We start from the raw sequence: 144179 nt of genomic DNA on the forward strand, positions 1-144179 counted from the left end.
ATTTAGTTGAGTAGAAAATTCTGAAGTCAGGCCTTTTCTTATCTTCTTCTTCTTTTTCAGGCTCTACTTTAGAGATTATCACAGTGGATCATCTGTCTTCATCTAAGCCTATCCTCTCCATCCTCTTCTGTCACAACAACCCTCTGAATGTCCTTTTTTATTACATCCATGAAGCTTCTCGGTGGTCCTGCCTGGCAGCTCCAGCTTTCTCCTATCCTTTGTCCACTATATCCACTATTATATTCAAACCATCTCAGCCTTGCTTCGGTAACCCATTTCTGTTTTTGCCCAGTCTGCTCTGCCATCTCCAAGTCCACTTTGTGTCCTGTTTCCCATCTCCGTCTCACCACCATCTTGTGACACAGATCTTTTGTTGCAATGAAGCATCTTTTACAAGGAAGAATTTGTAATTATAGATGAGTGAAGGAATGAACCCCTGCTAAGCTCTTGGCACTCATTATTACATCTTACTGCCCAAAATGAGGGTCAACAAGTCCTAATTCACATGAAAACTGCATTCCATAATGGATGCATGGTACACTTTTGTAAACCTCTGCAGGAAAGTCTCTCTTGCTGATTATTTTCTTGGCTAGCACTCAGACAGCAGAAGTGCCGTGCCTGCAGCAGAATGTGCCCTGCAGTGTAGAAATCCCAGCCAGCCTTCTGCATTAGTGGTGCCCCTCTGCCCTGTGGCTCCACTAAGGGTTAGGGAGGAGACAAACATGGCCATGGGTTTTGCACGGCTGTCTGCAGGCCGCAGCCACATGGTCGCACTGTAGACGCTGATACTTCCCAATGAGTGAGTGAATAGGAGACATTAGTGTAGAGGCAGACACATAAGTGGCACCAAGATGAAATCAATTAGACTGAGAGGAAGGTCATTAGGCTCCTATATGGCTAGTGGTCCAAGTGCGATGCTTGAATGCTGTGTTGTGTCAACTGTCAGTGTGCCAGTGTGTGCATTTGTCTTTACTGTGGCTCTAAGAGCAAATGCACATGTAAACCCCAATGATATACAGTCACTCAGCACATCCTGAAGTGAGTGTAAACTTGGCAGGGTCAAACCTGCTGTAATACCTTGTCGTGTTTGAGTCCCCGGCGCTGTGACGGTGGTGGTGAGTAATCACGCCGTGTCTGTGCATGCGTTGCCATTGATTTTGTCTCGGCTCCTAGCTCCCCCAATTACCTCCTACTCCAGGCTGCCAGTCCCTTTGCTGTCAGGGGGGAGGCTGGAGACTGGGGCCTCAGCGAGCTGTTTGTTTACACTGCTAATTGCTCCTGTTGTTTCCTTTCATTAGCCCAGGCTGAGCTATTGGGCTGCCTCACACAACCAAGTGCTCTTAGCCTTCTGGTCCCCATGTCTATAGTAAATATTGGTGATGTATACAGCGCCTCCTAACATATGGCTGTAAACTGGAAATGATAGGCTCTCCTGGTGCAGTAGAGTGTTTGAAACAAAACCCCCATGGAGCACTGTGCTGCTCCACTTGTGTCTGACTTACAGCGTGGTCTAACTGGAGAGCAGAGTTGTCTTTATTGATGTAAAAAGAGGCAGGGAAATCCTGCTTCACCATACTCTGGATGACCCTTAAAGAAATTCCACAGAGTATACCTGCAGGAAATTATGGGACACATTTGGTGTACATGCATTTATAATCACACTGTATGCGTGTTTGCATATGTGCTTGTGGGTCTGGTATAATGATGTGTCTTCCTATTTGCTTGGCCTCTGTGAATTATGAATCAAAGGGTTGCACGCAGGAGTCAGTCCCTGTGTCTGCAGTGCCCCCTCTCTACATCAACCCGCCCTTCTATCTGCACGCATTCACCCCCCGAGTGCACACACACACACACACACACACACACACACACACACACACACACACACACACACAAACAACCGTGCAGAAGCCCACAGCATCTTAGCACACACAGCCATGGCTCCTTAATGACTGCCATCCCTCTCTGTGCCACATTATTAATTAGCTCAATGATCCTTGCCGATGGGACCTGCACCGCAGATTAGAGCCCTCAGCATCCGCACCCCTGGCTGCTGCTGCTGCCTGTCCAGGAAAGGTGAAGAAGGGCTGGGGTGGGTTGGGAAATCTGTGCATACATGTATGTACGTGTTTCACAGTAAATCTAAAATTCTTTTGTTTGTCCCTTTGTAATATTTGCACATCTGTGTACACAGGAAGGATCAGGAAAAATAATAGGAATTGTGAGAGAGCGGGGATTAATCATGTGACCATGGAGCAGGAAGAAGGGTGGGTGCCACCTGGCCCAGCTCTGTGTGCAGCATGTTCAGCTCCCCAGTGCACCACAACTCCCAGCACCACCATACTCAGCAGCATCACAAGATTCATGGACTGGCGTAGGTTCCCAGTACCAGTGATCTTGGCTATATCCTGACTTGCTCTATGTAATCTATCTAAAAACAGTAGACTCCATTGCAGTCCTTATTCTTCTTGCCATGTGTAATTGCAGAGGAGTTTTTCCTCTGTGTGTTCCCAAAAATCCAACTGTTCATCAAGGGCTTAGTCACTGTGGCATGCAAATGTGTATTAATATTTTTGTCAGGACAGAAAAAAAGGAAAGAGGTGAGAGAGGAGGGGAAAAAAGGGATACAGCCTCTCCAGATGCTTCACAATTGCACAGAGCAAATGAACATAAATGTCACTGTCAAGCTGAAATGAAGAAAAAATGTGTCACGGCGGCAAACTGTGCTGGAGTTGGAGGACAGCAGGACATGTTTTGCATATGAAGAGGTGAATGCCCAAGGAGAGACAAGGAGGCTCTGCACCTGTAACAAATGACTGCCCACAATTACCCCCCGCCACCACACCCAAAAAGCCCATCCCCTTCAAAAAAAAAAAAAAAAAAAAGTGGAGGGAGCAAAGAGTAGATATGATCTTCTGTATGTCAGACTTTTACAGAGTAAGAATAAGAATACTTTTGGATTTGGGGATGGTCCAAACTCACTTATTACCCAACTCATTTAAACAGCAGGTTCTTTGGGTCCACACTCTTCACCAGTGGAGCAGAATCACCTCTTCCTCTACCTTGCATGTTTCTTACACTACTGCTTTACCTCTGGCCACAACTTCTACCTTAGCGACTGTGCACAGTGCTGGTTACGAGGCAGTAAAGTCAACGAGCAGTTTGGGCATACATGAGAATAGATATGCAGGGCATGTAGTCGCTCCAAGGTGACAGTGAGGTGTGTTGTGATTATTGACTGTGTGACCTCACACTGACCCTGGCTGTGAGCGAGTAAAGGGCAGGGAGTTAGTGTGTGCCGCACTGCCTGTCATGCCTGTCAATACGCTGATGAATGGAGCTGGCGGTTATTAAAGCAGAATTAGAACGGGGAGGGGGGAGCGGGATAAATGATGGCGCAAATGGTTGTGCAGTGGAGACTGTGGAGCCGGATGGCACAGCATCAGTGTCATCAGTCTTTATTACCCTCCAGGGAACAGAGGGGGAGAGAGACAGGGAGCGGTCAGCGCCACGCACCCCCAGCCTCCACAACACCTAGGCAGCACTTGCACATCACTGTGCTCACCAAACATCACTAGTCTTTAGCCTTATAACTGGATAAATACCTGCATGCTGACTCCAGGCCTGAACAGACTTAGTTAACCTTCATTCTTTCCAACAAGAACACATTTTACACACCTAATGAATATTTATATATATAGGCCCACATATGTACATACATGCGTACACAAATAGTGCTTCTGTTTCACTTTACCCATCACTGGCTCTCTCCAGGCTTCTTTGCTTTCTCCTGTTTTCGCTCCTCCATTTTCACTCTCACCAAGGGAGTGGAGGACCCCCACCACAATCAATCATGGTGAAGTCACAGAGCACAGCAGCACACTCAGGGCACTGTGCAGATAAGCTGGTTAAAGAGAAGAGAAGAGAAGAGAAGAGAAGAGAAGAGAAGAGAAGAGAAGAGAAGAGAAGAGAAGAGAAGAGAAGAGAAGAGAAGAGAAGAGAAGAGAAGAGAAGAGAATGTGGAAACACTGGAGCACCTGGAGGAAGCCTTGGAAGGAGGGGAGGTTGCACACTGGGTTCACTGCACAGTCAAAGAGTGGGCACGCTCTACACCAGGGCAAGATGGGAATGGATGGGTGAGCCAGTGCCATTGGTGAAGCCCCTGTGAGGCCCAGCCCCTCGTCAGAGAGCTGTGCCTGCATACAGATGTGAACGTCCCATTGATATTCTCCCCCCGTGCTGCTGCTCCTGCTTCGCTCTGCTTCTTTTTTCCTAATTAGAGGTTTATTTATTGATACCCCAGTTAATGTCTCTCCTAATTTTGTGATAGTTTTGTCTCCATTACCCAGGAGATTCATTTGCCGCAGTGTTCAGAGCAGTGCCTTCCCTAGTTGTGGGCACCTCCAAGCTAACCTTTCTCCAAAATCTGGGCCGTGCCCCATGTCATCCTTTGGGCGACTACCTCCTACATTAGTGCAGCACATGGAAGGCAGCAAATCTGTGGCCCGAGGTTGTGTGGAAATTGTAAATACAAGGAGCTTAAGTCATTAGATGGCTGCCTCCTATGTAGTAACTTCAAATTAAATGGGAGTAAAGATATTTGAATGTGTAGTTTGAATTCTGCTTTGCCTTTTAGCACTAAAAGGTTTCTGTGGTTTTTGACTGCATGTGCATGAGTTTGCATGCCCCTGTGTGTCTTTGGTAAGCTTTAAAAGCTCAGAAGTACAAATTTTAGTCAAGCCATTGCCCATTTTCTTGCAGAATGCATGATGAGAACATAATAATACTGACAGCAGACTGAAGCTTTGCATGTCAGCTTCATTGTTTTGTTCAAGCTTTTCAGAGTACCCCAGCAATGCTCGCTGAAGCAAATATTGACAAATGAGGTCCAGTGTGAGCGGTAGATGACAGTGATGCTTTTCCAAACACGCTGGATGTAATGCATTTAAGTACATACAACATTTTATCAAATGGGCTTATTGTATTACTTACCCAGAGTCAGACAAACTCATCTGTAATAATCCCATCTCTTTGGCTTCTGTAGAAAAATAGCTGTTGTGGTGCCGATAACTCCCTAGCATATTAAGAGGGGAGCTACACTGAGAGCAGCTTCATCCCTGTAGTGAGGAAATGGTCCTTCCAGCAACTTCAAGGTTGGATGGTCGGTCATTAATTTGCTTTACATAGCCTTACATGTTATGCATAAATTATGAGTTCATTATTTTCTCTTGAAAAGTGATTCCTAGAGTGTAGGCTACCTTGTTGTTTTGCTGTTTTTGTTTCGTATGAGGTGTGGATGAAACACAGATCTCTGCTTGATTTTGTGCATTTTACAGCTTGTTTTGGGAAGCAATAAAAGTCCTACAGTTTGGGGATAAACAGGTTTTTCTTATGTGATGTTTACTCCTTTGGGTTTGGAGAATGACTCAGCTTGCTTAAGTTGCTGTGTGAGGCCCTAAAGTTCTAACTGAAATTTGACCTGCATTATCTGGCAAATCAATCATTGGCTCAAAGTGGCAGTCCTTTGAGTCTGCATTCTGAGGTGTTTATGTCCCACAAGGTTTAGTTTGAGGTAAACCTAACTATGGCTTGAGAAAAAGCTCCTTTGTTATCACTTGCCAGTGTCATGTTGTCTGAATAGTTTCTTTTTCTTCCTTTTATGTATTTTTATTCATAGCTATGATCCCGTACTACACTGTCAAAGAGCAGAAAATAAGGAGTGGAAGTCAAATGTCTCTTTTATTGTGGAAATAAGTTCCCAGTAAGCTGAATCCCGCTTTTCAGCCATCTTTATTTACACAAACACAGTGAGGCTGTAGACAGAGCTGCACACTGTGCCAGAAAGACACAAGACCTCTTTGTACTATTTATCTCAACTTCTTTCAATTCTGGAAAATTCCAGAAGAAGATGCCATTATTAGACTACACCATAACATCAATATTTCCCAGTGTCCTTAACTTGCACACACTTCTCAAACCATGAAAACACAGTCATACACATAATTCAATTATAAAACACACTGAAATAAATATAAATAAAGCAAGTGAGATCACAACACTTGTTTGTTTTCAGATTTGATTTATTCTCGACTTGTTTGCTTTCATGGAGTCTTGAAGCTTAACTGCATATGAATGTGTCTGAAAGGTATAGTTTATATGAATAAAGATTTGGAAAGCTGCCTTTAATATTTAAAAGATAAGCTGTGAAAAAGAAATCTACATAACTATTCCTTCCATAAAATTCACATTCCTGGTTTGAAGGGTTACATTTGTATTTTCTAATGCTGGCTACAAACCTTGCTTGTAAAAAAGCTGTCTAAAAATTTAAACCACCAACTACACCTCACCAAGCATGTCAATATGAGCTGATGGTATCATCCCTCTCAGTTTGAACCCACCCTGTGTCTCTGTACGCTGCTACTCCAAGCCCAGGTGCTGCTACACTGACTAGCTCATGGATCACAATCAGCCCCCTCGTTCAACCTAGGAACATCCCTGTCAGTCTCTTCTGTCTCCCCAGGGCTCAGTCTGATCCCATTTTAGTCATAACACTGGCTACAGCTGCCTCTGGCGCCGCACTGGAATTGGATGGTCTGATGACTAGTGCGAATGGTCGATAAATGTCCGTGCAAAGTGCACACAAGACAATGAAACGTACAACCGTGGATGTAATTTTGTGGCAGGGGCATATGGTTGGTTTTCCAAATTTGCCAATAGATTAGGAAAAGATGCTAACAAGATACAAAAACACTTCACCAGGTCTCTTTATCATAATGGTCTAATGCCCTTCAAATAGGGAGGATGAGCTTTTTGTGCACCAGGCATCGACACCAATGGGTTAACTAATGATGGCATTAGAGTGTGTGTTGGTGTGTGAATGACTGTGCCGATGTGCACATGTGGCTTTGTGCATTAGTGTCTGCGTGCTGTCATTTGTGTGTATATGTGTGCATGTGCCTTTCACAGGTGATCAGTCAAGGCTATCCACTCAGCCTTTCTCTTGCAGCCCCCTCATTACAGCCCACTATCTCCTCTAAACACCTGCAGCCCCACAGCCCACCTTCAGCTCCCGGGCCCACACGTTGCCTCTTTTTTGTCCCAGTGCAGAAAGAGCCTGCCCATCACATCAATCTACTGCACTGTTTATATTTATGTACAAGAGAGAGGCTAAAAAAGGCCCCTCTTACTGTGGGCTTTATTGACTAAGCATTAAGCGGACATTATCAGGCGATAGCCTCGTTATTTATGAGGCGGTGATAAAGGCTGCAGGACTGAGTTATGTGAGAACCAGGAGCAGGATGAAAGCTGCTCATACAGAAGCACAGATACCCGACACTTGCCTCTCTCAGTCTGGGTAGAGAGGCACTGCAAATGCGCCAAACAGAGCTGAAACTCTCAGGGATTTATGGGTGGTAAATTTATGCTCTCCATAGGTCAAACGAGGGGCTGTTTATCTGAGTTTCATTGTCACTGTCCTCGTGGCACTGCGCCGCAGGTACTGAAATTTTCATATTTGCTTTAGGCATGTAGCCAAACAAGAAATGGGAGGGAAAGGGAGGGCAGGGGGGGACCTCTAGGTGCAATATTCCACTGACCTTCTGAACTTAGCTTTAATTTTTCACCTTTGAGATGTTGTCATAAATTATGCATGACAGAACATACTCCTCGGTGACTGTGCATGCCAAACGTGTGTGTATTTTAGTGTTGCATGCGGTAACCTTGCACAGGAGGTCTGTGGCTGTCTTTGGAGTTCTGTGCAAAGGTTGTAGATCTGTTGTTGACATTTTGTGGCTAAATACCGTTCCACTTTTATTTTGTGTTAAGAAGTGCATTTGTGGTACAAAACCAGTCTAAAGTGACTTTGTATCCTGCCACATTTGTATCTCCTCCTGCTCACAACTGAGGTACACGTCCTCTCTCTCCTGGCTTACATAAATCTCTACCATGCAATGACACCAAAAAATTTTGACATACATATTATTGTCACCTCTGTATACTGTACATAGCACCATCTTACCCAGCCAAAGCCATCTTTTTCCTCAATAAACCAGGTCAACAAACAAAAAGCAATTACGTTGGGCAGCTGCCGCCTGGGAGTGGGTAATTACAGTGCGGTGTGGACAGCTTCATTCTAAACAGGTACTAAAAGCATCATTAATCATCCTCCCTCTGACGCCTCACACTGGTCATGTGACACAGGCTGCCGAAGAGCTGGGGAGGGGGATCCGCCTTAGGGGGGAAGGAGCAAGATCCGATTGGCTCCTTCCAGAAGTCCTTTTAGAGGTCAGCCAGTCAGCAGAGATGACCTGCCAATGACCTTGTATCACTTGACCCCTGAGGGCCCAAGGGTCACTCTCTCGTATCAGTTGGAGAGCAGGCAGCAGAGGGGCAGAATGGAAGACGAATGACACAGAGAGGGAAGAGGAAGAGAAGAATGGTGTGAGGGTAGAGGGAAGGCACACAGAAGGTTTGTGCAGAGAAGCACTGGGAGGGGTGAAGATGAAAAATAAAACAGTGGGCGTGAGGTTTGATTGAGCACCTGGTCTTTCCCTTTTGCATAAAATGTCTGATGAAAAAATATGTTTTTACAGCACCAAGGCCAGCCCTGATGGCCGCTGCAAACCTACACCCCTTTCCTTTCACTCTCTCTTTTTTAGTTCCCTTTCTTCTCCCTTTCCTTGTCCATTGTCAAGCTGTCCTCAGGTTAGCCGAAAACATCATCCAAATCTAATTAGTGAGATGCAAAAACATCTGTATGTTTGTCTCCCTAATGCTCATTAGTCATTAGCATAAGGAACAAAACGACAAGAGACTGCAATATGCGGACACAAATTTGCAAGTCAATTTAATAATGCACATTTTGCTGCCTCCACACGTAGCCTATCATGTTTTCTTTCTTTCTTCTTTTTTTTTTGGGGGGGGGGGGGGTGAAGATGCTTGAAAATCAATCCCGCCCCCTGTGAAATACAGCCAAGATGGCGTCTGGCAGAGTAAAAGTTCATGAACTGCTCCCTCGCCGAGCACAAACTGCCACGGATGGCTGATTGACAGATGAAACACAAAGACACATCTGAAAGACAGAGCGCCAGCGTCCTCAAACTGGTACCCATCCCCTTCTCCTCTGTCTTCTCTCCACCTCACCCCTTCAGCCCCACCCCTTCAGCCAAGCTCCTCTTCTCCTCTCTCTCCATATGTCTATGAATCTGTCACTATGGCAACCTCACCCCAAGGGCAGAAGAGGAGGGTGTGGTGGGGGGTTACTTTCGCTCAGACAAATAAGCATGGCAGGGCTCATTTATGATGGTTTGTTTAGGGATTATAATACACTGATGAGAGGTCAAAATGTGTCTTCTCGCATGCACAAGTAAAAGTGTATGCTTGTGTGTGTGTGTTTGAGCTAATTGTGTGCAGCATATTGACGAGCATATGCGGTAAAGCTGCACTGTAAATATTTTGGAATGGATGAAAAGGGCACAAAATATTTATTTAAGTGCAAAATAATACTGTCATTTTCATGAGCGATCTTGAGAACTTACGTTTAGTGATCTTTTGAAATAAATATAAAATGCTACTTTTCTATAGAAGGCAAACAAAAGAGAGCACGGGTAGCATACTGCCACAGGACCAGCACCTTTAAATCAATGCATTATATCGGTGGCATCATTAGCAGAACTGGTCCCATGTTGTAGCTGATGTCTTAGATGCAATATCAGCAATATTTGCGGCGACTTACTACATTGTTTCCCCCCTTTTTCCCTCCATTTTATGCTTGTCTGCAACTTTTCAAAGGGCAATCCAAACTAGTGAGCAGACAGAGCTGCACTGGAGAGGTCATGTAGACACAATCAGATATGTAGCTTGATTTTCCTGATGATGTCACACAGGGGTACTAAGTATACCAGCCAGGATGCTGCCCTGCACTGCTTCGACACACAGCAGCACATGTCTCGGGAAATTGGGGGGACTTTCCTATGCAAGCCACTTGTAACCTTGACACAGTTTCACCTCTGCGTGTACCCTCCTTCTCACTCTTTTTGCCCCTCTCCACCCATCCTCATGATACCTTACAGTGACTCAAAGGCCACCCCTCCCCCTACTTCAAGAGCACATTTCCCATTGCAGCCAGAAGTGCTGAGTGCTACTGTTTGCTTTGTACACAGAAATTCGCTGAGGCTGTAAGCTGTCCCCAAACATCTGCTCCCTGGAGTGGAGCACGAGAGGAGAGGCAAGGACTGGACTGGTGTGCATGTTGTTCTGCGCCGCTCTGTCAGAATGTATGGATTTGTATGTGCGCGTGTGTACGCATGCGAGTGAACAATTATTCAAATAGGTGCTTTGTATCTTTTTTGAGCGCATTATTAGCAGCACCTAGGAAACCAAACACATATTTGTGTAATTGTACACAGAACATCCAAACATGCATTGGCACGCGCTCGTGCACACACAGGTGCGCTTCATTTCTACTTTTCTTGATGTACAAATTGTTTGGTAGTCAAATATGTGAATAACGCCGATCAAAAAGACTAATAGTGCATGAAAGTCTTTGCAAATAAAGAAAAACAGTAAAATCAGACAAGCAGAAAAAAAAACTAAAGGGAGGAGAGCATTCAAATGGCCTATAATTAAAACAACAACCAAGCTATCTGTTCTGTAAGTGCTTCACATAAAGTTAGAAAAAGCTTAACGTGATCAATTGATTTTATTCCCTCGAGCTTGGTGAAAATATTACATGCATATTATGCATTAAGTTAATTTCAGGTTAACTTAGCATTAATTAGTGCAAGCTCAGAAAGAACCCACTTATATATGTTCATTTTAAAAAAGTAGTGTAAGGTATTCTGTAAGGCACACATTGCTCACGCCTCAGTGTTCCTCGGGAGGATTGTAACAGCTGCCCACACCAGCCAGCTTACAATAGAGAAGAGAAGAAACGAGAGACTGCCAATAGCCTCATTCATTATACACTAATACATCAGTGGATTTGCTTTATTCTCAGCTGTGTGTTTTCTGTTCAGGAATACTTTAGCAAAACAAGTGGAACTATTCATTAAACAAATGATTATACTTATTTTAAATATGAATAGCTTTCTTGCTGAATTAATGAGAAGAATAAAACTGATTTTAGATTGATTTTCATCATGAGAAATAACCACTGTATTTAAAGAGGAAAAAAATGAAGGTGAGGAAAGCTTGCTCCAAGATGATGATGATGATGCTGGTGCTACCTGTGGCAGCAATATATCTGGATTTGAGTAATTTTGGCTTTAACTTTCTTCCCACTTGCCACGTGTTTACGTGTGTCTAAGCACAGCACAGCTGTCAGTCTTCCGAACCAACCGTACATCTTCAGGAAGGAATTACAGGAGAGTACAAATTCATCAGAGCAGTCACGCTCAAATGCTTTCGAACTAAATGTCAGGTCTGAACAAACAATGCAGTTCTGCTTTCATCAATTGAGACGCAAACACTGAAGCTGCCACACAATGAAATGAAGGTGATGGTTCAAACAAAATAAAGCAGCTCTTTTTTCTACATTTACCTCTTCTTTCTAATTTACATTAGGTTGTTCCCTCTTTTCTTTCCCCTCTCCTTATTACTGAGCCCGCTGTGTGTTTTAGGTGTATCTATTATGCAGAAGAACATGTGATTAAGTAAGTTTGGATTTTAAAAAAAAAGTCAGAGTGCACACGTGCTGCAAGGGTCTGCTGTGCACATTACAACCTGCTACATGGAGCCCTGTCACTACATGATAAGATGATAAGAGTTCCTAAAAAGGTCAACATAAACAACACATTGCTGTAATAACAGTGGACATTTTTATAGTTGATGGCTTTAAACTGACATGATCCCAACATCGCTGTGCCCATCATTATCCCTGTGACCTTCACGTGCGCGCACTTTGCATTAACGAGACAAACACATTTGATGGTTTTGTTAAACATTCCAATTTGTGCTATTTTGTTTAGAGAAAGGCAGCCTTAATGGTGTGTGTTTTGTTTAAATGCAAATTCTAGATAAATTGGGCTCAACATATTTTGGCCCTGCTTGCATGTAAAATCATTCATATCAATTCCGAGAAAAGAAAAGAAAAAGAAAACTTTTAAATGTTTGTAAAGTTGGCCCCTCTTCTTTAACTTTAAACTTCTTTTCTTTTCTGGCTTTCACTAATGAGATGCACATTAAAAACATATTGTTTGGGGGTTGGAGAAAAATAGGTGTGTGTAGGGGTTTTTTGTAATTCTTCAAGCAAATATGCATAAAATATATAAACTGCAAACTTCTAATGAATAGTTGTTCCAAATATTGTTTATGCTGGCTCTGACATGGAATCATATTAACTGTTGAGCATGCTCAAGTAACTCTAATATTTCAACTTTGCTATTAAAAATAGGTCTGTAGTTTATATCCAAAAACTTATTGGGTGAAAAGACTCTTTCATCCGGTTTATAAACTGAGCCAGTAGCATATTTTTTTGGCTTATTAAAATAAGAGACGGGGCAAAAATTAGGTTACCTCTAGGTGTAGGAGAAAAAAATCCATTATCTGGCCTGGTATGGAATTATAATATGAACAATTATCATATGGCCTACTCGCCCTTCTATTCAGCTCGATGAAATATTGTTGTGTGGACACACACACCCCACACCAGAACAAAAGCATTTGGAGTTGCTTGTTGAAAAAAAGAAGAAGAGAAAACGAAAGAAAGGAAGAGAAAAGCTCAGACTTCGAGGTCACCCAAATTAATGGTGCATCTTGCTCTCTCAGAGCCGCTGACCGGGTCATCGTTGTTCCGAGGCAAGGCAAAGGTCAGGAGGTGAGAGGTGAACTCTGGTGTAACTGCATATATTAGCTTGGCCTTGCAGCCTCCATGTCTACTCTTGTGCCCTACAAAGGCGCAATTGTATTACTTTAAATGAGTATTACCAGTAGCATTTTACTTACATGATACAAATACAAATTCAAACGAGAACGCTCGTCAGAGGTTTGAAACCGACCCAATTTCTTCCTCCTCCTCCTCCTCTTCTTCTTCATCTTTTTTTTTTATCCTAGCACTTTATTTCTAATCTCCAACACTCAAGTTTAATTCCTTTGTTATGATTAATATCCGTTTTGGATCCAGTAACCTTCATATCCAGTGCAAACACGCTAATTGAAAGCTAAACAAAAATATTCCCTTACACAAAATTAATGTGCCTGATGGCCCATATCTTGATATTAAAGTAGACATTAACATGATAGAAACGCAGTGTGATACCGGAAACATAACAGTGTTTAAGGGCCGTGTTTACCATCATTTACTTTATATGAGATGAGATGTGAATCTGGAAGGAATATTTAGCTGCTCGAACTGCTGGGGCCACACAGTTTATTGGTTGATCTGCAAAACAGCACAGGCACCGTTTTATTGTCTCTTCTCCCGCATGAGTCTTTCAGCTAAATTATCATTTTCTGATGCATATATAGAAGCAATAAAAGACGCAACAGCTCCCGATCGCGACGTTTCTACATTCCATTAACATGCAGTTACACATGCATGCAAATGCTCACATATTTGTGCCTCAAATGGATGGATCACCACGGATCAATACTCCAATACGAGCCCGTCAATAAATCTCTCCATCAATCATGGCATTTTAATCGTTCCGTGGATAAAGGAAACAGTGGGAGTGGATAAAACACACGACACGAAGGCAGGATTCAAAGCGAAGCTAAATTAGCTTGATAAATATTTGGTAACATAACGCGTGGGCTCTGCCTACAACAGGTGTATCTCCTCCTGTCCTCAAATGTGAGCCGTCAGAAGCAAACAGCTTAAACAGAAACAATTCCACATAATTGTGGACTTTAATTTGTCTGAGACGGCAGCTATGGCATAATGTGAATAAATGCTGTAAAAATATCAGAATAAATAATAATCATAAATAGATCTTCAATAAATAGAAATAATACATTTTACATAGAAACTGGGAAGCACGAGTTAAAATGTGTTCAAGTTTGCCGAATAAATTGTCCAAAAAAAAAAAGTAAAAAACAAAAACAAAAAAAAGAAACACAAAAAACACAAAAAGAAAATACGCAAATGGACTTCCACAGTTTCTATGGGCAATTAATATGAGTTTGTATCTTCGTTTACATTGTGTAGATAGGAGCGCAATGGGATGAGTTGAATTTTAATATTCAAATCAGAGCACCAGTCTGAAGCCGGAGAGAATGACAAATCGTCTGGGCCCGTTCTTGCATGAAGAAACTTGCCTTTGCGCTTCTTGCGTTAAGCATCCATCGTTGTAAGCAAATAAAGGTGAAGCCTGATTGAAAACGATGCAAACGCCAATCAAAACATGTGCAGACTTGCCGTGTAACGCACGATGCAGTTCAGGAGTTCAGGGGCAGGTGTTTGTTTGTTTGTTTTGATTTTTTTTTTTTTTTTTTTTTTTTTTTTTTTGGCTAGGTCGGTCCGTGGAAGGGGCAGGTGTCCAAAGTGTCGGCGTGTGAGTGCGGAGCCGCGGGCCTTGGGTCGGAGAGTAGCCCGTCTCTCTGTAATTTCTTCTCCTTCATGCGTCTGTTCTGAAACCAAACTTTCACCTGGGTCTCGCTAAGCTGCAGGGCGCCGGCGACCTCCACCCGCCTGGCCCGCGTCAGGTACTTGTTGAAGTGAAACTCCTTCTCCAGCTCGGTCAGCTGCTTGGTGCTGTAACTGATCCTCGGGGCTCCGGTCATCGTGGGATGGCCGTCCGCGCAGATGCTGCGATTTCCAGCCTCCACCACACCGAGGCCCGAGTCAACAATACTGAACCCACAGGTCATGCGCGTCCTGACTGGGGAGAGAGAGAGGACATGAAAACCTTCTTTAGCAAGATCAATGAGGCTACTAACAAAAGAAGCACAAAACCTTTCTGAATTAAATTATCCACGCCCATATCCTCGATTTAAGCTGAACCCCAAAGCTGAAAACGTGAAAGGTTCAGTTTGTTCGGCTATACGTGAAGTCATAACTTTGTTTCCAGAAAAAAATAAATTCAGTGTTTACTGAATAAATGATATGCAGTCCAATCTCAGTGATAATGGAGAATAAATAAATAATCGTTATTATATTTTTTTACTTAAAGAGTAGTTCAGTATTGAAGCATTCACCGGGGATAAAATGATATAAAACTCATTTACAGGAATTGGCTCTGTGCCAGTCTAATGATTTAAAGTGTCCCCTGTATAATGAAGATGTTTCATCAGAGGTATCAGCTTTACCAAAAAGCCTATAGGCAGGGTGCAAAATCCTGAACTGCTGTAAAGCAGAGAGGCTTGAAATGTTGTGCTATCTACATGGGACATAACAACAGAAAGACCTGTGCAGCACATTGCAGTCCACAAGCTCACAGCTTGGAAATCAGATTTAAAGTGAAACTTCTGAGTGTGAGTTTGGATGTTTTGCAGTATTACTGGGCAGTATTATATTTTAAAAGCGTGTTCATCAAAACATTCAGCGAGTTCATTAAAAACCGTATAGAAAATAATATATGCCGTATATTCTGATATAAAGCAGTCAGATGTTTGGCGATTCAACACAACTTTGTAGCATTTACAGTCCATTAACTGTATTCATCGGAATCATTAATTATTTGCCTTCGGGTCTTTCTGTGTCAATGACAGTTTAACAGTTTACAAATCCTTTCGAACGCTGCATTAATGACAAATGTCTCCATTTTTGTCCTCTGAGGTTTCTGGGTTACACATTAAAGTATCATCTGTGCTACTTATGTGCAATGAATGACAGGAAGTGCAGCTATATCTGGATTTTTCATTGCTGACATTGTGGGTAGTCGTCAGTGTGTCTTTGCCTCTGAGAAAATGGGCTGCTGCTTCTGCATAATGGAGTCAGTGTGCCAGGTGTAGAGCAATGCCTCCCACCACAATTCATAGAGAGGAAGGTTAACAGGCCTCCAGCCACTTGGAAAAGCATAGCAGATGGAAAGGTCAGTTATAGGATAAATGTCAACATCTGTGTTTTAAGAAAATGAATGCGAAGGTGACCAAGCCTGAGAATTTGAGGCCAGTGAATATGAAGAACCAATGCAGAGAAACTGTACGTAATTAAGAACTTGAGCTTTGTGGAGTGCAAATCACATGCACATTCTGATTAATGGCTCCAAAGATAATAGAATTGATGCCGGCCAGAGGGCATAAAAGAATCAAACTAAATATTTGAGGAATGACTTGCATGCTTTAAAAATAGCCAGCCAGCAAAGGGAATGGAAGGGCCTTCCAAGCCAAGGAGAGGGAAGAAGAAAAGGGATAGATCAATACACATTGCCTCAGTCATCTGGGCATCCAGCCCACAGTAATTCAGGTGCTGTCAAAGCATAATTGAAGAATGACGCACTGGGAGTATATACACTGAGCCAGGAGATCAGGTTACAGCAGGTCTATGGAGGCCTTTCAACATGGAAGAATACGCAATACTTTTTTTTTTTTTTTTTGGGGGGGGGGGGGGGGGGTTGCAAAACCAATACAACCTCCAGAGGAAAGCATACTTTCACTAATGACTCTTTTACAAGTTACACAGTAGTCCTAATGAGTTACTCCTACAGATGATCTCCTTCAGAGAGAAACAGAAAGAGGTTACAGAGATACAAACAATACTGGCAGGAAATGTCTTTTTGCGTGGGTGGGTGTGAGCAAATGGTTTTCCCAAGCACATGGATTTGGATCATGTGAGTGTGTCTCTAATGTGTTTGATGGATAAAATGACTTTGAGATCAATCAGCAGTGTGCCTGCCACCTTCTACCTTCCTCGCTTTGGCAATATATCGGGTCTAAAGAACATGAACTGTAGGTTTTTCTATTTGTTTGTTGGTTTGTTTGTTTCTTACACCATTTCATTTTTTATAATAAATCAGCTGTGTTTATGCCACATTTCTGTTTCTGTCACAGCGACATCTTTAAAAGAATCTGCAAATGCAGATCAGTAGCTAAGCCACTAATGTAACCAAGGATTTTTTTATTGTATTTTTTTAAAATGTAGTTGTTATTTCATTAGTTTAAGCTTGACCCATTGCCACACAGTTTTTTATTCTGCGACCGTCCGGTGGACTAATCTGAATATTGAGCAAACAGTTGGGTTCTACAGATTTTATGTTTGTTGAGTCACAAAATGATCAAAATTAAAATCAAATGTGATGTCTCTCCTTTTTTGAGAGCATACAAAGGTAGCAGAAAGATTATGACATCATTTTATGTTCAGATTGTTTGTTGCGTCCCTTAAAAGACAAGCTGGGCCCTTCTACCACAAATAGTTTTTTTGTTTGTTTCAGATTTGGTCACTGGATATTTGGGTCAGCAGCATTCTTACTGCAGACACAGACTATTAAAAAGAAAAGAAAGAAAAAACAATACTGGACCACCGCTGTTGTAAATCTTCCTCCATGTAAAATTTATGAAACCCAGCCCAAGTACAGTGGCCAGTCAATCAAGTGACATTATTGATCAAATGAAGGATCTACATAAGATACTATAACTCACATAAAATTGAGGATTGATGGGCATTTTTCACATTAGTATGCTCCTGATATATATTTTTTTAAAGTCTGGGATATGTATTCTTCTGTGGGCTCTCTGCCCAGAACTCATCAGTCAGTGAAATGGTGATCTGTGACAGCAATTATGTTAAAAAGGTGGACACATGTAAAGGTGCTGCAAACTGAAATCAATACACAAGGGCTTTCATTACAAACAGACAACTAATCAATACTCAGGGAGCACTTCAGCTTACAGGAGTAAGTTTTACTCAACTTCCTGTGAGCCTCGACAGGCAGTGGTCTGTTGCATTATTCAAAGTCTGCTGGTTAGTAAGGGCAAGGGTAAATAATTGATTGTTTTCTGGGTTGAATATACACTGAGGCTAAACAGGCTTCTCACTGTACTTCACCTTCTCCCTATGTGCACAGTCTAAATCCGGCTTGCAACAGTAGGTGGAGCAAAAAATGTTAAATAACCTAACAGACATATTAACATGAAACCGTTAAGAAAATTGCACCCGACTCCTCATGAGCATATTCAAATGTGGTGTCGAGTAGGAACAGCTATAGCTGCCTTCGAAGCGTTTTGATTTGCTTTTTAAGGTGGGAGCATTTATCTTTGAAATCCATCTTTTGTTTGTTGGTGACGGAGGAAATCGTTCACTGTGACGCATCACACACGTCAGCCCCCCCCCCTCCTTTTTTTTTCTTTTCCTGCTCGAATAGAAAACTTCGATCAAACTTTCTCAACTATAAAGGGAAGTTATTTAAAAGCTAAAAACCGAACAAAACAAATTTACAAATTATCCCAAATTAAATTCGCGGTCATTTCACCCCTCCCTCTCTCGCTCAGTGTCCCTGAACACACACATAAAAAACTTACCCGCCCGGTGCTGACTCCTCTTTACTCTCATCCACTCAAAAGTTTTACTCCTTTCATCCGTATCAGCTCCTTTACAGTCCGGGCTCGTGGAGCTTCCCACGGTGATGTGAATCTCGGGGATATTGTGAGGGTAAATTTGAATTTCCTCCGTAAGTGACCCAAAGCGCTGTGGCTTCTCTTTATTTGACGCGCAGTATCCACGTCCTGGAGAGCCCTGCCCCTGCACCCTGCACCGCCAGGGGACACGGGACGAGTGGGGGCAGGCCAGTGTCGAGAATCCCTCCAGAGCCTCAAACCCTGGAGGAGGAGGGCTGTCCGAAGAGGTGCACAAAGTCAGACGCGGAGAATAAAATCCCGAGGCAACTTCCACCTCCACTTTCCCCTCCTCATCACGACCACCGAGTTCAGGATGAGACCTGCTGCCCAGGTCCTGGTTTATAACCTCTTTTGCTCGGCAGCAGCCCGTTAACAGAGGGCTATTCTCCCCTTCGGCCGTTAACTCTTGATAGGAAGTCATTATCACCTTTCCCCTGCATAATCATTGGACGGGCTTGCACTTCATGCCCGGCCTCTCATGCATGGTCAGGCGGCTGGACGACCGTGGGGACATTCCTCAGAGGAGAAACAGCAGTCCCTGATTGATGGAGATGACGTGCCCTCCCCTTCTCGGCCAATAGCTGGACATCTCTGTCATCAGGCTGGACAAAACTGATTAAGCCGAGCAAGCAAGTTGCGAGACTCGCTTAAGGTCAACATTTTTAATGGTGTCCGAGCACAACAAGCAGGCCCACAGAACAAAACTACAAACATCCTTAGAAAGCAGCAGGAAAGTCAATCATCATCACACTGAGGACCTCTGTGGGCCTCTCACCTTCAGACAGGTAGGACACGACGCCAAAAAACACAGTTTTTGTCCATTTAGACAAAGTCATATTCTTCCTCACTGGTTATTTTTCAAGATAACAATAAAAAAACTTTTTGTCCAAAGTCGAATTAGCATAATATAAGTCTACACTGATGTAGTTAATGGATTATGTAAATTTTTCAAGGCTTCTTGAAAAACCCAGGGCCCTCTTTAGCAAAGGGCTTAGGTCATGTGAAAGACACACTTGACGGGTTCAGAGGTCGTGACAGCTGGTATTTAGAAGTTCAGTGGCAGCAGATTTGTAATTAGTCTCGAACAAATACAAAAAATGGCTCCGCGTGAAGATCAAGAAGCTGTAAGTGGGAGAGAGGACGTGTCCAGCTCAAGTTTGACGTGCTCCTCAGCTGGGTTAGCAGCTGCTTTTACGACTGTACTTTTCTCGTGTTTAACCGGAAATGAATTGCTGTGGGACAATTTTCGCGCATGTGTAAACAGGGTTACATGGCTGAAAGTTGAAAGAGTGACAGAAAATATATTTAGATATTAAGAAGCGCAAAAAGCTGCTGGGTCTGCACCGCCCTAAAAGGCATTTGGTGCAAAAGCAGATCTACAGGCGCACAGCTACAGCAGCTCACAGATCAAGGAGCTCCACAGTGCAGCTGTTTGGGGGTTTTTTGTTTTCATTTATATATTTATTTATGCATTTATTTCTGGTGACCTACTTTCAAATTCACGCATCACTGTGACACTCAGCTTGGCCGCATACATTTAAAACCATGGGAATTAATAGAGCTGATAATGCCCTGATGCGCCAGTGCTAACGTCTAATATTCATTTGAAAACCACATTTATTTTCGCTTTCACTTTGATCCCACTTCACAGCTTCTATATATCCAATATTTTGCGAGGGTTGAAAAAAAGAATGACAAACATTAAATAGCTAGCTTGTTATTTTTAAGTTTCAACGATCATGTGATCGTTTTATTTTTTATCTCTGTAAAAAAAATGCTGTGATCCTGCAAATAAGTTGAAGACGTGTAAAGAAATTTAATAATTTTAACTTATTTACACCTGTATTTTTCTTTCCCACGGACTCTTAGTTTAATTAGTTAAAAAACCAACCTATTAATTAGTAAATTAAATTTTTATATATGCATTTTATTACTACTTAAATATAGTAACTACACGGTTATATTACCTTTTTATTATTATCATCGCTAGTGGTAGTAGTAGCAGCATAACTGTCATTAACATTATTAATATTAGTATTATGTGCTATCTAACAGGTAACATTTAATTAAAACCCTAACCTATAAAATATCTGCCTCCGTTCTTATCGCGTTATTTTAACTATATTTTCTATGTCTTTTAAGTCTGCAGTAATTACAAAATAATTCAGCGTAATGAACAACTTCTAACTGCATTCTTACAACACAGAAATATGGTCCCAGCTGTGGGAGTTAATGGGATTCTACAGGCAGCGATGTGCTGAATGACTGAGTGCAATATATCCCTTCTCTCCATGCATTTGCATGGTGCACTGATCCATCTTCATGTCAGCTCGGAGGTTACTCAGGGTTCACGCGCTAGCTTGTTTCTCTCCTCCACACTCTAAATAAATCTCTGCAGCTTTCTGTTTACCGCCTGAATATAAATTTGTTTGCAGTCGATCGAAGACCTGTGCGGAGGTATTAGAAATTGTATTTCTGTAATGGCTTTCAGCAGAGGGAGGCGGGGGACGGGAAAGGGTTGCAGAGAGGGGAAAAGAAGAGGAAGAGGGGAAAAAAACAGGTGCGGGCAATCTCGGTTTTTACATTTGCAAATGATTTTTTTCCTTCCCCTTGTTTTTGCTGCAGCCACAGACTATTGCAGCCTTCGGATGCATTCAAATTGCATTCAAAATCAAGTAACCTTTTTTTTAATCTCATAGAACAACAACAACAACAACAACAACCCATGTTTTATTCCTAGAAGTGCCATATGCTTGATTAGCATATATGAGGTGTTGTTCCACATCACTGCCCGGTGGAACAGAAGTTGCATGATTTTGTTTAGCTCAGACTCCTTCCTCTGGACAGCTTGTGTCCCCTTAACCACAAATTTTGCACAAGATTTAGAAAGAGTATAATCTCTCTGTTTAAATGAAATGGATCCTGCAAATACAATTCTGAATTTGAATCCCCCTCAAACCAAACTCTGCAGTCTTACACACATATCAGGAATGGGAATATTCTGCCCATAAACACCTGAAATACCCTCTTAAACCTGAGTGCAGACATTTTCTTCCTTTCTATCATTATCCCCGTAGTCTCTATTGTTTTGACTGGAGGTGAGGTAAACATGGCAACACTTAGGTGGCTATGTCAGGAGCCAGGAGGAGGTGGGGGGAGAATATTGACCGATGTTAATTTGTTTTGCGTCCATGTTCTGATGTGTGTCAATAGGCAGTCAAGGCCCTGGGATCAGTGCGGCCGTGCTCGGATTACCTCCTTGGTTTTGAAGTGAACTCTCATCCTGCTGCTGCTGACATAATGCTGCAACCGCAGTTGACACCAGACCCTTGTGTAGCCCTGCAACACTGTCAAGTCTCATTATGTGTCAGCTCTTGAACCTCACAAGGCTGAGAATGTTAATGCAGTTCCAAGACGGGAAGATGGCAGCTATCTATGCCATGTTCATGGTGGGAAGGTTCATCAGACATCACGATAGAGCTGTAATATGGCAGAGGGACAAAGAGAAATAATTCAAGGTACAGAGAAAGGACTGAAGAAGAAGCACACACAGAAAGCGTGGCACACTGACCAGTTGAAAGATGGCTATCTGAGTGATTGATGGTGCCTGTCGGCTTTTCCCCCCCCCAAATATTGACAATTTTGAAAAATCCTTAGGTCAGAAGTAAGGTTTATCTTAGCGTATACCCAGACCACACACACAATCCAGGGAATACCAGCTGAAAACAAAATAACCCATCCGCTCAGTGTGAAATTCTAATAATTGTTCTTGCTTCATTGTTGAATAGCAGAAATCTGTCTCGGCACATGAGCCATAATCATAAATCCAGTGCAACTACTTTGCAAATGGCCAGGGACATTACAGATAACTGCATTCTGCACAGGCTCAACAGTGTGACAATGAAGCAATACCTTACTAATACCAGGACTTTTCAACTATAGCCTGTAGTATGTGCTGCAGCGCTTCACAGCTTCAGTGAGCCAGGAGGCTTCGAGTCGGCAGAATCCCAAACATCATGACAACAAGCCATCAGTCATCTTCCCCCCAAGCTGCTGTGCACACTTGTGTGTTTCCGGAGTTCTTACTGTGGGAAATGAGCAGGGTTAAACATGAAACAGGAGGAAATGTTCATCATTGCAGCACACTCTGTAATATTCTCCCTCATACAGCATTGTTTTAGCTGCAGGGAAAGAGGAGTTGCTTTTATTTATTTATTTATTTTTTACTTAAACATCCCCTGCTTGTTCACAGCACAAATCAGTAGTCTACTGTGCATGCTAAGCATGGTTAATAGCAAAATGTTGATAGAACAGCGATGCCATATTAATAAAACACTAATCCTCTGTTTAAGTTAAAGATAGATTATTCTTTTAGTCTTAAGTAGGAAAATGTCAGCAATGGAAAAAACGTAAAGCTTTGAAAGAATGCTGGGTTTTTAGAATATTCATATATTCGTTATATGTCTTTTGTGTCTTATTAAGTAGTTTTAAAGTAGTGAAAACAATTTGTGTCGCCATGTCTGCCAGTCTGTCAGCTTATTCGTGCATTTAAGAAGATTTAGGTATTCAGACCTAAATCATATTTTCGTGGCTCCAGTTTTGGATTTTCATGGATCATGTTAAACACATTTCCTTAACAGTAACCATGAAATATGTGAAAAGTTTAATTTAAAGTTCTGTTATGAAAATTACATCAGCAACATTATTACACTGCAAAATTAATACTGCAGTGAAAATGAATGTCTGTCTTTTTGAAGTATCGAATGTTTCATTAAAATTACTTTCTGATGGTTTCATTGTCCCACAGTGCTGACGTAAAAATAATATGTTTGCAAAACTAAACAAGCTACATGTCTACTCAATTTTCCTTATCACAAGTCAGGAAATAGCCATTAAATTGGGACACCTGAAAGCCACTTTATTAGGTATTCCAAGTGAAACCCAGTTGAAATAATACAAGATAAATGAAGCTGAAAAAACCTTTGGCTCAAACTGTTTTAGAAACCTGCTGTTTGTGCTGCAGTTAATAATATTTTACTGTTTACAGGACTGTGTTATTACACTATTTTAATGTATTTGCTAATGAGAGTCCAGTGAAATGGAGCTGTAAAACGTCTGGAATATCTGTTGCTATCCAGGTACTTCAGCTGAACAACCTAAAAATGAACTTTACCTTAACTTGTGTATGTCCGTATTAGGCATTATGTAATTGGGATATAGCAGCATAAAATCCCACTGTGGACACCACCTACAGATGTAGCTGATATCTGAGAATCCGAGCCGAGTCTCTCCAATCTGAAACTCCTTTCTGTGTGTGTCAAAGGTCTAAAACATTACGTCAGTTTGCAAACTGTGTGTGCAGGCTGATAGGTAACACTATAAAGTATTAAGGAAAATCAATTATGTTTATTTTCTTGTGCTGTTACAGATGGTCTCCTGTCTCCAGGGGAGACTAGACACAAAGCAGTGGGATTTGAAGCTTACATACAGTTCACATTTCCAGCAGCCTGATATCACTATTCTGATAACACTGCAAATCCTTTTATGCTGTGAATATTAAAATGCTTTTTTATGCGTGAACAAAAAAAAAAAAGTCAATTGATTAGACTCTGATGAAGTCATTGGGTATTGAATACGTCTTGGATGATCAATAATGGTCAACATGTGACATTTAGCAGGGTGACTGTTGTGATTACAAGTTCATTCAGTTAGGCAGATCTCGTCTGGGGCTGCAGTAGGTGACTCCCTCACTGCGCTGAGTGCAGCTCACCACAGCAGAGACAGTTTCATCACCAACTTACCTTTTTATTGTCACCGATCATCCTTAACTGGGAAGCATTTAAAATGCCATTGATCTTGATAATGCTGTGCCATAATATGACAGTAACAGTTGTATGAGATTCAGGAAGTCAAATTTCCAAGATTGATGAGTCGTAGCAGTTGAGTTATAATCCATCTACCTGAGTGATGCTCAGGCACTGTTCCACAAGAAGGAGCAGACAAATAAATAAAACCCATAAAGGTGACACAGGAAATTGATACTTAACAATCATCTTGAGCAACAAGCACCTGGAGAGACTGGTGGGCAGCACTTACTACTGTGGAGGGAGAAAGCTAAGAAGGTTAGCGGGTCATAAAAAGAACAAAACCTCCTAAAGGCCAATCATAAAAGTTCCACGTTATACACCAGAACTGAGCAAAGTTGTGTTTGTGACATTCACAAGTTTTTATTTTACTGATTTACTTTAAAAATTAAAAGGAAGATTTCCCAGTTTGGTCATAAACCCTACCATTATGCTTATACAAATTATTTTATAAAAGTAGATATTAGAGTCTGACCATAAGGCTGTGAGAAAACTAGGAGAACATGCAATGCGTGCCAGAAATTTTAAAGATTTTATTTAATGAAGCAGTAATTCACAGAAACCAGTCTGTAGAACATATCCCCGCCAAAGCGGAAATGACTTCTAGGCCTCTGTTGGCTTTTCTCCTGCATGCAGCAGTTTTTACGTCTCTGCTTTTTTCACCAAAACCTTTCCAATAACATCTTTGTTGCTGAGTGGCATTTTCTTACACTTAACTGTTATTCTTGAGTCTTTTATATGTTGTTAAATATGTGTCAGTTATAACACACTTCCACATTATCGACACCGAAATCTACGAAAGACATAAATGACAAAAATAAGCCTTTTGGTGATATTTCATGTCTTTAAATAGTACAGCCATCCATCTGAACTCATTTATGTAAGGAGCAAAAGCAAATTCACACAAATTCCAAAGGCGTTGTTTTGTTGTCCAATGAAAAGTGTTTTAACATGAATTTTATTTCTGCAGGATGGACATCGATGCATACACGCTTTTGCACAAACTTGGTTTCATGTTTATATTGTAAAGTTTTCTGTCAGAATAAACAGCATCAAGAACAGGACTTTGGCACATGTATTCATGTTGTTTAAGAGGCACACATACTTGTGTTGTTGTTTTCTTTTCTTTTTTCATTCTTTATTCCTTGCTCGAGCTCGCCTTATGATCTGAACTCATCGGTGATTGAATAAGGCCATAAATTCAGTACATATTGAGGGTATATGCCTACTTAGAAACTGTGCCTACAGAAATATTTTCCTAAGATACTGTGTGATAATTTCAAAAGGGGATTTGAACATTTTTGTTTAATGAATTTTAAATGTAAATAATGTCCATTGTTACTACCCCTGGAGATGTTTTTTTAATCGCTATATAATGAGGAGGTTACCTTTCTTTGTGTTCTCTGATAAAGCATTGTTTGCCAAAGCAAAAACCTCATAAATAAATCAGTGCTAAATAAATGGAGGCCATTGTACTGAAAAGACATCGTGCTTTTCGGTGGACACCAAGCCCAGCTTATGAAATTTTAAAGCAGGTTAGTCATTGGCATTAATTACTGATGTAAATAACCGCATGCATGGATCGTGGCCAAGGATGGGAAAAGAAATTAGCAAATGAAGAATAAACTGAGGGGAAAACCTCCTAAATGGAGCTTAGAGGATTTTTAGTTACTTTCAGGCTTTAGGAATCTCTCTTAGGCTGCAGGCCAATCAGAAAATAAACTGTTTATGGAAATATATACTAATAAACGAAAGGGTTGACTCATAAGCATTAATTATTATCATCATCATTTATTTGCTTTGATAGAGCCCCATATAATGAATGGAATTATCACTTCTCCAATGGACAGCAGCAGCTTATGGGATGGTAAAATAAGAAGCAGCTGGCATTTGTTGATTATAGTGAAAGATACTTAAAGCAGCACATCTTTGTTAAACTTAGAGCAGTTTTGTTTTCACTGCAGCTTAAGAAAAGTCTGGATGCAGGGAGCATTTTTCAAATCTAAACCCCAAATCAGTTACACAACAGCTGCAAATTGGACAGTTGCACATCAGTCACTGTAAAGGACATAATGCAAAATTTTGAAATTAATGATGGACCGTAACCAAAGCTGGTTTCACGGTACCACGGCTGGGATCATTTGTCACTTCAAAGATCTACTTAAGGCAAAGCCCAGAATCTAGAAAAACATGTAAGGATTTTTTGGCTTTCCTGATCCTCGCCCCCTAAAAACACATCTGATCAAACGGGGCAAAGAAGTCAAGTGAGTGAAAAGGAAATAATGACTTTATGCTGCTAACTAGGAGTGACCCAGCGTGTGAACAACTGGCTAACTTAATGTTGAAATGGAAGCAGTCTGTTCGCCCTTGCACTGGGGCCCTTGGGGGAGGCTTTCTTTGACCCTTGGGGACCCCCCCTCCTCCTTGACCTCATCCACAGAATTACTGCACTTCAGTGTGTGGATCCTCCAGCTTTCAGTGGCTGGAAAAAGATCATGTAGAGGAACCAGAGGTAAAAGTCCCATTGAACCTCAGCACTGTTAAAATCATAAATCACCCAGCATATGGAAGAATTTCAGGAATCCAGCGCTGTCTGCTTCTTCTTCCTTACACTCCCCTCCCCTCTTCCTGCCTCTTTGTAAATGAACATATTTTTTCGAGGAGAACTTTTCTTGCCATGTGTCTTTCTCTCTTTTGCCCTTTATTATATTTCTCCTAAATTACCCAGTTGTCACCACCTCTTCTCTACAGATGTGGTGTGGACGTGGCTTTATTTAGATCGAAATGTTCATAGACTTATAGGTGCTATATAACTCCCCTGACACCTACTGAGGCGTGCTGCAAATGGTGTCAAATATTTACCAAATGCCAGCTGATGAAGCGATGAATTAGGAGCAGGAAGGCATTCCATCCAGAACAACTAGGGGATCAACTTCCTTGTTACCCCCCCATTTCATAGCTGTCAGTGGTCATCTGTGATAGCTCATTTACAGCAACACAACTCTTATACATCATATAGCATGCTTATAACTCGTGCGCAGTATCGACACCAGGCCTCACGTTATCAAGAATAAGACAGGAATTGCTCCTTTGGAAGTTGCAATCTATCTGATAAACTCTGGAGATTCAGGAGAACATGTGACCCACTTCTATCAAATGCGTGCATAACGCCCTCCCCCCCAATTTTAAAATCAAAAATAGATGATTAAAAATAACCCTTCCATGACTCTGTTTACATTTCAGAATCCACATGTCACAGTGACACAGTCAACGCCATTTAAAAAAGAAGTCTTCTCATTGTTCTTTAAGATAATATGTTGTCATAAGTGACTGAATGCCACTGGTCTCTGGTGCAGCCCTATAGGATGTTGGAAGGGCTTCTACGCTACACAACTAACATGCCCCCTGAGTGGGAGGCCAGCCCCAACTTGCAGCACTACAATTTGGCTATTGAAAAGGCAAAGGCTGGGAAGGAGGAGGCAAGAGATCTTGTCATGGTGCCCAATGGGTTCAGAGCTTGTGGTTGGAGTGCTGGAAAGACTGCCTTGTCTCAGTGATTAATGGTGGGGAACTCATAGGCAGAAGTGAGGGAGAGGCTTATGTGGCGGGACTGTGCAACATGAATGCACAATACTACGGAGTTTTCAGTGAATCTAAAGCACGCCTTAATTTGATTACATTTGGGATCTAATCCAGGAATCTTTAATCATAAAAATACTGCTGGAGAAAAAAAAATGTAAGTCTAATCAGCGATGAATAGGGTAAACATTGCACAAGAGCTACAGTTTTCCCACATTCATTTATTAAGCCTGTACAGTAGGTGACATCTCAATTAATCAATAGAAGTATCAAAGACTTGCCGTATCATTTAATAGTTTTAACAAAAATATAACATCATTCAAAACGAACATTAATTTGCCCATTTAACACTTACTAATATTTCACACAACCTGCTATTTAGATGAAAACAAAAATCCTAATGTAACACTTAGAAAATGACAACCACTTAGCAATTGTCTGACAACAGGAAGGCAATGGAAAACTCACTCAAAAGTCTACATCATGCATGCATTAACCATGCGCAATACACGCGTAAGATTACAGAACAAAAACATGTAATTATTACTTCATGTCTTGTGCATGCTGTGTGTATGTACAAAAAGCACAGCAAGTTTGAGGCCCTGCAGTCTTCAGTCACTGTGTTTGAGAAACACAAAAGATATCGCTGTAGGTTTCCTTTAATTAAGATGTGTTCATATGGTTTAATTAAAATGTTCCATGAATGCTGAAAGGGTGTGTTGAGGGAACTTCAACCCTGCTGATCAGACTCATCCTCCAGTCTTTCATAAGTAAGTGAAAGTAGATGTATCATATTGAGATTTTGATGAGCACAGGAGGAGTTGGCCATTATGGGGCCCTAGGGCCACTTTGAAATGCCAGCATGGTGATGACTATCTATGCCCGTAAAGGAGGCCGATGGACCATTTGCAACAGATGGAAGTATGCAGTTCAAATGGGCCAGGTCTGATGGCTGAATATACTGACCACTATTGCTGTTGCTGAAAGAGCCAAATAGAGAGGCGTGCAAGTCTGAGGAGGAGGAAGTTCTAACAATGTTTGCATCTGGAAAATTCAGGTGGTCTGCAAAGGAGGTTGAGCTGGGGGACAGGTTGCAGGTGGCCAACTGAGATAAACTTGTCATCTTTCCATACTTCTGCTCCTTCTTGTACCTCATCCTGCGGTTTTGAAACCAGATCTTAACCTGACGATCAGTGAGCTGGAGCCCAGCAGCCATCTCCAGCCTCCTAGGACGACACAGGTAAGGGCTGAAGTGGAACTCCTTCTCCAGCTCCAGCAGCTGGTTGTTGGTAAAGGCTGTCCTCTCCCTCTTCACACTTTGCCTTCCTCTACCTGATAGACCAGCTGCCATGCCACTGCTGACTGATGATGGAGGAAGCACATAAAGAAGAGAGGGTGTTAAAAGGAAAACATCTAACAGTTCTATCCTGAAATGTATAACCTGCACATGGAAGACTTCAAGTGCCAGGGAGGCCCGTGTTAATCCTCAGACAATCAACCTGTGACCAAGTAAGAGCCCTCAGCTCTTCCTGCACATTCAGTCATGGTTGAGACGCTATACAAGACTGGCTGTCTACTGTGTCATGTGTTCAGGGAAAGTTACCTCCCGAAGAAGCAGTCTGGGGGAAACATCTGACGCCACTACGGCTGCCTGACAGAACACATTAATCAGAGCTACACACGGAAGCAGACCTGTCAAATCCTCATCTCAGTCACTTAAAAGGTACCTTGGGACCACCACTGAAAATAACCACCATTAGGGATTCAATTTGACATGTATATGAGCAGCACCAGGCTCTGTTGATAATAATGTAACAAAGCCAGGGTTAATGGATACTTAATAAGACCTATAGTGAAAACTATATAACAATAATCTGCCGCACTGGAGGACTGCTTCCTTGTTATATGTCAGCATGTCGACACAGCAAAGTTTAACTATTTCAAAGATTTAAAAAGAAAGAAAAAACCCAGCATGATTACAACATTAAATTAAAAAAAATCAAAAAGTTTTTCTCTCTCTCTTTTTTTTTTTTTAAATATATGGAGATTTTGCTCTCAAAATAAACACACTCGCCTCTATAGTCGTGATGTGATAGAATTAATGAACTGATACAATCCATTTTGAGACCGTGTCAAGAGATGACAGATCGCAGAGTGCTGATTTTTTCCTTTTTTTTTGTGGATTAAAAGAAGTGTTTGTGCAGCATTTGTGCTGCAGCTTGTCTGTTTGGAACATCACTTTGCCTGCAGGACTGGAAAAACAGCCCCGTATGCTGTGAGCATGACAGTGGCATTTGGTTAACTGTTCAGTAACACCAGCACTCATTCATTGACAAAGCAGAAAGAGCGCTCACATTAGAACAAAGTTCTCTTAAGTGTGATCAAGCAGATGACTTTGACCACTCTTGAAAAGTTACTTTGCTGTAGCTGTTCTGCTTCCAAAGAAAGGTAACAAAGACAGTGAGTGTTTGAGTTACATATCAGTCGAAAAAAAGAAACATTTAAAAAGAGGGAAAAACGTGTTTGTAAAGAGCCTAATGAAGCTTCTTGTGTCACAAATATTTTGAACACTCAGTGTCAGCTTTAAAAAGGCACAGATAATGAACAAAACCAGTTACCAGACTGTTCAGAGCCAGTGGTCCGTGGATTCATCCAGGGAAAAATTACTTCTGAGCGGCAGATGGTGAGTAGACTGCAGCTCCTGCTCTTGATGTCCAGCTTGCCCTTGCCATGGCAGTGAACCACGGGCTCCAGTGGGCACTCAGATTGTTCATCTGGGTTCAACCTGGAACTGACACGAGAAGAGGAGGTCATGTTTTGCTGATTAAGTTCTGCTTCTTGGCCTCCTCCTCCTCCTTCATTGTATCCCGCGCTTAATTTTGGCACCTGTCCAGAGCTCATAGCAAAACTGTTGCCATGCAGCTGCAGTGGGAGGGCAAACTGTTGGGGGTCCATGGACCCAGCTCATCAAACTGTTTCAAATAAAACCAGGAGTCCCTCAACAGCAGTAAAAGGCGAGGACGTGTGTCTATCTAATATTCGATCACAATTAACCTGAATGTAAAAAGGCACGCGGGAAAGTGCACTTTGAGTAACCATTTGGAACAATTGAATAATATTTACCAGAAGGGCGCCGTGGTCACGTGTGGCAGTCCTCCAATGACGGAGCTTTGGAGTTGGAAAGTAATCCGCCGGCAACTTGGAACCCAGAGGAAGCTTCTGCCATATTTCTTCAGACATTTCTATGAGCAGCCTGCATTTCTTTACCTAGGATATTAAAAATATATATAATGGAATATGAAAAGACGCCAAACGACTGTGTAATCAGTGTAAGAGAAAGAGGGAGATGTGTTTAAACGGAGAAACAAACATTAGGAGAAAGGGGGGGAGACAGACAAAGCTTACACGCGCGGTGAGGAGCATTTCATTAGAAACTGGGCGCAGATTTCTTGTAATATTGTTACTCTCTTGACAGGACTCATTTTCTCGTTTTATTTTTGAAGGAACCGCCGCTCGCAGCCACACATCCTGAACTTTTTGGTGGTAGGTTTGAACAAATACGATGCGAGGATTTTTTTCCTCTGCGCTACAATACGCGTCTGTGAGGTGGAATAAGAGATGGTTAATAACTGGTTATAGATCACAGCTCATTATTCTGCTGAAGCTTTTCTAGGTGTAAAATTATTAAAAAAGAAATTGCGCTCCTTGTTTGCTTGTTTGTTTGTTTGTTTTTTCCCCAGTCAAACGCTATTATAAATAATGGTGCTTATTCGCGTATTTTCATTCTACTAGGGGCACTAACTGGAGTAAATCTGTTTCAAGTCTGTAAAACGAAATCATTACGCTTATTTTGGATAACTTAGTCTGAAACGCATTTAAATACCTATTATAAATCGGCGGGTTTTATAAACACACAGAGCGTGTGTTTATAACAGTGTAGCTTTGGCTTAATGGGATTCACTGGGAGTGGTCAAACAAAGACATGACAGTCATTGCCACACAAAGACAAAGGAGGCAATCGTCAAAGATGTTTTTTTTCTACAGGACAATTCAACGCATTTGCATTAATCAGGCATCACTGTACAGCATCGAGTCCACTGACGGTGGCTCCAGGAGGCAACACTCAAACACTATGGACATCTTTTGGAGGAATTAAATTCCTCCTTCTGCACGAAGGCGTGAACCCAAACATGAGATGCTCAGTTAAAGGCTCTTGCGCGCCTATTTGCAGCCACAGTGTCAAACATCCAAGACAACTGGGACTTAGCTATGAAGGCGTAAAACACCTAAATAAAATATGAATTTTTCAACTTCATTTTAAAACCCATAATAAATATTTTTTTCTAGGAGAAGTTATTTGGTATAAAAGCTACATCAATTGTGGCCTAACTGAGTTATACTGTAGGGAAAAAGAACTCATAAAACGTGTTTGTTTAATTCCAGCAATGCGCAATTTTATGCAAAACGGCCACATAACGAGAATAATGAATCTATCACAAAATTATAAATAGTGCTCCCTAAAACATGTTCTAAATGAGAAGGTTTGGGAGACTATACTGAATATTCCAAGCCAGTATTAATCTTAGCTGAACCATGTTTTGGATGTAAGCTCCTTCTGGTGTTTCAGTACAAAGCTGCAAAGCTGTCGAGAAAACCCTCTTTAGATGTCTCAGAGGTGATGGATTATGCACTCAGGGTTTGCGTGGAAAGAGAGGAGCCTTCCTCCTTCTCCGTTTCACCCCTGCTGCCACTATCACCGATGTTTTACCTGAACCTTTAGAGTGGTGTCACATCCTGAGATTTTTTATTTTTATTTTATTTTATTAGTTGAATTTATTTTTACGTAATGAAATATTTTATATGAAATCAAGGACACGAAACAACTGCTGCCATAGCACAATGCTTACAACATTAATATAATTTCAATTTGACTGCTGAGGCATTAAAAATGTTTGTTGACACTAAAAACTACAGTGTTGCTATTTCTTTTCCGCCCTTTTGAATTGTAGCCAGTTAAATAAAGTCTGTGGAAAGGTTTAGTACTTAAATTTAAATTGGCTAAAGGTTAAATTTGTCATTTCCACTGTGAGGTAAATGTGGGCCAGCAAAACTAAATAAACTGATAAAACCCTGACATATGTTTGTGTTTTCGTCTCACGCATAAATAAATCTATTATTAGTAGTAAAAGCAGCATTAGTGTTATTATCAGCTGAATAAGGCAGTGTACATCAGGACTGACTGAAAGTGGGGAAAGTAATTAAATTCGTTTTGTTTTCCTTACCTCACACCCTTGAACATACTCTCTGAATTGGAGATAGAATCTATGATATACTAGCTCAGCAAGACCATAATTTAGCTCCTCCGCGCCTCCACCACAATTCTCCGTGAACTCTGTTTGAACCGCCTCAGTGGCAATAAATCATTTTTCTCTCTCACACAAAAGCGCGCCGGTCGCTCTGGGTGTCAACCCTTTTACAATTCCTCCTTACCTTCTCCGCTCTCTCGCCTGCTGACACAAACAACCAAGGAAATTGTCTATAAACTTTTATTTTTCACAACAATAACGCAGACAGAAAATGGTACTGCAGAATATCCGCAGCTGCGCACAAACGGTGAAATCCGGCAGATGCAACACAATTACGTTTTTCTTTTCTGTCTTTCCCCATATATATGGGCACGCGGGAAAGTGCACACACACACACACACACACACACACACACACACACACACACACACACACACACATATATATATATATCTTCCATATAAGAAAAAAAAATCTATAAATAGCTCACAAAGCACAAAGGAAGCACGGATCAGTTAATGTATTTCCAGGGGACAGAGCTCCGCAGATAAAGGGAGACTGAGAGAGAGCTGGGGAGAAGACGTTAATGGGCAGAGGATGCTGTCGGTTAAAACGGTGCATACAAATGGCGCTGTCTTGGCAGAGCAAGGAGAAGATTTATGGGCCCGGTGCCCTATATTGCTGTAAACAATGCAGAGTGAAATGAAAAGACTAGAGTTTGCAGACTGCACTTCATAAGTGAGTAAAAGACAGACAATGACAATTTCCCAAACTAGTCCCGACTTTCCTATAAGCATGTGCATTAACATGAAGTATTAATTTGGGCCTAACTCTGATGTAAATCGTGGCCAGTCTGGAGAATAGAGACAAACCTCAGTACCGTACTGAAAAGGTGCAATTTAAAAGTGCAATAATTAAAATAACACTCAAAATATTTTTGCTTGTTTTTGAGTGTTTAGGCCTATCTATCTATCTATCTATCTATCTATCTATCTATCTATCTATCTATCTATCTATCTATCTATCTATCTATCTATCTATCTATCTATCTATCTATCTATCTATCTATCTATCTATCTATCTATCTATCTATCTATCTATCTATCTATCTATCTATCTATCTATCTAAACCTATATACAGAACAACCTAAAGGGGAAAACCTGAACGTTAACCCCTCCAGTAAGAAGATCAGGTGGCTTCAAGCTGTGGGGTAAATTTTACTGACATTGTTTGGATCCAGTTGTTAGCTTAGAAGGAAGTGTGCAAAAGTTGTCCTAAGTAATCATCTTTATCCTTTGATTAACAATTTCTACCCAAATGGGGTCTCTTCCAACAAGATCACTCACCCATCCACTGGGCACAAGGTCACTGAATGGTTTAGTGGGTATGAGAATGGTCTGACTCAAACTTTATCATATCAGAGCTCAAATCATCTGAAGACCTATGGGAGATTTTAGTGACCTCCACCGCACCATCATCCTCAAATCAAAAACTGGGCTTATTTTTCCAGCAGAGTTCAGGAGAATTGAAGGATCGATGCCAAGTTGCATAGAATCTGTTCCGGCGACTAGTACCTTACTAAGACATTTTATGTTGTTTTTTCCTTTAATTGATAAATATACATGCTTTACGCGGTATTTATTTGTTTACTTATTGTATAGTTTATTTTAAAGTCCTGCATCTTAGATAACAGAGGTCATTTGACCCTTCGCGTTAACATCCAATCAAATACAGTACACACAAAGTTAAACTGCAGCAGCAGCAGCAGCTGTCAAAGTGCTCAAAGTTCTGCATGATATGCAACTGGTGGTCACGCAAATACACCGGATAATCGTTTTCAGAGAACAAATCAAATAAAAACCGCATTTCGCTAAACTTCTGCATAATCATGGATCTATAGTCTCAGGATCGCATATTCAGAACACTTTTGCTAATGAAAAGCGAATAACATAATCATAACTCAATCTAGTGACTGTCTGGGCCCCTTGTGACACCTCTAACGGAAGAAAATGACTGTAATTTCGAAGGTCCTCAACGATGCAGCAAATGGGCTAATTAAATATTTCTCAGCGAGGCGTTATGATGACAGAAAGTATACTCGTAAGTTTATCCAGGCCATCATTTCCTGTGCGATGTCAACTCTACAGTGGGACACCAGTCCAAGCTGCTTCGTCGTCTCCTGCTTGAAATGTTTTCCAGCGCCGACACTAAATCATTTTTAACATTTCTGATGGCTTTTTAAAATCTAGTTTTATGTAAATTAATCAAACTCTACCTCCACCACGCATGCGCGCACACACCAGGCCGATGCATTTGCTCCCTTGAGTGAACGGATAGGAGAGAGATTTACGGATTTATGACACACCCACTGCTGGTCAATGTGAGACAGCCTCTCTATCCCTGGAAAATAGCAGCATGACCCCTGTTTCAACTCTCAGCCTTTATGCAGCTGCCATGGCTGCCGTTTAAACACACTACAGGATAACAATGCACCGGCCCGGACCTTTTATGACAAACCAAAGTGACTGAAGAAGACACTCACCTGGGACGAGTTTGAAACAGTTTGCACTTAACCCGGCGCAGACAACAAAAGCAGGCAATCAAGCGCGCAAGCGTCACAACACAGGCGCTTCCGTGTTTCATATTTGGTTTTGTTCAAACATTTCGATTGGTGTTTGTGTGCAAAGTTCTTCTTTTTTCATACATATATCTTCACAGAGAAAGTCCTCGCCTGAGGTGCTCGTAAAGCACATGCAGCCTGCAGCAGTGCAATGTGAGCTGAAATTCATGTGTGATTCAACAGTCTCAAGTCAGAGACGAAACCAGTTAGCTGAGTAGAGACTGAGGAATTTATACACTCAACTTCAAACACACAAAATGCACCAGATCCCTGAAAGGCGGTGAGTTTAACAATAACTCATATCAAATGAATTCTTCAGATTCAGCCCGGGGGGCGGGGGCAAAATAATAAAGGCAAAAAAGACCATGACCTAAAAAGCTGAATGGAGTGAAACCAAAAATACTTCATTCTAAACTTAAAGAATTAAACTGCTATCCATTCGTGTAGATCTTGTCACAGGTAAGGCCGTATTACTTTGAAGTTTACGCTCTTTCTTGGATCACGTGAGAAGAGAAAACGAAAATATTTGTGTACGCGATGATTCATTTTCTATCGTTAAATTTAATGCAGTTAAACATTTGTGTTGCTATGAGGAAAAGTTTCCATTGTGTATAAGAACAAAGTTAAAAAAACAAAAAGCAGCAGAGTGACACTGATTTATGACTGACTGGCCTTTTGTTTGAATAGCAATAATATTAAACCGCACGTTTTGTTTATTCCCATAATAAATCAGACAACGCCTAATACAGGTGTATTAGTTAAATCCCTGGCAACGCTAAGTCAAATTGTGCCTCATACACTCTCATTCCATTTAACGCAAATCTTCAGTTACAAGAGCTCAAACAAAGAGGGACATGTCGTCATTGTTCGAAGTGTAATTCGAGCTGCACCTGTACAGACACGATGAGGAGGATGAATTAACACATAAACAACTGACAGACGGTGAGATTAGTTTGGCTTTCAGTGTCAACTGTTTATCCTGGAAGACGGGCTGTTGAATATTTTTCCATCAACGTTGAATATTTGGTTCACACCAGAAAGATCAAAGCGCTCTAACACGCTGAAATCTGCCTGCAAAACCGGATAAGAGTGATTTGCCCCATCAATAATATCTCAAGTGTTGACATCATCGCTTATATTTTCGAGCATCTTCTACTTCTAACAAAACTTAATTAGTAATCTGTTCTGAAGTTCGCTCTCCTCTGTGTCAGGGAAAAAATGCATGTGGCTAAAAATACAAGTTTGGGGAAGTGCCGAGCCTCCATGGGAAGTTTGAAGGTTTTTGAAGGTCTTTGTCCATAAACTAATCAAAATGACCAACTGTCCCAGTACTGTCAGAAACATCTATAATTGGCAGCTCACGTCTGAATGTAAGCGCTGACCGGAGACCAGCTATTCTCTTAAGCCACACAGGAGTCATGTGACTGCATCAAGAGACACTCTTTTTAAATGCTCCTGTTTGGGTATGGGGTCTTCAGGGAACTAAAAGGGTAGTTTTGTTTACATCTTATTTATAATTTCAATTTAAAAAAATAACTTTTTAAATACGTATACAAAACAATATTTCTTCCTTTCCTTCTTTTCTCAGACAGACTTAAAAAAATATTTATATATGTATGTTGCCACTCCATTAACTGCAGTAAAGGTTACCACAAAACTTTGCCACTTTGATTTGGAAACGACTTCACGGGAGATCGAAAGATTGTTAAATTAAAGAAGAAGGTGTCTGTGTGGAAATCCTGCAATTCTGCTGGATGCAAGGAAGAGAACCGTCCGAGAGTTCAGCCCTGTCCAGTGTCGTCGCCCCCACCCCGCCAAATTAACAAAAGAAGAAACACATTGAGTGATCCCCCGCAGCAGGCCTCTCTATCGGCACAACGCAGAAAAGAAAGCCGAGGCCGAAGGGGACCAGCGAGGGCGCACACAGAAGGTACACGTATAGAGAGTGAGTTGGGTCACAGGGTTGGAGAGGTCGGCCATCCAGACTGAAATGAGCCTAATGGGACAGAAAATGTGTCCCCGAGGTGAACTCGGCCTTCTACCATTTCGCCCCCAAACTTCAATAAAGTACCTTTTCAGCTTCGCGACATGGAGGCGACAGGGCCTAGAAAGAGGCTGGAGGGATGCTGGGACTGTGGCGAGCACATTAATTTCTCTAATCTGTCCAGCAACATAAAGGCTTCTGGATTCATTTTTCAGCGCCGTCTCACCACTATTCTACTGCCTATCCAAAGCCCTGTCCAAAAAGTAGGTTTGAACCTCTTTGGTCCAGCTTAAAGTCCAACTTAACTTTCACATTTGTGGGAAAAGCAGTCAAATAAAAAGAAAAGTGGCATAGGATGCGACCCCGTCTACATAATATTTGATAAGATCAAAACTGGTTGTTGTCAGAGCTGTTTTCCAGAACAGAGCACAAAGCTCTATGGGGAAAGATTGATGATGGAAAATACCTCATCCTTTTGTGCTCTTTTGCCTCCCACTACGCGAGGCATTTTATAAGGCCTATTCATGTCACAATTTCAATAATCTATCAAATTCTTGCGCGTCTTTGGACTCAAGCCATTTTTAAACCGAAATCCTTCTTCCCAAAAAAAAAAAAAAAGAAAAGAAAAAGAAAAAGAAAAAGGGGGGAAAAATGGGAGACAAAATGAAAGCACTTCAGGCACTTCAGTTGATGATTCAGTTAAAAAGACTTTCTTCAAATTATTGCATCAGTCCAGCAGGTTTTCAGCAGCAAAGAGTCCTGCAGTGAGTTGGTCCCCCTGCCAGATGAAAGTCGCACGATGACGTTGCACAGAGACGCCTTAGCGCCGTTTTTGAAGTTTCTACAGTCTCGCGAGCTGCAGCATACTACGGAGGCAAACTGCCCACTGGGGAGTCAGCAGACAAATGAGCCAAAGTGTTTATACAAGCAAGAGTCAAAGAGTGAGCAGACAAGAAAACAACAGCATTCCTTTTTGTGGAGAGGGCACTGCTTTAGATCAATTTAAAAAAAAAATGTTTAAAAAACAAAACCAAAGGTAAACTAGTGTACTTCATCAGCATCTTCACTCAGATATTTAACGAAGACCACACGACGCATTATACTGAATCTATCGGCAGATCACGACTTTATTTTTTTTATTCATTTCACATTTGAAAACCCAGTCGCATGGCGCAGAGGACTATAGAAAAGCAGGGCAACCACTATTGTTACAAAATGAATAATTTCACAACAATCTAAAATCTCTAACACATTGCAAATGTACTCTAAATTAAACGCATGCATCTTTGTGTTCAAGTCAGGACGAAGGAAGCGAGTAGCTTCTTTTGTAGCACTGGCAGAGGCAGTGCAGTGTGGACTGGAGGGCCTCAGTGGCTTGTCTAATTGAATGCCCTTCAGACTGATGAGGTTGCACGTATACTGCACAGCGCAAACTATTTCATTTTCATATTTCAGAAATAACTTCAATCCATTATGAGTGAAGCTTTAACACGCGCACACACACACACACACACACACACACACACACACACACACACACACACACACACACACACAGTGTCTGTACACATTGCAAATATAAACACGCAAAAAAGGGAGCTGCAGGATTGACAAACACAGTTTAAAAACACAGTGATTTTTGTTTCCCTCGTGAAATGTCCAGTATTCACACATCTGTACACTTTTAAGGATCTCCTCCAATTTGCAACAGTAGACCTCACCTTACCTAAAATGAACTTGGAACAAACGTATTTAAAACTAGTAGACACTCACTGTTTTATTGACCAATATGATTAGCACAAGTACACTAAACTCCGTTTATTGCATTTCACAATAATCTGCTTTGAACGGTCTAAAACACAACATCAACACTACAAAACTAAATTGCAAAAAATTGAAAAAGAAAAAGAAAAATCCTGTTTCTGAAATACACGAGGTAATTCACACATTGTTATTCTCCTAAACATACAAGTTCAAGATCAATGGTGTGTTCCAGCTTTCTTTTTTATATACCAAAAATAACTATTATTATAGTGATTTCCTTCCAGTGTTGTTTGAAATAAATAGATTGTGCATTTCACCTTGGGCAGCAGGGCAAAAGAATGGCCCACAATAACATTTTGATAAAATGTATATTTTTTTCTACTTTTTCATCCTTCATTCAAAACATTTTTTAATAAAAAACATCATTTTAATTGAACTTCAAATAAATTAAACCCTGTGTCACGTAAAAATAATTCATCGGTATTCGCAGTAATCCATGCTATATAACATGCATTTTATATAACTTTGGACTTAAAGGAAACCGCACAAGATAGCTACGAAAACAAAATATATAAGTGTTCTATAAATAACCAGTTCTTATTCTACCCCCAGTAATGGTTCGTGGTTTTATAACCTGGTAATATCCTCGCCATGCTGAGCTCCGGTAAGTTCGTCGGGGGCCCCGGTGTTAGTGGCCGAGGCAGCGGCAACAGCGCCGGCTGCTGAGCTTGTGTTGGACCCGGAGGAAGAGGAGGAGGATCTCACTTTGGTGTTCGGGAGCCTGTGATCCTTTTTCCATTTCATCCTGCGGTTTTGAAACCAGATTTTAATCTGCCGCTCGGAGAGAACCAGGGTGTGTGCGATCTCGATGCGCCTCCGCCGAGTTAAATATCGGTTATAGTGGAATTCCTTCTCCAATTCTAAGACTTGCTGCCGGGTGTATGCTGTCCTAGACCGCTTGGGCTCCGTCCCATTGTAACCAGAGTTCACTGGAAGAAGGAGAAGAGGAGAGAAAGGGAGACAGAGAACGGAGGAAAGGAGGGGTAAACAAGAATGGCCTCAACTGAGATATGGCTGGAAAGATTTATTGGTTATGAATGTTTAGCTGTTTGAGAAATTTAAATGGGAAGTTAAGAACTTCTCAGCGTAATGAGAGGACACTCACATCCAACTATGAGCTAAATTATTAATGCAAGATTACAAAGCTCAGATTTTTTTTCTTATTCATTTCTCCCCCTCTCTCCATCGCGCAATACATAACAGCAGAAGCCACATGGTGATACGGCTGCCCTGAGTATACCTCGGCTATAAAATTTATGGTGGGTGTAATTACCAATGCCGAGTCGTAAATCCGCCTCAATTGTGCCATTTCAAAGGCTTCCCTGCTATCGGAGCAGGGGCTGGCAACGAGATGGGAGTCAGAGGGACTGATAAAGGGAGGGAAGGGGAGAGAGGAGCATGAGGAGTGCAGGGAACATAAACACACAAGTTGCCTACCAGTGCTGACGTGAATTTTCTTCATCCATGGGTACACCACAGGCTGTTTGGAGGAGGCTGTGCTGTTTGGATGCTCCGGGGTAGCTTGGTTGCAGGCGGAGGTTGCGGCCGGTGGGGTGGCGGGGGACATGGACAACTGTGGGGTTTCACATGAAGCAGGTTGCCCTTTCCCTGTCAGTAGATGCGCAGAATGGGGTATTCCATGTCCCCTTGGCGTGTCAGGTTCAGGGATGCTTGCACAGTTAAACTGGCGCTCTTGGTAGCTCGCCCGCGGAGGATATAACTCCTGATGGTGATGCTGGTAGCCAGTGTCCCTTGCGCGGCTGTAATATTCTGGACTATGCTCGGGGATGTAGTTATTTTGCGAATATTCCTCGCATGGAGGAAATTTCGGATCAATGTAGTTAGACTCCATCAAATACGAGCTCATGATCATTAATTTCTGGAGTGGAAAATAATTTTTCTAGCTTTGTCGTTTTTCTGCTCCATAAAGCCCTCCTACTTGCGAGCAGCCCTGTAAAGTTACTTTTACCACGTGACCCAATGGCCCAATAGCAGGGTAAGAGGTAGTTCCCGGATAAGGAACCAGAGGTATTTAGCATACCTACAGTCGCCATTGTGGGCACAAATCTTTCTCTCTCGCTCTCTCTCTCTCTTTCTCTCTTTCTCTCTCTCTCTCTCTCTGGCTGCGTTACCAAGGCAATTGATCTTGGGGACAAAACTAGTAGCTAGTTGCTGACCAAGGAAAAAATATAACAGGCAAATACAGTGGTCTCAATTATTCAAAGGGACAAGGATGAGGTGCAACAACAAACCAGTCATTGTGTTAGTTATAACACCTGATTAACAAAGACTGTCTCTGACAACAAAGCTTCAGCTGTGACACAGCCCAGGGTTGTGTCACATAAATTCTTTCTTTCTTTCTTTCTTTCTTTCTTTCTTTCTTTCTTTCTTTCTTTCTTTCTTTCTTTCTTTCTTTCTTTCTTTCTTTCTTTCTTTCTTTCTCTCCTATAAAACATTTCAGCAGTAACATAGGTAGGTCAGTGGAGAGGTGGAGAGGTGAATGGTCTCCAGCTTTTGAGGAGATGAAGACTGATCATTTGTGGTGCTGGACAGAAGTGGACAGAGAGAAACAATCTGCCTCAGTGGCAGGTTCTTCAACAATGAGAAATTTTGGTCTATCTATTTCGAATCCATATTAATTTCTTTAAAACTACACACTTGTATGGATTTTTTCAGCTTTTAAATGAAAATTGGTAAGAATAATCAGAATCAGAATGCTTTATTAATCCCTGCGGAAATTATGTGGCCACAGTAGCTCCAAGACAGTAAGAACAGTAACTAACTAAACTAAATTAAATAATACAGTATATTACAAAATTACAAAATATAACAAAAAAGATTTAAAAGATACAAATGGCTCAGTTATGAATATCCCAGTATATAGCATTAAGACTGGGACTGAATTACAGAAGGATTCTGTATCTGAGGTTGCTGCTTTAAAGTCACAGTAGCCAAAATCTGTTGGAACAAAAGCTGCAAAATGCTTTACAACATAAAAGATTTTAAGAGTGCATCCATGGTGCTTCTATTCTATCCTACAGAAAGACAAAGCTAAACTCTTTTAATCTCTAACCTTTGCTTCCATAAGGCACAACACAACAAAGCAACCATAGAAAACAAAACATTGCATAAATCCAAATTTGAATATAAACCCTGACATGCCACAGACGAAAATGTCATAGACACAACAAAACTGCAACACAAATGTGGGCTAAGCAGGCGTCAAACATCCAACTGATCAAACTTACATAATATCACTAATATGATGTCACAGATCAGGGGCACACAACCCTGCAGAGAAGCATTCACCAGGAGCTCACAAACCAGCCAGCAGTGAAACTACATCACTATTATGTCACAGAGCAGAGGGTGTAATGAGCTGCTGATTTAACTGCAGGACCAGTATTGTGTCACTGTGAAGTTGCTGCAGACAAGAGAGTCTGCTGTACACACTCTTGACTAAGTGAACATCTGTCCTAAATGCAGGATAGCAATTCATGACACGTGTAAATAGAAATCAGCCACCAGTCCTTGTGATCTTGAGTGGTGCTAATTCCCTCTTCTTCTGACTGCAGTTTTACAGCTTGAAAAAGCCCTTATCTGTTACCTGGTGCACATGTTTCTGAGCTTTGTAATGGCCCAAATAAAAGCGCAGGAACAATCAATGAACAGCATCTATGTGAGGAAAAACAACACTGTTAGGCAGATGAGACAGGCCATTGAAACTACAAGAAGTGCTGAAGAAGAACTGCAGAATGCAACATCCCGATGATTAGTAAACAAACATGGTTACGCAATGCTTCAAACTAGAATTTAAACAGTAAAATACAAACACTGAAAGTATTACAACATTTTCTTTTGTTCAGCAGCCTTTAGGCAAATCCACCCTGAAAATGTTGCATGCTAACCCTGGCTGAAGCATGACCATGAGCCAAGGCATACAGCACTGGTGGTCTGTTGTTTTATTGTAAACTGATACTGCCTGGGTGTATAAACTTGTCATGTGCTGGAAGCTTCCCATTGTTTTCTCAGAGTCAGCTGTAGGCAGACAGAGTGAAGTTAACCTCCCTATCACCTCAACACCCCCATGTTTCACATATATGTCTTCAGGTGGAGAGTAATAATAATAATAATAATAATAATAATAATAATAATAATAATAATAATAATAATAATAATAATAATAATAATACAATGATATATTTCCATTCAAACCATCACATTACAAGTTAAGCATCTATTTTCACAGCAGCAGTTAATACGGTTAAAAACGACGTGAAATTGCTTATCATAATTCCGGCTGTACTGTTTGTAAAGAATGCGCACGACATTTCTATTACCCCTAGTGAGGATGTTAGAGGCGTTTTATAGAGCAATAAAAGCCGTAAATCAGTCACTTTTAAACGACCCCTGGTTCCTAACGTGTTTTACAGGGTCTGACACAGTAGTAGCCGCACACTGCACGTTCTCTGTGGCCTACCTACACAATCTGTGGCTGTCTGAGCTATGAATACACTTTGTGACAGCGTTATTGCACTGCCAGAGCCCGTGGATGGGGTGGATGCAGGCTGTATGTATCATCGTTGATGCTTGTATATGCAAAAGCAGGAAGAAAAAAAATGCCAGAGAGACGTGAAGGGAAGCAGATGCAGAACAATTCATCGACTGGCGTGGTATTTCAGTTGCCCATGTATTCCTGTAGAGACGTATTTGCGACTGCTTGTACTTCACACAAATTCGGTTCTACAGGGTATACATATAGACAACTAATGTGTTTTAGGTTAGACACTGTAAAAGGTCATCTGCCGGGCAAATATCTGTGGCAAGCAGGTTATCGTGCATTTCACAGTCGTGTCACAAGAAGCATCAGAGTGGAAATACCACAGAAAGCGTGCGTCAAAGCGGATTCTGTTTATCAGGATTCAAGAAGCAAAGCCACAAACAACCCCACTCCTGCTATGGATACATCTACAAGCAAGGGAAAACACACATTTTAGGTCCTTTCTCTAAAAATAAAATATCCGTGAGTGCACACGTATGCCTACACACACACACACACACACACACACACACACACACACACACACACACACACACACACACACACAAAGCATAAAGACGCCGTACGCAGAGAACAGAAAGGGTCTCTTTTCTCAACATTCAGCCTCTGCCTTTGAGGTGCCTCCTATATGAATATTCAGCTACAAACACGAAGGATACAAAGGGACGGCGTGACAGCACACATGAAAAATAAGTTTCTATTGTTCCCAACCATTTCTTCTGCTTGCTATTACCATACTGACCGCTCGGTAACCTTTCTTGCTGCCACTCTGGAAGCTAATGAGAAAAGCCTCGGATGAAAAATGCAATATCAGACATGTGACCTGTTTCGGGGTTATTAAAAACAGCAAACATGCTCAGATTGTGAATCAATGGAATTGATTAGAGCGGTGATGCACAGGGTGCTTCAAACACTGTCAAAAAACATCTCAATCTACATATTTCTCCGCCAGCATCCCGCGCATCAATTTGATTTTTTAAAATTGATTAACAAAGCCTCCCGCCCCAACACACACAGTGAACTCCCGAGAAGTGGTAACAAAAAAATCTAACTCATATTCATTTGGATTTTTTTCATATTCTCATCAAAAGACATGCTGTTTGTCGTGCACACAACCAGTGTGAAAGGAGCTACATACACACCACCTACTCCCTCTCGCCCCATGCGCTCTGGCGGACGCATTTTAATATTAGTTAGACAGCCTGACCCGCGTTTCACCCCTCGCGTTTGACTGGTTCCAATAGTTCACTGCCAAGGATTATTGATGGAGAGACAGCAATGAATTCTTTCTCCCCACAAATGGCTTTCAGATCGTGCACCTAGTTCAATAACTAGTTATAATGTAGAAGTACAAAAAATGAGGCCCTCAGGCAGACTAATTTGATGTTTCATTTGTTCATTTGAGAAATTAAGCTTTCCCTTTTCCTCCCCTGCAAAATAACAGCCTTACAAGCGTGTTCACACATGTACATATGTAAACAAAATAAATCTGTGCAAAACTATGTGGAGGTCGTTCTGTCCACGCAGTGCTGCTCTTTTTCTTTTTTCTTTTTTTTAATTTGGTGGCCGAGTACCTGACCTGGATGCAGACAGTGCAGCAATATTGTGCTCCCTGATGAAAACGGTTACGATGCGCTTTTAATCAAACTCTTAACCTAATAGCCTTTCCACGTTTACTCTCCCCAGGTGTAATAACGTTAAGCTGTATCGTCCAGTTAAAATAAAAAGTTTTAATGAAGTGCAGACAGACTGGAGACTAGTTGGATATGAATACTCTTTAAAAAGCAGCAGCCAAGGGAGCAGAGGCGGTTTCAGAAACCAGATTCCTCCTATAAACAGTTGGTTGGTTTCGAAGCAATGATGTGGTTCATAAGACTCACTGCGCAGTTAAATCCGGCTAACTGGCACTGCAAGAAGTTGAGAGGATAGGATGGTAATTCCATCTTAAGTTTTTGTTTAGGCGTCCAATGTTGGAAATCGTAAGAAACGAGACACAGAACATAACGCCAGAGTGTCTGGATAAATTAAGTGGAAGTGCAGATATTAAGGTGGTTGCTGTCATTGAAAAAGCAACTCCGCCAGACAAGCTTTACTCTCAAATAAAGGTAGGCAGATAAGCGTGGGGCAACGCGTAACACTTACTATTAAATCCGCAGTCTCACTCACGTTGGCTCGTTGAAATGCCTGAAAAATAGAGAGAAAGAACGAAAAGAATTAAAAGGGTAATCATGACAAAATGGTTCATAAAGGTCCATAAAAAATGTCCTCATTAAGTGACAAAATGAATTTTTGCACCCAAACTGCAAAAATAAAATTCTCGAGGAAGAAATTAGCTTTATAATTTGTTCAATTAATATTTTATTTTTAAAACATGTATTAGACACCCCCCCCCCTCAAAAAAAAAAAAAAAAGAATAGAAAGAAAATGTTACTCAGTGTTCTCTAAATTAACGAAGCAACCTATTTGTCACGCATTTGAAGATGGCATAAACATATGCGGTGTCCGTACCATATTTCCGGTTTTTTGCTCCAATTTTAAAAAGCCACTGTATAATCTAAAAATAAATCTAAATATATAAATTGGCCACATACAAATATGAAAAGGAGATTATATAATACAATCGAAAGCCACAAATGTATTTCATTATAATGATTCCCTTCGTGTTTCCTACAGTAAATCACTCAAAGTTCAAATACAGAAAGAAACTGTTTGCATGTGTTTCCTTTTTTCCTAATGACCCGTCAGTCCGTCCCTTTGCCTCTCATATCCTCTGCTATCTACTTAAGCGAGGCTGTCCTAGAAAAGCTCTGACATGTGTAGGGCTGCTGCAGAACTGGGACCGAGGGCGAAAATTTAGGACGGGTCATTTTCAGACAGTAAAAGTAAATTTACAACCATTTTGGTATTTCCTTGGGCAAATTTTCTAAGAATAGAAATCCCAGGACTTCCAGAGCGCTGTGGAATTATGGCGGAGAGTCAATGATAATTCAAAAAAAACAAAACAACTAGTTTGTCTTCACATTGTAAATCAATTCTTGCTGAGTTAAACAAAACAACCGATGTAATAGGACTTTATGGTTTTTATTTGGGCTCAGACAAAAGGATGTTTGTGTTCACCCGGAAATGACCTCCGAGGTTTGAATGATGACAATGTCAGCTCCACAGGTCAAAGAAAGGAATACGACAGCTCAGAACATGGCAGTGAAAACGGATGTTTGTGCCATTTCACTTTTATTGCGATGCTATAAGAGTGTTTTTGGAAAGGTCTGTCCTAGTTTTTGTGAGGTTAAACCAGGTCTTTAATTCAAAGTGACTAAAAAGTACTGAGAGTAAAATTAGTTCGATTGTAATAAGCGCCCTGTAGCCCCATGAATGTGGCAAAACACACGTTAATATTTGTTTCTAATTTATTGTAAAAGAAAAAATATATTTACTAGTCATTTCTGCAGGAAAACAAATATTTTCCTTTTGTTTTGTTTCATTTTAGTGCGAGATTTATGGGAGTTAATGGGATATGACAAATGTCTGTATTACGTAAAAAAGCAACGAAATTGCTTTTGAAAAAAGGAGGAAATTAAAAATAATAATGAGAAGAAAGAGGAACTAACAATGCCCTGACTTGGACATGTTGCCCCCGCAGTGTATCACCCACACAGCAGCGTGTTATACAGTGCCCCCTATTGAAAGTGTATAATTTTTCCCTTGCACACCTGAAAGCAAACCAGGACAGACTTTACGTATTCCACATAAAGAAAATATTAAAAATAGGTTTGTAAAGCCAGGACTGGAGAGATGCGGTAAGTGGTCAGCCTTCAGTGCATTTGTGCACAACCTAAAGCCTCGAAACTCCTCATTTGGAAGAAAGCTGACTCAAATACTTTGTTTTGTGATTTTTAATTCTCACATTATGCAGCATTTACAGCCTGTAAATTCCTGATTCACCTTGTGCCTAACAGCATAGCTGAACACACCCAAAAAGTCTTACTGTTAGATTCATCCATTCGCAGTTTCACACATTGAGCAGCTTTTCTAAGCTGAACTACTTTCTAGGACGTTTTTAAAATAATGTAGCCTAAAGAAAAGCAGAAACTCGTTTAGGTTATAAGATCACATAGTTTTAAGACTGATAACACATTTCTGCAAAACATGCACATGCACGCCTCGAGCTAACACTAGTGCTGCCTTTCGTAATATTTCAGTTTGGATAATGGCATATTTGAACTGCAAAAATGCCTTTGACTCAAGCCTGTTCCTTTGGCCCAGACATGACCCTAAAACAATATGATGATGAGTGCAAACAGTAACTTCGAGTCATGGTAGTCAGGTGGTTTTGCACTAATAAGCCTCTTTTTGTGGACTAATGCATTCTTTTAACCATCAGAGCCACCTTTTAGCACAACACAGAACAGCACAGAACAAATGTCACAAAATATGCTTCGAAACGTTGTGTATATTTTCAAAAAAGCGCATTTTCTTCCATCCAAGCGTCTGAAACCACGGCGCTTTTATTTAGAATTTCCGTATGTCACATGGAGGTAAGAGTACGAGGGGGATATTGGAAATGAGAGGGAGAGAGAGGGTGTAGTGGTTAGTGAGACGGGACGCCAGATTATTTTTGATAGTTCTGCCTGAACTTTGCATTTTCCTCACAGTCACCTTTCTCTCTCTCCCTCTCTCTCTCCCTCTCTCTCTCTCTCTCTCTCTCTCTCTCTCTCTCACACACACACACACACACACACACACACACACACACACACACATATATATATATATATATTATTTTCTCACTCTGACATTAAGAAGAAAACTGTTGAATCAAATCACATCCACCGCATGAAAATGTGCGTAGGCCTATATTCTGTTATTTGCCAAGAATAAAATGCAACAGCCTTCAAATAAAAGGCTAATAATGGTTTAAAACGTGGCTCCTTAACACAAAATATCAGTGATCGATATATCCGTACGAGACACTTTTTGAATATTAAAAAAGAGCAAAGATACAATAAAACGTGTGAAAACAATCATTTTTCCGGGTGCTTAAAAATATGGCAGTTTCATAAATACTCGCTGCGAATTAGTACATAGCGTCAATTTAGGCTCTAATCTGTTTAACAGTCACACATTCAGTTACAATATATATACAACAAAAACTACGCAGTTCAGTGAGCTAACGGCACAGCGCGCAGGCCTGTAGGCAAAGTAAAAACCAACTTACTGCAACAGCTCTCAGTCCTCCGCACCACTCGACTACACAGTCCAAAGAAAGGTACTGCATCCTCACTGCCACAAAGCCCTTTCTTCCTCCGATAAGGGGAAGCAGGCAGCTGCGATTCCGGACAGTTAAGATTATATATGATGTGTATATATCGAAGGTTTGTCAGCTCTTCCAGGCCATAAAACCCACTTAAATGACACCACGTGCTTCCTATGCACCATTCACAGGCCCTGCTTGAGGCAATTGGCATATGTAACCTTGTAAACTTTAAAATACCCTAAAAGAAAGACATACAAAAAGGGATTGAATGCGTTGTCCATGTATAGGTTAGGCCCAACACAGCGCAGAGAAAGTGGACGCTGCGCTGACCGGTTCTCATAACCGTCAAGGAAGTCAATAGGAAGCTATTAGTTTAAGAGGTGAGTTGATTTTTATTTTCTTTAAGTAGTGCTAGACAGAATTACCTCATAACCTTGGGCTATTCTGCGTCACGCCACTTCTTCTACTAAAACTGCCGCTACATTCAACAATGGCGTGATTTTATGTCCGCTATGCTACAGCGCTACCACATAGCGATGTTTTAACAGCAGTGTAATGATAGCAGGATTAAAGAGCAAGGCGACATGACAAAAGTAGCCATATGGCCTCAGCGGTGATGACGCGCCAGTGTGCGGTCACAGGAAACCAAAGTTTTGCATCCACGTTGTGTCGTGGGTGAGTGTTATCACAGGCAAGTGCGTCCCTTCCTTCCCTGACAAAACAGGAAACGGAGTGTGCGTGTGGTGGAGTGCTGGAGAAGGGGGCAATAAAGTTTTATGGGGGCCTTAGACTTCCGAGCGCGTTTGTGAGTCAATGAAAATCTGTTGATTTCGTGGCTCAAATGGGACAACGCATTTATAAATGGCTTTGATAGTGAACTGAATTCCGCCAGCCAACCCTCGAAATGTGTTTTAAATAATAATAATAATAATAATAATAATAATAAATAATAATAATAAACGTGCATGCTGACAGCAGGGAATTCCCTTACTTTTAATGAGTCTTTATTGGTTACAATCAACGAACAGGCCATCTATCAGTTATTGTAGGCCCAGTGTTAATCAGGCACCTTAAGTTTACAAAGGAGGGAAGAGAAATTGTTCCATTGCACATTACAACATTATCACAAACAGCCACTGAATTGTACATAATGATTCAAGAGTCACAAGAATATGACAGACAACAGGGATGGTGTCTTCACACGAAATCCACTCACGAGGACATTGCTTATTGAACACACATTCAACAGCATCCTAAATGCAACATGTCACAGAGTAAATTTCAAAGAAAAAGAAAAAAATGGAGAGAAGTAGTATTTGTAAGACAACTTAACTGTTGCTAAGGATTTTCAGATAAGTCAGAATTAGTATTTATTTTGACTTTATTTGATTCACTGACCCCTTTGATGCATGGTGATATAAAGATGGGAGCTATTCAGGTTACCTCTCGCTTACATAATTTAAAAACATTTTATTTTTTTTCTTCTTTTAGTGTTTGTGTGCACCTTTTCAGTGTACTGCAGACCAAAGCTTTGCAGCGGGACGGTTCCAGCTAACCCTCGACCCCCTGTTCCTCTCGTGCAGTAAAGTGAGGCTATCATCGCATGGGCAGCAAATTAATTTAGAAATGTAAACCGATTGATCAAAGTGAGCGATATTCAATACATTAGGTCCCAAACTGCAGCAAGTGACACATAATTGGTGATGAAGCACACAGAGCGGTGTCGTGATGTCATTGCTCCTAGCAGTTCATCCGAAGGTCAGGCGGCACTCCAGCATTGTGCAGTGAGGGGCTGAAAACGTGCTGCATGCACCGCGTTCGCTGATGCCATTTTTACTCCTTCACTTTGATTTTTGAGTCCTTCTTCCACTTCATTCGTCTGTTCTGGAACCAGATTTTGATCTGCCTCTCGTTTAGACACAGAGTGTGGGCGATCTCTATGCGCCTGCGGCGGCTCAGGTACCGGTTGAAGTGAAACTCTTTCTCCAGCTCCAGAGTCTGATAGCGGGTGTAACTGGTCCTGGACCGCTTACCCTCCGATTCTGAAGTGGTATTAAAATAAGTTAGCTTTCAGCAGCATTAGAGTGGAAAAAAATAAGTGGAATATAAATAATAGGCTAATAATATCATTACATTCATTACTATTACATGTTATTACAAAGCCTGGATACCCATAAGCACTACAAGCAAGGATCCATTAATTTAAATCCCCTTCAACCCCCATTTAAAAGATCAAAAATCTTTATATAACCTAATTTTAACCTGATATTACTTACTGTGGACTTGTGCAATAAAAATTTATGTTCATGCAGATAAGGATGGTTAACTAGACCCTTAATATAAATATGCTCAGTGCAGGGGAAGAGGGCCCACTTAATCCTTTCACAGCAAAACATAAAAAATACAAAATATTACTTAATGCATCTTATCATGATTTAATGCTTAGAAGTTGATAACTAAAAATATGTGGGCCTCTCGATAAAACCCTGGCCTCGGTTTAATAACGATGCACTGGAGTAGGATGTTGTGGGGGAGAAGCAGATATGTAAACTATAAAAAAAAAAGAGGGGGGCGGGGGGGGGGGGAGAAAAAGTGGGTTGAAGAAAGTGATGTTTTCCAGATACTTTTTTCAGATTTCCGTGGGTACATGCGTGCAAAGCAACAGAGCTGTGCTTTTGGAAAAAATAAAATAATTTCAACAACCCTGCAGTGTGTTTCTAGATATTTGCATATGGAGGCTCATAATAAAAACAGCATCTTTTGCAGCAAATGTGCTCCCTGTACGTCTCGCTGCCTCAACAGTACGCCAGTGGTTTGAAGGCATAGAGAAGAAGCATGCCTATTCAGATCTTTTAGAGGTGAAAAGTTCATGATTGGGTCAGGGCATTGGTGTTTGACAGAGTTCAATTTAAGGCTAAAGCTCCTCTCTCACAGTGTGTGTGCTGATGCAAAACACATAGCTAGACCAAGTCTATAAACGAAGCATGGCAAAAACTAATACTTAATGCTGCATTTGTAATATTATTCCATAGTTTTATCGCATTTTTGTTCTCTTATCCAATTATGCCACCATAAATCACAGCGCAGATCACATCTTCACCGTAACAGAGCAGGTTTACGAGCAATGGATGCCTTTGTCATAAAATTTATGACCGCGAGTTTTTATTATTTCCTGCGTTTGGCCTATAAAACTCAAGAGGGACACTGGAACGGGCAAAAAGAAGTGTTGTAGCGTTAAGGGTGAATAAGGGAAAGCATCTTAGCTGCACTTTAGAAAATATGCAAACTTTACCGTGGCTCATGTGCAGTTTTGTCATCCATGGATAAATCTGTGGTCGCTGCTCACTATCCTCAGGCTGGTTCACGTTTGTGTTTCGTTTCACGGACTGCGTGTTATCCGCGTTTCTGTCGCTCTCCTGGCTCATGTTGCCGCCGGATTTTGCGCTTCTCTCCGGGTCTCTGCCAGCCCCACGTCCGAGCAGCTTACTGCTGCCGTAGCTGAGCCCGCTGGCGTCCACAGACGAGCTACTGGAGACCATGGTTATTTGTGGTCCTGACGGGAGTGGAATATCCGTATTGCCACGCAGGCTAGTTTTCATCTCCTCCCGTTGAACAGAGGTCGTGGGGACGGGACAAGAGAATATCCCGTTCACATTAACACCCTCATAATGGCTGGACACGCGCCCAGATAGATCGAAACTAAACATAGTGTTAGGAGAACTTGTCTCGCTTGTTTGCCTGAGACTGGAGCTGTCAACAGAGCTCATTTCAAACTACCACCGACACTTTCTTTTTAAACTAGACAGGGCTGCGGGCTACACGTTGCGGGTATTTCCTTGTTTTTGTTGATCATTGCTTTTCTTTGTTGCCGCTTTTGTAAAATTCACAGCTGTCTGCCCTAAAAAATAATCCAGGATTTATAGGTGGAGTAGGCTTTGGTATCTTTTTTTAATTCTTGATCCGACGTGGGCTGCCCAAATATGGGGTATTTGTACGGGATCACGTGCGCATGTTGGCCAGTCATAAATTGGCTTTGATACTCAATGGGGATATTGATGAATAGGAGAAACGTGTCCGGTAAACTTTGAGCTGTTGGTTGTTGAGGACCAGGCAGGGATCTTTAGCGCAAAAAGGGCAGGACAGTAAGACAAGAGCGTCATCTGGTGTCTGGTATGGGGCAAGACGGTCAAGACCGGTCAGCTCTGTGCCCTGGACCGGCTGCCAGTCCACCATCACCAATAATAATAATAATAATAATAATAATAATAATAATAATAATAATAATAATAATAATAATAATAATAATAATAATAATAATAATAATAATAATTTTAAAAAAGCTAGGTTAAAATATATCTACGCGGATGGACTTGAAACGTGAACGTTGTTGGGAGTTTATATTACTACAGCTACGGGGATGTTATCGTGTTTAACAGTAGCTTAACAGTAGCTAATTCCTGTGCCATACCAATATCGGCGTCGAACAAACAGGTCTCATGTTTTGGAGAAACAAAAATTGCTTAAAAATATATGTTTAACGTCAAATCCTCCCTTTCTTGCCTACACAGCCTCCGGACCAAACAGGCCACGACAAAAAAATCTTTAAAATTTAAAGAAAAGCATAAGAAGAAAGAAATAGCAAACTTTCACAGTCCACGTTTAGGAAATCTCTTCGTATTTTTATTACGTATTTAAGGGATCTGTCTTCATCTGACTCATGAAACAGACAAGACAAAGGTGAAAGTTTTACAAACATTTTATTCCGTGATACACAGTTATGACAAAACATTAATGTTTGACTCTCAAACAAAGGTGAAGAATTACTAGTGTACAAATCTATCTCACGAGGAAGCATGTTGTGTCAAATGGTCAATGATCTTATGTTATGCAGCGTCTACCAAAGCGGCTAAATGCACATTACGGGATTTACGTTATATACCGTTACTTTTATCATGTACAGACATTATGGTTTTTGTTTGTTTGTGTGTGTTTGCGCGCGCGTGTGTGTGCGTGTGTCTGTGCGTGTCTGTGTGTGCATGTGTGTGTTCGGACTGGAGACTACTACTTTTAGTTTGATGCAGGGCCCATTTTCCTGCGGACGATTCAAGTAATAGATTACATTGTGATCAAGTGTCCGCCCGCTCTTTTGCCTCCATGGAATGTGCATGTACAGTAATGAGTTTAGTCAGATCAACACTGTATTATAGTGAGGTGATCAAAGAGTTTCACAGTGATGGATGGGGTGTGTGAGAGGGGGGTAGGTAAATATACAGATTTCCTGGCATAGGAAGATAGGTAGAAATTAATACTTCTTTTTATTTCCACAATACAAGTGTGATATTTGCAATAAAAAACAAAACAAAAACAAAAAACCCTCAGTTCTCCACACAACACAGCGGCCAAACTGTGGCTGAAATAATTTTGGATTTCTAAGGATCAACACTCCTGTGGTCCAACACGAAATAAAATTGGTGAGAGCTGCGTGGTAGCAATCATGCGGTGAAGTCGCTCTCGAGTCCATGTAGATTTTTAGGTAGTTATGTTGGTTTGTAATGGTCATCGTGTGGTTTTTTATAATTTTTTATTATTATTATTATTTTGAGCTATTCTTTCTTCTTGTCTTCATCCTTCCCTTCTTCCATTGCGCCATTGCGTTCCTGCTCTTGAGACGCTCCTGTCTGTTCAGTTCCTGTCACCGTGGAGGTCAGGTTGCTCTCTTTCTTCCATTTCATGCGTCGGTTCTGAAACCAGATTTTGATCTGCCGCTCTGTTAAACAAAGCGCATTCGCGATCTCGATGCGTCTGCGCCTGGTCAGGTAGCGATTGAAATGAAATTCCTTCTCCAGCTCAAGCGTTTGGTAACGAGAGTATATTTGTCGTCCTCTGCGTCTGTCTGTCCCGTAGCCGACTCCTGCTGGGAGACAAAGTAAAGTCACTCATTTAAGCGTTAACAGCGCGAAGTCACGTTTGGATTTCAAATAAAACGTGCCTCTGCCTGGAGTCTGTTCATACTTGGAGGCAACTGAGCATAAGTTGGTTATTTTTTTTGCCTCGTTGTTAGATTCATAATTGCAATCTAAATCCACAGAGAAAAATAAACGCATTTTAACTGGAAGGGGAAAATATATCTCAAAGGATATCTTTGCTGTATTATCTAAAATTATTAAAGCTTCTTAAGTAGTCTCTCTATCTCACTCTACTGATTATGGCTACTATATCATTCTTAAAATGAAAGCTGTTTGTTTGCACATGTTAAGGCCCATCTACAAGTCGAGGGGATACAGTAATGTTTTATGGGGCCATAAAAAGTAACTTGCTCTCTTGGTAAGACATATCGTAAAACTGGCCCATTTCCTTAATTTATTTGTCGTAGTAAAACTCACCGCCGTGTGAGTTCATTCGCTGCATCCACGGGTAGATCGGGATGTTACTTTTCTGCTCCTGAGCTGCTGCTCTTCCTTGATCCAGACTGTACTCTTGAGCAATGTGGCTTTGTGTATTGAGTCCCATATTTGTTTGTCTGCAGCTGGGAAGCACGTCCTTGTCTTGAAGAAACACGTTTGATCCATACTCATACTGTGCCCTGCCAGACCCAAACACCACATTATCTTGAGGAGAGTAGAAAGGTGCATATATCCGATTCTGGGTCACAGCGGCACCGTACGACGAAAAATGTCTAACTGTGTCATAGGTGGTGGAGTTTAGGGGTACGTTAGGCAAAACATCTTGACCACCGGATAAATGGCAGGAGAGCGACGGGTTCGCGAAATAAGAATTCATACCTTGCTTGTAACCCTCTCTCCAACTCTCCCCACTTCTTTATCGGTCTCTTTTCAATCTCCTTCTCAGTAAATCTCTGTGTCAACCAACCACACCTTTCTCCAAGGTCTTCTTTTTTTCCTCGACTTTCTGCCTCTGTAACTGGACGTGAGCTACTTTGAGGATTCAATATTATTAATTTCCAATCTCCGGTTAAGACGCACAAACCCGAGTGTTATAGCCGAGGCTTGGCTCGGTGAGAGACAATATGACAATGTCAGCTGACCATTCTCAACCAATTGAGAGGCAGGAGTTGAGGAGAAACTGTAGCTTTTAGCTCAGAGCTTGAACATTACGGCTAAATGTCGATAAACACAACGTAGACTTGGAGTGGCACACTATACAGCTTGGCTGAGTGAGAAGTTTTTGGCTTGAAGTTTATGAGCATGTGTCGTTTAAGCAGAAAGCAAGATGGAAAGCGTGGCCAATGTCATTCAGGACAGAGACCACATTCAGAGGAAGGAAGGAGATGGAGAATTCTAATGAAAAACACATGAAATATTATACAAAATGCCTATTAAATAGTGACCAATAGAAAAAATAACACGGATATTAAAGCTGTTTACTAATGCAAAGCCATGAACTGTCATACTAAGTTTTCGTGTGAGTGATCTTGTGTGCGCATGTGTGTGTCCTATACCCAGTTTTAATCCATAATACAACATACACTGCTGTTTATCTCAGCCATATCAACAACTTTCCAATTTCCATGCTTTTGCAGTGACCTGGGGGAGGGTGTCGGCGGTAAGAATGCGTTTATGGTCTCTCTTCTGTGAGGGCAATAAAACAAGTGACGTTCCCCAGCTCACCAACAACTATCTCTGCAGCAAAGCCTTGAAACACAGGCAGCAATCTCTCCCGCTAAGAATCAAAAAAGCACTGCACAGCGTGTGGAGGCAAAGCAAAGACAAAATCGCGTGCAGGACAGGTATGGCACAGAAAGGGGAAAAAAGAATGAAAAAAATGCTCCTGTGAAGATGACTTCTGCCACCATCTTGAAAAAAGAATCCAATCAGTTGTGCGATCGTGCAAACCTGCTCATCAATGCTCACTGCTATTTCTCAGGTATAGTCTGTTCAAACTCACAACAAAGAACACTTTACTTCAAATTAATTAAGCAAAAAAATGTAATAGGCAACATGTTAAAATGCTTATGCAGATGTTCCAGTCTCTTTTTTCTCTCTCTCCTTGTGATCGTGCTTTGACATTCCTGTGACACACACAGAGGAAACGGGAACCGATTATTATCTCAGCACCAAATGATGGGTTTGGAAATTACTTTAGAGGCGTTTTGCAGAATTCTAGAAAAACTTGATCACGTGTTTTGACCTAAACGAGCTGCCTCCAAAATCTGCATTAGACGAGATCGCAGTGCGCTAATTTTCATTTTCATTTTAGAAAAACTTTTCAGATGAATTAAAACTAAAACGCCACACGTGCTTTCGAAGTAGTTTTCCAAATTAATGTGGCCGGTTTTTGTTTTGTTTTTTAATTTACTTTAATTTAAAAAATTTTTTAAACAAGCCGCATCAGATAGCAATATAATAATAATAACAACAACAATCAATAACGCTATTGAAAAAGTCTGTTAAACGCAGCCCCACTGGCTGCAACAGCCTATTGGTTCACCTCATTGATTTCTTCAATGGAGTGAATTCGTGCAGCCTAAACGTGCAACAGTGTTTGGTCTGTTGTTTGGGATCCTGAATAGCCCATAAAAGAGACAAGAACAAAGAGAAGGAAGTAGCTGGTGCAGTAAAAGTTTCCCTTCAACTATTTGTGACCATATGTGACATCCGCGTCGCACAGATTTGAGGCAAATAAAGCGCAAAAGTTGGAGCCTGCAGTTTTCCTAAATTTCCGTCCTGGGACTGTTCTTTTTCCCCTCTTCTTTTTGATATCCAGAAACGAAATCACTTGATGACGGAGGTTAAACCAACACTTATAGCAGGAGTAAACTACTCGGGGTCCCAGTTTGTTTAGTGAACTTCTACCCTTCAGTGTGGTGTAATTTCAAAGGAGACCAAATTGTTGCAAACATTAAAAAAGTCAGTTCCCCCACTTTGACTGGAACTTGAATCCCACCAAAGTAAATATGAACAAAACGCAAATAAAATGGAAGTTTGTGATATTATATTTTTAGTCAATCCGCCCTCATGGTGGCAGAAACGGAATGTGCAATAGATTTGTGAAAGCTTTCCTTTGTTTCACCATTTCTGCTGTCGTCACCAAGTAGTCGGCATAATTTATTCCACACTGCAAAGTGTTTCAGATTAACACAATTTTCAGCAATCTCTATTCCATCAAAATCCACTCGAATTATTTGAGTTCTCAACCACAGATTTTCCTTATTGTTATTTACAGACACACACACACACACACACACACACACACACACACACACACACACACACACACACACACACACACACGAAGAACAGAGCGGTCTGTAAACTTTGGGTTGTAAATAAAAGCTGAACAGTAAAGCCAATGTGTGGACTGGAGAGACTGGAATGCAGGAGAGCTTGTGTCAGTGTGCAGAATTAGAAAGGTCATTCTTTCCCTTGTGTTTTAGTGTTTTATTGCGGCCCGTGAGGCAAATTACACGCACGGCATTTGATGCAGGGAGGAGAGGAACCGTTTGGTGCGCGTTTCCACAATTTTTAAAAGAACATTATGTCCAGCGACGAATGCGTGAACCAGGAAAAGTAAAAATATAAAATACTATCAATACCCTAACATCCTGTTTCTAACCATGGGAATTAATAAAGATCATTCATAATTAATTCCTCAGTGTTATATGCCCTGAATTTGTAGTTTTATATGGTGATGCGCAACCAAGGCATAAACTAAGCTATTATTATTATTATTATTATTATTATTATTATTGTTATTATTATTATTATTATTATTATTATTATTATTATTATTGTTATTATTATTATTATTATTATTATTATTATTATTATTACTGGTTGAATTCTTACGCTTTGATGTGTTCTTGTGCTGAAGGCCTAACTTTGATAGCCCGCGCTCTGCAGCACAACATGGCCCATCAACATCTACGGTTGCTTCTATTTTTTTCTTAAACACAGCTTTCAATATCCAACATCACAACATCACTCAGCATTAGTTATACGGGACCCTTAAAATTTCTACATTATCGGCCATGATTAAAAACGCAGCAAGAGGGGCAAAGTCTGGTCATCCTCTGATGCTTTTTCCTCTCCCCCGCTTCTAACCTTACTAATAAGGAGTAATTCACATACTAACAATGTAAAGCCCTCTATAAGCACTTTACCATCGCTGGCTAGCCCAATTAATGTCCGGAAGTGTTCGACTTTATGCTCGTTAAGCACTCAGGAAGCTGTTGCCCAATGAGCGCATGTTGATCCACACATCATAAATTATGGCCATTAGTAGGCAAAATTTTGGTCCTGTCGGGATTTGTAAGTGAGGTTCTAAATGTGGTGATGCGGACAGATTCATGACTTCATGGAGTTTAATGCGAGCCTATCTCTGGGTTTAAAAAACACTGCAGGGCAAAACAATGGGCTGTGGTTTTCCCTTATTATTTCAACCAAGATTTACCTAACAACTCAAATGGCATCTATTAAATGGGCCCTCTTTCGCTCTCTCCCTCTGTCTTTCTCTCTCTCTTCTGCAGGCATAGTGCTGGGCAGCAGCGGACACGATCCATTGCAACAGCAATGTTTCATAAGGGAAAAACAAACAACGTGTTTAACAGTAGGTTATAAGAATTTAAAGGCTTTCACAACGAGGCTTTGCCAATAATTGTATTTTACAAGATTGAAACGCTGGACTGCTGAGACAGAAACAGATCACGTCGCTTTATTACATAAAAAATATTTAGTCTCTACACAGAGAAGAGAGGACAATTCCTCAAGCTAAGCTTTGATGAAACAACATCGCCAAACTTCAAATGCACAGCCTGCAGTCTCCCACACACACACACACACACACACACACACACACACACACACACACACACACACACACACACACACACACACACACACACCGTGTTATTTAAGATGTCTTTGGATACTTGTGCAATGGATACACTTCGTATATATTTTGTCTTACACTGATACTCCAATTCATTATCCTTCTGTTTTTTACTGAGGCTTTCGTGGTTTCTGTCTCTCCCACACAAACACACACACGCACACACTTGACGAGTCTGTGCTTTTTTTCATATGAAGTCCAGAATAACGTAAAATAATTGATCTGGATTTATTTTAATCAGTACATTTATTTAATTGTTTTAGTATTTTTAGACGTGTTTGAAAGAAATTTGGGGAAGTGAAATGTATATGATGCAATGTCCCACCATTCATGCACAATATGCTATAAACAATGCACTGTATACACTCATTCTGTCTCACTTATGACGACACATTTGCTACTGTTAAATGTCCACTGCTGTTGCTCTTGGTGTTGTTGATATTGTGCATATTTGATACAATTTTGAACTTATTACTTACTCGTCCTATTTTATTTTTTTTCCCGGTGGTGTAAATAAAATGAAATGTTAACTCTCACGAATGTCGTGGCGTGCTTATGTGACAAAGCAATATCTTCTACAAATCACTTCATCTCATCATGCTAAAACGAAAACAATAAAACAGACGAATCTCATTCTCCAAAGTGACAACAACAAATCAGAAACACTCCTCGGTGTCAGGTCGAGCAGTTACTCGCTGGCAGCAGTGTATCAGCTGACATCCGCAGTGAACCGCCGCCGAAAACCAGCAGCCATAAACATCAAGCCTCAACACCCGCCCACCTCCACATATAACGCCTCTTGTCGCTAGGGGGCACTGCCGGGAGACACCAGTGTGTCACTGTGTACATACTGTGAGCCTATGTGTTTCTCGTGTGTGCGTGTGACATAGGGATGTGTGAAATTGCTTATAGATGTTATGCAGGCTTCTGGCAGAAACTGGGTTAAACGTGTGGCAGCAGATGTGAAAACAAACCATAATTAGAGAACATCAGCCAGAAATTAATATCATTCGTCACTGCCTGGTGAGAAGGGCCTATGTGAGTGATGAGAAAGTTTACTATCACAAGGCAATCAATTACATCGGGTTGGCACAGCGCCTTTAAAAATACACACTGGATGTAGGCTGAAGCAGCCACTACCCACACAGGTGCTGCCACATCAGCCAGAAAGAAATAATGACAACCGCCCCGGGCTTCAGCACCCTCCCAGGCTACAGGTCAGGTCACAACTACACTGAATAGACACCTTCAGTTCTCATGATCTCACACGTTCATAATTTTCACAATCATCTCAACGCCACAAGGACCAGCCGATTGAGAAACAGATCATTAAACAGTTAAGAAAAGCAGCTAGTAAAGTGTATAATCTTACCCCCAGCAGGCTCTCCACAATTTCGAGCGTCACTGTGGTCCAACAAAGCAGCTGAAGGGTCACGATGGCGAGTGGGATATATCAACACAACGCACATCTCCTCTGTGCTGCTGGCTGTGTTCACATTCCGGCGATAAGCAGCTTATGGAGACAGGGTGTCTGCCGGGAAAAGTATTTTCTAGCAGGCTTTCTTCTTCCATTTGCTGTCCCAGTGGTTTTATTGCCTCCGGTGGGGGAATAAACGCAGGCAGCGGCTGGTAGAGGCGGTGACTGTCCCGAAGATCTCACTGTCAGGAAGTCGGGGATCGGGTGAATAACACGCGCGGCAGTGCCAAGATGACTGTGCAGCATTTTTTTTTCTTTAAATATTACAATAAAGGGAAATAATATGTTTCTACGCCCCAGCTTAGTCTGCTGCTGATACAGGGGAAGGACCAGAGAATAGACAACAGCATAAAGTTCATGTTCATAGCGCCTGTGCCACGTGGCTCGCTTCAGCCAATGGCAGAAAGGATTCAGTCGTAAACTTTTATTACTCAGCTGTAAATTTCTCCTTTTAACAACCAGGAATGTTTGCACCCATCTTGTCTTTCCTCTCTTTTTTCTTCTTCTTTTTTTCGATTGAACAAAACTAAACCACCAATAATATAATACATGACAGCGAAATTCCCCATATGTCACATATCAGACATGTGTCAAAATATGACAGTTCTCCTGGTGGATGAGCTCTATGCCAAGATGTCCCCCAGACAAGTTGGGAACGTGGAAATAAAAGTGTGTGAGTGCGAAGGCGAGGTAGGGGAGTAAGAAAAGGACAGAAAGCGACGGAGACGCAACTAATTAAACTTCAATTAGGCTAAACTCTACTTCCATATAAGGGCCTGTGCTTCTCATACGGAAGCAAACAGATGTCAGGATAGTCTGCACCTCACATCCAATATCAAATACGCAGACACACCAGGTGCAAGCATAATATCAAAAATTATGCCTGCTGCAAGTCATTTGTAACAAAATATACATTTTAAAAAGCAGTTGAGATTTGAGCTGGAAAAGAGAACACTCTGTTATGAAAAGAAATATACATACACTGCAAATGTTGTGCAAACCTTTAACGAAAGCTAACATCAGCACACGCAGAAAGAAAACAAAATATCTAATCGCTGCGCGTAAAAAAGTTAGGAGGTTAGGTGTTTTTTTCTTGACCTTCAGCAAATATACTGTATCCTAATACTTGCGTAATAACAGAGAGACACGGATCAAGATGAGAACAACAGCAGACGTATTATTTAATTTAACACTAACACGCAGCTTTGTATCTCGTAAATCCTTTTACAGGAAGTCCTCTGGCTTCGCCTTGAAATAATCACCTGATGTGTCGTTTGATGGCTAGTAAAGCGCATTCTCTACAAGCTAAATAACTAACAAAATTTCCCTCACTTACTAGTTTGAGTGGTGCATCTTGTCCTTGCAGGCCGTCATCGCCACACGGAGCTGAGGCACACAAAAGATGCAGGCCGAGCCGCGTCTTTACCACCGCCAATAAAGTTTACAGCAGGTACACTTAACTTTATTGGTAATGTCAACCCTCTGTTAAAACTACACACACACACACACACACACACACACACACACACACACACACACACACACAGAGAGAGAGAGAGAGAGAGAGAGAGAGAGAGAGAGAGAGAAACACACACACACATTCACACAAAGGGGTAATACGGGATGCTGGATAGCTGTGACTAAGGGACACTTCCGGAAATTTTCTAGAGACAAAGCGCACGTAAACAGAGAAATAAACACCCTGAATTAAAAGGTTGCGCTTTGGCGCAACACTGTTTGATCCGAGAGAGAGAGAAAAAGTCACTGTTAGGGGGAAAGCCATAAAAAGAGGAGACGTGAAAGACTCCGACATCTTTTGGTCTCAGTCTGGATTGAGATGAAATGGGAATGTTTGATTGAAAAATAAGTTTCCAGTTAATGTGGATAAGTTTGCGTTTTTGCGAATAATGTTCACATAAAAAGCCTTGAACACTGCTTTCGTTCTGTCTTCCTTCGTTAGGCTGTGTTATGTTGTTACCCTTCAACACTATTTATTTATATTTATTAATTCATTTTGTTCAAATAAAAGAGGTCTGAAGCACAACAAGAGGTTAGTTCGTTTTTTGTTTTTTCCTTTTCTTTACAAAAGAATTCTTAGATGAGGATAATTTTCCAATTACGAGTGTGGGCTTAAATATAAATAGTTTCAATCGCACATTTCAATATGGACACTTTTTAACTACACATTATAAAATCCCCTAACACTTACTCCTTGGCATTGCATTTGTGTCCACAATGTTCCATATATGCACTGAAGCTTATTTGAACCGTTTACAAGTGAGCAAATAAAAAGCAACAGACTTTGAATAATTTAGCTGCCTAACGCTGAAATTCGGCAGCTAAATTATTCAAGTCCCGGGTCATGTTATGGTGTATTTACTACTATTATTTACTTTGAAATTACGTCTAATATTGCATTAAACTTGCAATAAATGCATTTTTTAAAGAAACAATATGTTGAAAATCATTCTGTTCTCAATTTGAAAAATTCAGATCCGGTTAAAAAAAGGGGGGTGAGGGGGGAATCAAACCGAGAGAAGGGTGAGGTCGAATTTCATGTTTTGAAAAAGAGGGTTCAAATTTCTGTTGAGGGCTAATATGATAGAGCAAGTACTGGTATTTTACCCCGTTAACAGCACGTTCAGAGACCCACATTGGTGTACCGTTTGATATTTATCGCAGTTTAGTCCTACTTGAGTGTGTTACTCAGATTTCACGTTGTCTGTTCACGTCCTCTGTCTATTACAACCCGTCATCATGAAAACCAGCTGGACTGCCGAAGAGAGATGTTACCTGTTACCTGCACTTGGCCTCCCCCGTTCGCTTTGATTTCAGCGCTCTGGTGCTTTTCCGGCGGATTGTCTGGACACAAGATTCACGCAACACCTTGCAAATGTATGGCCTCTGACAGATAAAGCCTCCCTCAAGCTCTGCCATTACTTTGTTTGATTATTAACATAGCACGTCAAATGTTTGCTCATCTCATCTCTCAAACAGCAATCAGTCATCCCGAGATTCATTAAGGAAAGCTTCGTGTCCTCCCCGAAGAGAGGAAGTTTCTTATTAAGAGGATGAATCAAATACGACTCAGGCTTTGGAGAGTAGGCCTGCTGTGAATGGGATTCGCTGTCTTTCCTTAAAAGGTAAAGGGATACATCCGCAAACGCGTGTCTGGCGCTTTTTTAATCGAACTGTTCTGAAAGTTTAAATTGGGAAAACTTTATTTAGGAGGCTTCTGCACTATCTTCCCTCCTGCCGAAGCACTTTTTGGATGCACAGGCTGAAAATCGAGGCATCATCAAATCATCAGTTTTGAATTATTCAGGGGGCTTTTCTGTTGCACGTTATCTACTTACTGTTGTCCGTGCATGAAAACAGGGGTTCATATTGAACTCTTTACAGTGTGTAAAAAAGAAAATACTACCCTGCATATTTTCACTTCACCTATGTCTGCATGCATTTGTTTTGTGTACACGGAGAAAGGGTGGTGATGATGTTTGTTCTAACAACAGAGTGCACAGTCTTAATAAAACCAGAAATGATAGTGAGCCATCTTGTTTATTCGTGATTTTACATCAACAATGGCGGGGACACACAATTCCGTCTTTCACAGGAGAAACACCAGAAAACGAGCATATTGTTAACATCAATATATAACAAGACGTACATAAAGATTATATTCAGTGCAAAACAACTACGCTATGTCACCAGCACATTAAAATAAAAATTCCCTTACTTTAAAATCGTTGTAATTGTAGCTGTTGTTATCATACACAGTACATGTGCGTTATAGGCAGTTTTAGTTGTTGGGGAAATAGCTTGCGATCAAATCAGAGCGATGCCATAAATGTGGAACTGTAAATTCTGCAAAGGCAAAGCTCTGAGTTTTTAGGTAGTGCTGTGGTACAATCTCAAAAGTGTTTACTTGGCTTTGAGCTAAGTGTCTTCCCAAGACTCGCAAATTGTCTTCAACAAGTGTATACTGTTTGTTGGGTAAATGCTACATACATAACTTAATAATATAAGGTCGATATAGAACACTTTAAAATTAAAACCATATGAAATCTCTATATTCAGAAATCTCTATTGCAATTTCCCCAGGTTTAGGTAGCATCAAAGGATTCCAAACGATTGCATTTCCCTGGTAATCCTAGAGAAAGATGTCTGAGGAGCTAATGGCTGTCACATGAAAACGAGTAAAACAGTAACAGTAACAATTATAATAATAAAACTTGTGGTTTATACAGAGGCTGCTAGCCAATGCAACTGTTGCGATGATGTTTTAACACTTACTACTAAGTTATAGGCCTACATTTTTTTTACAATTTCAGAAAGGCTACTTTGAAGTGATGTCTTTTTTTATGTAGGCTATAATCTATTTACAACACAGGTCGGCGTTGGTCATGTTTTGATCTTATTTGGCTACGTTTTTGATACAATTATTATTAAAAGCAAATTTGTAAAAAATAGCTAAGCCATTTTCCATCCAACATGCGTTTTAATTTACCCTCCCTTATTTTTTTAAAACAATGGCCAGAGTTCTATGGAGAAAAAAAACGCTACAAGCGTTTGTAGCTTCTACAGAAAAATCCAAATGGTAATGCGCATCATGTTAGGATAAACGAAAGAATGGAGAATTTTGTCTATTTATGACAGCAATATTGGTGGGATTCCTGATCCCTCTTGACAAAATAGAAGGGTGGTCATAAAGTTGACGCTCTCTGCCTCCTTGTGACTCTTCGTCTGTTTATGGGACCTCTCCTTTTTTCCTCTTTTTCACCCATATAACCATAAAAGGACCATAAAATCACTCCTTGGTCTCTTCTTTCTCTTCCGCTTCTTTCTCTTCTGCCTCTTCCCCTTCACCGTCCTCGTTCCCCTCTTCTTCGGCCTCGGCTTCGGCCTCTCCTCTTTGACCCGGAAACTTGTCTTTGTTGTTCTCTTTTTTCCACTTCATCCTTCTGTTCTGAAACCAAATTTTCACCTGTCGCTCGGTGAGGCTCAGGGCGTGAGACACCTCGATCCTTCTCTTACGGGTCAGGTAAGGGTTGAACAGAAACTCCTTCTCCAGTTCAAGAGTTTGGTAGCGACTGTAGGTTTGCCTCCCATTCCGTCTTCCTGGGGCTTGAAATATGAAATAAAGCCAGAGGTTAACAGGGCTCACCACGATCTCCCCATAAAGACATTCAGATGGCTGATAATTCTTTCTGAATTTACTCATTTCCTCTGCACAATCACTAACCCATTTCAGCTCTCACACATGCCAGATCACACTCAATGAAAAGAAAGAGCGAGTAGATGTCTTCTTGCAGTGTTAAGCTGGGTAAGTTAGATTTTCCATTAGCAGGAACATATATCAGTGTACACACAGACCACCCACAATAGAGTCCGTAGTTTGCTTGGGATCTGCAAATAAATGTCTTCAAAGTAATAATAATTTACACACATGTCTGCTTCATTTACAGTTCATTCTGCAGGTCTGATGCAACTTTACAACCACATCCCCCAAGAGTTAGTGGAGTAGGATATAGTATTATTACTTTGAAGTTCAATTTTTAATCTGTACACGAAGGTAAAATTGCTCTACATCCCCCATCAATTTAATGATGTTAAAACTCTACGAACAAAATCTATATACTCCTCCATGTCAGATTGGGAGGGGTGTTTACAGAAACTACACTGTTTCCTCTTGCAGCAGAGCCCATATAAACTTGACTGACATTTTCATTCATACTCATACAGGAGGACAATAACTAGGTAGGTAAAAGTATGAGAAGACAGAGATAAAGTTGGGGACGATATTGGGATGCATGTCTCTGAGCAGAAATGAAAAATGAAGCGCACACCTGTGTGGAGCTAAAGTAGCCTTATAGCCTGGACAGAGAGATCCATGAATGGAAGGGGTAATATCTACAAAGCCCTTATGATTATGGCTGTATGTGTCTGAGCCTACAGTGGGCCTGTGGGTCAAATTACCCCCAAAACTCTAAAACCCGGATTCTGGATAATCGTGGTATGTTGTGTTTTAGCTAACCCCCCTGTCACTCTGCATGCTGCTAGTGTGCATGGTATTATCGTATTTTAGACTACGACTTATCCATCCATTCTCATAGCTCTATTAGAGTTTGTGAAATATCTTATGTGAACGATAATTGACTTCAAAGAGCGTGTCATGTGGCTGTAATCAGCAATTCAGCGTTTAAAGGCACTTTGAAAAGCAACCATTCAGCCCTGTATGGGCATGTGCTGCAGAGTAACAGCAGCCTGCACTTCAGGTTCTATGTTCCCCATCATGTTCTCTGACTTATTTCGTTTTATAGTTTAGAGACATACTCTTGTACACCCTATGTATTTAGCACACATGCACAATCACACACACATACACACACACACGCACAGACAGGCGGATACACAGTGACACGCGCGCACTACACGGCAACACTGAAAGAATAGGAAAAATTTGTATGATTCTGACCGTGGGGTCTCATCCAAGGAAACATAAGACTGGGAGAGGAGTTTTGATTTAAGTGGCCTTGTCCTTCTCCGGGGTTAGAGCTGCTCGACGATTTACAGTCTGGGTATTGCGCTAGGCTTGCGTCTTGTTGGGTACCATAAAGCGTTTGCCTTGGAAGGGCTTCATATCCATAAAATTTCGTTGCGTCTCCGTGGCAAGCCAAAGCGCAGGGGTTTTGCTGGTATCCGGGGTTGGAGATCCCCGTGGTCCCGTGGTGAAAAAAGTCCTGCACATGATGGGATGGGTGCTGAAAGCCCGGTGCGGCTGCTCCGGGTCCGTAAACTAGCGTGTGGCTGCGGGCAACGCTTTGTGGAAACCTGCAGTCGTAGTAAGTTGGCTCCAGTGACTCGCTGCCTTTGTATTTAGAAAAAAGAGGGTTAACAAAATAGGAGCTCATGTTTAGTTAGCATCAAGCAGACGGGCTCTCTCGCAGCAGAATATCTCCTTTAGGATGATGGCAGCCTTTTGTTTAGGGTCCCAACTCGCACAGCGCACACAAGCAGACAAACCGGAACTAGGAGAAACGCTGCCCCTTTGGACAATCTACGGCAGCTCACTCTCTCTGAGCCGTTCCTCTCATCGGATTTCTCCTCGCAGTCGTGAGTGGGTTTTTTTTCCAGGTTTTGCAGTCTCAAACCCGGCTCATGGCATGTGCTTTGGATGTGTGTTAGCTAAGGTTACAGCTGGCTCGCTCGACCGGCACAGTCACAGGCGCTGCTCTTTTCTTTCTTTTTCCTTTTTTTAGATTCCCACCCAACCACCCCCACCACAGGCTCCCTCACCCTCCTCCAACCTCACCCCCCCCCCCCCCCCCCCCACACCCCTTCATCTTTCCATGACCGGTCAGACGTGGGCCCTACGTATATCCACCTTGAGAAAGGCTTCACTAATCATAACCAACAATCTAAGAGGCTGTAAATATGATCAATGTTAAGTTTATCACACAAAAAAACCTTTCTAACAAGCTGAACAATTCAGTTGTGAAATGGTTACGATATAAAGACGATGAAGCATGATACATTTCCTGTGTAGTCTGAATTTATAGTTTTGCTTCTTTGTATGGGGGTTATGAGCAGGGAGGATTTCCCCTCTTTCTAAGCGGATTAAGCTGCTGTGATGAGGTATTTTTATTTTTTATTTTTTTTCTATCTAGCCCTGAAGGTTATATACAAGTTCCCAGAAAACAGTTGGCCTTTCTTGGGCTCCATTGGGTCGGGATGATATTTGGGAGTTTATCAACAGCATTAAAACGGTATTAAAAATAAAAACAACACAGATTCGGAGCTATTCAGTCCCCCGAGCAAAACACCGAATTGAAGACAAAACATTCCTCGATGCAAAACCGTGTAGAGGCCAAGGCGACAGATTTCCGCCAGGCGCTCCAAAGCACCGATGCACGCAAATATAAACACGACCTATGAATGCTATAGGTGCCATTTACTGACCCCGTAAAACCGACGAGGATGGGCAGTAAATCTCACACGGGGGAGTTCATAAAATTTAACATTGAATGTTTAGGTGCAATCAACTCGCACGATTCCCAGCTCAGTACTCGCGTGGTCTCTATGCCTGTGTGGGTTTTTGTGGGGTTACTGACGGTTTCTACACATCATCGTAAAATATGAAAGGCGCACTGGACGAATTTATAGACCTTTCACACTCTATAAATATGCAGATTGCTAATCACTTGTTGGAGAATTTGAATTGTTGGTACAGACGTTACAACCGACACGGACTGAGGACTAAAATGGTACAGGTAGCCCTTTCTTTACTGGACATATTATTATTATCATTATTATTATTATCATTATTATTGTTATTATTATTGTTATTATTATTATTGATGCAGCAGTTTATGCTTTTGCTGCTTTTGTTATCGATGTGTTGCTTTGTTGCCATTCATTTATTGCACTGATTTTATGTTACAGATGCAACTGTTTAAAAACTGCTAATAAAGGAGTCTCTGGCTGAATGTGATTTTCGGCTCTTTATTAATTGTGGATTTTTTAAATACTTTTTTAAATAAAGTGTCTCAGTCTGGTTTGAATTTACAGCTTGAAAAGCAGAGGCAGCAAATATAAAAACACACAGATTATGCATTATTATGTATTATGCTTAATTAAGTTTTTGTAAAAGGCTATGAACATGTACTGCATGTATATTGCAGATATGATTTTGCGTTTTTAGAATTGAGCACACAACTACCACCCACAAAACAGCCGTATTAACTCATGAATCCACAGACAATGAAAGAAGCTACAAAAAAAAACGAGTGAATAACAAAAGCATAATCTTTTTTTCTGAAGTGAAAAAAAGATTACTATATTTGCACAGATTGTTTGGCCAGCACAACAACCAGCTGGCTGCATTCCGGATTGCTGTTCTGTGGCCTATTACACAAAATGTGGTTGGTGGCCATATCTGTCATTTTGTCATCGATAGGTTACTCTTCACTCTTCAGCCAAGCCACAGAGCTGTAAAAAAGCTCTTCAACGCAGACACACTCCTCAAAACGTGGACATACAGCGTCATCTAGTGTCGAAATGTGTCATTAAACCTGAATAACTCCACCAATCAGCGACAACTGCTATGTGGCCAGAAAGGGTTGAATGTATAGAGGATGTGTGCACCCTGTATTTTTCTTTAAATAAAGTTAAAGCAGTTAATTACCGTGGAATCTATAAAACACGCGCCTTCTGTCTTCGTCTTGCTTGTCTGTAGACTTGAAATAGTTGCTGTGCTGTCGTTTCCTGTCGTGGCAGCTGATCACTTTTATACAAGAGATAATAGCGCTCTGCAGCACTCACATTTATGCACAATGGTTATTGACTTTTCCCATCTAATTGTAGACTAATAGACGACTCATATGATGAAGTGCAGGGGGTTTTGCGGCTGGCCCAGTCAGGCAAAAGTCCCCAGAACAGTGCGCATGCTTCTCCTTTGAACGAGTCCACCACCAGCGTCCATTAAAACCATAAAGTAATTTAGCCCAGACGTCTAGCCAGTTAGTCGAGTTTGCTTTGTTGGTCTGCATTTGAGACAAACAGCCGAGCTCCAACAGGGGCTGTAAAACTGGCATTTTTGTCCAAGCAGAGCGGAAATGCACTGGATTGGGCTTTGAAATTACAGCATCCTGCCCGTATTGTTTGCCACCACAAAAAGGCAATTTAGGTCTATCCCAGGAAACAAATGCGAGACATGGGAAACTGTCTCTCGCTTAAAACGAAACTTTTCAAATCTGGTCTCAGATTTTCTGATCGCCAATGAGCCTGGCAATGCAATTAACATTTAGTTAGAAATTGTGTTTAATTGGTGGTTAATGGGTTTTTTAGTACTCTTTCGGAAACTGCACAAATGTGGTTGATGGGCTACTTTCAACTCATATAGGGCATTGACCTAATAAAGAAATAAATATGGTAAAAACCTCGTGCATTCATCTCTGTCCCTATAAGAATATTATATGAACAATTTAAAAAGGATCGCCTATTTTAAGCCAGCATTTAAAATGTTTTGGTACATTTTAAAACCTTAAAGAGACGTGCTTTTGGGAGAAATTTATATAAAAAAATTACTATGTATTTTGTTATTGATTCTGCGTTGAGAGTTTTTTTCAGGTCTACTTACTCTCCTAAAATGGATAACGTATAAAACGGTATGAATGTGAATGTTTGCGACTAAGAAGCTGTAATTAAGACACAAGTGCAAAGCGATGCCAAGCAAAATTAAAACAATGCTGTCCCAGTAAAGCTTTAAATAGGCTACGCCAAACTTTCTATTTCGCCATTATTTGTAATAGCAGAGCTCATTTAGGCCTTTAATGTAATGGGGGCACACTCAGCGGCCAAAACAGTGCGTACTAAAAAATGTGAAGGAACTTTTATTAATAAATCAACCGTCTTTTGCGTTTGTAGTTTTGGTTGGGTCCGTTTTCCTGTTGTTTTGAATTTCAGAAATTTTTGTATCCATTTACTTATTTTCTAGTACGGGGTAATACTGCTTTGGATTCCCCTGTACAGCCGTGTAGTCTGCTAAATCCGATCGCAAATACAGTCTGCAAAGCCACAATAAACACAGAAAACAAGAGCTTGGGATTATGGTTATATTTGCAGAGGTCTATATCTACACTCTATAATTAAACTCGTAGGCTACAGTCAAAAAAAGGAGAAAGAAAATGTGCACAAATACAGCTACAACTATCACAAAAATACAAGACAGACATGTCGACCGCAGATGTTGCTGTACAAAATACTACACCTGCACAACAGCGTACAAAGAAAATAAACATGAAAGAAAACATTCACAGCATAAATTATGGTTTTTGTGAAATTCAAAGGAATTCAAGTATTCTCTTTCTCCGGACAGTTTAAGCGTATCCAAACTGCGCTTCTTTAATTTCTTTTACAAAACCACATATCTCGAAGTGAAAGCAAAGTGTAATTCTCTCCTTAGAGGTTTTCCGTTTTCTTTTTTCTTTCTTTTTTTCCTACTTAAACGCTCGACACATAAATGTACACTAAAAAATAATATTCGGCATCAAACAGTCTGGAAGTTAAGGTTAATACAAAAAAATCCAACAAAGGTGATAAATATAAGGAGGAGAGGGGCGCTTGTCGTGTGTTTTGGTACATCTGTGCTGTCCATTAGACTAGTGGTTATTGTTGGTTGTTGTGTCACTGTAGTCCACATTATTGGTCTTTGCTGTCGGTCTTTTCTTTGTTCATCTTCTTCATCTTCATTCTCCGGTTCTGAAACCAGATTTTGACCTGCCTCTCAGTCAGATTCAGCACTCTGGCGACCTCGTATCGGCGGTCTCTTGTAAGGTACATATTGAACAGAAACTCCTTTTCCAGTTCGAGAGTCTGGTACTTTGTGTAAGGACATCGCTTCTTCCTTGTGGAGCGGGCGTGTATCCAATTTGCCACAGGGTTATCTGCAAATACAAACAACAGCAATGATAAAGACAGAATAACAATATAAAGCTAAATTGTGAAACAGATGACATCAGCATTAACTGTTCGGCCTTTAAAAAAAATAAATTGAATGAGCCCCTGGATTTATAGGAAATCTGTGGACTCATCAGAAAGTGCAACAAACTGAAAACAGTGCCAAGGCACACACAAGTTTGGGTGTACGTCGTTAAAGCTAAACTGCCAGTTAACATTTTAAGGAAAGATTCTCAGTCTTACACTTTCCAAGCCTCCACTGATTTGCTTCCTTGTCCCCTTAACTTGTGAGTAACACCGTCGTAAAATACTCAATGCGCTTATTCACTTTATTGGCCCATAAAATGGCCCGTGGTTCAAGCCTTTACAGGTCCGTGGTGAAAGTCCTCGAGTATGTCCCTACATTCCTCAAGTTGTCTGAAAAAAAGAGTCATGTGAATTTGTTTTGGACCCAGAGAAGAGAGCAGATAGTCATATGCATGCATCTCTTCACTATGTGAGAACCGTTTTTATTTCCTTTTATTCCATCTGGGGGTCAAACAGAGCCAGAATGTGGCTTTTCCACACGGAAAGGGCCCATCTAACAATACAGGACTTAAATTCGGCTTACAAGGTTTGCTGTGCCATCTTTAATAGCACGGGGTCAACATAAAGTCGTAACAATGCACCATATGACGAATATGGATTCTTAAGTGAGTTTAGGCCACCTTTAGAACACCTTGCATGTGTTTTAAGCTTATGCAACATCCTCCCAAATTCAACGTCTTCCTGTAGGTTTGAGTCCATGTTAACAACCCCGTCTGGTTTTATTGCCCCAATATTAGCCCAGAAGCATTTGTCTTTTATAGTTCCTAAAGCTTGCTCCCTATAGCAAGGAGCGATTCAGAGCTGAGCTGAAAGGAAGAATGCAGCAGTTTATAATTTTACTTTTAAGCAGGACGTTCAAATGGCTCTGAGCAAAAGCATATTTAAAGCTATCCCAAAAAAAAAAAACACCCACCGGGTTGTAAAAAGATCGTATAGGCGCATGAACTTACTCGGATCTAGCTCCGGTTTCTCATCTTTATGTTTTCCTGAAGCCATGAGCTCCGACTCAGGAGAGGGGAGATTCTGCTGCGTCTTGTCTCGCGTGTCAGTGGATGAGCAGTACAGATAATCCGTGTAGGTCCGTCCGCTGGAGCCGAGACACTCGCCGGCTCTGTGTTCTTGAAATGCATCGGGCTTCAACCCGTAGTGCCTGTTGTTCCCCGGATAGCCATGGAAAGGCACGGCGCCTGATATCGGCTCCAGCCATGACCGCACATATCTCGAGTCTGTGCCTAAGTGAGGTTGGTGACTGTATGGATGGTAAACCACTGATGACTGGGAGTGTACAGGGGCCCAGGAGGTGGAGAAGACGGGTGGCTTGGGTGCGAAGCTGCAGGAAGGATAGTCAGCACACTCCGGTACTAGCGACGTCGGACGAGGACCGGCTGGGTGCGAACCGGGCGCCGAAAAACGAGTTGCAGTAAGGACATCGTCGTTTTCATGGTTGATCAAGGAGTCCACATAATAATTACTTATGGGACCCGTGGTCGACATGTCGAAGCTTCACCGACTCTTTTACATGCATCCGATTATTATATGGAGTGTATGTGTACTTTTTTTTATCTAGCCATAGAACAATCAAGGCAGGTAATTATTTCTCAACGCTTCCCGGGCTGCTATTGGCTGCCTCACCAACACGTGATTATATTTACCCCCACAAAAATTGTACAGTGGATCAATGCGCCACTTATCTTGGGATACCAGTACACATAAATCGGATTAAAGAATATAATCTTTTACTATTTTTTCTCGGAGGCACAGAGGCAATTCCAAAAACTATGTTCTTTCATGAAGAAAATACGCATTTGTAGTTCTAGTAGTGGATCTACCTCTAGTCGCACAACAGACCTGCGCACATTACGTCTAAGAGCAAGGCACTATTTGATGGTGTAATCAATCTTTGTCTGGCAAAATCTACCGTAGCGCCATGCTGTTGCAAGGGATAGTATTACAGCAAAGTGTTTACCGAATCGTTTACTCTTATATCTTTATCAAACCACGCTTTAAAGCACGTTTGATAAAGCGGAGGTGTTAGAGTTTCCTGCGGCATGAGGTTTATTTCTTAGGAGAAAAGCCTCCACGGTGGCTAGATATAGCTGGATTGGATACTGGAGAGACTGAATCAAAAATACGAGGATGTAGCATACGCCACTAATAAAGTTTGCACTGTTTTAACGAGGATACAGCAAACATTTCCTAAATGGGATCTGCAGAGATAGGAGAGGTGGGGATTCAGATTCTTGACAAGCAGCCCACTACGGCGCGCTATATTCGGCTAGTGACCGTTCATGTTTTTATGCCCATCAATAAATTTTAACGAGGACCATTTGATTGTTCATAAATGTGTCGTTAATAAGACTGCATCCGAGTTCCTCGCTCAACATTAAACCGGCACCACCACCACCACTATGAGTATCTGAAACAATTCATATGAAACAAGAAGGGCCGAAGACAGCAGAGCGGACTTTGGAAGCAGAAGAGGTAAAATGGTTCATTAAAAGGCTAACTGTGAAAGCTTTAATGACAGGGGTAATGTTACGGTTGTATCCAGTGGCATGAGTCTGCTGTTTTTGCCCTGCAATGCACATGGGTAGCTTGTCAGTTAGCAGGCAGTGAAACAAGAATTGATTCTTAAATAGAGATGCAGAGACACAGCAAATAGAAGAGGATCAACTATACGGTGATACAGGAGCAACTAAAGTAGCCACCGGCGTCATACAGAAGAAAATATAATGCATTTGCGGAGGGTGGATGAGGTAGATAGTATAGATGTTGAATTATTAATTCCTAAAAGCTGCACACGTTCCAGTGTGTGTGTGTGTGTGTGTGTGTGTGTGTGTGTGTGTGTGTGTGTGTGTGTGTGTGTGTGTGTGTGTGTGTGTGTGTGTGTGTGTGTACCCACACTGTTATATTTTGCCCATATGTTGTATTTGGACTATGTAATCTGTTTTATGCAGTATTTATTCTTTTATGTGCAACTGCAGGTTTAATGTTTCAGATAATATCGTCTCTGCTGTGGACTAGTTGTTTATAAAAGGAATTGAACTGGCAAAAAAAAGGTTAACTGATTGCAACCTTTAAGACAAGAAATCCATTTTGGGACGTGCAAAGCTGACAGTTATGTGCAAACGAGAAAATATGTGGTGTGGAAGAACAAGTCACACTTCACTGTGGCAAACATTATCTCAAACTGGGCTAAAATAAAGTTTCATGCACTGAAATATACGAAACAAGAGTTTAACAACAAAGAAAGAAAGAAAAAAGAGCGAAAAGAATGATTGTAATAAAATGATAATTATCCCAATTTGCAACATCTGTAGCGTTGGCGTTTAAAAACGAGCCTTTGTCAGCGCCAGGCTAAGGAATAAACGATGTCGGTAATTATCCTAGATCAGCTAGAGTCAAAATACAGTTTTACATTTGTTGATTAACCGACATGATATTCAACATTTTGGCTTCGTGGTGTAAAACAACGTGCATCAAATCATATACGCAGTAGGAAGTCCTACGTTTGTGCTCGCTGCTGAGTTCAGATTCAACCATGAAATTTAAAAGACCAGACGGCGGACCTTAACCCGGATAAGTCCAAACGGTGTCCTGGTGTGTGCTGATGAATGCGCAGCTCTGAGCCTAGTTATTGTTCACCCGCAGGTTAATCGAGACAAAGAAATTTACCAAATGTGCTAATCAGTTCTTTTATTCATTTGTTTTTCTGGAGGTTTAACATTTGCAGTCTGCTGATTTCAGATATTCCCAGTATAATGAAATAGTACTCAATGAGCAATTATTACAATCCGATCGTAAAGACGAATTCGAATATATCCTGTATCGATGTCTGCAACAATGCACTAATATCATTTTTATTGTTTTGAAGTGTGCTTTTGTTTCCGTGTGTGCGTGTGTGTATGTGTCATTAATGAGAAGTAACTTCTGTTCAATTATCTTCCATCATCCATTTCACTCTTGTATCCGTCTTATTTTGCAATAAATAAAAAAGTATTTTTTATATAAACCATTTGTTGTTCGTCGTTTCTTTTTTCTTTTGATGAATGTCTGTCCTTAATCTCTATTCTTCCAGGGCACAACTACACTTGCAGCTGAACCAGCTGATAATATACTGTCGCAGAAAATCCCCTTTTGTTGCATGACCAAACACTGTCCTACTTTAGTTCCATAACATTTTATAGAGAAACACAACCTCGTGTAGCAGAAGTGACTGTTTTTGTTGAACACGTGCACTCTAAAATCAACAAATCAAGAGTGAAACTTGACAAATCAAAAGTATACGGCTAAAAGTTTAACTGGAGAAAAATACAGAACCGTCTGTTTGGCTTGTTTATGGGATTTGTAGTCGTCTGTGGCACAGTTGGTTTTATATCTGAGGTTTCAAAAAATCTCATATTGGTCTAATAACGATTTGTAATCTATGCAATATATGACACTGTCTATTACAGCGAGTCTACGTTTTCATTTTACTACAGTCGTTTGTCCTTCTGACATGCAAAATAATTTATCCAAAAAACGGCTTCTTGAATCAATGATGACAATAGACTAACTATAACTCCGCCAACATATGTACGTCAGATTCTGACATGTATCACTTACACACATTTCCCATGGACAAAAATACACACAAATACAGGTGTTGTAGCAATTTTCAAAAAGCCTATTTGTGCCGCATGAACCAAAGCGTGTGTTTGCAGTGCACTGATGCTTCTTATTAATACGGACTCACAGGCATGTAATCAGTGTTTGCTCCGTCAAAATAATCTTCGCGCCCGCGTTTTTAATTCAGCAGCCACCTTTCACCGTAAAAAATGATTGTAGATGAATACAGCAACATGCTTCTCGTGATAATATTAGAAGGGGAACTTCAGCTAAGATCATTAGTACACTTGCATGAAAATCGCCGTGTGTGCGGATTGCGAATTTCTCTGTAAGTGTATCTTTATAAACCCGCAAGGCTACTCAAGCTGATATCACACCCAATGCTTATTCAGATAAACTGACTCATCTTGATTGTCAAGTGAGTCAGAACTCTGTATCTGAGTCTGCTTTTATCAGCAAAACCGGTCCGGGGAAGATAATAAACATGGATACGAGGTGTGCGTTGGAACATGACTTTCTTTTATTAGACATGCCAGTGCCAGAATGGAAGCGCATTATTTTTCCTGTTTAGAGCAGAGATACTGAAAGTAATTATTCTGTCAAATGAATGGTAAGAGCAAGATAACTACTGCAAAATTGACAAGACATCACAAGACATCACAAGTTCTAACTCACACGCGCGCGCGCGCACACACACACACAAATACGAAATAAACGCGTCTCATTTCTCTTTTCCAAAATTAGTTAGTCACGTTCAAATACGACATCTAGGCTATGTTATCTGTTTAAACTACACATAAAGATAATTCAAAGAAACGTTAACACAATGTGTTCATAACGCCCCAAACGCTGAATATTAAGGACCACAGAGTTGTACTATGATCTACTGAAAGGCCAAAAACTACAATAATAATTTCTCCTCCTGTATTGGATGGAAATCCCAAGATAACCGCTGCACGCCAGTGTTTCAGAGAATCAATAAATGACATTCTTATTCTAATAAATTAGCTTTAAAAATGTCTTTCAAACGCATTTTGTGTCAAAACAGCCCGTAAAGTGATCAGTTCTGAAGCTGATCAATTACAGTGCTGGTGAGCAGGCCTGTGACAGTTTGAATTTTTCGCGCAGTCAATATATAAAACAGCGTAAGTCGCTTTCTCTCTCTCTCCCCCCCCCCCCCCCCCCCTTTTTTTTCTAAGGCCACGAGTGTCACTTATTTACAGAAAAATTCTATTCTTATTGAGGCTTTCCTTTATAATCCATCCTGAGGCTGGAAAGCGTTCTCAGTTATTAAATGTCATTCAACAAATCCAAAAAAGGCGCATTTTAAGAGTCATTCCTGCACCGCACAAATTGGCAATAGAGCAGTCTTCACATTTTCCATTCCAAAGAAAGAAGGATAACACCCCTTCTGAATTCAAACCCTAATCAATCTTCTTGGTAAAATGGTAAAAATAAAATAAATTTCGAAGTGCTACTTTTTCCTCTCTATCATAAAATAAACATAATGAATGTGGAAAATGACAGTAGAAAAAAGGTAAAGGGGGAAACAAAGAAAGAAAGAAAAGCTGTTAGCATATTTGGTTCATGTCTGATCATGCCAGCAGCAGTGAGACATCTTGAGCTGTCCCAAAGGAAGCGGCTGTGTAAAGGCTTCAGTTCCTGTGCGCAACTACAAAGTGGAATAAATTACTTTATGTGTATATGGTTTTAGGGTGAATCTGTGCAGCTCTCGGGGCTGTTTTCGGCGCTGTAAAGTCTTTGTCAGTGGTGCATTCCAAGAGAGACACTCATTCACTGAGCTGAATGAAAGTGACTTTGGATTCCAGACTGTCTCTTCCACTGGTGCTACCGCTACAAGGAGGGGGCTGAGAAAACAAGGGGAGATAGTGACTAGCATAAACACTGGACTGCCTTTCCAAAAAAAAAAGTGCTTGCAGAATAAGCAGCTCTTTCATCAATAAGTTATTGTGTTTCATTGACCGCTGACGTAAGCTAAAACCCCTTTCCTGACAGATATCTAGTCATTTTTGAGAGTTTCTTTTCTATTGTCCTTCTCCCCTTTTCATTAATTTTAACTATGATAAAACAATGTTTATTACAAGACATAAAGTTTTGCCAACTATCGGTGACCGTCAGTGAGTTTAGATTCAAACATAAATATCATTCATTTCTAAATTCACGCTAGAAATGAATGGTTACTCTGATAATTTAATTAATTTAAGTGCCATTAGTCCAAAAATGTACACTGAAAGTGTTGCGGGTCGACTCCAATAAAGATATAATGTGTGCCCATTATGTTTTGGAAACTTAGCCACAACACATAACAGATGAAACCGTGTAAAACCCAGGATATTCTTCCGCATAGTGGTCCGTGGAAAGACAAAATAAAGTTTCAAACATTTAAGTAGAACCAGAGGAAACACAACTGAAAGACATAAAAGACCCAAACACACAAAGATTTTTGTAGGAATTTGTACTAAAAATGTAACATTTTGAATCTTCAATGCAAAATGTGGCTAACGGAGCGATTGTTGTTTGTGTGTATTCTAATGTTTTCTAGTAAACAGTCATCAGTAGCTATTGCTGGAAATGACAAAGTAGCTTTTTGTGTTGACGTTAGGGAGCCTATCGCTGCAAAACCTCCCAGCAAATTGGAAGTTGGAACTGAACGGCCTTTTGGTTTTAAACACTTAAAAGAAGTTGTGCATTAGCAGAAGAGAGAGCTCAGATGAAGTCATAGAAGTGTCATTAGCATAAATGTCCTGTTACACATTTAATTAGTTAAGTCCGCGACATATCCAGCCACCTATGTATCCATGTCTCTTTCTATCTCATCATAAAACAGCTGAAACAACGAAACCTAAACGAACAGCCAGTGATGACAGATGCACCACTACGCAGTCTAAAACTTTACCCCATGTTGTTTACAACCTATTCTCCTTCTGAGAGCCTCTGGGAGGTTTTACAGCCCACCACAAAAATAACAGCAAAGAAAGAAAACGTCTCTGTCCAAGGTATTGCAACTCAGTTCATTTACAATGCCATTTGCGGGGACCTGTGTGACTATAGGGGGTAATTCGGCGGAAATTGTGCCCTTGATGAAGACGAACTGACGTAATCAAGGCAGTTTCTTGTTGCCGAGCCAGGAAGCCAACCCCAACAACATGAAACTACCTAAACCACGCTTCAGCTTCGCGCAAAGGGGTTTACAAAAAATATCCATGGAAAGGACAATGCATGAAAAGCCAAGTGGGGATTAACACTATCCAGCACTAAGGGAAAAGGCGAGTATGATACACACTGTGGTCTGCAATCATGCTGCTTTTTACGCTGCCTGTAGACACATTAGATGTGCCATGACTTTTAATTGTATCGTCTCAAAAACCGCATCCATCTAATTTTGCTACTCTTCTAAATTCATAAATATTATTGTGTCAGCGCAGCGTAAATTTAGTCCATTCGTTAAGTAAACATAGCCTAAAAATCCAGTCCAGCAAATCTCCAGAGCTAATCCAAAAAACAAACAAACAAAGAAAACAATCAGCAACCAGCATCGTGATTCGAGAAAGAAACTGAGTAGCAATCAGCAGCACGCTGAAACAACTTCATTCAAACTACGGACGCGAGCAGGCGTGCACCGTGCGTGCCAAATGAGCTGTCAGGCAAAGTTCTCTGACAGATGCGCCACACTTTCCGAAACAGGAAATAAAAATATTACGTAAAACCGGGTCCTACCTTCACTTGCCTTCGGTAGACGCCTTCCAGATGCGCTTTGTTATCCACGTGTTTGCCGTGACGCTTGTTATTATTGTCACTGGAGCCGTCGCGGTCGCTGTCCTTTTATCCACCATCCTCCTTATCTCCTGCGCCCATGAAGCTCCACTATCCCCGGGGTGGAGGCGCCTGCTCCTGCCAGCCCAGCGCCTCTCGGCTGGGTCCTGCACACTGCAGTCTCTGCTGTGTGGATTAGCCCTCCTCCACACACACCTTTAAACGCATCTTTACTGCTGCAGCACATTATATTTGCAGATCATAAAATCCACCCCCAACGCTTTCCAGGGCGAACCTGACATTAGAATTTTATGACCTTGACTTACTGTGGTCACCTGGATAATATTTAAATCAACGTTATGGTCTCTCACTTCTATTAAAACTGCCATGATCTCCTTCTCTCATCCGCAGTGTCTCTCCCTCCCTCTCATTTTCATTGCTATGCTAGGGGAAGGACAAAGTTGGAAATAGCTTTTTATCTAATTCGCCCTCCTTTCTTTCTTTTTTATTGTTTTGGAATCGTTCGCCATGACATAGTTTAATATCATCGCGTGCATGCACATTACACACCAAGGAAGAAGCAGCAGCACAAGTGGCATTTCATTCATTGAAGCTCAGCAAAATTAAACCGCTTACATGCCACTAGTTATTTATAGACTGCGTGAATGTCGCCTCCTCTTTTCCTTTGGTTCATGTTATATTACAATTAAAATGACAAGCTAATAGCACCTTACTGTCCCAGTGTCGCTACAATTGTTTACCTGGAAAGCTCAGGTCTGGTCTGCAAGTTGCAGCGTTTAGATCGTTCATATAGGAAGGCACGATGTGTGCACGTGTGCTTAGTGTGCACATAAGGAGAAAGATCACTAAATAATTGCTGGGTGTATCATTTATAGACACATGCATATCTGTTGATATCTTTGCCTGGGCTGTCTGTGTGCGTGATTTGGATGTAATGGATGTGTGTGTGTGTGTGTGTGTGTGTGTGTGTGTGTGTGTGTGTGTGTGTGTGTGTGTGTGTGTTAAATATCTGCTCAGGAGTAGTTGTAGACTGCGCTCTGTTCCCTTTCTCGGCTCTCCCTGTTTAGCTTCTTGAGCTTCATGCGTCTGTTTTGGAACCAGATCTTGACCTGTCTGTCGGTCAGGTTGATACTCCGGCTGATCTCCAGGCGGCGCTCCCGAGACAGATACATGTTGAACAAGAACTCCTTTTCCAGCTCCAGCGTCTGATGCTTTGTGTAGGGACAGCGCTTCTTCCTTCCACTTTTGGCTTTTAACCAGCTTCCCGTTGTCTTTTCCGCGGACAAATCATCTAGCGGAGCGAGAGAAATAAGACAGTGAGAAAACAGGCGGCCAAATCCCGACATTTTGCGTGGAGATCTTCAAGGCGTTGATCAGTACAGTAGATGCTAGGTACACGCCCACATCTTCTAAATGCACATTCAATACCGTTCAAAGAAATCCAAATTAGTAGTTTAAGAGAACAGCTTCACCTGGGTGCTTCACCTCCGCTCTTACTCGAAGAAATGAACTACATCGAGCATCGCACCTTTTCTAACAACTCCTACTGCTTGCAAATTGCTTCTGTAAGATGTACAACTATAATTAGATGGAATCAAACGAGGGTGTGCAGACACTTCCTTTGTCTATGTTGGACCTCAGACTCCCATAAAACTTTATTACCTTTGCACACCGGAGCCAGATATATTTTTTATTTTTTTTTTTAGCTTCATCTTAAAACAAGAGGCGGTCTCTGCAGCATGATACCAGATTTAGGGGGGGGGGGGGGGGGGGGTAAGGACAAAGAAACAACGCATCGAAGTACCAGCAGCGGAAAAAATCACACTGCTGCGCTGCACACTCACTTAATTTCTTGATTAGCTCGCAGACTCTAGGGAATAACCCCCCCCCCCCCTCCCCCATCGCCACACACGTATAAACACAGGCAGATTATTTTAATAATTACCCTAATGTGAACAGTCTCTGTGTGCCCAACATTTAATCATTACCAAAACATTTAATTCCGTAATTTAATTCTCACGAACACGCGCAAACACACAGACAAACACACCCACCCACCCACACACACACACACACACACACTCTCCCCCTCCCAAATCCAAATATACACAAACACAGATCCTACAGCATTGTCCAATTAAATTAAAAATAAAAGCATAGTGTTGATCTTCATCTATAAATAACAAGGTGAAATTCACTTTAAATAAGCTAATGAAAAATATGTAATAACTTTAAGATTCATTACGGGTGTTATACCAGTGCCATTACGACTAATACTACTAATACTAATGCTGCTGCTATTACTATAACTACTAATATTACTACTAATAATAAGGATAATAATAATAACTAGAAATACAAAAAACGATCAACAGATTGTGTTCTTACAGAATTAATTTACCTCTGCATATTTTGTCAAATATAACGTGTCAGCTTTCTTTCCTGAAAAAGCAAAAGTATTGTCCAACGTGTTCTTTTAATTGTTTTACGTACACCGTACAATTAGTGGCCTTTCATGAGCTTACATTCTGTCTATTATTATTATTATTATTATTATTATTATTATTATTATTATTATTATTATTATTATTATATCCTCAATAATTTGGGTCGAAAAGTTTAAAACTTTGGAGACAACCCGTACAATTTAATACTGCCTCAATGCCGGAATTTTGAGGTATGAAATGGTGCTGTTACTTCTGTCAATAAATAACCAGAGCTTGTATGAAAGAGAGAGCGGCGGCGGAGGGGGGGGCTGTTTATTCTAATGATAACTGCCCATCTCACGTTGTCACATTAATGGAACTGTGTTAAATGCCACGAGCACCGTACCCCCTCCTAGGCCAGGCTATCAAATCCCCATGCAGACCATATGACTGATATCAAACACAAAGCTACATTAAAGTTATTAATTATTGCATCTGTGCGATCCTTTTAGTAACACCGTCAACAACCCGCCTGCGTGTGCGCGTGAGCATTGTACTGACACATATGCACGTGTCTGAGTTAAAGTTGGGGGTGGGGGGTGAGGTGGGGTGGGGGTGGGCGTAAATTAGCCTTCTACCTTTTAATTCCCCGTCCGAGATATCTGTGCAGCTGTCACTCTTGGCCTTCTCTTCCTTCCTGCTCTGACTCTCCTCTGTTTTGGAAAGCTCTCTCGCTGTCTCCTTCGCTTTGCTGCGACTTATTGTCGATTCTGCTGATGGTTCAACAGATGTCGCCAAGTGGGTCAGAGAGAAACTGGAGGGGAACTGCCGACCATCCTGTGGCGGCCTCTCTCCGCTGTACACCTTGAAACATCCGCTGGAAGAGGAGGCAGTTTGCTGAGGCCGGCAGCTATTGTCCCCAAGCCGGATGTAAGTGGCTGACTCTGTTGTCTGTTTCCCCTTATTGCTGTCATCCTGGTAGAGGCAACAAAACGCCTCCTCTTTGACGCTACCCATTGGAAACGAGCAGGGTTGTAAACACTGGGCAACAGGTTGCTCGTCCCTGGAGGTTTTGGAGCCTGGGGTCCATGTGGCCAGTTGTGTTGACAGGTAGGCCTCATCCTGGAAGCCGCTGAGCGACACACCGCCCGGAGTAAGAATCTCGTCTCCTTTCGAGAGTGAAGACAGTCCAACCTTCCCACTGTTTCTCATCACTGAATATCCGTACTCTGCAGCTGAGTGGATGTACATTCCGGGGTTGCTGGAATAACTGTCACCCCTGAAGGAAGATGATCCTCCCATTAAGGAATCCATGAGGAAGTTACCGGGAGCTATGTTATTCGGACATGACATTTTTGCATTTGGTAACACAGTAATCGTTTGGTGTGTTCCACTGGTCTAAACTACGGGATTCTCCGGGAGAAAAATGACAGTAGGATGCTGACATCTTTTGGAGGGGGGTGCAAAAATATCAGTAACATAATTATGGATGCTCGGAGACATGTCATGTGAGTTTCAGACCAATGGCTGCGTGGAAGTGGCCTTGATGCTCCAGACTGACGTGACGTCAGCGCGGTCAAGTTGGGAAGAGTAAGGGTTTTTTGGTAGAGCAAGAGCGCCACCTAGTGACCATCTGGGGGTCAGACCAGCAGGCCCATACCAGGAAGAACAAAGGACGGCAGCTCTTGCTGCAGTGATTTTAAAGGCTCTTACTACGTGGCTTTTGGATGTTTTATTTCTAGTTCAGCACAAACTTTTAGATGCTTCAAAGAAAATTAACTCAGCCATGCCTCGAGTTTCTGTTCGCCTCGGAGCTTATGCTGTGGAGACGAAGCCGCCTGGATTTGATCCAAATGGTACAATTTGTGTATTTTCTTTTTGTTTTCTTCTTTTTAAAACTCCAACCGCTTTGTTGTTGTCACAGGTTTAGCGAGAAAAGCTGTAAGCGGGAAAGAAGATGTGTTGTTTTCTTAAACAAAGCCTCAGCAGGAATGAGGACATTTTTTTACGGTGGGAAATTTAAAGAAATAGTACAGATGAATGTGTGGAGCAGCCCAAAAAGTAATTGGCCAGTAATCTTTTTCTTTTTGCTTTTTTTCCTTTTGATCTGCTTAATATAAAACTGTCATCTTTTGGGAAAAGGCTTTTTGACTGATTGTGTAGCATTACCACCATAATTTGTATTCTCTGATTATTAATTTGGATTTGTTTTGTATTACCATTGTGCTCCAGCTGAAATGCACCAGAATTCATTAGACTAATCATAATAATAGTGCCACATCTTTTTAAAGCAATTGGTCAACTTCAAGTAGACTGAAATAACCAACGAAGCAGCACTTGGTTGTTTAACGGGGTGTCGCCTTATAATGTGTTCAACTGTACGGGGAAATTGCAAATGGATGGCCTACAAGGATATTTACGTTGTGGTGTACAGAATTATATTAAGTGTCTTTTACGTATATATAGCCTAATAAATAGGTATTTGCTTACTTGAGCACATATAGTATTTCTATAAAGGTTTCAATTCCTTTGCACATGTTTGGTTGTGTTATTATTAGTACTTTAACTGTTTTTTTAAATAGTTTGTTGTTTTGCTTTGTTTTTATTACCATTATTATTGTCATCATTATTTCACACGCGGAGTAGCAGTGGAAACAAGGATTTGAAAATAATTTCCTCTATTCAATATGAGCTTTGAAAGTGTTTACGCACAGAAAGTTTTTTTAATGTGATTTTGTTTCTTCTGTCCTCAACGCTAGATCATGTCTAAATTATAATAACAGTTATCATGTAAAAAGCATAAAAACATGGGGAAAAAACAAACAACGTTTTATTCAACAAAGTAGAATAAAACGGATATAAAACAAATATAAATGTAGGCTGTTGTCCAACTTTCATATCACGTAATTTAAAGCCTACATTAAAAGTCAGAAGAACAACAGCGTTATATTTTATACCCACTGGATTGAAACTGAACCGTAGTTTAGCTAATTGTTGACTTTTCCTCGTTAACATAGAAAAGCTGGCTAGAACGAGTTAGACCTCAGCATATTTTGTATTTCAGCAACTGTAAAACTTGGCTGCTAAAGACGGTTAGCCTGCTTGTTTACTCTGTGAAAGAAAATGCACGCGAGGCTGTTTCCAGTTCAGAATCATTTCCAAAGGCAAGGGCAACATATTTTGTATCACTTTGCGCTTTTGGTTATGTGTCGGTGTGTAATGTGTATAAAATGAATACACACACACACACACACACACACACACACACACACACACACACACACACACACACACACACACATACATACATACATACATACATAGTCAATGTAGGTGAAATAAATACTCAGAGTAAATGATGGTTGTTTTGTGTTTTTTTTTTTTTCCAAACACGCGCCGAACACAATCTTGGCCGTGTGGATACATTACTGTAGTGAACGTGTTCATCAAACACCACAGCATAAACAATACCCTGGTGTTTGGCAATGAGGAGACAATATAGACAACATAGAGAACGAATAGAAATGTAGCCAATTTTCACACCTAAAAATTGTGTAACAAAAGCAGGTTTTTGCTTCATAGAAGGACACAACACCCACACGTTATATTGTCAGCTCATTTCACAAAGTCACACCACTGACAAACACGCACAAAAATGCTTTATGACACATTCCCACCTAGCCCGCAGGGTAACAGCGACTCAGCACAAAGCCTGAAACAGTCACGAGTAAAAGCAAATTATATGCGCACTAGTTAGATTTAATAACAGACGCATTTCACAAAAGACGCAAAGAAACCTCACAAACCTGGCAAAAGTGCATACTGGAGTGATATATCTGAAATGATAAAGTAAAATGACACAACGCCTGTTGTTATGGTAGTACCCAAAATGTGTGCTGGGATGCCACAGATGGGACAGTAATGTGCTGTTGCAGAGCTGCCAGCAGCATGGAAAATGTGCAGTGATTTCACAAACCAGTCATTGAAATTGTGTTTGAGGCTATAATAACAGAAAAACACGAGCGTATGACTTGATTGTTTTTTTGTTTATTTTTTTCTTACAGCAGAATGCACATTCACCCTGCACATGATGGCAGAAGAGCTCCACTTGAAACAATCAGATTTGCGTGACTGTGATTATCATAAGCTAGAAGTGAGGGGAGCTAACTGTTGTACTTGCTGTAGAGCCCAAAGATTGCGGTAGTTAAAGCAAAGCTATGTAGCAGGGTTATTATCCCCACCTTTATGCTTTTCTTAAAAAGAAACTGAGGAAAACTTTCAATGGGCATTCATTCTTCTCTGCTTCCATAACAGAATGTTGTTTGTTTATACAGATCCATTTCTCCCATGGAAACGCGAGAACCACCTTATTTCCCAATAAGTGGTCCCTGAAAATTTCTGGATTTTTTCCTTTTTCCTTTTTTTCAATTTTTTTCTTTTTTGCAAGACGCCTAAAGCCGGTTTTGTTGTCTGGCTAAACATTTTGAAGAAAAAGCTGCCCCCCCCCACACACACACACACACACACACGCACTTTACTGGCACTGTTTTTTGTTTTGTTTTTACCATGGTCTTTACACTTGTCTAAATTTCAGCCAGCAACCAACACTACTGCAATAATTTATCGTATAAATTATTGCAAACCTGGAGGTTGTTATGATAATGCCAGCAGGTATGGGTGGTGAATGCTGCGAGACAGCCTACATGGTAGTGGGTTTCCTGCACTAATCAGGAGCCACTGGGGCGACATAACTAATTTGCTCCTGGCGGCCACTTTAAAATATCTTTCCAGTTGCAAGTAGGCAGGCTGTGCTTTGTGAGCTCTTTCATGCTGTTGTCCACTCCGTGGCTAACTTCAAATTTATGGTGCCAGGATCACGCAAGCGCTTAATTAAATAGCAAAGCGATAACCACCATCAAAGTACAGCAGGATTACATTATTACCTTTTTACCGAATACCTTACACCAGATGCCATGTGCATGGGATTTAAACTTTCGATAAGTTTTACCAAAACTAATTTTGGTGACAACAATCCATAAATGGCAGCCTACAAAAGCGCTAATGTAAATGAAGGCGCTTTGCAAGCTAGTTGGTTGCAGCAATAGGTGCTCGTTTTACAGCGACGAACTGGTTTATGGCCCAATAGAACCGGTTAGGTGCTGAGATGTAAGTACAACATCGTAGTATAAAAGCATTCAATAGCCTATAATCACTTGATTAGAATTTGCAGGAGGCGGGTAACAAAATACCGCCAAGTATACTTACAAGAAAAATAAAGCAAATTTAAAGTCAGAACAGTTTAGAGATGAAAACAGCAACAACAAAAAAACAAATGTCTGCCTTAAATTTGTAACAAAATGGAAGAAAAAAATGAACCAGAAAGGAAAATGTAACCGTTTTTTCCCTGTATTTAACTTTTTTTTATTAACTTTTTAGTTTTTTACTGGTGTGAAATGTTTTCTTTTTTCTAAGTTTATGAGGGGAAAAGACACACACAAACACGCACAAGACGAAGACACCCTCCGGTGTTATTTTATAATTTAGTTTTTGTGCATAATAAATAAAAACATGATCTTATTACCAGTTTTCTGGCACAAAAATATTACTTATTATGTAGGCGAATTAAATACATTTCCTCGTGCATAATAATGGACCCAGGCTACATCGTCTCCATTCTCTTTCCTCTGCTCTAAATGAAACAAACCGCCATGTTTTTCATCACCGCAACACCCAAGTGCACAAGCCAGACTGACGCATGGCGAGAGCCGCATTCCAGCACAGTGGACGGTCCTTTTGTCACACATCGCCAAAACTGATGTCTGCTACTACTACACCTAATAATACTACAGTGATGTCACCGAGGCATCTATATCAGGAAACGTTTTCAAGATCCCGTTGAGGAAACAAAGCAGTTCTCAGAGGCCGGGAGAGTCCTGGCCCCCGTGTGGCTGAGAGACAACATCTGCAGAAGACTCTGCAGCACTCTCTGTTAGTGACGTTGGGTGTTGGAGAAACCTACAAATTACCACGTCACTGTCCCAGGGCCAAGGTTGGTGGGTGTGGCGACGAGGGGCTGGTATAGCCTTGATCTGGTCGGCTAGCGTGCTTCGTCTTTCTTGAGTCAGAACAGCCCCCTGTCATCCCTGATGATATACTAAGACGGGCAGATTAAGTCTGATTTCACTTCATGCAGATAAAATACATGACCTTCTAAAGAGATGCACAAAAAAGCGCCGGTCATCCCTTTTACCCCCCCCCCCTTTTCCCACTTTAAACCGTTTAACTTGAAGAAAAACCTTATTTCCGAAAATAACCAAATTCACACCAATGGGAGGAAACACAACAACTTGCAAACGGTGCGGTAATATTTCTGTTGATCAGAACAGCCCGTGCAGTCTTTTGTTAAGTCAAGAATCAAAGGGTAGACTGACTCACAAGGACCACACACCCACGCACTCACAAACCGTCATATTTGCACTTACAGAACCTCCCATTACGACAAATACACTGGGACAGCCACACACCAGCACGTTTTCTTTTCTTAGAGAATACAAATCCAGATCTACAGTTTACACCAAAATGTTTTAAAACGCCTCATGCGTGAAAACGTATACATTTTACAAGGACAATAAAGTGTATTTACTGGACGTGGTAAAGCTGGTAAAGTTACCTGCTGTAGTTTAATGCGAGGGGTCAAAGTTGTTCTCTGTACACATTCCATTTTCTGTTCCCACTCACTCTTATTGGCCCATTCCGCCGCTGCACACATTTCCGGGCTAAAGGGGCTCCTTGATTCCACTTTATTGCATCGGGTTAAAGGTGAAGGCCTTGACATTATGGAAGTTCAAAGACTACATTTAATTATAAATTGTACTTAATGCACACGTGCAATCATCATGCGCATATGTTTAGCGTACGCGCACACAAACTAAACACACATGCGCACACATAATCCACACACCCGCATATATATATATATATATATATATATATATATATATATATATATATATATATATATATATATATATATATATATATATATATAGACACAGTCGGTCTATGTCTGTCTCATGTCGAAACCTCTTTGCAACGTTCCTCGGACATGTAGTCCTGCTTGTTTACTATTTACTGCGGAAGTGAACGCCATTTCCCCCGAACAGACGGTGCAATTAAGAGAAAAAATAGGCATTTAGTGCCTGTGTCTTTATGGCAGTGTCTAGACTACAAGAGTGGCGATTCCATTTAGTGGGCACTAAAAGAGGATATCATTGAACCCTTCTTCTCTACATTTCTAAGATCTGAGCTTCACCTCTCTTTTCTTTTCTTTTTTTTAACAGTTGTGCTAAAATTCAAACATAATCCTTTTTACACCGATGTAACCTTAAAATTGTCAAAAAGCCCTCAAGTGTAGCCACTATTCCTTATTTTCCCAATCGACACCAAATCCACCGCACCAAATGCGTGTAGACTCGTGAACTGGCATTTAACAGAGGTTTAAAGTGTGCACATGTTATGTGTGCAAGCCAGCAGCGTTAGGTTATACACGCATTTATGAGCAGTTGGTATTTCCAAAAGGTTTTGACTCACGACCAACACAAAGTAACAAATAAATGCACACAGAACCACTGGTAAGGGTAGTAATTAAAAAGACAAACAGCACAAAGTCATTGTGATTTGCCTATAGATTTTCTGTTTATTTCATAGGTATTATGTTAATGATACACAGGCCGACAATCTGCTCTCTGGAATCGAAAGCAGCAACGCTTTAAGCAAATAATTTAACAAGTGTTGGCGTTAAAGCTGTTAGAGTTGAATGGGCACTGTACTGAAAAATAGCAGCAGGGATAGCGGAAAGGAAATTCAACATACGGTTATTTACAGTCATGATAGCACATTGCATAGGCTACTCTGTACAGTTGGATATACTTTTTTTTCACAGATTGGACGTCACAGTTCTCAATGGCGAAATATGCAGCTTAATTAAAGATTTCGTATAATTTGCTCGTACTCCGGTAAAGAAATAATTAGATGGGAATAAGCTATATACAAAGACCAGAGCTGGGGGTGAGAGCTAAAAGTTGTCTGCGCAATAAAGGATTCAAAATGCTTGTTATATTTCATATTGTTTTTAACAAATATGTGAACAATAGAATAAACACAATGAAGAATCATGATAAATAGAGGGACATATTCAAGAACAGCATATAAATGATTATTCTAATCGTGTAGGCCTTTTTCTGGGGACCAGCTAGAAATTCAACGCCGCCCGTAGGGCTATAAGAAAATGGCGATTTTTATCCCATGCAGGCCTATTTCTGCCACTGTCCACTTTAGCATTGCACTGTTGGTGATGTGGGCTGCCTTAGAAAATGGGTATGCCCACAGTGACAACTCAGTGAGATAAGAGGGGGCCTAAATGCCACCGTCCCACACTGTGACACTCTCTGCTCCTGCTCACAATAGGGGATTTCCAGAGAAGTACTGGAGGCGATCTCTGCTCAGCTTCTTCTCTTTCATTCTTCTATTCTGAAACCAAATTTTAACCTGGCGGTCGGTGAGGTTTAACATTCGGGAAAGTTGAAGCCTTTTCTCTTTGTTGATGTAAACGTTAAAGAAGAATTCCCGCTCCAGCTCTCGAATCTGAAACTTGGAATATGGACACCGCTTCTTCCTTGTTCGAGGAGCGCCTGGAGAAGAAATAAAAGTGAAAAATAAAATTCAAAATAAAGTCGAGCTGCTACGGAAAATGATCAGCGGCGTTACATTAATTAACAACAACAGCAATGCGTTTTTAAAGGGGGTCACAGCGAGCTTAAGTGCTGAAGAGGCGCCAGATGCTAAGAATTCAGTTTCAGTGGCATTAGTACTGATAACATTTCAGTCAGCATTCATCTAGTGAACTGGCTGAAGCTATCAGATAAACCAACCATAAAGAGTGTTAAATATCCGAATCGCTTGGAGTAAATAATATCAACTTACAGCCTTTAAGTACGTGTTTATCTGTTATAAATATACAACAACAAAAGTATTTCACCGCATTATGTGCGCCACATTCCCCTGGAGCTAAACTAACAATTTACACAATCTTTTGGCAGTGGGTTTAAATGCACTGCCCTTGCCTGCAATGCCATACCAAGACCTCTGTGGCCCTGTAACGTCTTATCAAACAGGTGACCAGGGAAATGTGTGTGTTTTTTATTGTTTTTTATGTGTGTGTGAAAGAGGGCTAAACACCGGTCTCAGCTTGTGTCTGTTCCCTAGCTGAGCTAAAACAATGCACATGAGGCTAAATATGTTCTGAACACAAGCACCCAATCTCTAAAATTTCCTTTTAAAAATAAAATCCATTTTTAGATTTTTTTATTTTATTTATTTCTTTAGATAAAGTTAGTCATTAATAGAAATGACAGGCGACCTCATACAAATCATAGGAGAAAAGAAGCCTAATGTGCGGAAGGAAACATGCACATTAATGAATTTAAGCTTTTTCAGCGGATTGTGGGGAAGTGGAATAATGTGCAGCCTATGCAATCTCCACATACAAGGGAAAACACGATTAAGTGTGCTCGTAAATGAAGGAAACGCTTCATTTAGATAGATAGATAGATAGATAGATAGATAGATAGATAGATAGATAGATAGATAGATAGATAGATAGATAGATAGATAGATAGATAGATAGATAGATAGATAGATAGATAGATAGATAGATAGATAGATAGATAGATAGATAGATAGATAGATAGATGCATTTAACCGTAAAGTGTGTAATACTCTTCGCAGCATGTGTTTTGCGAGCAAACCGTGTACTAAAAGAAAATTCACAAGACGCCAAAAGCAATGTTCTGCCCAATTGGTTTTTACTCTCGACAGCCCAACGAGAAAATCCCTTAAAATGCCCAACGCAAGTTCATGATCAAAGTTAACATTTGTCACAATAGCTCTCTCTTAAAAATTTCACAGACTCTCACCATAGAGGCGTCTGTGTATAACATCCCCTTTTTTTCAAAGCGCTTTCCCATCGTAAAAATTCTTCTCGTTGCAAGAAAGAGCGTTGTAGGGTTATAATAAAATCGTTTGAATGCTTATAAAACTCCACATAAAATCTGACCGACAAAACACCGGGTTAGTCCCCTTAACCTTCCCCCATTTTACAGCTCGGTATACCTACTCGAGTGGCTGCTCTTGCTGGCGTTGCCGTCCTTGGTTGTTGCAGAGGAAGACGTACATGAGCCTGAATTTGTGTGTTCCTCCTCATCTTCTGGGTCTTTTTCCTGCTCCGCGGCTCCGGGTACAGACGCCGTGGGCTGCTGTTGCTGTTGCTGTTGGGAGTCGCTTTCCAGCTTCTCCCCTTCGCCCTTTTGTAAACAATTGTCTGACTGATTGTCCGTGCTGCTGCAGTACGCCGTCTCAAAAAAGCGATCGAAACCTTGCGGGAGGACATTGTTTTTCCCCACGCCGGAATAAAAACCTGTGGAAGGGTGATTGGAGCCCGGATGGGTGTGATGGTGATGGTGGTGGCTGTACACACTCTCGTTCTTCATAAGCATTTCTGTCATGGTGGATGGTGGAAGACAGTCTCTATGCACCAGATCCTCTCCCGAGTAGCACGACGCATAGTTGCTTCTGTGGTGCCATTTACTAGCAGGGTCCAAGCCGTAAGAAACTTCCCGTACCGGCTGCACTTGAGACAGATTTGTGGAATAGGGGTAGCTGATTTGTCTGGACGGGGCCTGTGGAAGAAACGAGGAGACGGCAGAAAACTCGGGGACGTAGTAGGTGCAGCTGGGGAGGTAGATATTGGACGCACAGCCCGTCCTGTCCCCAAACTCGGATGTCCGGTCTTTGCGCGTCTGGGAGCAGAAGTTGCCCAGATTCACCGAGTTAAACATCTTTCTCTCTCTCTCGTGCTCCGTACTATAGATAGATGTTTTGGATAGGAGCTGCAGCAGAAGGGGAAAATTTGGGAAGGCGAGATGACGCGCAATCCGTCTAAGTCGCCCCGCAGACACGTGATCGAAAGTAGATATTGTCATATATCAATTTGGAAGAGTTGGATGTGTAGGAGTGGTTGGCTTTAGGTAAGATCGAGGAGGTTCAAATGAATAATTTCCAAACACCACGGGACCACTAAGAAAACCAGTAACAGATTCATGTTTGTTGGCTTATGACAATTAGAAAGATATGTGCTGTGCATGTTTATGTTTATGGGCTGCTGGTAGGCTAGCTAAACAGCTACAGCTCCTTAAAAAGGCATAGCACAAACTGCAGAGTCCACTCAATGGCATGATTTTCATAGTGTTATGGTTTTACAGGTAAGATTATTGCAATTAATATTATCATTGCAATAATTACGCTCACTCTTACGAGTGAGTACTACTGGATTACTAGCAATGTAAAAGTGTTGACCAATGAATTGCAAATTATGAATACTGATCTTGCACACAACACAAAAGAAAGGAGGATAGTGATTAGCAATCACAGAGAATATAGCCCATATAAAGCATAAGCCCGTTAAAAAGCAGCCCCATGAGCTCCGTCAGCGCTTCAGGATTTATAAAAAGTTGCACAAATCACAGCAAATGACTCGTCTTTTTACGCTTTTTAAGAAGATTATGAGCTATTATTTATTTTTGATGCATTTCCACTCGTAAGTGCTTATCCGAGTTCGCTGCACATAAAATCGTGATTAATAAACACATGTCTGAATCATTCATAGTTATGTTTTTAAAATTATGCAGCAGCCTATTGCATTACTTTGCCGTTACGTTATTTAGGGTTCATCAAATGAAAAACGGGGAAGGAAACCGTAATTACACTGCAAGGTGAAGCATGTTGGTTGAGCAAATTATTCGGTCCACACTAATTATTCCATTTGACTCTGGATAGTGACAGAGTTCATAGAAGACAATCAGACAATTCAAGACCTCGATCCTGGAATCCCTGCAGAACCATGGGCCATGCATCTAACCCACACCAAAAGTGTGCCCCAATATATATAAACACACACACACACACACACACACACACACACACACACACACACACACACACACACACACACACACACACACACACACAAATAATTAGTACCTCAAATGACTGGCTTTAGTATTACTCCAGTTTGGAGTGGTTATTGGCAACACTCCTCAGAATATTCAATGTGTTGAATAGCTTACACTTTCAAAATGTTCTGATTTATAAGTTTGGAAAAGGTGTGGTTGGACTTTATTGGCATGAAAATCCTTCTATAAGTATCTATAAGATGCAGAGCAGAGCAAGTATTAGTCCTTTCAGTAATGCGCTGCGCTACTTAAAGGCCTATCGACCGAGTAGTAGGAGTGCATCCGACGTTTCCTTCTAAAATTAAATAAGTCCCAGCTGATGGTCCAAGCTGCTCTGATTATTTTATTTTCACCAGGATGTCGACATTCATCCGTGCGTGACAGACAGGGACGTGTTCCTCGAACTTTAAAAAAAATTCCAATAAAATGAATTGTTTGGAGAAAAGATGCGCCTGCGTGTGATTTCCTGCGTCATTGTAAACTTTTAATTGTACTGTTGAGGGCCATCTCAGAATCTTTATAGACTAACTGATACTATCTCAAGGTGAAATTAATATGATGGCCCATTGTTTATGATTATAGGCTGCTTCCTAAACGCTGCAATATACTCTCAAATTATTACCCAATTTTCCAATAACACAATATCGTCCTGTTGCAGTATCTTCGGGGACACCTGTGTTGCTATACATATATAAATTCAAAGAAAGTTAGTGACTTCGGTGATTCCCGACAGCAATGGGAAGAAGAAGCAACATCATCCGACCTCAAGCATTGGACGTGAGATTCCACTGCAGGCGAATTTGTGAAAACGTGGCAATGGCATTAGCTTGTTTACTACCCCTACAGACAAAAGGTTGCCTCACATGATGCATCCTGAATCCAAGTACAAAGAAAGCAGACAGCTGTCCAGACACAGCACTTGAATTTGACCACTAAAATCCTCTCTACGTCCACCATAAAACTGCGAATGGCTGTAGTAACGCTAAATCCCTTTGTTCCATAGAAAACCATAAACGCTGAGAATGAGAGGAATTTGGATTTCAGGAAGTGGATATTGTGCAACCTTTCTACAAAGAGGCAGCGATATTAATTTCAGTTTGATTTTTTATTTATGTTTGGGTTTTTTTTTTTTTACTTCGAGCCGTCAAACGCACTTAAGAAATATTTAAGAAATCTGGTCTTTTGTTCCACGAATATCGGAATAAAAGTTTCAAATCTGGCGTTTGGGACGTTTGCGAGGCAAAATATCTACTCAAAGTTACTCGGAATAAAATATACTGAGATAAGCAAAAAGAAAAAGACAATAAGAATTTATTTGTGATGCGTGAAGCCCGGCTGCTGTATTTATTTATTTTGTTTTTCTCATTAACAATGACAGCTCTGGAAATATTTGTGTAAACACACTGGCCCTGTGGCCTATATGGACACATGTTTGACACATGCTGCTCCATTACTGTTGTGCTGCTGTGCAGCAACAATAATAATTCCCGCATCAAAATGTCATTGCCAATATTAACACTATGAAATACATAGTGCACTGTGTGATTAAAAATAATAATAAAAATAAACCCGAGACTTGCATTTGAAGTTGAATTTCTAAAACCCGAAAAACCTCCATACTAATTGGCCTTGGCTGTAATAAGGGTTCTGAATTATGACATTTAAAATGCATCCTTGTGTGAGCATCGCTCTGATCATAATATCATCCAAGAAATAAAGAATAAATAATAATAAAAAAAAAAACAATAAATAAAAACTCCAAACTTTCCTTTCAGCGGGCAATAACAGAATCGAGGCAGACAGTCCAAAACAATACTGGCAATTCATTTCTTCATCATAATCATTTCAATGATGCGTAATAGCCCGGCATAAATAAGTAATGCGAGGGTATGAATAAGCGATGCACTAATAAAATTTAAAGGTTAAAGCTGCTGATCTCGACAACAGAAACACTGAAAGGCTTCTCTGGACTCTGAAGTATTTCTACATTTAAACAAATGGAAAATGGCACTCCTGGTTGCATTTAAGTTGCGGTAATTGTCATAATATGGAAAAATATGACCAGCCAGCGTACATCACTTGGCAATATCCGCTTCCTGTGGGTTCAAACACTGACTGCTTTCACCTTGGTGCGCAAGGAACAAAAGTGAAAGAATAGGATTTACCATGTGTTTATTTCACTGGATGTGGGAGCCGGAGCAGAAATTCCGCTAGCAGTAGGACCCAGGAAAGTTTGATAAGGCTGCACCAAATGAGCAGGCAAAGCGTATGCAGAGTTTTAAAGCAAAATGGCCTGTATCCCAGATATGTCTCCTTATAATTCTAATTAAAAATAACTCAGACAATGAAAACATTTTAAGTGCACGTTCCAGTAGTCTTCAGACACAATGTTCAGTTTGGTGCTTTGCTAATACTCCCTTAAATATCACTGTCAAAGCACTGTTAGCTGTCTGAGGAATTTAAGCTATGTGTTGCTACCTAGCACCAAAATTACAGCTGTTAGCCTAGGCGTCACCTTCTTGTAAAAAAAGAAAGAAAGAAAGGGGTTGCGCCAAAGTGTCGATAAAGCCATTGCCAAAAGATACAAGTTTCACCACAGACACAGAGCTACACACACACACACACACACACACACACAAATACACAATGGGTGCAGTTTACCAGGACATTGCTCTACAGTTAGCTGAAGTCAAGGCTAAATGTGGGAAGCCTGCGTAATCATATTACTGTCCCCTCATGGCCTAGATAAGTTTAATTGGATGTAAGCCGGGCAGTTAAACTTCCCTGTATGAGCTGTGAAGAGTTCCAGGCAACACTAAAGAGGCTTGTTTTTCTTGTCTCTCTCTCTCTCACTCTTTTTTCTTTTTTTAAACTAAGATCTTCGTGAGTGCACCTAGCGTAAAGCGTTTGTGGTGACAACAATAGCTGACAAGATAAGGCTGTGTGTTGCTGTTACATTTAGAGCAATCTCCAGAGTGTATTTCACTTTCAACCACAAGGACATAAAGCTTTCACAACAATGTGTTAACGCTCTTTTTTATTAGAAGTATTAAATGATTGCACATCACAAGAAATCGCTCAGTATAGTGACTACTGGATTCAGCTCCCATGTGTTATTTCGACGCCCTAAAAAGCACAGAGAGAGAGAAAGAGAGAGAGACCTGGAAACCATTTAAGCAGAGGAACAGTGAAGCGAGTCTATCTGAACAAATTCTAGAGGAACTAAACGTGAGCTTCTATTTGTGTTTTGCTAGAGGGACACTCGGCTTCACGGTTAATACTATTCTACAAAAGTCAGAATAAAGAGCATTTTATTTGAAGAGCCTACTTGAGGCTATGGTCTGTCACATGCTGATGTATTTAGAAGGATATTTTTAGGCTCGGCGTGCACTGGAATCTTCTATTTACTAGAGTTAATCTTCTAAAATACCTAAATTATCTTTTTTTTTTTTTTAAATCACATCACATAATAAGAAGGGGCATTTAAAAGGTGAAGAAATGAATAAATACGTTTTCTTTTCTTTCCTTTTTTTTTACCGCGCTTACGATATTACGCATTGGACGGACCCAAGCGTGACGCATGTGTTTATTTTGAATTTGCCAACTTAGAGATAATGCATTTTGTTTGGTTTCGTCATATTTTGACATAACTCAACTTTAGTGTAATAATTATACTATTTTCTTTTCTTTTTTTTCAAGCGTTACAAGGAAATTCCTGAGGTTATTGTTTTGTTTTTAATATTTGATCTAATCTTTTCTGATGTTACCAAGCCCAAATGAGAAAATGTACATATCCACGCATACAGCAGGGTAATCGTGATAAAGTTTTGAACGTTAATGCAAACTGAGATACTGGTGGCTGATTTCTGCGTGGGTGTCAAAAGTCGGTTTTGTTTGCGTTAGTCTTGCGAAAAATGGTTCAGTATGCCCAAACTAAAAGCGACGAGTTTCCTGCTGTCATCTCAGATATGCTTGAAATACTTGCTTAAACTTAGTGCTAGCTAATGTTGTGTTAGCTCTGATATATGTTTGCTTTTTAAGGAGCCCTTACATTTACACCGTGCCAATGCATATAAAATAATAGACGGTAATATAGCTGAAGCTACACCACACATGACTTGAACCAACGCTGATCAAACTTGAACAGGTGACGCAAAAATTTTCACCATGTATGAAACAGTTAATGCAGTTCCATGCTTGCATACTTGACCTTCAGTGGGCACTTTAAGGCCCTTGGAAAGAGTCGCCCTTGGAAAGACAAGTCCTCTATCAAAAATACGGAATGCCAATTAAAAACGCCTTAAGTGTCCTCGTCAGAGAGAAAATCAAACAATTTGTCAAGAAAAAAGAAAGAAAGTTCAATCAAAATACCGGCATTATATAGCGCCATACTGCATAAACACGAGCTGACCAGCGCTGTGCACAATGTTTACATTCTTTATATTATTGCGAAAATATAACATAAAGCCCTGCCGTGATAATACAACTGGCTGATCGAGAAACATTACAATGATTTCAATCGATTCTGAAATGTTTTGCCTTTCTTTACACCAGGGACAACTGGTCTAAAAGGAATTCGGCTCTTTTGAGAGAGCAATGAAACCTTCACACCCCGTATTAAGGGCTGTTGGAGGCGCGATGCTATTGAAAAACAAATTGATACGGGCGTGCATTTCAGAAAAAAAGCAGCTAGTGGCGAACTCATTTCAAATCATGTCAAAATCAATATATAATAGTTCTGAAAGACGTAAAACGATATAGATCTCTTACGTTGAGCATCCTACCTATCTTCTCTTTATCACATTAACAGTCTCCTTTAAAACACACACATTCACACTCACGCACGTCCACACACTCCACACTCCCCCTCTGCCACACACTTTAGTAGGAATAACAGAGCTTTCTATTTCTCAGGCCAGCTTTGTACCATAAACGACAGTGGGGTGACGGGGGACGTAGACCACACTCCACACAAGTTCTCTGCGAAGGGCACTGTGAAGCTCAGTGACCTTTGGGACGCGGAGACAGGCTGCCATAAACAGATTTAGCCAGTCTCAAAGTCAAAAGTGCTCAAGAGCTGTGAAAGACCTATTGTAAAACCCTGCAACGCCAAATATCACCAGATTGTCTGGAAACGCAAAGCATATCTTTGATTGTTTTTGGTTTTTTAAACTCATCATTTTGTAGAAAGGGAATTCGATCACTTTAGAATGCAGACAAGACATGTAAAGGCAAACTAAAATGAGATATTACGCAGTAATCATTTTTAGCCTTAGAAGAACAGAGTGGCAGGTAATGGCGTCGTGAACTGGTGTTTCCGGACGTGGAAAACCTTCCAAGCAATGATAAAGTGAAGCAAAGATCCTCTGTCTAAATAAACAAGTTACGAAAAGTAATAAATAATATTAACAGATAACTCTGGCTTGAAGTTCAAGTTAAAATTCCGTGTTCGGCATTTGATTCGACACAGTTCAAAGGCTTGATTGTCAAGTTAACGAGTCCCAAAAAAATCCAACCATTTCACAAATGACGCATTGAACTAGCCTCTAAATACACACGAGTGTTTGTGTCATTTAGTCATGACACTAATCGCATTCACGCTGTGCTGAAAGTAGACTTGTTTGGGTGCTTAGTCTAATTACGTAGCTGTCAAAATACATTCGAATTAAGGTGTCATGCAAATTGTTGCTGCTGTGAATTGCACTTTACTCTTTCTTTGTTAAGTGAGCGTTAATCTACCGCAGTTTGTTACAAACCATGGATCCTGGTTCATATCTATTGCTTCTCGCCCTCGTTTTCATGTCAATAGGTTCTTTTGCGGGTTATAGAAGCAGATCCATGGAACCTTAATGAGTTTCTGCCAGTGTTGTCAGCGCTTCATGACAGGTTTTTCTGACTCCTTCTAAAATATATATTTGTATATTTGTAACATAGTATGGCCACGGAGGTTTGCGATTAAACAAAAAGCAAGAAAGACGATTGTGCTTTTTCCGTATGCCATTCTCTTCTTACCAATTTAACAAGGCAACGCACAAACATAAGATACAATTTTATCTCCTTTCATGGTCAACAACGCGTTTGATGACCTGAAAAGGCTGGAGCTGTTATGAACGACGTCCTCTCGGTGATCAAATTCAATAAAGCCACTTTAAGATCGCCTGGCATTATTTCATAGTCTTAGTTAATTATTGCAAATACTAGGTGCGCTTAACGAGTAATGTTTTGCATCAGATTGGCGTCGCTTTGTGGATATGATGCACTGTGTATTCATTAAAACATACACGGACACGTGTGTTGTCATCGCTGCGTAAAAAGGAAAATATGTGAATATTACGCACTGCTTTCTTGTTTTAAAGGTAAAGAAATGATTAAAATTCAGTTGCCGTGATATATCGAAACGATTTCAAATGTAGATTTTGCTTAGGCCTACCGTTTTATCAGGTAGGCCAAAGCAAAATCAACATGATGCCAGCATGTGTCTTTCATTTACGCCTTCCCTTGAAGTGTCATGTATTTAAATCCATAAACAATTGGAGAAGTGTTAATTACATTTACTAGGGTTACTTAAAAAATCAGCATTTAGATTTTTGTTTTCGTATCCGCACATACATCGTGCCGTTTTTGAAGCAGTGTGTACAGACAACCTCACGGAGGACCGTACAGCCGTTATATTTATTAAATCATATGTAGCACATAAAAGTACAAAAATAATTCTGAATTGATGAAAATACTAGAAAGGCTTTTGTTGCGGTTTAAGATCCGCCTAACTAAGGAAGGTGGTTGTCGGTATTAAGGTAAACAGACACACATATCAGCTTCTTTTACTTGCGTAAACAGCAATATGATATAGCTCCGGTAACACTCCTGCAACACTTTTATCAACTCAAAATAAACGTTTCGAAATTTCAAAAGCTCGCTGATATATCTTAAATCATAAATATCCGAGGCAATAGTTAATCGAACACCAAGGGGATTGTGCCAAGCAATGAGCTCACGCAATCTTACATTTGTACATGTATGCCTGATCACGCACAGACCAAGTCAGGAATGTCATTCAGTCAGGCGGCTGCAAGGAGCAGACGTTCACAGTTCACTGAAATGGAAACATCTGATTCCAAATGCAGACAGCACAGCAGTTTCCAGTGAACATAGCCTACTTCACCATAACTCAGACTGCAAACTGTTGAAGACTGCGTGCATGTTATAATAAACTTTACTTTGATATATAATTATCACACTTATAAATCCGCACTGCAAGGCAGAAGATGGGATACACAAGGAAAAGGCAGTCCAAAGGGCTCGACTATATGGAGCACTGGGGTGTAACCCCATTACTGCTTTACAGAGCTATTGCGTGTTTAGCTGCGCCGTTATAGGCTTGTAGCATACCAGTGACATTGATTAGGTCGAACTTCAAGAGAAACCACAAGGACGGAAAAGGGAATTTTACTTTAAACCAGTCTAGGTGTTTTGTAGTTGTTGTTGTGTCCCAGGCTTTATAAACACAATATTCAGTGTTAGTTTAAAATATGCACCTGGATGCAATTTTGCATTTTTACCTATTTGTCTATAACCTACCTTTGCATCTGTTGCGACAACAATAAAATAAATAAATAAATGGGCTCTATTTTCTTACGTTTCACAGCATGTGTAATTAATGTGCCAACAAAACACTCTTTCAAATGCTTTCAAATGTCCTATTAATGTTCAAATCTTTATTTCAGTGTGGTGGACGCGTGTAGCTTTTAAACCGTGTTACAGGTCACGTCCAATAAAATAGTTATCATTGGTGTTGAAGCAGAAAATTCAGATAAGCAACATAATAACAGGCTAATACCAGTAACCTTTTCAATACTGTGTTTTATTGAAGACCTTACGCATATACATTCATATCATTATTACTTTTACAAGACAACGTAGCAATCCTTACAAGCGCAAAGAAAGGAATGCAATCGGAGTGACATAAAATAACGATAATAAACAACTACTACATTGAAACGTCGTTTTTTTAAATGTCATGAATGGTAAAACAATAATAATAATAATAATAATGATGATAATAATATTAAAAAAATAAAAACATTTGTAAAATTTTAAAAAATTAAACAAACCTTACATACCATTTCTTACCATTCTTGACACTATACACTTTTGGCCTACATTTCCAGCCCTTACAACCACAAATAGGCTATAGCCTATGGAATGCGATATTGTTACAAGACGGTCAATAACATAAAGCACTAGCCTATTACATAGCGATAAGGCCTCCTCAAATAGGATGCAAATACCAACATATGTCATTTCATTGAACAAAGTTGTACACAAGTACAGGGTAAAGAAAGGGGCAACACTGAGCACATTGCAAAAAGCAAGTACATTAATAGGTCTAATAGACCGTCCTCCCTCTCTAATAATAATTCTAGTAATAATAATTCTAATAATAATAATAATAATAATAATAATACATTCTTTGAAGACGTTTGAGTCCAAAAAGTTTTAGTTTGTTGGCATTTGTTTGGAAGAAAAAATATAAAAGTCACCTACAGAAAAAGTATCCTGCAGAACATGACTTATGATTATTTCACATCAATAACATGCTGAGAACATTTCACTGCTATAGCTTACTCGTTGTACATGACGGATAATGCACTGCATTCACTCTGAATTAAGGGAGCACACACATAAGCCTATGATTACATTTTTTTTATTCTACATATTGATTAAAAAAAAATCATAAGCACCGAGTTTCTGAAATGCGCTTTCCCCAAAAAACAACTTATTCTCCCGCTGTTGCGAGTTTAGGCGGGTCCCTCGCTGTAACCGAGTTGGCCTTGAACACAGTTGTGTAGTACTGTTCAATCTTTCCATTACAGGTCCTCGCTAGTTCATTGTAAAATACACTTTTTTTGACTGGTACAGTCTGGACTTAAACTTTTTATAGCAGCTCAAACCCGTTTTCTAACGGTGACCTCACTAAACGAAAGAAACGCAACCCATGCAGGATTCAGTGGTTGATGTTAAGACACGTAAAAAAGCAATAAAAGTAGGGGTGAAAGTGGAAAATACCTTCAGAAATCTATTTGCACATGAACAAAGTCATGGCAATCAATTTTCAATGCGCAGTCATAAAAACATTGATATGAATTACACTGCGGTTTTAGTTCTCGCCTCCTCACGCAGACTCCCAGACTTCCAGATCTGCCGCCCGTGACCGTGAACGTGCCCATAAACGTGGCGAAAACTATGGAGACAAGATAAAGGCGTTGTTCCTCTTGCCTAACAAAGTATGGCATGTGGAGGTAAAGGCGACCGAAACCGAGATTCTTCTTTATCACGTCATAACTTCAGACATTTCTTTTTGCACTGATTCGCCCCAGTCAGGCTTCCCTGTCTGACTTCAGTATTATTTTTAGGCCTATTTCGAGGGCTCGCCGACTCTCCCGCCTTATTTTCTCTGACTAAAACGGTAACAATCCTGATGTCGTCACTATGTGTCAACCGAAAAGATGTTACACTAAAGACACATTTAGGCCGTACACTAATGTCATGACAGATCGGGATAAAGTAAAACACACGCACACAAACACATTCTCACAGCTTCTTCTGTGCGATTATACCAAAACGTGAAGACTCACTGACGTGTATAGCTTTGGATGCCAGGCAGCGGCTTGTTTAGGGTTTTTGCAACCCGCACCTTTGATATAAAAATATTAGAAATAAAGTAGGGTAATAAATGCTTGCAATGTAAAAGATGGGTAGATGGTTGCATGCACTAAAAGAAGACCTAAGGGAGCGTAGAAGGCTTGGCTTTTTCTTCTCTTTTTTTTTCTTTTTCTTTTTTACTGCCTATCGATTCACCTTCTGCCGCATCTCTAAAAGTAGGCCAAAGCTTGCTCCCTCAGCATGAGTCTCTTCTTCTTCATCCTGCGGTTCTGGAACCAGATCTTGACTTGTTGGTCACTGAGGTTCAGACGATCGGAGAGTTCCCTCCGCCGCTGCCTGGTGATGAATTCGTTCAGCATAAATTCACCTTCTAACTCAGCCAGCTGAAGCTTGGAATAAGGTTTGCGCTTCTTTCTGGTCCGAGTGTGCATCGGGTACCACGGGGCACCTGGAGAAGAGGGGAGAGGAGGGGAGCACACAGTGGATTAGTCACCACGGTTGCAAAATCACGGTCACCTCCAAGGTTATGGGGAACCTACTGGGGCATCAGCTGTCCAAGTCAAGTTGCCTCTCTAGTTAAGTCAGTATGCAATGCGCCATGTTAGAGCAAACCTGTTAAATAGCATTGTGATAAGGCGCTTTTCTAAATATGTGTATATGTAAATAAATGTATTATTTTGGTTTAGCTGGAGTAAGCTGATGTGATTTGCTAAACATCCATGATGTGGGGCTTGTGCTTTATCTTAAACTGAGAAAACGAATGCCCCTGGAAGCTGTCATTCCCTGCACATGTACCACGAATTTGTTTTGGTCTCTGACTCAAATCCCAATATTTGTAAATCAGGACTTGTCCAGTTTCGTTTCATTTTTGTTCCCCACGTATAAAAAAAAATCAGCCACCTTTATGGAGCCCACCAATATACCGCGGTTTGTGTCACAGGAAGTTTTATTGTTGCAGTTAAAGCAGCATTAACGTGGTAATTGAGCCGTGCTTGCAAATACCCCGTACTTATTTGCGACTTTCAAAGCATATTAAATGACTCCTGAGTCTACAGCGACAGAGATTAATTCGGTTTACGAGTCATTAAAAAGAAAACTGTCTCTATTCGATGCAGTCAACCAAAGCGACTCACTTCTTTAAATCACTGCACTGATCTGTGTGAGTGCGAACAAAATAGACCAAAGTCAACCGTTTATATGTCTAAGTAACAGAACCTCGCCTGAGCTATAAAAAATAGAAGGCGGAACTGAATTGTTTACTCAAACGCTGCTTGTGATATGGATTGTTGGGGGTTATCGCTAACTGTACACACACACATGGCGCATGGAGTATTTTAGGGCAACCCCTAGTGGCGTTTGCACACCACGCAAGTACCCTGCAGGCTAACCTAAGCTGCATGTTGTGCATCAAGATAACGAGCTCTAATGACGGTTTAATACGGTAAATGTACGCTGTGCGCAGCCTGTTCTTTCTTATAAATAATGTGAAGGTGCGATTGTGGGAACTGTGGTTAAAAACAAAATACGCTCACCTCCGCCTGCGGCTATGTTGCTGGAATGGCTTCCCGGTGACACCAGGGTCTGTGTGTCGCTGGATGAAGGCTTGCTGCCCTCGTTGAGCAGAGAGGAGCTGGAATCGGACTCCATTGACTGACAGGATGGCGGGTCTTGCGTTAGCTGCTCGGTCCCATAATCGTATTTAGAAAAGGCAGCCGTGCTGCCAATTCCACTGTGCATCCCGTGGTCAGATGCTAGGGATGATGTGTCTCTCGCCCTATCCTCTCGTTTGAGACTGCTGCCACCTGAACAGGTCTCCCTATTCCCGTTGCCATTGTTGTAATAGCATTTGCCTTCCTCTGGTCTGGTAATTTCACACGACCGATTGAAGGAAGGGTTAATAGACACGGGGCTGCTAAAGTAGGATTGAGAGTATCCATTGCACGGCTCCGAAGGATTCCACGGGAGGGAGCAAACGTTGTCCCTTCTCGGGTACGAGAGAGACGGTAGCCCCGCCAGTTGTCCCCCTGAGGCTCTAAAATTCGGAAAGTAAAATGTGTCTCCAGTGTGGATGTTTACCAAAGGTCCCACAAACCCTGGATTAAGGAGATTATGCTCGCCCATTTCCGCGGGCCCGACCAACAGCTTCTAGTTTATTGCAATCTGACATTTAACGTAGTTAAACCTGGAGGAGCGCCTGATTGGTCATTCTCAGACCACGTGTCCAGGCTAAGTTCTGCTACACATGGTACCACCCACTTGGTCCATCTCAGACAAAACAAAACATTAACTTCTGTATTACTGAGGTTTATATGCTTTTTAAAAATACTATAAACCTTTTATTAAAAATGTAGAATCTTGTTTTTGCTCACTCGAGCAACGCCGCGTCCAAAAGGAGCCCAGACTGTTTCTCCTTTTACACTCGTGGAACTGTCCATGGCCTCGTTTAATATCTTTATAAGCTGGCAAAAGTTTTTTAAATGCTATTTCTTATGAAAACTATTTTTTCTTGAAGGAGAGGGTGCATATGACATCTTGTTTTCTAGCAAATTATGGTCGAATTCCGTGTCATATAAAGCTGTGATGTCCCAATTTTACAAGCTTGTTTTAAGAAAAGACTGATGCTCATTGCCGCACTCTACTCATATTTACAGTAACGGGGTCAGCAGGTTGAAGCCACTGGCTCTGTAAAGGAGGACGATATTCTACAAGGTTACTTTAAGAGGGTATATTTCACATAATATTCTCTAGTACACCTCACACGAACAACTTTAACAGATACCACCAATAAACGTTCGCAGCCAAACTCTGGTGGGATTGTTATACCTCTCACAATTCTTTTATATGAATTTTACAAGATATCAGAGGGCCCTTAGCTGATTCAATCAGCCGAGAGTCTCTCTGCTTTATAACGCACTAATTAGTTGATTTGTGGATGCAGCTCGGAAGACACTGAACAAATATGAGATATTCTGTGATACCGTCATCCTATTTTCTGACAAAAGCGCTCTGTTTACGCACGCACACACACGCAAACTTTTCAGAGTCCGCCAAAGTGCAGTTTCTTTCAAAAATAATAATTAAAAAAATCACTATCATATGCACGTGATTTAGGTATTCTGCAAACAGCTGGCCCAACTATTTCTAATGTGGTCCGTGGTCATCAAATGACCATAATCCTCGTACATATTCTTATAAGTGATCCATGGCTTTTGCATTCCCCTCAAGGATACACAGGCTTCTTATTCTTTAAAATAAATAAATAAATCTAAGAAGACTGCACAGTCGTTTAAACTCTTTCAGTATTATACGAGTCCAGCAACAGTTTATTGCAATCGCCCTGCAAATTCAAATTTTGCTACCACCACCACTACCAAAAATCAATTTATATAATTACTAAAGTTGTCATAATCCAGTCTCCGCTTATTTCAATCAAGGTGGTTTAAAAAGTCCGACGACATATATTTAAAAAAAAAATCATAGCTATAACATAGCCCACTTATGTCATCGTCAGCCTACTCAAGTTCACGACACAAGGTGGGATGAACTTGATGTTGAACTTTAATACTCCATTAAAATAAAGGAATAGATATGAGGTTCAGCAAACTGCAGTATGTATTGTGAGAGTTGATATCTCCATTAAATTTAAAGATATATAATCCGTATATTTGATAATGCACCGAATTTCATGTTGCTTATTAAAAACAAATGTAAAAATATCAGCCTTGTTAACATAGCACCAAGAAAAGAAAATCTGTTGTAAAGGTCCAAATATAAAATACATTAATATTCCCTTTATTTATTGACAGCAGCACTATGAATTTATGCATTAACAGAAATGCGCCGGCTTACAGAAGCCTGCACATGCGTGCTGAATGTCGCTAGTTGCCAATTAGAAATTTGCCAATGAGGTGTTATGTGAGAACATTAGCATTCACCTAAACACTGGTTTGGGAACGATTTGCAAGTCAGCCGATATCTGATAGCTGTGTCCGTAACTTGTGACCATGTATCCAATCTAACCGAAAGGCACCGGGCCTCGCTCTAGCCTTAAATAGAAAGAACAAATATCAAATGTTTAAACTGGAGAAGCTCTTGGGGATCTGTCGGGGTTTATCTCTCTCCCTTGGTCTCACTGCCTCTCCTATCACTGCACATTCTTGCATCTAGTTAGGGAGTCTCGCAATGCAGCACAACATCAATCCAGTATAATATCTTAGGCCTCGGTCTTATGAAAAGCATTTGGGTGCCTCGCTATCACTTCACAGCTTCTCATGTTATTATAACAGTTGACAAAAGCAAAACAGCACAGTGTGATGTTTACAACAAAATGTCCCGGACGTCCATGCGTTAAGTAATGTGCAGGCTTAAGTCGCCACTTTACCTCGGAGAAAGAGGCCATGTGTTGCGCCTCCTTGCCTCGTCTCTCCACGCCTCTGATCCAAAGTATCCCACAGATCCGGATTTCACGTGCAAACAACTGCACGTCTGTTCTGTGCATCTTTAGCTCGACGATGATGTCATATGTGACCGTGGGCTATAGGCCTTGTGCTCTAGCATAACGAAAATCTATTATTTAAAATAAAGAACTTAAAGCATATAGCACTGTCAAGGTCACTGTCTAGTACACTGTCTGCTCGATATTGAAAACAGTCTCGTGCAATCCCCTGGTCCCTGTCCAGACAGGGCAATAGCCTAAACAAAGGGCTTTTCTTCCCCTTTTCTCTCTTTGATTCTCGGCAGGCAGGTTGCCACAGTTATAGCTATGTGCAACCCCTTAAAAGCCTCCTTCAAGAAAAACTAACCACCAAGGGAAGTATAAGGAACCACAAAGTGGTAACGTTTTAGATTAAATGTTTTGGAAGAGCTTTTTTGGTTTGTTTGTTTGTTTGTTTGTTTACAGCAACACACTATGTTTTATGCGGTTTTCTTGCAAAAATAACTATATGCATTCTTTTGATAAAATACGAATTCTGCTACTTATATCTCTAAGAACAGCGCATATCATTCCGAGGGAAAATGATATTATTATTATTTTGAATTTCAAATTAAGGAAGCTAAAAAACAACCCAAATAGAATACGTATTCATTATAATTTAACCCGGAGATTGTTGTGTAAAAATTAAAAATTCAAAAATTCAAATACGCAAACTAAGGATCAATAGTAAAGCTTCACTTTATAGAAATCAATATCTGAACCTGACCGTCACTTTGTGCTCAGCTGTATCGAAAGAAACTGTCAAAAAATGTTAGACAAGAATATTTTTTCTTTGATTTCTTTATTTTATTAGCTGGATTAATTTTTAATCCAAACTTGACAACTTTAGTATCCTGTGCGCCTGTATAGTAAAATGTTTAATCAAAAAATTTGACTATAAAGTGTTAATTAACTAGGGCTGTTTATGACTATTAGAGTATGAATTTTCGAACAAAACTTGGCTTGTATGCCTAGCAAGATTTAATTCACTTGTAACATGTTTGAACAGTGTGCAACTTTTAAAAAATATGAAGTCGCCTTTTTTTCCAGTGAGGTCAACAAATAAATGGATAAATAAATAAAACAACTAAACGCTGAAAGTCTCGGTAGCCTTCTGCGTCTTACATTGATCGAGCATATTATGCCTAGAATACATCAAATAACACATTTACAGACATCAAATAATTTTGCACTGATGGTATAATATAAGGTTTAATTCAGACAGCAGTGCCCTTGCAAAATAACTAAGATAAAAATGGCATTCTGTCAGCTTTAAACGTCAGGCTTCAACTTTAAATGCTGACAGAAAACTTTCCTTTTTAAAAAATCTTTTTTACTTTAAAATAATTGGACAAAATGAAACAAAGGTAAGCTCCGTGTTCCGCAAATATTGTCAAAAGCACTGGAAAAAATGTCAACCAGGCGCTAAAACTAGACATGAACGAAAACACATTAAGAAAAATGCTGTTGCAACACTTCCTGATATTTTCCTCTGGTCACCACCAGAGGTTATCAGCCCCCTTTTTCATAGCTGACGGTGGCCTGCTGCTTTCACACCTCCACATACAGCAAAACGCAAGGGCTACTTTTTTCTTTTAGTTTTGAAGCAGTTTTGTATGGTTTAATATGCTGCATAATTCCCCGTTTGGCACATAAACTACTAATCTGGCTATTTAACATATTTGGCATAGATGTCGATTTGGGCCTAAAACTGAGCAGATGAAAAAAGGGGAACCGTGTAGCTTATTGCGACGCTGATACATTTACACATGAGTTTATGTACTGTACCATTTCTCGTTCTTCATATATGTATATGTAAAACGCTTTAAAAACATGGTTGTTACAGCATTACACACGCGTATGTTTTAAAGCGCATTTTCCGCTCGTTTCACTGCATTTTGCTGGTGTAGATTAGCCAATTTATGTGGCAAATTACTGGTCGGACTTTAAATACACAGCTAAAGAAAAAATACGTAGCGCATACTTTTGTTCTGAAACAAAATACATATAAACAGCTGTGCATTTTTACATATGAAAACGTTCACGTCGTCGCTGTACGAAGTGTAGCTCATCGACAGAAATAAACCACATTTAAAAATTAAGGTTATGCTTGTCACAGCATATTCTTCCTTACTTTTGTTTTTTCAGTGTACTTTTTTTTGAAAGCTACAAAATGTCCTAAAACAAAGTCCATGTAGGCCTACTGCCATATTAGGAAGAAAACAGCCGTACCTTTAATTGTTTTATTGTGGGCGACGTCGTATAATTATTTCCTCTTGCTGTGTAGGCAGTATGGCTGCTTGCTGAGGGTTACTGATGTTGGTGTGAGGCGTCAAAAGTTCTACCTGTCCTCCGTGGTCAATAACACACACACCTCATGATGAGTGCATGAAACCATTGGTGGTTTGGGAGGTACGGGCTAGAACAAGTACTTTTAGATGACTTCTTAAAAAAAGAGGGGGGGGGGGGTGAAAGAAAAGAAAAAAACAACTGAGTCAAAATGTTAATGCACCGCTCTTAGAGATGGTCAGAGTCGCAGGTCAGAGGATATCGCTACACTTCCCCTTTTTATGTATTTATGGCATGTCATTAAGCCCGTCTGTCTAGACTGGGAAATAACACCTTGTTTGCCTACAAACAAACCGTCAGCAGTGGTGTCCAACCCCCTATTTATTATTCACAATCCGCTGTGATGTCAAGGTCAAAGTGACTGCATAGTCATGGTCAAGGGTAAATTAGAGGAGCCAGAACTTTCTACAGGGACTGAAAATCCAGGAAACGAACGAACAAAAGTTGAAATCTGGCGGCTTAGAGCCTCAAGTCTGACACAGCGCGCCAGAAATTGGCACATAAAGAAATGAAAGTGCACAGCAAAACTTAGACTAATGATCAATTCGGTTGGATTTGTTTGTTTGTTTTTTTAGGGATTAGCTTTAACGTTAGATTTAATATGAAAGGCCTCAGACGTAAAATGCTAAGACTAAAGAAAGGCACAGAAACCGTTTTCACGCTTTACATCTCACACGAAGAGTCATATACCTGGGTTTTAATTCAGATAAAACATTTAATCACAGACTTGATGTGGGCTAGTCACCAGGAGCTTAAAATAAACTGACCGCATCTTCAATTATTCTCAGGACACTCGTGTCTAACCGTTTATGTCCGCGTATTATTCTTCTCCCGTCATTTCCTGTTGCACAAGTAGCCTAGCCTAACTTACCTTTGAGAAATTCATGACTAAAGTCTGCATGTGAAACAAGTGGATGCGTGTAAAATACAACAAAACCTTCTCTTTAAACACATAAAAAACATGTACATAAACAAAACCACACAGACTTGTTGCATAATGTTGCCTTGGTGGGGAATTGTGTTTTTAGCGTCAGTGCGTAATTGACCTACTATTAAGACGCAGATAGACCGTGTGTGTGTGTGTGTGTGTGTGTGTGTGTGTGTGTGTGTGTGTGTGTGTGTGTGGCTGGGTGAAATGGCTTCTCAACTTAAATACAACTGCAACCTGTGTATAGGTTTACCTGGAACAACTCCGTACTGCAATTACAGCAGGCTCGAGCCTGTACACCGAATCCAGCGAAGGACTAAAACTACATTTACCAAAGCAAATGCTTTGCCTTTTAAATCTACTCAGGTTTTGTCAGTATGTTGGAAAATATTAATCAGCAAAATATGTTCTGAATAAATACTCTCAGTACAGATGGTGTCTAATTAAGACAATGTTTCTTGCCCTCTTAAAGGTTGCCGGTTTTTACGTTTCCGTTAGACCCACAACAAAACACTTTTGTACCTGTGGATGGAAAATAATAAGGATTGAAAATAATAACCCGCTAAATGTTCGCGTGAGAGCGGGTAGATAAGCCATTTGATTCGCTGAATGCCAGTTATTCTGAAACTTGAACGAATGCTAAATAACAGAAAAAAATGCACTGCCTTTAACTTTGATGGAAATTGCGGTGGAATTTTGCGGTACAAACTTCATGAGCACATTTCTCCGTTTCTCAAAGCTGATCTATGTAAATAAACGGGTCCTGTAAGTCTCACCATTGTAGTTCTCTGTGGAAGAAAGAAGTAAATTCCAGCATAGTTATTCATTTATGTTTTTCTGACTTTGCAAGTGCCAGTATGCCTTGTTGCGCACTAATCGTGACTAATCACTGTATCATCCCTGCTTGCCAACAAGATGACTCCAGGTTGCCCAGTTATTCTTAATCGAGTATTGTGCGAAATAAAAATCTGGACTCGCCCATCCGTTGCTGGGATGTTGTAGAGGAAAAGCGATAGAGGTCTGGGTCTCTGCTACTTAGTAGCACCGGTGTAACTTGAAACGAAAGGAAATGCTGCGAGGAGGGTGGCTGATTGACTTGGATATTTGAGCATTTTCATAATCATCATTTATTTATGAAACACGTTATCAGTACGTAATTCAACACCACAAAACAGTTCACATACTGCACCAAAGTAGAAATTACAGGCGTCGTACAAGGCGTGTGATCATCTCCAACGTTACACCAACGAAGTCAAAACAAGATAGAAACGATTGTGCATTTATGTGTAATACTCACTGACTTTAATGGTTTACAATCATTCCGGTTGCATGACAGAATCCTTCACTGATAAAAGGAAAAAATACAGGTTTGGGGGATATTCCAGTTTACATTTCCGCCATACTAGATAATATGAATTAAATAAGAAAGGCATTGCACTGTACAGATTAACGACATAGCAGCCTTTGTTTTACCCCAGGCTTTACATATCCCACACACATAGCTTTTGAAATTCAGATGTAACATTTTTTTCTTTTTCTTTATTTTTCCTTTTTTTATTTAGAAAATTATTCTTTCTTCCGAAAGTCTTTTGTTGAAGACGATAAAGTCTCAAGTTCAGCATGTCTTTTCGCCACCGCAACCATTGTCCATGCGGCGACTACAGTTCAAAAATGACATTAAACCGTGTCCTCTGTTTTGATCAGTTGCAAGTATTGAAATATCATCAGTCCTTTTGAAATCTTAGAAAAAGGAAACAGGAAAAGAAACACACAATACTTGTCTTTGAAATACTAATATCGTTTTAAATATTATATATTTATATATGTACATTCCTATAAAACAAAATGTGAAGTGAATTTTTATATTTTCACAGTTTTTAGAGCATTATCCCTAAATTGAAATCGGAGACCTTGGTTGCGTGGTCGGTGGAGTTGATGATGGAACTTAAATTAAAAATACAAAAGAAATTTCTTCAACTACGATTGGAAGAGGTAAATATATGGCAAGATGATTTGGAAAGTGTGACTTGCAGTTTCAAGAAAGTCGCTCATCCATTCAAGTGGTGTGCATATGACTGTTCTTGGATTTACTGACAAATTTCTTCTCCTTGACTCGTCGGTTTTGGAACCAGATGGTGACTTGACGCTCTGAAAGGTTGGTGGCGGCCGAGATCCGCCTTCTCTTGTCTTTGGTGATGAACTTGCTCGCTGCATACTCTTTCTCCAGTTCCTTGAGCTGGATTTTGGTGTAAGGGACACGCTTTTTACGCCCTCGACGATAACTGCTGACCTCAGGCTGCAATGGCACAACATCTGCAAGAAAATAGGAACAGTTCCAGGAAAATATTAGTCGCTGTGCAAAATAGCACAATGTTTCATTTCACAAAACCAGCAATGCTGCGTTTGACAAGGCCGGTCAAATTTGGATGGACTCTACTGGAGTGAAAATAGGAAAATACAATCTCTTTGAGTGTGTGTGTGTGTGTGTGTGTGTGTGTGTGTGTGTGTGTGTGTGTGTGTGTGTGTGTGTGTGTGTGTGTGTGTGTGTGTGGTGACGGGAATGGGCTACAGAGTTAAAATTTTCTGGAAGTCAGAATCTCTGGTGTGCTGCACCTGACATGTGGAGAGGTGACTGAATAACTTCCAGTTGTTGTAAATGATCTTTCAATATCAAGTGACAGTTATGGTTCATACTAACACTTTATCTGATCTCACTGATAATCTGTGGACCAACGTAACTGCGGTTATTGTTATCTTAAACGAATCTCCCATTGACATGTAATCAAGCTGTGGGGTAAGACTGATAAGTGTAATTATATTTGGTCCGGTTGTGTGTGCCACACACCAGTCACCAGTAAGACACAGGAATCACAATCTGGCATCTAACTTGAAGACAGCTGGCAACTTTAAGTTTTTAATTCTTACAATAAAGTTATACATGTTTAACATATTTTATACTTTTCTTTAAAGGCTTTCTTGAAAGATTCTAGTTTTACTCATAATATAAAGCAATTTTCTTTTTTATACTCTATTCACTTTTTTTTGTTAATTCCCCGTAGTTCTTTTTTTTTTAAGTTAACCTAACTTTTGTGACTAGTCTCTTTCTTCAAGAGTAAAGCTAAATGCAAAACAGCCGTGCAAAAACATGACAGGACAAGCATGGCAATCTTAACACAAATACTGGCAAGCTGTAATACATGCAGTTTTTCGCCCCCTATAATTGGCAGCAAGAGATTGTTACGATACACTATTCTTGTTTAAACATGAAATTGGGGGGAAATCCACATTATTTAAGCTAAAGGATTTTAAAGCTATGTCCTATTATTTGACTCACTGTCCTCAAGCATTCAGTTATATCTTGTCATTAAATTGAGGATAACTGACTGGATATGAGAGTCACTGCATGTGTTTTTAGTTGCAAGAAAATCAGTTGATGCGCGTGAGAGGACGTCAGTCTGTGTGTGTGGCTGAAACAGCACAGAAAGGCAGCGCGCACTTGTGTGTTCGTACATGTGTACGCGCGTAACTGTCTGCGTGCCCGTGCTTGCGTGGCTTGCTCTTGTAACATTTATAACACTTAAAAAGCAATGGGGTCCCTACCAGAAATTAAAAATAGCTACAGATTTCAAAAAGATAATAAAGTCATAAGCTAAACAAAGTAGCCTAAACACTCTGTAAAGTGCATACTGGCGCATGCTATTGATATGAGGCATGCTGTGTGATGGCAAACAACGTAAAAGGTGAGCCTGTCCGTCTTTTTGAACCATTTATACGACATGATGCAAAGATCTGTATGTAATGCAAATGTTATAAATGAATCCTAATATATGCAAAAGACGCACCACGGGGGCGCTAAGATTTATTGGCACCATCCAAACGCAGCAGGCTAGCTAAGCCACTATATTGTCATACAAGGGGCAAAGGTATGCAGTGCTGTTCCTCTCTGTTCTACGTGACGAAACTTAACTATTGTCATCATATGACTGTCAAAAGCAAATACTCAGAAAGGATGGGCTCCAGAAAACCCACCTTAACGTGGAATTCCAATTTACTTTCAATTTATGCATATTTCAAAGAAATGCATGGGCATTTGTTGAACTTCAAACCATATGAATATCTCCGCATAAAATGAGAGATGCAGGAAAATTACGCGTGATGACAGACATGGGAATTTACAGTTGTGTGTTTTTTCATCAGATTTAGTTTCCCGTGGCTCATTGGTAAGTTGATACGGAGACTTTAACACAATAAAATTAGATGACCACAGTACGAAAGCAAAGTAAACTATCTGCCTGCTTTTTAATAGCCCTAATGCGTATTAAAATGCTGCAAGCAGCTGGACTACTACAGAAATTCCAATCTGCCGGAACACTTTAAAAATCATTATACTTTTCCATACCTGGGAAAGGTGATTTCCAAATATGAGTTGGTTGTGTTGGCTCTTTGTAGCCATCCCAGCTATTAGGGAGAGCCCAGTGCTGGTAGCCCTCCATGGGAATCAAGGCGTCGTGGCGCGGTTCAGGGTGGGCACTGATACTGGGCACCACCGACACGTCGAGATATCCGGGAACAGCCTGATACGAGCTGGCGAAACTCGGGTAGAAGGCAAACTCTTTCGCCCTGGTAGACAGCTCTTCCGTAGGCAGCGCTGTGCTGGGCTCGGCATATTTCTCTGCGGGATGGTACGAGCAAGGCTTCTGCTGCAAGTTCACGTTGTGCGAGTGAGATAATCTGCAGCCGTAATATGGGTTTCCAAAGGGATAACCGTAACTCAAAGATGCACTTGATGATGTTTGAGAAGCGGGACACTGTCGGCCAGTGTCTGTGGAGGAAATATCCGAGTAGACGGAGCCCTGGTGGGTCGCTATGGTGCCAGAATGTCGTCCCAGCGCGGGGTGCGACATCAGGTCCCTGCAGTGGGTCGCAGGGCAATTACCGCTCAGTCCCTCCATTGTTTGGCTTTTATTCTGGTTGTTTTCATTCGGGCTTTTTTCATAAACGTACATCAAGGTGTCCGCCCAGCGTGGATGCAGAACTAGCGAAGTCGTCATATCACGGGCTGCCGATGCTTTTTAAAAGTCGACTACTCCAAGACGGACACCTCATTTCCAACTACAGTTTACACCGAGCGCATGCGCACATAGTGCTCTTGTGTGTCCACTTCATTAAGAATCTGGCACGTGATACGCTAACAAGTCCTACGAGATTGAGCTTGTGAGCAGGAGCAGAGCAGCCCTTTAAAGACCCACTGCCTCAAGTGTCACCGTTTTTCCTGCAGAACACCGAGTCATATCATTGGCTTAAATCACCTAGACCCACACCCTTAAAGGGGAGTTTGGATACGTTCACGATCTGGAGCAAACGAAAGCAACCTGTGAAGTTTAGCCGATTTCTGAAGATGCCAGGGCATATAACATTGTGCAAAGAAAAAATTAAAATAAAATATTTGTATTTACATTTGTGAATAGTATTTTCAGCTTCATATGACACAAACTCTTATCTCTGTCCATTACTTTGTGGTGGATATGTTGCGTCTGGGGTTTTGTTTGAAATATAAAAATATATAATATTACAGAACGATAATGTAATATGGAATCTTAATTATGTAGTCAACTTAATCTTTATTATCGCACACTGGTCTTAGGTATATGTGGGACACTATATATGCATATTCAAACCTCTTATCAAGGCTCCTTCCTAGAAGTGCGCATTTAGATCCGTATCTTCTACTAATTCGCACATCAATATAATGAAGAAATTCTGTTTTGTTTTGTTTTGTTGCAGCAGGGAATAATCAGGATGTTACTAATATTACATTTAAGATGTTGATATTGTGAAAACTATAATATTTCATTTTATGTATTTCTTTTCTTTTATTTAGTTATTTTTTAGAATGAGGTAATTATTTTTTGCAGCATATTGTTCTTAATTAAGTAAGTATCTACAGGTTGGCCGGGTGTGTGCGCGCCGTGTGTATGTGATGCAGACCTACCAGGCTGAGTTTTAGGATTATCAACCGTGAATGTGCTGAATGACAGTCACTGCACCGCAGTACCAGCCGCCACAGGACGAGATGAAAGTCATAGCAGGTAAGACGCCGTCATTACAAAATAAGCGAACAGTGTTTTGGTATTTAAATATATAAATGCCGTAATTGCCCATACTGACTGATAGCGTTTAGTTTTTATAGAGTTTAATCCGTTATATGTTTAAGTAAGGATATATTTAGTTTAAAGATTCACTCTCAGGCCCAAAGTGAGTTTCAACAACAAGAAGACAATCAAAGTCACCATTAAGCGAATTCATGTGATGTTTCCGTTTCACTGTGCACTTCATTCATACTCTATAAGTGGATGCTGACGCTACCAGGGGAAAATAAGAACAAGGGCCGCTTTGAGCTGGACTGTATTTTGGCTAAAGAGCTTATTTAATTATACTCCATGATAGATATGCGGACCTATTTCTTCCAACAACCCTTCCTCTGTTGTTTTATCTGCGTCTTCCTTTAGATTTGTAAGACTATTCAAAAAGTTTTAGTTCTTCTTATTACCACCAGGTTCTATACCCCCCCCCCCCCCCCACACACACACACACACACACACACACACACGCACGCACACACACTTTCTTCTGTTCTGCATTTCAAAAATTACTTCTGAGCTAATATATAAAACTTTACTGTATTTTCAAGTTTCAAATATGGCCGATAGGCTAGGCCCACAGTGAATCCATAAAGGCTTTTTGTAATGCCTGTTCCATGAGTCACTCATAAAGCAGGCTACAAGCTACCCTGTAAAGGGCGGATAGTTTATCAACATTTTTGCTCTTCTGAGTTGTCTTAGGAATAATCGAGCAACCGTTGCGCATTTGCAAACAGCACTGGGGAAGCCGGACCCCTGTTGTTCCTCGGACGGAGACTTTAGCTCTTTTGTCTCAAGGAAATTACAACTGCGAAAAGCTCATCCAAGCGGCAGCTGCACGGAAGTCCAAGGTCAAGGTAAAAAAACGCAGACAAACAAGGTCGTAATCAGAGTCTAGACAGGCAAGAATGAACTTCACACTGAAGTATGCAGCAAACTAGAAGTTATTTGGAGACCCTTACTCTAAAATATTTGCTATGTGCGAAGAGGGGGAAAGAATTCCAAATACTATTTAGTTTCTGCTTGAAAATCAGGAATTTGACAACATTTGCGCGGCAGAAAACCGGCACCTTCCAAACTAAGAATTTAGCTCCTTTTTATTATTAATGACCGTATATTAAAAATCTTCTTTAATTGTTAGTATTTTTAATCAATGCTGTCTACTATAACAGATGCAAGTGCATATTTCTTGCTGATTGTAGAAACAGTTCCTCCAGACTGATGATGTAGCGTTGGTCGAATAGGCAGCCTGATAGTTTAAAATTAAACAAAGCAAAGCCAAAAAAAAAGAGAAGGAAAATTGCAATCCACTATCTTTTTTCGTATACAAATATATAAATCACGTGTTAATCTGACCTGTACATTTCTCTAAAATAGACTGGAAATGTCCGTTTCTGATTTTATCAATCATTTCTGAAAAACTAGACTACACTACATTATCACAACAGATTAACATCTTAAATATACGGGTAACTATTGAATTTGCCTTCTTTAACCCTTTGTAAGTAGAAGTAAGTATTATGACTATCACGTTTATGGTTAGGAGAGGGAAAAAAGCAAAAAAAATATATAGATTGGATAGTATGTAGGCGTTTAAGGAAAAGTAGCAAAGATACCAGTAACTCCATGTTAGCTATAGTGTTTAATTAGCCCCACAGAAAATATGTTAACGTGAACTTCAGAATTCATTATCTTTCATTAACCCTCAACCTGCTTAAGATACACAGATTCTTATAAATATTTCCCGCAAGTTTCCGCATGCCCAAGTTTCACATTGTATTTAAAAATTCAAATTAATATCATCCGAACTACCCATTCACAGCGAGATTTATAAATAATTAATTGTAAAATGAAGATTGCTATTTTCTTGCCCACACTGAACCCTGAACTTGAGTTTAGGGTTCAAATGAGTTGCTCTGGGTAAGTACGCAAACTTGTCTCTTATGCTGGGAAATCAGACTAAAATTCATTCGCCTAAGTGGGTTTACTTTTTTTGTCACCGCATATTATAGTTCTTAAATTTGCGTATAATGACAAGAAAGAAGGAAACGCTTTCAATCAAAGTCGCGATGCTTGAAGGGGTATTAACCAAACTACAAAAAAATAAATGACTAAATAAATTACGCAAATACATTTGCAGTCAGAGACAATAGTGAAAAACTCTCACTGCTCAGTTTTAAGCAAAGTATTTTAGAAAGGTTCTGGATACTTCTCCTTATTCGGTTTATGGGAACTTCGACCAGAAAATTAAAAAAAACATGTAATTTTACAAACATTCATCCATCTTAAATATTAAAACTTTTGTTTAAAAACTTAGAATGATCTGCAAGGATGAATCAAATACTCTTCACTGCGAAAGCGGAGGAAGTGTTAATAGAAACGACTATCCTGACCACCAGCAATGATGCCTCGCAGTAAATACATTGACAACCAGACATCACGTCCTGCCAGACAGGCCCTGTCAGGCGGGGAGAGCGCCTGTCTGGTGCATTGGTTTGTGGGGGAGGGGAACCTTCCATCCTCATACAACGGCTCCCTACCTGCAGCTTCCGCTGTCAACTCACTGCATATGCACAAGACTTAGCCGATGGCTATTAAGCCAGAAGAATATGCGTTTACATCATGCACCGAGCGCCATTTTGACTCTGCAGTACAAGGCTGTAGTGTGTTATTGTACAGCCCCATTCAACCCAATCCCATTTCCCGCAGGCCCATATCTTATTCAAATAATAATGACACTGCCATCATAACCTACAAATTAATCTTTTGAGGTAGAGACAAATTAACCTAAAGCTAAGCCTAAGTGAATTATTTTTCATCTATCTATGAAATAGTATCTTAACAGTTTCATTATGATGCAAATCCTTGGATATATTTAAGAGTTTGCAATCAGCTGCAGGCTGAACCAATGTTATAATGAAGTTAAAATCACTGGTAATTCAACTGAAAACCACACGTAGACAAACCAAAAAACCAAATAGATGTGCGCAATATAGTAAGGAGCCCATGGAGACTTTTAGCGGCTTTAAGTATACTGTATATGGACGAAGCAATTGGACCCAAACTGGATTGTGATACATAAACATGACAGGAAACTGAGGCTCATATTAACTTGAAAGCATCGTGTAAGTCACACGTTACTGCTTGAGTCGCAACATGTACTTCCATGCTTGCATTAATCTTTGTTCGTGCAACATTTTCATCTGAAAAATACAGCACTTCTCCTCCTCCTAGGAATCGCGATGCTTGTGTGAAGGTGGACTATTGTTCTGGAAGCAGGACAATGCTTTCCTGTCATGAAAGCATTCCTACAAAACTAAAACAGCATCTCAATCTGGTGTTTTCCTCTCCGAGCTGCATTTAATTTACGATCAGAAGAGTTCGTAAGCATAGAAGCCATCATCACTGACTTTCTATGCCAACTGTCAGGGCATAGGGCAGCATGTGATTTTTGCCAAGGTCTGAAATATATAACTAGGCGGTGCAGTGCTTGGTGCGTGACAAAGAATGAATTTTCAAGACAGTAACAAAAAATGTTAATTTAAAATAAATAGATCAGGGTACAGCTTTTAGTTTGCTAGAACCTAGGTCAACAAATTAGCCTGGTTGTTGCATTTTCTGTGTCTTGCCGCATAAGGATGAGCAGCTGATACTAGCAGCCGAACCTGGATAAGGCATTTGTGACCCCAATCTAATGTAAACTACGTGGCAGTCGCCTATACGTTTTCAGGAGATAAATCTACTGCAAAATCGTAGTCTAATTTCAGTGGTAGGAAGACATGTTTGCCAGGAAAACTTAAATTACATTTAGTATTCGTGAAACAGCACACAGTGAACAGAAGACACAAGTGTATTGAGTTTAGACAATACGGTGCAGGGAGTGTCCCAGCCCTTTAGATTCAAACCACTAATACTTTCTTAAATAGACTCTTACCAACTTAAGGTTAAAGATGTAAACTACTGCAAAGCCAAGTAACAAAATATGGCGGACGTTTGAAAATTAGTACGTTTAGCTTGAAGTTGGTCATCTTCAGGATAATCACCGACAGGTTTGGCCATTTTACGCGTCAGGGATAGCACAGTGTAGAGAGTGGCTGTATGTTATGACTCTTTCAAACACGCTGCATGAAAAGGACTACATACACATACATATACATTAGGCGTAATTTACTTCAGATTTGACTCTTTTAATTTCACCCAAAGCAGGTAGACTATGAGAGCATGGCCGTGGACTAACCGCAAACTAAAGGAGGCCAAGCAGAGCCGCGCCCACAGAACAGAGGGTATGGCTGGCAGACCACCGCTCCAGCTAGGCCAGATGGATTTACAAAATACAACGCAGGCTTTACAACCTTTTTTTAAAAGTGTACTTATCATATTCTTATTACATTGTCCATTGTTCATCATTCGTTCACTGCACTGAACTGATAACAGGGTCTTTTACAAAATTCGAGAATAAGAAATTGTGCAGGTCATCAAGTTGCAATGCAAAGTGTATTTCTGAAATGCAATAAATTCGTCAGGAATATAGCACCGATTTAATGGGGAGCATGTAAGCCTCAAACATTTGTAGAATTTCGCACAATTCAGATGACAAGCTACACCAGCATCACCACAAAAACAGACGGATAAATAGATCTGATAAGGTGGTTGGTGTAGTGACACAACAATTTATGATTTTAGACACATATCTTACTGTATATTAGGCTTCCTGACGTGGATAAAGGCAGTTTAGCGTAGCCTTGCGCAATTATCTCTTAAACTCATCACAAAATGAGTACTGCCACTATAGACTTAAGGTTTTTATTTTAACTTCTGCAATGCATTATTTGATTTGATATTTACTTTTATAACGACACATGACACCAACACGTTACTAAGTCTTATCTCGTCCAACACTGCAGGCCCAAATTTTGTCCAAGTTTTGCCTTTATGTGCGCCGTTGTTGATAAAATATTCTTTTGTATATGCCAAATCTTTGATTTACCACTGTTTAAGTGGTAAATCAAGTTTTGCAAGAGTCACTGCTTAGTGTTCCTGCTGCAGTCTAGAGGGTGGACCGGTGAGAAAGCTGGCAAAATAAATCCACAGTTTGACGCGTCTCGTCGGAAGTCCAAGTTCAAGTTAAGAGAGGCCGTCGCTCCATCTGTCCAGACAGCAAAACAAAAGACACACACGTTCATCATTAATCACCTCACTCCTTCTCTCAAAGAATAAAGCCCTTAAAACTTTTTTCTGCACATTTCAGACTTTCACTACACAAGCTGTCCCTTAAATGAGTTCTACCCACGCCAGAAGTGTGTTTAATATGTTTGAAGCTTCCCAATTGTTGCCGAAAAAGATCTTTGAGAAGCTATTTTTCTGTTGAAGAGCTATTCTCCTTAACAGCAGGTCTGAAAAAAGAACAACACAGTCATCTGAGGTTAAGCACGTTTATTTCGAAAGTGTTTATCGCGACGAAACTGATCCAAAATATGTTTGGCCATTTAAGATATAGAAATCTATTGAAATAATCTTCAAGGGTATCTTGCGGTTTTTCTTGTAGTAGTTTCTGTAGCCTAGTTTCTGTGCCACCAGAGTTCATTACAGTTTCTAACACTATGCAGTCTTCAAAGAGTTCTTATGTGTCAGCATGCAAACAGAGTTCCGCGGACACGCGCTCGGAATATTTTTGAGCTTAAGACGCCACTATATCAACTACTGAGAGGGCTGCCAGTTGAATTAAAAACTGTTTCTAAACAAAGTTTATACAGAAAAGCCGAATAAAAATAATCGCTTTCTGATCAGTAACTAGTGAGGAAACGTGCACAAAGAACAGAACACTGCAGATCCAACTCTGCGTGAAGTGTTTCTTTATAAGTATGTAGCTAAAATAACATATTTTACTTTTTGCTCCACTTAAAGTCCAAGTATCCAGACTAAGATGCAAATATTTAATTTGAAGTCCTAAATGTACCCACACGTTCCTTATCATTTTCACTGTGAAATCCATGCAACATGTGAAATGCACTATATACTGTAGTATTACTTATTTTCAAAAGGCGAAACATGCAGATTGCATTTTGAGGTACAAAATGTAAGCAGTGGACTCGGTTGTAACATGCACACGGCTTGTTTGGATAACCCACCCTGTGAAGCTCACTTTACTCTAGCACACCAAATAAAAATGCGGGAAATTTACTGGAAGAGATTTTTAGAATAACTTCCTCACCTAGTCTGCAGCAGTTCAACGGTGACTGTATCAAGAGCTTAAAATCAAATAGGCTGTTGGTTTGGAGGAGCTGCGGACTGGAAAATGATGTCAGCACCTGCATGATGTTGTGATGAAGAAAATCTTGAAGTGAAACGGTGCACTTGAAACCAAACGGAATCATATGTGTAAACCAACAAATATGTATGTAGGTAACTACTATATAGATTTAGTTTAATTATGAGTTCTTATGAAAGGAGTGAATCATAATCTAATACACCAGAAGCGCGCGGCTGTGTGTTTTTGATGCCGAGGTAACATATTAGATGTGCAGAGGTGGTTATTTTTGCCCAAGTTTGTCATCTGAATTTGAGAAACTGACATTAAACTACTAAAATTACTCTAAAATCAGTCATTTATCTTTGATTATACAAAGCAAAGTTTTTCAGTTTCACTGAAGGGGGTAGCTTAGTAGAGTTTATAGGGGTTAAAGTGCTTTTTATTTGCGGTTAAACCAATAGCTAATTTGTGAATTTTGAAATATTAAACTGTCCTTTTTAACAAAAATAATAATAATTTAAAAAATTGAACAATTGAACAACTGCCGCAGTTTCGATTAGCTATACCTGAAATAACATTGCTTAAAATAACTCCAGAAAAGATTTTGTGTGGAGTGCGTGCGATCTCTTTCATCGCTTCTACCTGCAACCTACCCCCTGTCTTTACATCAACAGGATTACTTTGCTGTGCTGATATATTGGCGAAAACAGCTCGGAAATCTAAATAGTGAACATGTAATGAACACAGACATTTTTTTTAATTATGACGGAAATCTTTTACACAGCTCCCTCTTTATGATAAACAGATACTAAGTTGAATATGTCACAAGTGTGACTATTTGAATTCTGCTCAGTCAAATGATCTTTTCTGCAGAACTACCGCTGACCCTCGTTCTATACATACTGGTCCATTTGACCGTTTAAGAGATAAACATAGCTGTCCCTGAGAATGGTTGTTCGTGCAAAACTAACATTAAGCCACACCTGGAGCATAACAGAGAAGAAATTATAAGGCAAACCATAGATAACCAAAGAATAATTGATGGAGTTACACATTGACTATGTCGTTCACTGTCTAGGTGCGTTTTTCGGCTTCAAGTACATAGCCTGGATGGGCGGTGGAAAGGATAAAGGAGAGAGGCAGATCAATTCATGGACCAAAATCAGTTCTGGCTCATTTGTTCCGGTGTATTGCGCACATAAAGATGAGCAAGGCGAAGTTCAAGTTCAAAGTCCCCGTGCTCAGACAGAGCTGTGTGTGCTCAGGAGAGGACACTCCACCTCTCTCATAAACCAAAACAGTAGCCGTGTGCATAAACAGGGTCCAAATTCGAGAAAGAAATGTCTCTCATATAACTCGTCAAAAATATAATAAAATAAAAATAAAATATAAAAAAGGAAACGAAACTGCAAACAATCTTATCAACCCCGTCATAAGGGGTTAATCTATTTTTTGATCTGTCCTTGACTCGCTTTTATCTTATCTGTAGTGATATTTTAAAGCTGTTGGCTGTAGAGAGAATGTCTTCTTATCAGCTCGGTGCTAGGGCATCTTATTGACTCGGGTTTTCTTTTTAAGTCTGAATGATATTACGAATTCTGGCTGAATTGGGTCACCCCTTTCACCCAACTACTTAAAATTAAAATAATAATAATAATAATAATAACACACCGGTTATCAAACTTAAATCTGCAAATTTGATCACCTGTCCAATCACGTCCTCATCTAATATTTCAAAAGTCAAAGCACATACTTTGTCAGGCATCATATCTCAGCAGATGAGGATGCCAAACCTTCTGAACCTTGTGGTGTTAATATTAATTCTGGAATTCATTCATTATCCCCGTTTGAACCCATTAAAAAGTCGTGCATAAAAATAAAATTTATCAAATATGTCGATATCAAGATATTTGTGGAATGTAACCCACGTAAATAAACGAAAAGAAAATACAAATAAAGTAAAAGGAGCTCTATTTTCATAAAAACCAAAATTATTTAAAATAATAATAATAACACTTTGCAACCAGATCTCTTTGGCGCTGATTTCTTGCCATTTTCTTTTATAATGTTTGGCTTAAAAACGTGTGCCTCCTTTAAGACACGAATTACTTCATACAAATCACGAAATACAAACCAAACTTAAGAGTTTATAACACTTTTATTAACATATTCGAGGACTAATATAAGGGATACATGACCACATTCTCACACTTTTCTTCGCGTGGGATTTTTATGAAGAAACCAGCAAATTCCAAAATTTCGGACCTTGAACTGCACCTCTGTATCACCAGAGGACTGCATCGGCTTCAGGGCTTTAATTAATTTTTAATTTAATTGCACAATTAACGACCGGAGAACCTGTAAAATAATCCGCATCGCTAAGATATTAAATGCGTGAGAGCATTTTACATGTTGTTATGGTGATTATTTTGAGAGTCGGATACAGCGTACAGATTAATATAAATATCAGGCCGGCTGACTGACTGTGAACAGTTGACTAACAATGTTCAACGCAAACAACAAAAACACGCTTCGGCAACATTTAGTTCTGATATTATCTCTAACTAAGAGGAAAACATGGCATACGAAGAAAAATGTAAAAAGTCTGTTTCTAGTGGTATAAATGCAGTCAAAATAGTAAATACAAATAAACAATTGAAAATCAACGCATTCAAAACATGCTTAACAATAGGATCGTGGGTGGGGGTCATATTCACTTAAGAAATTGGAATTATGTATCCCTGTTGCACCTGCTATCGATGCTGTTTGTTTGTTGATGGAACTTTTTGACTTTTTGAATGTATTTTTTTCCAGCTTTTTTTTTTTTTTCCTTCATTGTTCTACAATTACAGCTTTCATATTAAGCAGCTCTTTATTATACAGCACCCCAGAAGAGAAAATCTGGTAAAGCCTGAGTGACTGCATCAACACACCAACCTATAGTTTCATATAATAACATTTAATTGCAATATCTAAGCATCTATGGAACTTTTTAGTCAGGATTCCTAAAGCCCACAAATGTAATTTCACAATATAACCAGGAGTTTAACCCCAGTTTTGGAAAACATGTTTTCAAAAATCTTTTTTTTTCTCAGTAAAACCAGGTGAAAACACCTCACTGAATCACCTCCCTTGCACATTCCCGTGTGTAAATGGTTCTCCCAAGCCTACGTTGACTGTTGTGGAATCCTGGAAATGACCCAAGGTAGAAACATTTGGTCACAGCCTTGCTCAAGGTCAGAACAAACACAAAAAGACCATTTAGTTTGGCTGAATTTGGGCCAGTGTGCGAAGAAGTCTATCCCAAGAACCTGTAGAGATGTACAACACATCAGAGGCAATTCAGTGTTTATTTATCCAACCTTTCCATAGGAACTGCAATTAACTGGCATTCCTAAAACAGCTAACTGACTGCATGCGCTAGCCCTTAAAGCTAAGAAATTGGTCCAGGCTTCAGTTTTAAGCTGGAGCCAGATGTGCCCTGGAGGCAGCTAAACGAGCCTCACTGTTTTAATTCTGTGACTTGCCCTGTCCTCATATGATGCAGTTTTTTGTTCATATCATTCCTTTAGCAATGTTTAAATTACAACAGGAATAACTAGAAACTGTATACACATAGGGCTAGTGCACCATTTTTCTTTTTTATGTTATTTAGTCTTTGAGTAATACTGTTACTATGATGATTACACAATAACAAACAATATAATAAGAGCCATAAGCAACAGCATTTCATCTTTAATACTATAAAATTAAGAAAATTATAGCATTTCTGAATAATCTAATAATTCCCCTATTTTGCCCTTGGAAAAACTGCATCATTAATGCCACGCATCCAGTAATGAGGAAAGCAACATCATAAACTACTAGTAGTTTTTGTCCTCTGACATTACTTACAGCAGAAGAATGTTTCAGATCTTACATCGGTATTTTGTTTATGCATGAAAATGGACAATCAATAAATAACAGTGACACATTTTAGACAACGCTAAAAACATTGTTTCAGACACAGTACATGTCTGAAAATCCAAAATACCTTATTTTCAGTGTGACAAACTAAATAAATAAAAAATAACAGTAAATTGTGGAATTTACAACAGTTACCAAATATTACAAAGATTGAAAAGACTGTTGGTATAGTATTTGTCAAATCTGTACTGCTTTCAGTTTTGTCTGCTGTAAAAAGCTGTATTCATTATATAAGTATGTTCTGTTGAAAAAAAAAAAAAGATTTGCAAATACATATAAACTTTTCAAATAAAGGTCTGGATTATTTTTAGAAAAGAAGGCTGGGGGGGTGCTTTTTTTAACTAACAAATTAAAATTCCACATTCCATCCTTACTCGTATTGCTAAAATAAAAAACTATTACAACAATAATGACAGATATTTTAGAGTCGGCTGGGGAAGGAACTTGGTGGGATAAAACAAAATTACATGACATTTGGCACATACTTTTTGATGAATGAATGTTTTGATTTGCAGCACAACACTAAAGAAAGCAAATTATATTTTTTTAAAAACATAGCAATTTTCGAGACCACAATGGAGATCCACACAGTTCTTACAGCCACGGTATTGCTGTGTGTGAATGCCCTGAGATGACAGAGCCGTCTAAAGGACCCTGATGGATACTGTGCATGTATGTTTCTGAAAATCAACTCAGAAAAGGACAATGCCGTGCTCTCATTCTACATGAGGGTGCATGTTTAATATTCAGGAGAAAAATAAGTCCCACAGTTTTTCAACATGTGGCAAGAAAAAGAAACAGCTGATGTAACACTTTTAATAAAAAGTTCAAAAGTCGCAGTTTTGTTTCGTGTAGCACAATTTTGCCATTGTCTGCATCTATCCCCGTCAAGCATTCTGTATAGGATGTTCTTTCACCTTAATACCAAAACACAAGTAGCTAAAAGAATAAACATAAGTCTTTGCCAGCTATAACTTTTCCTTGTACTTCTATTTTCTTTTTGTATGTGTTAAGAAGATTAAAACAAAGATGTATTTCACATCTTTTAACATCCTGTATTTCACTTCTCAAACTATTTAATATAGTGATAGTTTTTATGTGTACAATTTTGTTATGCAAACCTATACAAGTATTTAATGCACGTACAGGAACCCTGCAAACCCAAATAAAATCCCTTCATATTAGCCGATTTACTGCACGCTACAGTAAGTGCCGTAACAAAAGAAAAACGTTTAAGCTTTTAAAAAATCTGCATCATTTTTAAAATGTTATCATATTTTGATTCTAGTTCAACTAGAATCAACCTTTTTTCCAGTGTGTCTTATATCTCTCTTACATTTCAGGATTTTTAACATGAATTGCTTTTCAAACAATAAACCCTATCTTTCCTATTAGATTTTTCTCATCATCATTTAGCATATTCTAAAGAAAATATTAATGATAATTTCTACTCTGTGAAACTGATACTTAACTAAACAATTTACATCAGACCTTTAGTACTCAAAGTCCAGCTGAGTCAGTTTCGCTGACAACGCCTTCCAAGTGGCTACAGCAGGTTTTACATCCATTTTATGGTCCAAAGACAAATAAATCCTGACTGGGTTTTTCTCCCCCTTCTTTACCTTACCTTGCAGTCTTCTATGCTTTTGTTTCTTCTCCCTGTTAGGTGCAGACGTCAAAACAAGTCTAGTAGTCTGCCTTCTTTGTCACTGATATCCTGGGCTGTGAGTTTGAGCGGGTTCACTTTATGAGTAGCGGATTTATAAAAAGTGCACTCCAAAGCCTCCAAAACTGCAGTTCTAGCAATAAAGCATTTGTGAAAAGAAAGTTTGTTTTCTGTTTTTTTGTTTTTAAAAAAAAGATCTTTTCCAGTGCGCTGGTCAGTGTTTGAAGTGCGTCTCTTAGTACCTTTAACTTGAGGGAAGCAAATTGAGATTGTGACGGTGAGGTGTGGACACAAATGCTCAGACTGAAAAAAACAAAAAAACTAAAGGTAAGCCCTTTTATTCTTATACTCTTATATCAGTGTACACAATAAGCAAACTATAAACTCTGAAACTAACAGAACAAAACACAGGAGCTCACTGACCCTTGCAGGATATAGGGAAGCAACGACAGCAGACTCTTTGACTACAGATACAGGGAAGAGAGGGCTATATACAGACAGACCAATTACTAATAAAAATAAAAACAGGAAGGAGAGGAACGCACATGAACACAATTAACAACAGGTGAAACTAATCTGGGAATCCGTAGAACACATACAGGAAATAAAACTGACACAGGCCACAAAATAAAATAAACCTTCAAAGTAAAACAGGAAAAGTCAAAGGAGACATGAACACTAACACTAAACAAAATGTAAAGACAAGGAAACAAAAGAGACCAAGGTACAAACAGCATATGAAACAAATGGATGTGTAACAGAAACCAAAGAGGCAACTTCTAGTGAACACACACACACACACACACACACACACACACACACACACACACACACACACTAACAAAAATGCAAGAAACCTCTCTGGAATTGATATAAAGTAAACATAATAAGCAAAGACTGAAATGGAAGAAGATCCAGACAATAGTAGGATAATAAGAAATCAGAAAAAAAAATCAAGTGTAAAATCAGACTCTCAAACACTTCAGAAGATAAATAATGTAAGATAAAAGATTGTGTAAATAACAACTCAGAACCATAAAAAAATGTATTCTTTGAGCCGATCTGGGGCAGTTCAAAGGTGAAATGTCTCAGCTGAACATTTTTGTCCCAGGCCTTCAGTAACAACAGGAGCAGCAGCTTAAAAACATTATCAAACATTTAGACAGAATATACTGATTTACTGGACATTTTTTAAAGTGAAGCAAACCATGAGGACATATACATGCTACTGAAATGAACTGAGATCACAAACATCATTTTAACCATGGAAAAGGGCAAAAACAGAACGGGCAAAGAAGAATGGGAATGGAAAGCACAGCTGGAGCACGATGGTCATGTTGTATTTACAGTTCTTTAAGCATATTATAGTACACTACAAATTACTAGCATACAAGTTCATACAATTAATTACAGAAGAGCCATCGCTTTATGTTAAAAAAAAAAAAGCACTATTAACTTGCAAACTATAAGTTAAAACTATGGGGTTGTATCTGTGCTATTCCACAGTCATATGCATTTCAGCTGTTCCCTAGCAGTAGGAGGTAACAATGGTTTTCCAACATAATTACAAAGGGAGACAGCATAGAAAATGTCTCTGGATGCAACCAGGCTGTTCTGTCACCAGAAATGTGCTGATTCAGTGTACACGTCTCAATGAAAAAAAAACTGTTCATTTGTTGAAATCTTACTACATTTGGTTGTCAGAACATTTGTATTTTCTAATTCTGCAAATTAAGTGGAGTTTTGTTTTTACAACTCTATTAGATGTTTTATTGCATTTAATATTTTTGTACAGAAAATAGTGACTTTAGTGATACTTTCCCTATAGCCGCACCATACATGATTGGATTTTAGAGAAATGTCACCACAAATATTGCATAGACTGGCATTATATTCAAAGCTATCCATTGCACCAAGTGGAAATACCATTGCAATTCTTATATGTGCATGCCAATTGCTCTCTGATTATCTTATGAGTTTGCCCTTAAACGTTTTCAGAACCTTCGACCTTCAGCATTTATTGCTGTTTTAAACTGCATAGTTTCAGACTGTTCACTATGGGCTGGCAAGGACAAGTTGATCCTGTTCATCTGGACATAACGTTTTTAGCAGAAGAAAAGTTTCGTGACTCATCCGAGTGACTTCTTCAGTCTCAGCTGACTGCAGGTTCCCCCCCCCCCCCCCCCCCTTATAAACTGTATAATGCATAATGCATAATGAATGATATAATTTGCATAATGAATGAAACTAGCACCACTGTTGAGCAATGTGAGGCTGTGAGGTTGGTTTCTTGATCATTAATATGCAAACTGTCATCGCCATTGATCAACAATCGCTGATCAAAGACTATTGATCAATGAACATAAGTACCATTCACAGAGAGTTGGGGAATGTCTGCAATCACAGCATTGTAAGATGCTGAAAGATCTACCTTTAGGCCCCCTCCTCTATTCAGAGATGGTCTTTCCTTTTTCACGTATATTGCCTCCTTGACTCCACACTCAAACCAGAGTTCCTCATCACTGAATGGGTGGCCACTGGGCTGTAGGTGTAAATAGACTAAGTTAGCTCTTCTGTGTTGTGCCATCCACTTAGCCAGAGGTTGTTTGGTTTCCCTGATATAAATCATGGCAATCCTCCTGGCTATATTACTCTGTGCCGGGGGACCGGATCCTTGGGGTGGACCAATTTTTGGTGCAATGAGTTTTAGGGTTTGAAAGCCACAGAGATGTAGTGTTTAGAGAAAATGTGTCTCAGTTGTTCTGATAGTCCTGAAACATACAGGATCTCTAAGGGTTTTTGCATAGGCACCAGTTGTCCTCCTCACCTGGATCACCTGGAGCATTCTTTAGTTGCTTTCCCAGCTTTGATATATGTTCAGCTGGGATAACCACATTTATTCAGGACCTTCTTGACATGATGTTCTTCTGCTTCACTGGCCTTACCTGGCCAGGATGATAAAACACAAAGAGAACAACAAAACTGAAGAAGCTTCTCGGATGAGAGGTGAAACATCTTCAAGCAACTTAAAGAAGTCCAGACGCTTTTCTTTCCAAGCTCCTTAGACAAAGAGAACAACATCCTCACCGTCCTTGCTTTCACCAATATAAATCTGTTTTTGACTAAAAAAAAAATCTTGCAAATCACTATTGAAAGTGGAAGTCAAAATCTCAACAAGTCCTTAGATAGCTTCAACGAAAGCAAATTTTCACAACTAGAGTGTTTGAAATTATCAAAGCAAACAACCTTTTGTATCTGTTTCTACAGGAAAGCAGCAGGCTCTGCTGTTGAAGTAATACTTTGTAATGGTATTAGGAGAGCTATAAAAGTGTCAGAGACCTGTAAACAGGCAATCAGAGAATGAGCCATGGTCTGTTGCTTTCACGGGCATCAATCACTAAGTAATGAATGTGAAGTCTGAAAAACAGGCATTTGACGTAATGGAATAGGTCTACACTGTAAAAAATATAAATATATATATTGGTATTTTAACAGAATGTTTTCTATTAATTTTAGAGAATTTTGCTGTTATCTTTCAATACATGAAAAATCAATAAAATTACAAAAATACACAAGTAATCTACTGTTTTTAAATTATTTTAAAAACCTATCATTTTGAAAAATGTACTGTACTTTAACAAATATGCAATGTTTATTAAACAGATAATTAAATAATAAATACTGTAAATATATATGCAAATTTTTTATTCACTAAGACAAAATTAAAAACAAAACAAGTTAAAATTAGTTAAAGACACAGACAAGATGGCGCCGAGTATGGCACACAGCAAATCCAGCATGTCCAAATTAACACTGTCGGATTTGATTTCAACACTATTAAAGTGTCTATATGGGTCCACACCAGAGAGTGTTAATTTAACTCTTTTTGGAGAGTTGGTACGTTAACTCTGATTTAGTGTTAAACACCAAATCTGTCTGGAGTTGATAATTTAACACTTGGTGTTAAGAGTTTATATATTAACTCTCAAAGAGTATTTTAGTTTAACTACGTAAGAGTTATCTTCTAATTCATTCTAAAAAGCGGGAATTTTACTGTTCTGAACTTCTAGACATTTCTTTTGGAAATAAACATTTACTAAAAAGACGCAATGGTTTTTGAAAAACATTTATTCTGAACTGTGCACCACAATTTTAAAACATTTTCTGAAAGATGTAACAGTGTACATGTTCTCACTTTCATTAGAATTTTGTTTATCAAAAGGTCTGACATGGTAAATGCAAATAACAGCATTCTCATCACTTATTTCTTCAATACAATATGCATGTCCTTCATTCATCCCTTTGTGGAACTTCAGCGCACTTCTGCTCTCCCCCATATTCCATCTTCACAAGCATATCCTGTGTGGAGATTGAATAAAAATTAGTTGACACTAATTAATGGCACAAATAATCCAGTAAACAATTGCAGCACAGTAAAAAAAAAAAAGGAATCCTCTTTGAGTCATTACTTGTGTTAAGTATTTTCCCAAAAGACAAGGACACAGACAACAGGTAATACTGAACTAAATGTAAAACCGCAACCTTTTTCATTTTTACCTAAACCGTGTGCACAAAACTCTGGAGGGATCTATGCTAACGTAGAACCCAGTCAGGACGTCTGCTACTGCTGTTTGCTCGTTTTTGTTTTTTTATGGGCGATCGTTTTCAGGCTTCAAGTAGCACCATTATACCAACATTTCACATTCTAGACATTGTTTTAGGTGTATTTGACCAAAAGTTTGACTGAAAATTCACATGCAAGCTTTTTTTCAAGGCTGTGGTATTTGTCCCCAAACGATACCTTTCAGCTAGCTAAAACAGAATATTATGCTATCACCGAGCAACATGGCTAATGCCTTTCACACAGCTTTGTCTCAACTCCAAAGAGCCACAGAAGTAAAAGCTCATAATAATAATTGAAACAATCTTTGAAAAATGACTTACCAAGCATGGCAAACAACTCAAATATGTAGAGCAAAATGTTCTGAAACGGCTTCACTTCAGCTTCGATTGGAGCCGTGCTGGGGGCGGAGTCTGTGAATTTACTCTGTTGGTGTCATAGCCCCTGTAGGAGTTCAGAGTTAAGAGGTCAAGAGTTAATGTTTCCATTGTAACACCTCCAGATTTGACATAGAAACACTCATTTTTAACACTCGATTTTAACTACTATCATTTTACACCTCAGAGTTACATTAAAAGAATGTGACTCTGCTTAGAGTAAAATTAACTCTACTTTTGCAAGAAGACTATTAACACCAAAACATTTAACACTTTTGAATTTGCTGTGCAGCCTCGTCGCGAGCTCCCCCAAGCAACGGCTTTCTTCTGTGTTTAATTTTACTTTTCCTTTATTTTTTCACGAGCAGCACTTGTCTCCTTGTGTACGACCGACAAACCTTACTGGACATAAAAGACGGTCTTTCTTATAACTTTCCGGAGTTCAAGTTTTGCAACACGGACGCTCCGTTTGCAGACCCCCCATTCATCTCACCTGAGACGCCTTTGTTCTCTGGCCCTGGAGGCCGCAAACGCCGACGCAGAGGGAGAAGATCTGGCGTTCTGGTTCGACTGAGACGGCGCACTTACAGACCACCGTTACCCAGTTTATTACTGGCTAATGTGCAGTCTCTGGAGAACAAGCTGTGCGAGCTTCGGGCACGGATCTCATTCCAGCGAGAGATGCGGGACTGCTGCGTGGTCTGCCTCACAGAAACCTGGCTATCGGACAAAGTACCGGACTCCGCAATACAACTACCGGGGTTCTCCGTGCACCGCGCGGACAGGTCACAGGATCTTACTGGGAAAAGCAGAGGCGGTGGTGTATGTTTCATGATCAACAACAGCTGGTGTGATTATGCGAACATGCACCCGGTCAAATCCTTCTGCTCACCGGACCTGGAGTACCTGATGATTAAGTGCCGGCCATTCTGGCTACCGAGGGAATTTACAGCAGTGATTATTACGGCTGTTTACATTCCCCCACAAGCCGACACTGACCGAGCACTCAGGGAACTGTACAGCGCGATCAGCAGCGAGGAAACCGCACACCCAGAGGCAGCGTTTATCACAGCCGGAGACTTTAATGAGGGAAACCTGAAGAAAGTCTCACCCAAACTCCACCAACACATCCATTTTAACACTCGTGGAGATCAGCTACTCGACCACTGCTACACCTCTTTCCGGGATGCGTACAAAGCCCTCCCCCACGCCCCATTCGGCCAATCAGATCACTGCTCCATCCTGCTCCTGCCCGCCTACAGGCAGAAGCTGAAACAGGAAGCTCCAACCCGGAGGGCGGTGCACTGTTGGACGGACCAATCAGAGTCTGCGCTGCGGGACTGTTTTGATCACGCGGACTGGGAAATGTTTCACGTGGCCGCCAGAGACATTGATGAGTACACAGACTCAGTCTGTGGATTTATCAGGAAATGCGTGGAAGATGTCGTCCCATCCAGAACAGTCAAATCCTTCCCAAATCAAAAACCCTGGATTAACGGAGATGTTCGCGCGGCACGGAACACCGCCTTTGCCTCCGCGAACACATCGGACTACAAACACGCACATTACCAACTCCGGAAGACGATCAAAGCAGCCAAACGTGAGTACAGGGACAGGGTGGAGCAACAGTTTGACAACCCTCGGAGTATGTGGCAGGGACTAAACACGATCACAGACTTTAGAGGGAAAACCAGCACACCGCAGACCACGGCCTCTCTGTGTGAGGATCTAAACGTATTCTACGCTAGATTCGACGCAGCGAACACCATGAGACCGGACAGTGTGCGCACCGCGGATGACGTCAGTGCGCACACTGTGTCTGAGGAGGATGTGCGGAAGTGCTTCAGGAAGGTGAACGCACGCAAAGCTACTGGTCCGGACGGGATTCCCGGCCGCGTCCTCAAGTCATGCGCGGCTCAGCTGGCTGGAGTGTTCACGCACATCTTCAACCTTTCCCTCTCTCTGTCTGTAGTCCCAGCCTGCTTCAAAATGGCCACCATCGTCCCTGTACCCAAATCCTCCACCATCTCCTCATTGAACGACTGGCGACCTGTAGCCCTGACCCCCATCGTAAGCAAATGCTTCGAGAAGCTGGTCAGGGACTTCATCTGCTCTGCACTACCCGACTCACTGGACCCTCTACAGTTTGCATACCGCCACAACAGGTCCACTGATGATGCCATAGCCCTGACACTACACACTGCCCTGTCACACCTGGAGAAGAGAGACACATATGTGAGAATGCTGTTTGTAGATTCAATACCATCGTTCCCTCGAAGCTGGACAGGAAACTGCAGGATCTAGGACTGAGCAGCTCCCTCTGCAGCTGGATCCTTAGCTTCCTGTCTGACAGACGCCAAGTGGTCAGACTGGGCAGCATCACCTCATCCCCCATCACACTGAACACTGGTGCTCCACAGGGGTGTGTACTGAGCCCTCTCCTGTACTCACTCTACACCTACGACTGCACAGCCACTAACAGCTCCAACATCATTGTGAAGTTTGCGGACGACACTACAGTGGTGGGTCTTATCACCAACGGTGATGAGACGGCTTACAGGGAGGAGGTCAGCGCCCTGACCCACTGGTGTCAAGACAACCATCTCACCCTCAACGTCGCAAAGACAAAGGAGTTGATAGTGGACTTCCGGAGGTGCAGAGAAGTACACACCCCCATCACCATCAACGGCGCTGCTGTGGAGAGAGTGAGCAGCTTCCGGTTCCTTGGAGTACATCTGGCTGAGGATCTTACGTGGTCAGTACACACAAACAAAACAGTGAAGAAGGCGCAGCAGCGCCTCTTCTTTCTCAGGAGACTGAAAAGATTCGGCATGAGCCCCCACATCCTCAGGACCTTCTATCACTGTGCCATTGAGAGCATCCTCACTGGATGCATCACCACCTGGTATGGCAACAGCACCGCCTACAACTGCAAAGCTCTCCAGAGAGTAGTGCGGTGCTCTGAACGGATAATTGGAGGTGAGCTTCCCTCCCTCCAAGACATCTACAGGAAGCGCTGCCTGAGGAAAGCGGGGAGGATCATCAAGGACTCCAGTCACCCCAGCCATAAACTGTTCAGACTACTTCCATCAGGAAGGAGGTTCTGCAGCATCCGGTCCCGTACCAGCAGACTGAGAGACAGCTTCTTCCACCAGGCCATCAGACTGATGAACACGTCATAGACACCTCAGCTTCACTACTGGAACTTTAACATTATGCACTCCATACTGTACAGTAACGCCACTGTTTTGCACATATTCAACTCTGTATATTTTATATATTTTATTATTATTATTATTATTATTATTTTATTTTTATTTTTTTTACTATTTAATTTGTAAAAATGTGTATACACACACACACACGTAGGAAAATATTTAGTATACACATCCAGAAATGCATACACTATTATATATTGTACATATATTTATTAGTTTCAGGTTGGCCATTCTTGTATTTTGCTCGTTTGTGTTGTTGTGTTTGCACATCTCTGTTGCTTGTGGGGCTCGCACACAAGAATTTCACTCGCATGTGCTGTGCCAGTGTGCCTCACATGTGATGTGACAATAAAAGTGATTTGATTTGATTTTGATTTGATTTAAAGTAAAAGCAGAAAATGGGTCTTCTACATAGATTTATATTTAACGTTAAGAGTTTGAAGAATAAAATGTTAAATGTCTGTAAAAATTAAGTTCCTATAAGTAAAAACACAATTAATAGCATCTTTTCAGATACTTACATTCATTTTCTATGCTTATCCAATTCCTTGTCGTGGGGGTCTTTTCAGATATTTCTCGAGTAGCACTGAGTAGCATTAGCTGGCTAATATAAGAAACAAAGCTCATTTGAGCACAGTATTAAACATCTATGACCAGACATATTGCATATAGTTAACAGAAGAGTCAGCTAACTATTAAGCAGTTAAACTAGCGCTTAATGGGCGTAGCTTATGTGCTGATTAAATTCCCCCCAAAAAATTACCTCAGTAAAATTTATTTATATAGAATTTTTCACAGACAATTCACAAAATACTTTACAGAGAGAAATAACAAGTAAGTCAAGTATGTAGTGGATTCTACATTTAATTACTGATTGCTGATTGAGTTTTTGCATTGAGTTTAACATGTGGAAAGATGTACTCCAATCAAAAGAGAAGAACATTTCAAGAAAGAGGATTGTACCACACTCATGCAAGCCACTATTCTCCTAATTTTTTTTAAAAAAAGGCAGAGACCCACTGAGCTGCACATCTTATTGGCCAATATCACTCCTCCCGTAGACGTTAAAATTCTCGCAAAAATTCTAGCCCGGCGATTAGAATCAATCATGCCCTCAAATATTTCAGAGGATCAGAAGATAACAAAGGGAAGACGTTTACATTCCAACATAAGAAGACTTCTTGGTGTCATTCTTTCTTCATCATCTTCTAATGTTCCAGAAGCCATAATATCTCTTGACACCAAGAAGGCTTTCGATAGAGTGGAGTGGGTCTATCTTTTCTTCTCTCTAAGACAGTTTGGTTTTAATAATAATTTTGTCTCATGGGTCAAACTACTCTTCTCCTCTCCCTGTGCCTCTGTCTGTACAAATAATCAACGCTCCACTCCTTTCCCACTTTTTCGGGGAACAAGACGGGGGTGCCCATTATCCCCGTTACTATTTGCATTAGCGATTGAACCAGTTATTTCAGTAGCTTTAAAAATGGTGGAAAGATTCGGAGGGATTAATAGATGGGGTATAAAACATCAGGTGTCGCTTTATGCAGATGACTTGCTTCTTTATGTGAATGATCCTTTATTAAATATCCCACACATTTTGTCAGTATTAAACTCCTTCGGATACCTATCAGGATATAGGCTTAACATTTCCAAAAGCGAATACTTTCCAGTTAACCAAATGGCTGCAGACATACCTACAGTGGGGCAAAAAAGTATTTAGTCAGCCACCGATTGTGCAAGTTCCCCCACTTAAAATGATGACAGAGGTCAGTAATTTGCACCAGAGGTACACTTCAACTGTGAGAGACAGAATGTGAAAAAAAAATCCATGACTCCACATGGTAGGATTTGTAAAGAATTTATTGGTAAATCAGGGTGGAAAATAAGTATTTGGTCAATAACAAAAATACAACTCAATACTTTGTAACATAACCTTTGTTGGCAATAACGGAGGTCAAACGTTTACTATAGGTCTTTACCAGGTTTGCACACACAGTAGCTGGTATTTTGGCCCATTCCTCCATGCAGATCTTCTCGAGAGCAGTGATGTTTTGGGGCTGTCGCCGAGCAACACGGACTTTCAACTCCCGCCACAGATTTTCTATGGGGTTGAGGTCTGGAGACTGGCTAGGCCACTCCAGGACTTTCAAATGCTTCTTTGTTGCCCGGGCGGTGTGTTTTGGATCATTGCCATGTTGGAAGACCCAGCCTCGTTTCATCTTCAAAGTTCTCACTGATGGAAGGAGGTTTTGGCTCAAAATCTCACGATACATGGCCCCATTCATTCTGTCCTTAACACGGATCAGTCGTCCTGTCCCCTTGGCAGAAAAACAGCCCCATAGCATGATGTTTCCACCCCCATGCTTCACAGTAGGTATGGTGTTCTTGGTATGCAACTCAGTATTCTTCTTCCTCCAAACACGACGAGTTGAGTTTATACCAAAAAGTTCTACTTTGGTTTCATCTGACCACATGACATTCTCCCAATCCTCTGCTGTATCATCCATGTGCTCTCTGGCAAACTTCAGACGGGCCTGGACATGCACTGGCTTCAGCAGCGGAACACGTCTGGCACTGCGGGATTTGATTCCCTGCCGTTGTAGTGTGTTACTGATGGTGACCTTTGTTACTTTGGTCCCAGCTCTCTGCAGGTCATTCACCAGGTCCCCCCGTGTGGTTCTGGGATCTTTGCTCACCGTTCTCATGATCATTTTGACCCCACGGGATGAGATCTTGCGTGGAGCCCCAGATCGAGGGAGATTATCAGTGGTCTTGTATGTCTTCCATTTTCTGATGATTGCTCCCACAGTTGATTTTTTCACACCAAGCTGCTTGCCTATTGTAGATTCACTCTTCCCAGTCTGGTGCAGGTCTACAATACTTTTCCTGGTGTCCTTCGAAAGCTCTTTGGTCTTGGCCATGGCGGAGTTTGGAGTCTGACTGTTTGAGGCTGTGGACAGGTGTCTTTTATACAGATGATGAGTTCAAACAGGTGCCATTCATACAGGTAACGAGTGGGGGACAGAAAAGCTTCTTACAGAAGACGTTACAGGTCTGTGAGAGCCAGAGATTTTCCTTGTTTGAGGTGACCAAATACTTATTTTCCACCCTAATTTACGAATAAATTCTTTACAAATCCTACCATGTGGATTCATGGATTTTTTTTTCACATTCTGTCTCTCACAGTTGAAGTGTACCTCTGGTGCAAATTACTGACCTCTGTCATCATTTTAAGTGGGGGAACTTGCACAATCGGTGGCTGACTAAATACTTTTTTGCCCCACTGTACATCAACTATACCCTTTAAAATGGCTAAGTCAGGGTTCAAATATCTCAGCATTGCATTTACATGACCTCTGCGATTAATGCGAGAACAGAATTTTACCTTACTTACAATGAAAGCTAAAACATTTTTTAGGACTATAAATGACGCTATATCATTGTTCATTTGTGCTGGTAAACATCCAAGGGCTAGTCGTTCACTTCTCTATAGAGATAGATCAGCTGGAGGATTAGGACTGCCTTATCTAATTGGGTATTATTGGGCATCCAGCATGTATAAAATATTATCGTGGTGTACGTCTCCCCATACTAATTGGTGTCAGAGTGAAGCGGCCTCCTGTTCCTCGTCGTCATGTGCTTTAGCATGCGATACCTTACAATCATCCTTATTAAGCCTACCTTCCAACCCAGTTGTTGCTGGAACATTAAAAATTTGGTCACAAATAAGACGCCACTTTGGATGGCTCACCCTCCCTCCAGCAACCCAGATTTGCAAAATCATTTATTCGTTCCAGCAAAGATGAAGATAAAGGACTTTGTAGTCTAGGTCATTTATACGTAAATTATGTTTTTGCAAGTTTCAATGAATTATTTACTTGCTTTAATTTCAATAAATCCGATTTTTTTCCAGTATTTCCAGTTTTGACATTTTGCAAAGAAGTGTTCAACTTTATTCCCACAAATCCAAACTCCCAGAGGAATAGACTTGGTTCTTAGAGCTAATACTTTGTCAAAGGGCCATATTTCCTACCTTTACAAACTAGTTTCTCCACCTCGTGAATTTCTTTTACGTAGGACCAAGATGGGAGTCAGAACTCCACATGAGTTTTTCTGAGTCTTTCTGGGAGGAAGCTGTAGGGGCCATTAATTCGTCTTCTAGTTGTGCCAGACTTTCATTAATACAATTTAACGTTTTCCACAGACTACACTGCAGTAAAGAAAAAATGTCAAAATTATATCCAGATAAATTTGATGATAAATGTAATAGATGCTCACA

At 40.4% G+C, this 144179-nt stretch overlaps 11 protein-coding genes across 13 annotated transcripts; all 11 read right to left on the reverse strand.

Moving 5' to 3' along the window:
* Nucleotides 1–13103: 13103 nt before the first annotated feature.
* Nucleotides 13104–18992, reverse strand: hoxc1a (homeobox C1a). Its single transcript, XM_085260616.1, has 2 exons — nt 18394–18992; nt 13104–14816 (listed from the first exon to the last, which is right to left on the reverse strand). Exons 1-2 carry the CDS (start codon nt 18908–18910, stop codon nt 14446–14448), a joined length of 888 nt encoding a protein of 295 aa, XP_085116742.1. The 5' UTR covers nt 18911–18992; the 3' UTR covers nt 13104–14445.
* A 9146-nt stretch (nt 18993–28138) lies between these two features.
* LOC146550016 (uncharacterized) lies at nt 28139–30902 on the reverse strand. Its single transcript, XM_085258863.1, has 2 exons — nt 30551–30902; nt 28139–29294 (listed from the first exon to the last, which is right to left on the reverse strand). Exons 1-2 carry the CDS (start codon nt 30885–30887, stop codon nt 28771–28773), a joined length of 861 nt encoding a protein of 286 aa, XP_085114989.1. The 5' UTR covers nt 30888–30902; the 3' UTR covers nt 28139–28770.
* A 182-nt stretch (nt 30903–31084) lies between these two features.
* hoxc4a (homeobox C4a) lies at nt 31085–44978 on the reverse strand. 2 transcript variants are annotated; one of them, XM_085258866.1, is made up of 3 exons: nt 41105–41540; nt 40242–40596; nt 31085–31199 (listed from the first exon to the last, which is right to left on the reverse strand). In XM_085258866.1, the coding sequence occupies exons 1-3, from the start codon at nt 41538–41540 to the stop codon at nt 31196–31198; spliced, it is 795 nt and encodes a 264-aa protein (XP_085114992.1). In that variant the 3' UTR covers nt 31085–31195. The 2 variants fall into 2 exon arrangements, with proteins under 2 accessions (XP_085114992.1, XP_085114990.1); XM_085258864.1 differs by lacking the exon at nt 31085–31199 and having other exon boundaries at nt 37997–40596; nt 41105–44978.
* A 5486-nt stretch (nt 44979–50464) lies between these two features.
* Nucleotides 50465–53726, reverse strand: hoxc5a (homeobox C5a). The gene is made up of 2 exons (XM_085260495.1): nt 52775–53726; nt 50465–51524 (listed from the first exon to the last, which is right to left on the reverse strand). The coding sequence occupies exons 1-2, from the start codon at nt 53247–53249 to the stop codon at nt 51316–51318; spliced, it is 684 nt and encodes a 227-aa protein (XP_085116621.1). The 5' UTR covers nt 53250–53726; the 3' UTR covers nt 50465–51315.
* Nucleotides 53727–54222: 496 nt separating this feature from the next.
* Nucleotides 54223–59050, reverse strand: hoxc6a (homeobox C6a). Of its 2 annotated transcripts, none has more exons than XM_085258869.1 (2): nt 55866–59050; nt 54223–55396 (listed from the first exon to the last, which is right to left on the reverse strand). In XM_085258869.1, the coding sequence occupies exons 1-2, from the start codon at nt 56260–56262 to the stop codon at nt 55086–55088; spliced, it is 708 nt and encodes a 235-aa protein (XP_085114995.1). In that variant the 5' UTR covers nt 56263–59050; the 3' UTR covers nt 54223–55085. The 2 variants fall into 2 exon arrangements, with proteins under 2 accessions (XP_085114995.1, XP_085114996.1); XM_085258870.1 differs by having other exon boundaries at nt 54223–55393; nt 55866–59049.
* A 6299-nt stretch (nt 59051–65349) lies between these two features.
* hoxc8a (homeobox C8a) lies at nt 65350–69068 on the reverse strand. Its single transcript, XM_085258868.1, has 2 exons — nt 68283–69068; nt 65350–66931 (listed from the first exon to the last, which is right to left on the reverse strand). Exons 1-2 carry the CDS (start codon nt 68716–68718, stop codon nt 66615–66617), a joined length of 753 nt encoding a protein of 250 aa, XP_085114994.1. The 5' UTR covers nt 68719–69068; the 3' UTR covers nt 65350–66614.
* Nucleotides 69069–72705: 3637 nt separating this feature from the next.
* Nucleotides 72706–76210, reverse strand: hoxc9a (homeobox C9a). The gene is made up of 2 exons (XM_085258867.1): nt 74302–76210; nt 72706–73251 (listed from the first exon to the last, which is right to left on the reverse strand). The coding sequence occupies exons 1-2, from the start codon at nt 74843–74845 to the stop codon at nt 73007–73009; spliced, it is 789 nt and encodes a 262-aa protein (XP_085114993.1). The 5' UTR covers nt 74846–76210; the 3' UTR covers nt 72706–73006.
* A 6543-nt stretch (nt 76211–82753) lies between these two features.
* On the reverse strand, nt 82754–85630 carry hoxc10a (homeobox C10a). Its single transcript, XM_085258861.1, has 2 exons — nt 84819–85630; nt 82754–83045 (listed from the first exon to the last, which is right to left on the reverse strand). Exons 1-2 carry the CDS (start codon nt 85531–85533, stop codon nt 82768–82770), a joined length of 993 nt encoding a protein of 330 aa, XP_085114987.1. The 5' UTR covers nt 85534–85630; the 3' UTR covers nt 82754–82767.
* Nucleotides 85631–91850: 6220 nt separating this feature from the next.
* hoxc11a (homeobox C11a) lies at nt 91851–95248 on the reverse strand. Its single transcript, XM_085260445.1, has 2 exons — nt 94355–95248; nt 91851–92870 (listed from the first exon to the last, which is right to left on the reverse strand). The coding sequence occupies exons 1-2, from the start codon at nt 95217–95219 to the stop codon at nt 92638–92640; spliced, it is 1098 nt and encodes a 365-aa protein (XP_085116571.1). The 5' UTR covers nt 95220–95248; the 3' UTR covers nt 91851–92637.
* An 8840-nt stretch (nt 95249–104088) lies between these two features.
* hoxc12a (homeobox C12a) lies at nt 104089–108066 on the reverse strand. The gene is made up of 2 exons (XM_085260283.1): nt 107444–108066; nt 104089–106359 (listed from the first exon to the last, which is right to left on the reverse strand). Exons 1-2 carry the CDS (start codon nt 108030–108032, stop codon nt 106121–106123), a joined length of 828 nt encoding a protein of 275 aa, XP_085116409.1. The 5' UTR covers nt 108033–108066; the 3' UTR covers nt 104089–106120.
* A 6707-nt stretch (nt 108067–114773) lies between these two features.
* hoxc13a (homeobox C13a) lies at nt 114774–118863 on the reverse strand. Its single transcript, XM_085258862.1, has 2 exons — nt 118062–118863; nt 114774–115975 (listed from the first exon to the last, which is right to left on the reverse strand). The coding sequence occupies exons 1-2, from the start codon at nt 118711–118713 to the stop codon at nt 115719–115721; spliced, it is 909 nt and encodes a 302-aa protein (XP_085114988.1). The 5' UTR covers nt 118714–118863; the 3' UTR covers nt 114774–115718.
* Nucleotides 118864–144179: the final 25316 nt, after the last annotated feature.

This window comes from Mchenga conophoros, linkage group LG20 (genome assembly GCF_057382185.1).
Source record: "Mchenga conophoros isolate Kocher_MC1m ecotype Shallow Benthic linkage group LG20, M_conophoros_male_GT1.1, whole genome shotgun sequence".
NCBI lineage: Eukaryota > Metazoa > Chordata > Actinopteri > Cichliformes > Cichlidae > Mchenga > Mchenga conophoros.

What these genes read in the sequence shown, in the direction of transcription:
- hoxc8a (XM_085258868.1), bottom strand. Translation starts at nt 68,718, where the DNA reads ATGAGCTCCTATTTTGTTAACCCTCTTTTTTCTAAATACAAAGGCAGC. An exon ending in TCCTTGGATGAGACCCCACG is followed by an intron (nt 66,932 to 68,282) that starts GTCAGAATCATA and finishes TCATATTTCAAG; the next exon opens with CCCCAGGAAGACGGAATGGG.
- hoxc4a (XM_085258864.1), bottom strand. Translation starts at nt 41,540, where the DNA reads ATGATCATGAGCTCGTATTTGATGGAGTCTAACTACATTGATCCGAAA. An exon ending in GAAAATTCACGTCAGCACTG is followed by an intron (nt 40,597 to 41,104) that starts GTAGGCAACTTG and finishes TCCTTCTTCCAG; the next exon opens with TGAACTCTGGTTACAATGGG.
- LOC146550016 (XM_085258863.1), bottom strand. Translation starts at nt 30,887, where the DNA reads ATGGACCCCCAACAGTTTGCCCTCCCACTGCAGCTGCATGGCAACAGT. An exon ending in CACTGGCTCTGAACAGTCTG is followed by an intron (nt 29,295 to 30,550) that starts GTAACTGGTTTT and finishes CTCCATCATCAG; the next exon opens with TCAGCAGTGGCATGGCAGCT.
- hoxc5a (XM_085260495.1), bottom strand. Translation starts at nt 53,249, where the DNA reads ATGAGCTCTGTTGACAGCTCCAGTCTCAGGCAAACAAGCGAGACAAGT. An exon ending in AAAACTGCACATGAGCCACG is followed by an intron (nt 51,525 to 52,774) that starts GTAAAGTTTGCA and finishes ATACCACTTCAG; the next exon opens with AATCGGAGGGTAAGCGGTCC.
- hoxc9a (XM_085258867.1), bottom strand. Translation starts at nt 74,845, where the DNA reads ATGTCGACCACGGGTCCCATAAGTAATTATTATGTGGACTCCTTGATC. An exon ending in GAAACCGGAGCTAGATCCGA is followed by an intron (nt 73,252 to 74,301) that starts GTAAGTTCATGC and finishes TTGTATTTGCAG; the next exon opens with ATAACCCTGTGGCAAATTGG.
- hoxc6a (XM_085258869.1), bottom strand. Translation starts at nt 56,262, where the DNA reads ATGAATTCTTATTTCGCGAACCCGTCGCTCTCCTGCCATTTATCCGGT. An exon ending in GCGAATGAACTCACACGGCG is followed by an intron (nt 55,397 to 55,865) that starts GTGAGTTTTACT and finishes TTTGTCTCCCAG; the next exon opens with CAGGAGTCGGCTACGGGACA.
- hoxc1a (XM_085260616.1), bottom strand. Translation starts at nt 18,910, where the DNA reads ATGACTTCCTATCAAGAGTTAACGGCCGAAGGGGAGAATAGCCCTCTG. An exon ending in GAGGAGTCAGCACCGGGCGG is followed by an intron (nt 14,817 to 18,393) that starts GTAAGTTTTTTA and finishes CTCTCTCCCCAG; the next exon opens with TCAGGACGCGCATGACCTGT.
- hoxc12a (XM_085260283.1), bottom strand. Translation starts at nt 108,032, where the DNA reads ATGGGCGAGCATAATCTCCTTAATCCAGGGTTTGTGGGACCTTTGGTA. An exon ending in CAACATAGCCGCAGGCGGAG is followed by an intron (nt 106,360 to 107,443) that starts GTGAGCGTATTT and finishes CCTCTTCTCCAG; the next exon opens with GTGCCCCGTGGTACCCGATG.
- hoxc10a (XM_085258861.1), bottom strand. Translation starts at nt 85,533, where the DNA reads ATGTCATGTCCGAATAACATAGCTCCCGGTAACTTCCTCATGGATTCC. An exon ending in CTCGGACGGGGAATTAAAAG is followed by an intron (nt 83,046 to 84,818) that starts GTAGAAGGCTAA and finishes TCGCTCCGCTAG; the next exon opens with ATGATTTGTCCGCGGAAAAG.
- hoxc13a (XM_085258862.1), bottom strand. Translation starts at nt 118,713, where the DNA reads ATGACGACTTCGCTAGTTCTGCATCCACGCTGGGCGGACACCTTGATG. An exon ending in TTGGAAATCACCTTTCCCAG is followed by an intron (nt 115,976 to 118,061) that starts GTATGGAAAAGT and finishes ATTTTCTTGCAG; the next exon opens with ATGTTGTGCCATTGCAGCCT.
- hoxc11a (XM_085260445.1), bottom strand. Translation starts at nt 95,219, where the DNA reads ATGACAATATCTACTTTCGATCACGTGTCTGCGGGGCGACTTAGACGG. An exon ending in CAGCAAGAGCAGCCACTCGA is followed by an intron (nt 92,871 to 94,354) that starts GTAGGTATACCG and finishes TTTCTTCTCCAG; the next exon opens with GCGCTCCTCGAACAAGGAAG.